The following is a 144179-nucleotide window of genomic DNA, read 5'->3' on the forward strand; positions in this document are numbered from 1 at the left end:
TAGCAAAATTTTGAGGTTTGCAAAGGATTCTGGGTAACAGAATGTGGTCAGAGCTCCACAAGTCACCCCATCTTGGATTCCCCTAGGTCTCTAGTTTTCAAAAATGCACAGGTGTGGTAGGTTTCCCTAGGTCCTGGCTGAGTTAGAGGCCAAAATCTACAGGTAGGCACTTTGCAAAAAACACCTCTGTTTTCTTTAAAAAAATGTGATGTGTCCATGTTGTGTTTTGGGGCATTTCCTGTCGCGGGCGCTAGGCCTACCCACACAAGTGAGGTATCATTTTTATCGGGAGACTTGGGGAAACGCTGGGTAAAAGGAAATTTGTGGCTCCTCTCAGATTCCAGAACGTTCTGTCACCGAAATATGAGGAAAACGTGTTTTTTTAGCCAAATTTTGAGGTTTACAAAGAATTCTGGGTAACAGAACCTGGTCAGAGCTCCACAAGTCACCCCATCTTGGATTCCTCTAGGTCTCTAGTTTTAAAAAATGCACAGGTTTGGTAGGTTTCCCTCGGTGCCGGCTGAGCTAGAGGCCAAAATCTACAGGTAGCCACTTTGCAAAAAACACCTCTGTTTTCTTTAAAAAAATGTGATGTGTCCACGTTTTGTTTTGGGGCATTTCCTGTCACTGGCGCTAGGCCTACCCACAAAAGTGAGGTATCATTTTTATCGGGAGTCTTGGGGGAATGCTGGGTGGAAGGAAATTTGTGGCTCCTCTCAGATTCCAGAACTTTCTGTCACCGAAATGTGAGGAAAACGTGTTTTTTTAGCCAAATTTTGAGGTTTGCAAAGGATTCTTGGTAACAGAACCTGGTCAGAGCCCCACAAGTCACCCTATCTTGGATTCCCCTAGGTCTTTAGTTTTCAAAAATGCACAGGTTTGCTATGTTTCCCTAGGTGCCAGCTGAGCTAGAGGCCAAAATCTACAGGTAGGCACTTTGCAAAAAAACACCTCTGTTTTCTGTCAAAAATTGTGATGTGTCCACGTTGTGTTTTGGGGCATTTCCTATCGCGGGCGCTAGGCCTACACACACAAGTGAGGTATCATTTTTATCGGGAGACTTGGGGGAATGCTGGGTGTAAGTAAATTTGTGGCTCCTCTAAGATTCCAGAACTTTCTGTCCCCGAAATGTGAGGAAAACGTGTTTTTTAAGCCAAATTTTGAGGTTTGCAAAGGATTCTGGGTAACAGAACGTGGTCAGAGCTCCACAAGTCACCCCATCTTGGATTCCCCTAGGTCTCTAGTTTTAAAAAATGCACAGGTGTGGTAGGTTTCCCTAGGTCCCGGCTGAGCTAGAGGCCAAAATCTACAGGTAGGCACTTTTCAAAAAACACCTCTGTTTTCTTTAAAAAAATGTGATGTGTCCATGTTGTGTTTTGGGGCATTTCCTGTCGCGGGCGCTAGGCCTACCCACACAAGTGAGGTATCATTTTTATCGGGAGACTTGGGGAAACGCTGGGTAAAAGGAAATTTGTGGCTCCTCTCAGATTCCAGAACGTTCTGTCACCGAAATATGAGGAAAACGTGTTTTTTTAGCCAAATTTTGAGGTTTACAAAGAATTCTGGGTAACAGAACCTGGTCAGAGCTCCACAAGTCACCCCATCTTGGATTCCTCTAGGTCTCTAGTTTTCAAAAATGCACAGGTTTGGTAGGTTTCCCTCGGTGCCGGCTGAGCTAGAGGCCAAAATCTACAGGTAGCCACTTTGCAAAAAACACCTCTGTTTTCTTTAAAAAAATGTGATGTGTCCACGTTTTGTTTTGGGGCATTTCCTGTCACTGGCGCTAGGCCTACCCACAAAAGTGAGGTATCATTTTTATCGGGAGACTTGGGGGAATGCTGGGTGGAAGGAAATTTGTGGCTCCTCTCAGATTCAAGAACTTTCTGTCACCGAAATGTGAGGAAAACGTGTTTTTTTAGCCAAATTTTGAGGTTTGCAAAGGATTCTTGGTAACAGAACCTGGTCAGAGCCCCACAAGTCACCCTATCTTGGATTCCCCTAGGTCTTTAGTTTTCAAAAATGCACAGGTTTGCTATGTTTCCCTAGGTGCCGGCTGAGCTAGAGGCCAAAATCTACAGGTAGGCACTTTGCAAAAAAACACCTCTGTTTTCTGTCAAAAATTGTGATGTGTCCACGTTGTGTTTTGGGGCATTTCCTATCGCAGGCGCTAGGCCTACACACACAAGTGAGGTATCATTTTTATCGGGAGACTTGGGGGAATGCTGGGTGTAAGTAAATTTGTGGCTCCTCTAAGATTCCAGAACTTTCTGTCACCGAAATGTGAGGAAAACGTGTTTTTTAAGCCAAATTTTGAGGTTTGCAAAGGATTCTGGGTAACAGAACGTGGTCAGAGCTCCACAAGTCACCCCATCTTGGATTCCCCTAGGTCTCTAGTTTTCAAAAATGCACAGGTGTGGTAGGTTTCCCTAGGTCCCGGCTGAGCTAGAGGCCAAAATCTACAGGTAGGCACTTTGCAAAAAACACCTCTGTTTTCTTTAAAAAAATGTGATGTGTCCATGTTGTGTTTTGGGGCATTTCCTGTCGCGGGCGCTAGGCCTACCCACACAAGTGAGGTATCATTTTTATCGGGAGACTTGGGGGAATGCTGGGTGGAAGGAAATTTGTGGCTCCTCTCAGATTCCAGAACTTTCTGTCACCGAAATGTGAGGAAAACGTGTTTTTTTAGCCAAATTTTGAGGTTTGCAAAGGATTCTTGGTAACAGAACCTGGTCAGAGCCCCACAAGTCACCCTATCTTGGATTCCCCTAGGTCTTTAGTTTTCAAAAATGCACAGGTTTGCTATGTTTCCCTAGGTGCCAGCTGAGCTAGAGGCCAAAATCTACAGGTAGGCACTTTGCAAAAAAACACCTCTGTTTTCTGTCAAAAATTGTGATGTGTCCACGTTGTGTTTTGGGGCATTTCCTATCGCGGGCGCTAGGCCTACACACACAAGTGAGGTATCATTTTTATCGGGAGACTTGGGGGAATGCTGGGTGTAAGTAAATTTGTGGCTCCTCTAAGATTCCAGAACTTTCTGTCACCGAAATGTGAGGAAAACGTGTTTTTTAAGCCAAATTTTGAGGTTTGCAAAGGATTCTGGGTAACAGAACGTGGTCAGAGCTCCACAAGTCACCCCATCTTGGATTCCCCTAGGTCTCTAGTTTTCAAAAATGCACAGGTGTGGTAGGTTTCCCTAGGTCCCGGCTGAGCTAGAGGCCAAAATCTACAGGTAAGCACTTTGCAAAAAACACCTCTGTTTTCTTTAAAAAAATGTGATGTGTCCATGTTGTGTTTTGGGGCATTTCCTGTCGCGGGCGCTAGGCCTTCCCACACAAGTGAGGTATCATTTTTATCGGGAGACTTGGGGAAACGCTGGGTAAAAGGAAATGTGTGGCTCCTCTCAGATTCCAGAACGTTCTGTCACCGAAATATGAGGAAAACATGTATTTTTTAGCCAAATTTTGAGGTTTACAAAGAATTCTGGGTAACAGAACCTGGTCAGAGCTCCACAAGTCACCCCATCTTGGATTCCTCTAGGTCTCTAGTTTTCAAAAATGCACAGGTTTGGTAGGTTTCCCTCGGTGCCGGCTGAGCTAGAGGCCAAAATCTACAGGAAGCCACTTTGCAAAAACACCTCTGTTTTCTTTAAAAAAATGTGATGTGTCCACGTTTTGTTTTGGGGCATTTCCTGTCACTGGCGCTAGGCCTACCCACAAAAGTGAGGTATCATTTCTATCGGGAGACTTGGGGGAATGCTGGGTGGAAGGAAATTTGTGGCTCCTCTCAGATTCAAGAACTTTCTGTCACCGAAATGTGAGGAAAACGTGTTTTTTTAGCCAAATTTTGAGGTTTGCAAAGGATTCTTGGTAACAGAACCTGGTCAGAGCCCCACAAGTCACCCTATCTTGGATTCCCCTAGGTCTTTAGTTTTCAAAAATGCACAGGTTTGCTATGTTTCCCTAGGTGCCGGCTGAGCTAGAGGCCAAAATCTACAGGTAGGCACTTTGCAAAAAAACACCTCTGTTTTCTGTCAAAAATTGTGATGTGTCCACGTTGTGTTTTGGGGCATTTCCTATCGCAGGCGCTAGGCCTACACACACAAGTGAGGTATCATTTTTATCGGGAGACTTGGGGGAATGCTGGGTGTAAGTAAATTTGTGGCTCCTCTAAGATTCCAGAACTTTCTGTCACCGAAATGTGAGGAAAACGTGTTTTTTAAGCCAAATTTTGAGGTTTGCAAAGGATTCTGGGTAACAGAACGTGGTCAGAGCTCCACAAGTCACCCCATCTTGGATTCCCCTAGGTCTCTAGTTTTCAAAAATGCACAGGTGTGGTAGGTTTCCCTAGGTCCCGGCTGAGCTAGAGGCCAAAATCTACAGGTAGGCACTTTGCAAAAAACACCTCTGTTTTCTTTAAAAAAATGTGATGTGTCCATGTTGTGTTTTGGGGCATTTCCTGTCGCGGGCGCTAGGCCTACCCACACAAGTGAGGTATCATTTTTATCGGGAGACTTGGGGGAATGCTGGGTGGAAGGAAATTTGTGGCTCCTCTCAGATTCCAGAACTTTCTGTCACCGAAATGTGAGGAAAACGTGTTTTTTTAGCCAAATTTTGAGGTTTGCAAAGGATTCTTGGTAACAGAACCTGGTCAGAGCCCCACAAGTCACCCTATCTTGGATTCCCCTAGGTCTTTAGTTTTCAAAAATGCACAGGTTTGCTATGTTTCCCTAGGTGCCGGCTGAGCTAGAGGCCAAAATCTACAGGTAGGCACTTTGCAAAAAAACACCTCTGTTTTCTGTCAAAAATTGTGATGTGTCCACGTTGTGTTTTGGGGCATTTCCTATCGCGGGCGCTAGGCCTACACACACAAGTGAGGTATCATTTTTATTGGGAGACTTGGGGGAATGCTGGGTGTAAGTAAATTTGTGGCTCCTCTAAGATTCCAGAACTTTCTGTCACCGAAATGTGAGGAAAACGTGTTTTTTAAGCCAAATTTTGAGGTTTGCAAAGGATTCTGGGTAACAGAACGTGGTCAGAGCTCAACAAGTCACCACATCTTGGATTCCCCTAGGTCTCTAGTTTTCAAAAATGCACAGGTGTGGTAGGTTTCCCTAGGTCCCGGCGGAGCTAGAGGCCAAAATCTACAGGTAAGCACTTTGCAAAAAACACCTCTGTTTTCTTTAAAAAAATGTGATGTGTCCATGTTGTGTTTTGGGGCATTTCCTGTCGCGGGCGCTAGGCCTACCCACACAAGTGAGGTATCATTTTTATCGGGAGACTAGGGGAAACGCTGGGTAAAAGGAAATGTGTGGCTCCTCTCAGATTCCAGAACGTTCTGTCACCGAAATATGAGGAAAACGTGTTTTTTTAGCCAAATTTTGAGGTTTACAAAGAATTCTGCGTAACAGAACCTGGTCAGAGCTCCACAAGTCACCCCATCTTGGATTCCTCTAGGTCTCTAGTTTTCAAAAATGCACAGGTTTGGTAGGTTTCCCTCGGTGCCGGCTGAGCTAGAGGCCAAAATCTACAGGTAGCCACTTTGCAAAAAACACCTCTGTTTTCTTTAAAAAAATGTGATGTGTCCACGTTTTGTTTTGGGGCATTTCCTGTCACTGGCGCTAGGCCTACCCACAAAAGTGAGGTATCATTTTTATCGGGAGACTTGGGGGAATGCTGGGTGGAAGGAAATTTGTGGCTCCTCTCAGATTCAAGAACTTTCTGTCACCGAAATGTGAGGAAAACGTGTTTTTTTAGCCAAATTTTGAGGTTTGCAAAGGATTCTTGGTAACAGAACCTGGTCAGAGCCCCACAAGTCACCCTATCTTGGATTCCCCTAGGTCTTTAGTTTTCAAAAATGCACAGGTTTGCTATGTTTCCCTAGGTGCCGGCTGAGCTAGAGGCCAAAATCTACAGGTAGGCACTTTGCAAAAAAACACCTCTGTTTTCTGTCAAAAATTGTGATGTGTCCACGTTGTGTTTTGGGGCATTTCCTATCGCAGGCGCTAGGCCTACACACACAAGTGAGGTATCATTTTTATCGGGAGACTTGGGGGAATGCTGGGTGTAAGTAAATTTGTGGCTCCTCTAAGATTCCAGAACTTTCTGTCACCGAAATGTGAGGAAAACGTGTTTTTTAAGCCAAATTTTGAGGTTTGCAAAGGATTCTGGGTAACAGAACGTGGTCAGAGCTCCACAAGTCACCCCATCTTGGATTCCCCTAGGTCTCTAGTTTTCAAAAATGCACAGGTGTGGTAGGTTTCCCTAGGTCCCGGCTGAGCTAGAGGCCAAAATCTACAGGTAGGCACTTTGCAAAAAACACCTCTGTTTTCTTTAAAAAAATGTGATGTGTCCATGTTGTGTTTTGGGGCATTTCCTGTCACGGGCGCTAGGCCTACCCACACAAGTGAGGTATCATTTTTATCGGGAGACTTGGGGGAATGCTGGGTGGAAGGAAATTTGTGGCTCCTCTCAGATTCCAGAACTTTCTGTCACCGAAATGTGAGGAAAACGTGTTTTTTTAGCCAAATTTTGAGGTTTGCAAAGGATTCTTGGTAACAGAACCTGGTCAGAGCCCCACAAGTCACCCTATCTTGGATTCCCCTAGGTCTTTAGTTTTCAAAAATGCACAGGTTTGCTATGTTTCCCTAGGTGCCGGCTGAGCTAGAGGCCAAAATCTACAGGTAGGCACTTTGCAAAAAAACACCTCTGTTTTCTGTCAAAAATTGTGATGTGTCCACGTTGTGTTTTGGGGCATTTCCTATCGCGGGCGCTAGGCCTACACACACAAGTGAGGTATCATTTTTATCGGGAGACTTGGGGGAATGCTGGGTGTAAGTAAATTTGTGGCTCCTCTAAGATTCCAGAACTTTCTGTCACCGAAATGTGAGGAAAACGTGTTTTTTAAGCCAAATTTTGAGGTTTGCAAAGGATTCTGGGTAACAGAACGTGGTCAGAGCTCCACAAGTCACCCCATCTTGGATTCCCCTAGGTCTCTAGTTTTCAAAAATGCACAGGTGTGGTAGGTTTCCCTAGGTCCCGGCTGAGCTAGAGGCCAAAATCTACAGGTAAGCACTTTGCAAAAAACACCTCTGTTTTCTTTAAAAAAATGTGATGTGTCCATGTTGTGTTTTGGGGCATTTCCTGTCGCGGGCGCTAGGCCTTCCCACACAAGTGAGGTATCATTTTTATCGGGAGACTTGGGGAAACGCTGGGTAAAAGGAAATGTGTGGCTCCTCTCAGATTCCAGAACGTTCTGTCACCGAAATATGAGGAAAACATGTATTTTTTAGCCAAATTTTGAGGTTTACAAAGAATTCTGGGTAACAGAACCTGGTCAGAGCTCCACAAGTCACCCCATCTTGGATTCCTCTAGGTCTCTAGTTTTCAAAAATGCACAGGTTTGGTAGGTTTCCCTCGGTGCCGGCTGAGCTAGAGGCCAAAATCTACAGGAAGCCACTTTGCAAAAAACACCTCTGTTTTCTTTAAAAAAATGTGATGTGTCCACGTTTTGTTTTGGGGCATTTCCTGTCACTGGCGCTAGGCCTACCCACAAAAGTGAGGTATCATTTTTATCAGGGGACTTGGGGGAATGCTGGGTGGAAGGAAATTTGTGGCTCCTCTCAGATTCCAGAACTTTCTGTCACCGAAATGTGAGGAAAACGTGTTTTTTTAGCCAAATTTTGAGGTTTGCAAAGGATTCTTGGTAACAGAACCTGGTCAGAGCTCCACAAGTCACCCTTTCTTGGATTCCCCTAGGTCTTTAGTTTTCAAAAAAGCACAGGTTTGCTATGTTTCCCTAGGTGCCGGCTGAGCTAGAGGCCAAAATCTACAGGTAGGCACTTTGCAAAAAAACACCTCTGTTTTCTGTCAAAAATTGTGATGTGTCCACGTTGTGTTTTGGGGCATTTCCTATCGCAGGCGCTAGGCCTACACACACAAGTGAGGTATCATTTTTATCGGGAGACTTGGGGGAATGCTGGGTGTAAGTAAATTAGTGGCTCCTCTAAGATTCCAGAACTTTCTGTCACCGAAATGTGAGGAAAACGTGTTTTTTAAGCCAAATTTTGAGGTTTGCAAAGGATTCTGGGTAACAGAACGTGGTCAGAGCTCCACAAGTCACCCCATCTTGGATTCCCCTAGGTCTCTAGTTTTCAAAAATGCACAGGTGTGGTAGGTTCCCCTAGGTCCCGGCTGAGCTAGAGGCCAAAATCTACAGGTAGGCACTTTGCAAAAAACACCTCTGTTTTCTTTAAAAAAATGTGATGTGTCCATGTTGTGTTTTGGGGCATTTCCTGTCGCGGGCGCTAGGCCTACCCACACAAGTGAGGTATCATTTTTATCGGGAGACTTGGGGGAACGCTGGGTGGAAGGAAATTTGTGGCTCCTCTCAGATTCCAGAACGTTCTGTCACCGAAATATGAGGAAAACGTGTTTTTTTAGCCAAATTTTGAGGTTTACAAAGGATTCTGGGTAACAGAACCTGGTCAGAGCCCCACAAGTCAACCCATCTTGGATTCCCCTAGGTCTCTAGTTTTAAAAAATGCACAGGTTTTGTAGGTTTTCCTAGTTTCCGGCTGAGCTAGAGGCCAAAATCTACAGGTAGGCACTTTGCAAAAAAACACCTCTGTTTTCTGTCCAAAAATGTGATGTGTCCACGTTGTGTTTTGGGGCATTTCCTGCCGCGGGCGCTAGACCTACACACACAAGTGAGGTATCATTTTTATCGGGAGACTTGGGGCAACATAGAAGAGCAAAACAAGTTTTATTGCCCTTGTCTTTCTCTACATTTTTCCCTTCCAAATATAAGAGAGTGTGTAAAAAAGACGTCTATTTGAGAAATGCCCTGTAATTCACATGCAAGTATGGTCACCCCGGAATTCAGAGATGTGCAAATAACCACTGTTCTTCAACACCTTATCTTGTGCCCATTTTGTAAATACAAAGGTTTTCTTGATAGCTATTTTTCACTCTTTATATTTCAGCAAATGAATTGCTGTATACCCGGTATAGAATGAAAACGAACTGCAGGGTGCAGCTCATTTATTGGCTCTGGGTACCTATGGTTCTTGATGAACCTACAAGCCCTATATATGCCCGTGACCAGAAGAGTTCAGCAGACGTAACGCTATATTGCTCTCAAAAATCTGACATTGCAGGAAAAAGTTACAGAGTAAAACGTAGAGAAAAATTGCTGTTTTTTGCACCTCAATTTAAATATTTTTCTTATTCAGTTGTTATTTTCTGTAGGAAACCCTTGTAGGATCTACACAAATTACCCCTTGCTGAATTCAGAATGTTGTCTACTTTTCAGAAATGTTTAGCATTGGTTTCACACCCATTTCTGTCACTGACTGGAAGGAGGCTGAAAGCACAAAAAATCATAAAAATGGGGTATGTCCCAGTAAAATGTCCAATTTGTTTTGAAAAATTGGGTTTTCTGATTCAAGTCTGCCTGTTCATGAAAGCTGGGAAGCTGGTGATTCTAGCACCGCAAACCCTTTGTTGATGCCATTTTCAGGGAAAAAACTACAAGCCTTCTGCAGCCACTTTTTCCCATTTTGTTTGAAAAAAACGAAATTTTCACTGTATTTTGGCTAATTTCTTGGCCTCCTTCAGGGGAACCCACAAAGTCTGGGTACCTCTAGAATCCCTAGGATGTTGGAAAAAAAGGACGCAAATTTGGCTTGGCTAGCTTATGTGGCCAAAAGGTATGAGGGCCTAAGCGCGAACTGCCCCAAATAGCCAAAAAAAGGCCTGGCACAGGAGGGGGAAAAGGCCTGGCAGCGAAGGGGTTAAGTAAGTTCTGGGAGGGAGGAGGGGCGGTGGGAGGTGGTGGGCAGTGCTAAGCGTGAGGGGGCAAATAATGGGCAGCAGAAGGTGGCGGTAATGAGGGGGAAAGCAAGCAGAAAGCAGTGAAAATGAGGGAAATGCTAAAAAAAGAGGGACAGAGCAAGGAGAGATCAGTGAGAACTAGGGAAAAGCAAAGAGAGGGCACACAAAAAATGGGGAAAAAGAAAGGCGAAAGCAGTGAAAACAAGAGAAAAGCTAGGAGGGGGCACAACAAAAATAAGGAAAAAACAAGTAGAAAGCAGTGAAAATTAGAGAAAAGTGAGGAGCGGGTACATAAAAAACGGGAACAATTCAAGGACAAAGCAATGAGAACAAGGGAAAAGCAAGGGGAAAGCACTCAATAAATGGGGGAAAAAGCAAGGAGAAGACAGATGCAAAAGCAATGCAGCAGCATGGCAGATTTGGGCTTGGCACACTGCAAAGGGGGTATCTATTCTATTTTGAAGATCTTAAATCAATGAGTGGGTTTTGTAAAAAGGATTCATGTGCAATACTATAAATTATGAGCTTTGGCGGTCTATATTGGCAACTATTGATTTTTGTTGCTTTGCAAGACATTCGCTCAGTGGGACAGCTACAAGCCCGCAGATGCAATCAGATACTTGCATTTGGAAAGAGTATTGTAAAACTACAGGACTGTGTAGGACTGTCAGTTTTATGCGGTTCTGCAGAAACATCGCTCTCAAGTTCCTCAGGTTTTTCCTTTGAATTCTAGGACTTGTAGTCCAGGTTTTATAATGGAATAAATAAGACAAGCTCTAACATTCAAAGAAAAAACCTGGATTGGAACAAGAGGGGTAGGAGTGGGACAGAAAATAGGCCTGGCACCAAAGTAAAAGTGGCCCCCATTACCGTATCAGTTAGCTAAAAACTGGCCCCCATTTGTAAATAAGGCAGTTTTGAATTTGTAAAGACAGGCTGAACAGCAGTTTTTCAAGATACAGGAGACATGCATTTGTGCTTGTTGTTGGCAATGTGTGTGGTCCTTTCAGGAAAATCAGCAATAAAGACTGGCCCACTGTTGGACTTGTTTGCTTATGCAGGGTCATCCCCAATCTTTTTGCCTCCTGCCTCCTATAGTTTTTTTTCTGACCTGTTGCTGTTGGTTTTTTAACTCTGAGCACTTTACCACTGCTAACCATTGCTAAAGTGCATATGCTCTCTGTGTAAGTTGTATTGTTGATTGGTTTATCCATGATTGGCATATTTGATTTACTAGTAAGTCCCTAGTAAACTGTACTGGAGGTGCCAGGGCCTATAAATCAAATGCTACTAGTGGACCTACAGCACTGGTTGTGCCACCCACATAAGTAGCTCTGTAATCATGTCTCAGACCTGCCATTGCAGTGTCTGTGTGTGAGATTTTAACTGTAAATTCGACTTGGCAAGTGTACCCACTTGCCAGGCCCAAACCTTCCCCTTTCTTACATGCCAGACACCCCTAAGGTCGGCCCTAGGTAGCCCCAAGGGCAGGGTGCAGTATATGATTAAGGTAGGACATATAGTAATGTGGTTTATATGTTCTGACAGGGAAATATTGCTAAATTTGTTATTCACTGTTGCAAGGCCTGTCCCTCTCATAGGTTAACATGAGGGCTACCTTTAAATCTGAATAAAGTGTAGATTCCCTTTGGGAGTGGATGGACATGTGGAGTTTGGGGTCTCTGAGCTCACAATTTAAAAATACATCTTTTAGTAAAGTTGATTTTAAGATTGTGCGTTTGAAAATGCCACTTTTAGAAAGTGAGCATTTTCTTGCTTATAGCATTTCTGTGACTCTGCCTGTTTGTGGATTCCCTGTCTGGGTCAGTTTGACAGTTGGGCTGGTTGCACCTCACACTAGACAGTGACACAAAGGGAGCTGGGGTGTAGTCTGCATTTCCTGATGAGCCATCTGTGCTAGTAGGGAGGCGAGGAGTGGTCACTTACACCTGGAAGGACTGTGCCTTTCCTCACCCAATGCAGTCTCCGACCCCCTGGTGGGTGTCTGGGGCCTGGCCTGGGCAAGGCAGGATTTCACATTCAAAAGAGACTTTACTTTGAAGTAGGCCTACTTCAAAGAAGAAATTGGGCATAAGAAGGGCACCCAAAACCGCAGACTTTAGATCACTTATGGACATCAAGAGGAACCTCTGCATGGAGAAGACCTGAAGAGCTGAGGAGAAGTGATTGTGCTTTGTGGAGCTATCCTGCAGTTGCTGCTTCTGCCAGAGTAAGAGGGCAAAGACTGGACTTTGTGTGTCTTCAATCTTGTGAAGAAATCTCCAAGGGCTTGATTTAGAGCTTGCCTCCTCTTGTTTGAATTCTCAGGGACAGCAAAGACTTCTCTCTGCCAGCACCTGGAGTCTCTGGAGAGACTCCTGTCTGACAAATGGCTCCCTATCCAGTCCCTGGGCCCTTGAAAGGAAAGCTGGTGGAAATCCAAGGAAATCGACTTCGGAAGACTTCGGACCGACGCCGCTGCCGAATCCGGTGACGCCGCCTGCAACATTCTCTGTGATCTTCGCTGGAACGCGACGACCTTCGCAGGCACAACGCCGCTGCAGACCCGCTGAAGTCCGCGACTCCATGGAAGTCGCCGCACCACGTCGTGACCGAAGCCGCTCGAAGTACGCGGATTTAACGTTTCGCACAGACACCACGATCCCCGACTTCGCGCATCGACTTGTTTTCACTCTTCACCAAAGGTACTGTACTTGGGGGTCTAGGCGACTCCGTGTCTGGCGCCGCTGGTGTAGGCTTGTTGGCAACAACTCTGTCACGATGCTGTGTTAACACCTCATCGAAGCATTTTGTGTTTCTAAGCGCTATTTTTTAGTTTAATCTTTGAAGAGTCATAACTTGACTTGTGTGTGTCGAATTTTTGTCGTTTTGGTCTTGTTTTGTTTAGATAAATATTTCCTATTTTTCTAAACTGGTGTTGTGTCATTCTGTAGTGTTTTCATTAAGTTACTGTGTGTGTTGGTACAAATACTTTACACCTAGCACTCTGAAGTTAAGCCTCCTGCTCTGCCAAGCTACCAAGGGGGTAAGCAGGGGTTAGCTGAGGGTGATTCTCTTTTACCCTGACTAGAGTGAGGGTCCTTGCTTGAACAGGGGGTAACCTGACAGTCAACCAAAGACCCCATTTCTAACACCCACCAACCATAAAAAGGCACACAGGCCTCCCAAAAATGCCCGACACACCTGTTAGCAAAGGGCAGGGCTTTATATATTAGGCATTGACTGATAAATTTGTCTGCATCCAGATTACACTGTAAATATTAAGGGCCTGATTTAAATCTTGGGGGACGACCAGTGGATCCCCCAGGGCAACAGAGTAAATTACTCTGTTATACTAGTGAAAGGACCGCCCGCCAGACTTATAAATGACCATCTGTCTCACGGTCATTTATATACTGCCATGATGGTGGTTCCTGTTGATGCATTTTCCGCTCATCTACGGGGCTCCCTCAACATGAAGCAGCCCTGTGGCACAGAATATTTCATTTTAATTTAAAAAAAGAAAACAGTCTCCGCCATAGCCACACTTAAGGTCCACCCGCAATTCAATTTGATGGGTGGACCACTATATTAGTGGAGAGGGAACTCTGTTGCAATCCAGTGCCCACTTCACCAATATACAAATCTGGCTCTAATTGACATGAGTGACCCTTAGAACAAACCACACTAAATTGGAGGAGGGGAACACTTGGATTATTCTTTATGGATGAACTGGTTTCCATCTCAAACGAAAGGACTTTTTTTAATGAGGCATCCATGTTCTAATTGATGTTCTGCTTACAGATGAGAATCTCCCAGTTCCATTAATGCACCTCAGTGAGTACACTCTTCAAGGGGCATTCTTGGCCTCAGTGGACAGTGTCAGTGCTATGTCGGGCTAATGAAACAGTAGTCAAGCAGGGCAATAGATGACATTTTACACATCTGTTTTAATAAGCGTTTACAGTTGTGTTCTTTTCTGGGGCTGGCCATCTCTTCATTTAACCAAAGAAGGGAATAGAATTACCCCTTTGCTCTATCACCTTTAGCTGCATACATAAGGAGTTCCATATATTTCTGTAAATTCTTTTAGCAATGTGTACCACTCTTCCATAGTAAAAGGGTTTCTGCCTCCACTGTGTGGATCAGTAGGCATGGAGTGAGACATGTCAACATTTGAATAACATGCAAAATCAAATTGGAAAATGATTTAGTTTTCCTATAACCCCTCATGTGAGCACACAGCCTACACAACACATAGAGCGCAAACAATGCACACACAACATACAAAACATACAGAAATGGTCTGTGGGGTAGCATTTTTCACCCATTGACTTATTTAGCTGATTGCCCTTCATGTACTGGCTGGTTTGGTTGCTCCTTTTGTTTTGTATCAGCCCACTGCATGTTGCAGCTGCTTACATTACTAAAATGCAGTTATTTGTGACTTGGCTTTTTAACATTGAAGGATTGTAAAGTAAAATAAATTATAGCATTTACTTAACATCCTGTGCTTAATGGCTGTATTTTCATTCTAAGTGGGCATGGAAGGATTCAGCAGTGGATGATGCTATCCTCCTGCACTTCCTCTGATATCACTGCTTGTTGTGACACCACCATCACAGAGACCTTGATGACTGGCTGCATAGCTTATACAACCATACAAGCATGTGCTGTGATCTTACTTGCCATTTCCATTTCAATTTTATGCAGTTAACAACTTACATATCTGTCAGCTTGTTAGGACAGGAATATCCGATCCGTGGTGTACAGTCATGTCGCCTGCACTGAGTTCCAAACTGTGAGTGCCTGGTATCTTGGCTTTGAGATGTTTAACCCTAATCTAGCATGTTGGCCTGTCCTGCAATGTGAATGAGGTTCTGGACCTATCCTGAACCTGAAGAGGTGTACCTAGCACATTCTCATTTGTGACAGTTGACTGCCATCCCTGTCATGAGTTAACACTTAGAGGCACCATACTGTGTTTTTGTGAATCAGTAGTCATGACCAGCCCTTTATACCTCAGTCTCAGGAGGAAGAGCCCACTGGCTCATTTATGGAAAGATCCACTGCTACAGACTAACCAGAATCCCAGTGCTAACATCTCAGCACATGTATGCCTGTGTATTAGGGTGATCTACACAATACATACATGGAAGGTGTATGAGTAAGCCAGAGCGAAGGTCTGTGGGTGCCATTTTGGATGCCCGTGGTCTGTTCATGTGCACAAGATGAAGGTGAGGTGACTTTCTCAGACATTGGAAGTGTATTTCTGCTATTCCTGAGGCTAGAAGGAGGGGACCTAGAGGTTGAATTGGAAAAAGAAGAGACAGAACTACTTTTAGAAATGTGATTAGGTCATTTTGCTGTACAGGGCTGCTGATTAGTGTTCCTGAATACTTTAGTAAATAATGGCTGTAGGAAATTGGGTTACTGTGTGAGGGGAGTGAAAACCTACTCACGTGGCAACCATAATTCCTGAAACACAAGAAAGACCTGTGCTCAACCTTCTGGTAGTTTGGCACAAAAGGAACCAGGCTTAACTTAGATGAAAAGTATTTATGCAGTACAAAAACAGCAATAAAGTAAAAACACACCACCGTAAAAAATCTCACACCAATTTTAGAAAATAGAGTCACATTTTATAAATAATTTGTCACCAAAACAATAATACAGTCCGTAGAACTGGAGATGTGTAGTTTTAATGATTTTGGTAAAAATAGTATTCAGAAGAACAAAGTGCCAACTGCCAACAGCACAGTCATAAAGTAATATGTTCAGGCTGATCAAGATGGAGCATGGGCCAGATACAGGAACCAGGTATGTTTGCTGAAGAAAGTACTTTAAATCCTGGTTAGGAAGCATTTCAAGATCCCAACTTGAAGCATGTGTTGCTGTGATGCAAGGTCCTGTGTCAAGAATGTGATGGGCTCCAGTGGTTCCCAGGAGCAGCAGGCCTGTGATGAGAGGTCCTGCACTGAGGAAACATCATGCATCAGTGGTAACAAGGATCTGTGCTGGGGATGCATCACACTCTGGCTATTCTACTAAAAGAGCACAGCAGAGGCTGGCAGAGCACCTTCAGGCCTATTTCCAAGAGTCCAGGACTGGGTGGCACCACTTTGGGGGAGGGTTTGGTCCAGGTGCACATTTCAAGATGGTTGGAGCCTTTTTCTGTCGCTGAGGCTTCGATAAGGATCCCAGCCAAGTAGCCCTTGAAGTCTCTCTTTGGTTTAAGGTGCAGGTCAAGTCCTTCTCAATCAGACAGTAGGGCAGCAGAGTAGCAGTCCTGGTTGTGTCAGAGTAGCACAGCAGTCCTTTTAAGTCTCCCAGAGTTGAGTCCGTTAGAGTCCATTATTTAAATCTGGTGCCCACTTTAAAGTGGTAGAAGCCTCTAGGCCCATATTTATACTTGCTTTGTACTGAATTAGCATAATTTCTTTACGCTATGTCAGCGCAAACTTAACTCCATATTCATATTTTGACGCAAGACCTGTCCAGCATCAAAATACAGGAGTTAACGTCATTTTCTGGAATGTGTGAAACCACCTTGCATCAATGAGGTGCAAAGTAGGCTTTTCCATCCCAAAAATGACTCTAAGCCCCTAGCACCATATTTATCCACCCATGCAAAAATGATGCACGGATGGGAGGCGGACCAAAAAAATTACGTTAACTCTGATTTGCATCAAATTTGAACGCCTGGGTCAAACCAGACTATAAAATGAGGCCCACACACCACTACTTAAGGAAAACACACAGAAGCAACATTACCAACCTACAGGACAAGAAGGAAGTGCTACTGCTCCAGCCTCGGAGATGACACAGAGGACAGCAACAACAACAGCAACTACCACCACCACAGCAGCACCCACAACCTCCACAATGGGGCCCACAAAGACAATGCAAAAGGCAGGAGAGGATATTCCGAAACAGGACAACCCTCCTTGGCCTCAGGGAACAAGACATCATTAGGACATACAGACTCAACCGGCAAGCCGTACTAGACCTGCTGCACCATATTGAACTACAGATCACAGCCAGCCTGCAGACCCTATATAATATACCACCTGTGACAAAGCTGCGAGCTGTCCTGCACATGCTGGCAAGAGGCTCATTTCAGATAATGGTTGCCCTGGTTGCTGGTGTGTCACAGCTGTCATTCTTGGTGTTCCTGCCAAAGGTGTTAGATGCAATTATCTCTTTGACACCCTGCCACATCAGCTTCCCCAAAACCCAGCAAATGCATCAGGAGATAAATCAGGGGTTCTACCAATTTGCAAGCTTTCCGCATGTGCTTGGTGCAATTGAATGCACCGATGTCTGACTTGTTCCACCTGCAGCAACAAAGCATTTATACATGAATCGTAAACACACGCATTCCATAAATGTGCAGGCCATAGTGGACCACCGGGGACTATTCACAAACATTTTGGCCAAGTATCCTGGAAGCGTCCATGACACCTACATATTCAGGCACAGCAGGATCAGTGAACACTTCCAGAATGGCCAATATGAAAATGGCCCACTTCCTGGTAAGTCAACAAACGTAGCAATATACACACAACGCACCAACCCTGTAGGACACACAACACATACACCCCTCCAAAAACACATCGCCAGGGTAACACAGATGTGCAGGTAAGAACACATATGCACAGGAACAACACATATGAACCATGCTGCAGTACAGGACAATCAGTGCTCAGCACAAACACATACACCCACATGTATGTAACACACCCACAACTTGACAGGCACACCACGTGAAGGACATGTGCAGATATGTACCCTTTGCTAACAGAAGATGTACATAAACCACTACAAATGCCCACAGGTTGCCTAACATGTACATTTCACATACACAGTACACCAAACAAAGAACAGCACATCAATGTTAATGGCATACACCATGCTCATGTAACGCAAGTCACACATAGGCACAGACCCCTTAAATCATGCCGTGCATGTCTCTGCCAGAACAAACATCAAATGCCACACAACTAGTGCCAATAGAAACTACATCTTATCAACACATACCTGACTTACCTGTAGTGTGCATATACATCTGGCTGATGCACTGGGTCACACACTTAGGAATACAACATTAACGGCCATCACATACCATGTGCCATATTTGTGAGAAGTGGCACCACAGCTACTGTAGTGCCCCCCCATGCACCACTTACTGACCCACAACACCATCATGTCTGTACCGTAAACAATAAATCGCCAGCCATGGGGCAGAGTCACTTAGTGCAGATCATGGCTACCATAGTGGGACCCAGTAGGATTATAGAGGACATCACTGACCTTACATGCACTGTGTAAAGGACGCATTTGCTAAGTAGATGGACTCCATCCCATAGCCTGCACTGTGCATGTGTTGACAGTAGAAAGACTGATATATGTATTGGACGACAGAAGAGACAATGGTAGTAATGTTGATCATCCTGAAACAATGGGGTACACACTTTTGGACACCTGTTGACTGGCACAAACATCAGCTGCCACTCAAGATCACTAAGGGACCTATGTAGGTGTCCCCAGTGCAATTGTCAAGGCCTGCACTGTATGTACAAGTTGGCGGATGACCACTCTTTTGTGACTTGAGTCCACATTGGAAAGCGAGCACCCTCCCACAGAGCACTTAGCTTAGAAGGGGCGTGCAATCTGTGTTGTTGTACGTCTGTTACCACAAGATACATAGCGTGATGACGCTGACTCAGATGTAGGTGTCACCCAAAACCTGAGGCAGTGCCAACATCAAACATTACCCCAGGGGTGCCGTTTGCAGGTTGCAATAAGGAAATAGACTGTGATTTGACCTCATATGAATGTGCCTCCTATGCATGCTACATACTGCTGCACACAAAGAAAGAGCCAATTGGACATCAAAACACTATGGCCCTCATTACAACCCTGGTGGTCAGTGTTAAAGCGGTGGCAAAACCGCCAACATGCCGGCGGAAAAAAAAATGGAATCACGACCGTGGCGGAAACTGCCAACATAGACAGCCACTTTAACACTCCGACCGCCACGGCGGTACAAACAAACACCGCACCAACAGACAGGCGGAAGACAAGGTTCCGCCCACTGTATTACAACAGTCCAATCCGCCACCTTTTCCGGGGTGGATTCACCGCGAACAAAAACACGGCGGAAACAGGACTTGGAAGGGAAGACGCTCACCTCTATACACCCCACGTGGAATCTGGACGCCATGGAACCCGAGCTCCAGATACTGCCAGCCTTTATCTTCCTGCTTCTCTACCAGGAACAACAAAGACGGCGGTGAAGACCACGGTGAGAACTGCACCTACGACACAGGGGGGGGAGGGAAAAAAGAGTGACACACACATGCAACACGCAACACTCCCACCCCCACCCTCACCCACCACAACACACACACAAGTACATGTTGATACATCACATTAACAACCCCCAACTCCCCCTGGAAGAATGCAAGGACAAAAGGAAATGATTTGAACGTTTGTAATCTATTCAATAACAGTAATCAAAAATATATACATTCATATACATATATTTACACTAGAAACAAATATATACATCAAGAATACAAGTCCAAGTATTCCACCATCATAGTCCGTGGACCATTGGGCCCAAAATGCATGGGCGAGGCGCACACTCAATACCCGATCAAAACGGAGAGAACACTGCTGGGGCATCAGATAGAAATACAACAGGCACCTCAGGGGGAAGGGAAAAGGGGGCACCTCAGCTGGATGAGTGCACAACGCCAGATCCACGAGGGGGCTCCATGCCCATTGATGTATTCTGGGGAGTGCAAAGCCACAGTCTCTCAAGTCTCTCCATTGGGTGGTTTTCCCACTGCTTTATCCTGGGGAGTGCAAAGCCACAGTCTCTCAAGTCTCTCCACTGGGTGGTTTGCCCACTGCTTTATCCTGGGGAGTGCAAAGCCACAGTCTCTCAAGTCTTTCCAGTGGGTGGTTTGCCCACTGCTGCATCCTGGGGAGTGTAAAGCCACAGTCTCTCAGGTCTCTCCAGTGGGTGGTTTGCCCACTGCTGCATCCTGGGGAGTGCAAAGCCACAGTCTCTCAAGTCTCTCCAGTGGGTAGTTTGCCCACTGCTGTATCCTGGGGAGTGCAAACCCACAGTCTCACAAGTGGATAACAGGCCCCACTGGTTCTGGAGGGGGCTTTGTGCCCAGAGTGCTTCATCCTGCCAAGGACTGAAGTAGTGGATGCCTTTCTCCACTGGTTCTAGAGGGGGCTTTGTGCCCAGAGTGCTTCATACTGCCAAGGACAGAGGTAGTGGATGCCTTTCTCCACTGGTTCTGGAGGGGGCTTTGTGCCCAGAGTGCTTCATCCTGCCAAGGAGTGAGGTAGTGGATGGGAATCTCCACTGGTTCTGGAGGGGGCTTTGTGCCCAGAGTGCTTCATCCTGCCAAGGACTGAGGTAGTGGATGCCTTTTTCCACTGGTTCTGGAGGGGGCTTTGTGCCCACAGTGCTTCATCCTGCTCGTGGCTGCCTCAGTAGCGTCGGAATCTTTGGCGCCCACTGGCCTGCGGTGCTGGTGGCGCGGTGTCCTGTTCAGCGGTGCTGGCGGTGTCCTGTTCAGCGGTGCTAGTGGTGGCGGTGTCCTGTTCAGTGGTGCTGGTGACGGCAGTGTCCTGTTTAGTGGTGCTGGTGGCGGCGGTCTCCTTGGCAGCGGTGCTTGTGGCAGCGGTGTCCTTGGCAGCGGTGCTTGTGGCGGCGGTGTCCTTGGCAGCGGTGCTTGTGGCGGTCTTCTCCGCCATGCAGGATTTCCCAGACTTGCCTGTTTTACTGTGCCCCTTCCTCACCTTGGATGGTGGCGCAGCTGTCTCCACACTCCCAACTGTACCTCTGGGAGAGGCTTTGGTGGAAGATTTTTTTCCTCTCTCCCGCCGGGCACTGGCCAACTTTTTGTGCTTTTGAGGTAGGGGACTGTCCGTGCTCTGGCTCCTTGGCACACTGGCTGCCCTGCTGCCTGGCGCACTCCAGAAGCCGGTTACTACTGGCACCACGGTTCACGCAGATGTTGTGGCTGAGGCGCTGGGTTGGGACCTGGAGAGGCGGGCCCTAGGAGAATGAAGTCATGGGGGAGGTGAGGGGAAGAGGTCAAGGTTGGATAGGAAAAGTTTTTTGGACACACTGGGATGGGTAGATGGACGGGATTTGGGAGTGGAGGAAGAAGTAGTGGCTGTAGGAGGTGTACGTTTGATGGCTTTGGGTGAAGGTGCATGGGCTGGAGGCTGTCGTGAGAAGGATGGCTGTTGGGTGGGTGTGTGGCTGCGTTTGTGTACCTTGGGAGGTGGGCTCACAGACACACTGGGAGAGGACACAGGGGATGTGTGAATGGTAGTGGGGGTGGTGACTGCAAGTGAGCGGGGCGTGGTGGTGGGTGTGCTGGTGATGGAGGTAGTGGCTGACGATGTAGTGCATGCAGGTGTGAGCGGAGACGAAACTGGGAGTAGGGAGGGAGACGAGGAGGAGAGGAACACAGTGGAGGCAGTGGCTGTTGGTATGTCTGCATGTGTATGATGCTTGCGTGAGTGCCTGTGGGATGTGTGGTGCTTATGTTTGCCTGAGCTTCCCTTGTGTGTTGACGTGTGTGCATGCTGGTCTGATGGTGTGCTTAGGATAGGCTGAGGTACAGGGGTTTGGGTCTGGGTGGAGGAAGTTGGAGGGTAGAGGCTAGAGACAGGAACAATGGCTGCCATCAGTGCTGAGGCCAGAGTCTGAAAAGCTCTCTGATGGGCTGCCTGACCAGAATGAATGCCCTCCAGGTATGCATTGGTCTGTTGCAACTGCCTCTCTACACCCTGGATGGCATTCACAATGGTAGACTGCCCAACAGTGAGGCACCTGAGGAGGTCAATGGCATCCCCACTGAGGGCAGCAGGGCTGACTGGGGCAGGGCCTGAGGTGCCTTGGGCGAAGGAGATGCCCACCCTCCTGGGTGAGCGGCCACGCGGCAAACGCTGAGGGGCTTCTAGGAGGGCAGTGGTGTAAGGGGGGGTGGCGGCTGTACCTGTTGATGCGGGGGGCACAGAGGGGCCTGCCACCACAAGGGAGCTCCCATCAGAGGAGGAGTCCATGTCGCTGGTCTCAGCTCCTGTCCCCGCTGTGGAGCTCCCCTTGACGTCCATCCCACTGGTGACTTCTGACTCATTTGTGTCGCCCTCCAGGGCCATGTGGGATGCAGCTCCCTCCTGCTCCGGTGCCACTGCTCCTCCGCCTGATGATGCTTATGCACACAAGCACAGGGAGACCACAAAAAGGGGGGGGAAGACAGAAGAAAGACATGTTGAGTGCATCCAATACCGCTACTGTTGGCGGACACTACATACACAGAAGCCCCCTGCACTACGCCGTGCACTTGGAGTTCCCTAATCAATCACAGGGACATGGGTTACAAGGCTATGCCCGATTGCTGCACACATGGAAGTCACAGGAGCCTGACTAGGTGTAGTTGGCTCTGTACACAGGTGGGGTTGGTTGCCACAGGGCCTGCCTTAAGAAGGAACCTTTCCTACTAAACTCGCCCTGGCCTAGGGGAACCCACAGCCCACCTTCCCCGCCCAGACACCTACAATGCGCGCTGAATCAGCAGAATGAGAGTGTACTCACCCCCTTGTGGCTGCTGTGATGCCCTCAAGCGCCCATCCAACTCCGGATACGCCACCGCCAGGATCTGGAACATCAGGGGGGTCATGGTGCTACGGGCACCCCTCCCACGCTGGGAGGCCATCCCCAGCTGGGCCTCTGCCATCTTCTTGCTCCAGCGGCGAATGTCCTCCCATCTTTTCCAGCAGTGGGTGCTAAGTCTGTGGTAGACCCCCAGGGTACGGACTTCCTTGGCGATGGCACGCCAAATATCCTTCTTCTGGTGGGCGCTGACCTACAGGAATAGTACAGGGGAAAAGGAGAAGATATAACCGTCCGCACCGTCACAGTCATTGGCCCGCATCCCTTCCCTTGCCATGACGCACATGCACTCACCGTCGTTTCATGCACGCCTCATTCACCCTCCCCTATCTTTCATCCACACCACTCCAAACAGGCATTGCCCATACAGCATGCTCACAGTGTACTCACCTGTTTGTCTGGAGGACCGTAGAGTAGTATTTACTGGGGGAGGACCCCATCCACTAGTTTCTCCAACTCCTCCGTGCTGAAGGCAGGGGCCCTTTCCCCAGACACACAAGCCATTGTCTCTTCCAGACTGAGGTCACAGCAGCACTTGCAGTGTAGGTCCTCTCCTGTCGAAGATCAGGTATCAAGTGAGTGAACAGAGAGAAAGTGGTGGTGACGTCCACGGCGGTGCGTACCGTCACCGCCGGCGTACATCGTCATTGGCTCCTGGGACCCATAGGGTCCAGTGTTAACCAATGCAGTATTGCGCCGCGGTCTTCGACCGCCTACCGCGACGGTGTACAATGCCAGCACAGTTACCTCATATCCCCTTGTCCCACATTACAGGTCAGGCAGCCGCAATTTCAGGGGGCCACATGGCATTATTTTGGACTGCGTCACACATATCTAGGCCTTGCTTAAACACTAATACAGCCATATGTCGATTTTAAAACATTTTCCGATTAAGTTGTGTTTACGTACCTCAGTGTTGGTTGACTCTCTGCTCGCTGTTCTCCTCCATAGAGCACGTCCGCTGGGGCAGGTGAGGAGATGGCGGCATCCTCCGGTGTACAGACCGCTGGTGGACCTGCCGACAATGGAGGAGCGACATGTAATTATCACCTACAGACTTGATCGTACCACAATCCTGGAACTGTGTGCCCAGTTGAAGCCAGACCTGATGTCAGCTATCTGCCATCCCACCGGATTCCCCCCTCTAGTTCAGGTGCTGTCAGTACTCCATTTCTTGGCAAGTGGGTCTTTTCAGACGACAGATGCCATAGCATCAGGGATAGCCCAGCCTATGTTCTCCAACGTGTTGTCCAGAGTGTTGTCTGCCCTGCTGAAACACATGCGCAGCTACATCGTTTTCCCTCAGGTGGAGGATTTGCCTACAGTGAAAGGTGACTTCAATGCCCTGGGACATATCCCCAACATCATAGGTGCCATTGATGGGACACATGTGGCCTTGGTACCCCCCTCAGGAGTGAACAGGTGTAGAGAAACCGGAAGAGTTACCATTCTATGAATGTGCAGATGGTGTGTTTGGCAGACCAGTACATCTCCCATGTGAATGCCAAATTTCCTGGCTCAGTGCATGACACTAACATTCTGCGGAATAGCAGCATCCCTTATGTGATGGGGCAACTCCAGAGGCACCCTGTGTGGCTATTAGGTGAGGACATGGACCCAATACAGTGTGACTAGGTGTCTGGGTCTGGGGATGTCCGTAAGAGTTAGTATGTGTCTAACAGTTGTCCCTCGACATTTGCAGGTGACTCTGGTTACCCCAACCTGTCATGGCTACTGACCCCAGTGAGAAATCACCAGGGCAGAGGAACGCTACAATGAGGCCCATGGCCGGACTAGGAGGATTATAGAGAGGACCTTCGGCCTCCTGAAGGCCAGGATCCGGTGCCTCCATACGAAAGGTGGTTCCCTATTCTACTCACCAAAGAAGGTGTGCCAGATCCTCGTGGCCTGCTGTATGCTTCACAACTTGGCTTTGCGACGACAGGTGCCTTTTCTGTAGGAGGATGGTCCAGATGGAGGTGTTGTGGCAGCTGTGGAGCCTGTGGACAATGAAGACGAGGACGCAGAAGAAGAGGACATAGACAACAGGAACACGGTGATTCAGCAATACTTCCAGTGAGACACAGGTAAGAAGACAACACTGCCTTCTACATCTGATTAAATTCTTCTACCTCTCATCTGTCTGTCATTTTCACCCAGTGTATGGACACTGAGTTGTCACTTTCCCTTTCGATTTCACTGTGTGACCTCTGCTTTGTTTCCGCATGGACTAGAGCTGTGTGACATAGGTATGTTGACATTACATTGGATATAGCATTTTGCCACTGTTATTGCTAATACACATTTCGAAAGCACAGACTGACTCCAGATTGTTTTGTGATTTAAGGGTGTTTATTTAAGTGCAAAATAGTGGAGGGGGTTATAAAATGGTCAGGGGTGATGGTGGAGGAATGTCCATGGCAGAGTCCAGTCTATTAGTCTCACAGGTTCATTGTCCAAAGGGGCATAGGAAGTGGAGCTGGGGCATTTGATGGATGGACAGGGTGACAAAGTGGGACAGAAGGATGACAATCAGGGTGGTCTCATTTCTTGACGGGGGTCTTGGCATTGTTCTCTGTCTTTGTCCTGGATCTCAGGGACCGCTTGCGGGGTGGTTCTCCATCTGCAGGGGGTGGGGTGCTGGTGTCGTGGTCCTGTGGCGGTTCCTCCTGTCCACTAGCACCGGCGGAGGTGTTGGGCAGTGTCGGGGGCCCCTTGTTGTGCCATAGTGTCCCTCCTGGTGTTGACGAGTTCCTTCAGCACCCCTTCAATGGTGCCCAGGGTGGAATTGATAGATTTCAGTTCCTCCCTGAACCCCAAATACTGTTCCTCCTGCAGCCGCTGGGTCTCCTGAAACTTGGCCAGTACCGTTGCCATCGTCTCCTGGGAATGGTGGTAGGCTCCCATGATATTGGAGAGGGACTCGTGGAGAGTGGGTTCCCTGGGCTTGTCCTCCCCCTGTCGCAGAGCAGCCCCCCCAGTTCCCTGTTTCCCTGGGCTACTGACCCCTGACCCGTGTGCCCACTACCACTGCCCCCAGGTTCCTGGTGTTGTTGGGGTGGTGGGTTAGCCTGGGTTCCCTGTTGTGGTGGACACACTGCTGCTTGACGTGTCTTGGGGACAGAGGTATGGGCCCGCTGGGTGGTTGCTGTGCTGGTGTTTCCAGAGGGGGGAGGCTCTGTTGTGGCTTGTGCCAGTGTGAGGGGAACCAACTGTTCCGAGGTCCCAGATGGGCCGGGCTGGTCATCTAGATCCAGTTGGACAGAGCTGCTGTCATCACTGTGGGCCTCTTCTGTGGGTGGAGTTGACATGTCTGGACCCTCCTGTCCAGTGACGTTGCATAGAGGTCCTGCAGGGGTGTAAAAGCATGATTATTGCACCTGTGTGTGCCATGATGTGCAATGGGTGGGTGACCCTGTAGCCCAGTGCTTCCATTCTTGTGTGGGACCTTGTGTGATAATGGTTTAGGGGGGTGTATGGGTATGTGCAGTGGACATGCTTTGGTGATGGGTGTCCATGCTTTGGTGTTACATGCAGGGCTTGGGTTTGGGATGTGTGGTTTGTGATATTGGGACATATGTGAGGAGTTGGAGTGATGGGGTGAGGGCGAGGGTGGGGGTATGTGATAGCATGCAGGTGGGTGGGGGATGAAGTAGTTAAAGGTTTGACTTACCAGAGTCCATTCCTCCAGCTACTTGTGCGAGGCCCTCAGGATGCAGTATAGCCAAGGCCTGCTCCACCCATGTAGTGAGTTCTGGGGGAGGAGATGGAGGTCCGCCGCCAGTCCTCTGAACTGCAATCTGGTGTCTTGAAACCAAGGAACCCACCTTCCCCCGTAGATCGTTCCACCTCTTCCTGATGTCATCCCTAGTTCTTGGGTGCTGTCCCACTGCGTTGACCCTGTCCACGATTCTTCGCCATAGCTCCATCTTCCTAGCTATGGTTGTGTGCTGCACCTGTGATCCGAATAGCTGTGGCTCTACCCGGATGATTTCCTCCACCATGACCCTGAGCTCCTCCTCAGAAAACCTGGGGTGTCTTTGTGGTGCCATGGGGTGATGTGGGTGATGTGTGGGGTGGTGTGTGTTGCGATGTGTGGGGTGATATTTAGAGGTGTTTTTGAGGTGCCTGTGAATGCTATTGTTCTTTCTGGTGGTGCCTCTCTCTGACCTTCTGTCGCAATTGTTGTCGTAAGGGTTTGTGGGTGAATTGGGTGTGTGTTTTATAGTGTATTGGGAGTGTGGGTGTGGTGTGTGTATGTGTATCAGGTGTGTGTATTTGGAATTGTCCAATGTGGTTGTGTTTTGTAAATGTGTGTGTATTTTGAGCACGGCGGTGTGTACCGCCAATGGAATACCGCGGTTGAAAGACTGCCGCACGGATTCGTGGGTCGCGATAGTGTGGGAGTATTCCTGTTGGCGTGACAGTGTCAGTTTTGTTATCGCCAGTTTATCACTGACCTTTGGTGTGGCGTACTTGTGAGGGTGTCTAGATTTTGAGCTGTGGGTCATAATGGCAGTGGCGGTATTCCGCTGCGGTGTGTTGGCGGTCTTCTACACGGCGGGAAGCAGCTTTTACCGCCAATGTTGTAATGACCCCCTATATGTATAGGAAGGTGTCCCTTCCTGCACAGACACATCCACCTCCACAGGGCAGCTATCCAAGCACCCTGGTGCAAGGTTGGCAGTGTTGGCGCATGGCTGCATAGTAGGCGCAGGCGCAGGGGACGACAAAAGGTTGCCTAGTAACATGTCACTCATTGAGCACTCCTGCATAGTGAAAATGATGCAGCACAGCACTACCAATGTTGGAGCTGTGTTGTGCATTGTCACTTACTCATTAAAATGGGCATAAGTGTTGCACTTCATCTGTAATGACACATGTCTGGGATGTCCAGGCTCTGTAGGGCTACCAGGTTGTCACCACATCTAATCCCCATTGTGTTGTGAGGATATGTCATGTACCCTCTAGTGATAGCACACTGATACAAAGGTGCACTACACAACACATGGTACATACATACTGCGCATCAGTTAAGATTCCAAATTATATTTCCAGGTCTTTGAGCCAATAGAAAAGATTGTCATGTTCAGCAACACAATGCTAAGAAAACTTAGCACAAGTGCAGGAACTCACACAATACCACAAACACGTATGAGTCACAACCAACTCCAAATAACAACTGCCATGCTACATAACAAACCTGTTGCAAGCCTTAACAACAATGTACATCTTTTATCTGTTGCAGCGGATCAGTGTTATGGCATACAGCCATGGATGATGACCCCATTTGCAAACTCAAACTCAGCAGCAGAGCATGCATACAATGAGGGACACCGAGTGCAGCGCCACTTTCTCTGCGCCCCTTAGCACCCCCTACCGCCACCATGTGTGCACTGTATTTAAAATACGGTGCACCATGGCGCAGGGTACGGGGCAATAGTGTCATTTCTAATGATGCTATTGATGTACTCTGCAGGAGTAGTGGCAAAATATTGGCGCTACTCCTGCAGAGTACATAGGGCCCCATTCTAAAGAGTGGAAGGCCCTTTTTAATGCCTGCACTTCAGTAGGCGTTAAAAGTGCCGTAAAAAATGGCACAAGGAAATCTCATAGATTTCCTTATGCCATTTTTCCGGTTCCCCTAATGGGGGAACGCCCCCTTTGCGTACATTATGCCTGGCGCAGGCATAATGTAGGGCCAAGGGTTACAGAGTGGCAAAACACATGCACACAGGGTACACATGACTTCACACATTGCACGGACATGACTGTGGAATGCACATCAGTATGGATGAGAACATGTGCAGCTAGGGCTGCAGGTCCACCACACAAAACCAACAAACATTGGTAACTGCAATGGGTTTAATCAAACTTTTGCGATCAACACATATTCTGGGTGGAATGTAGGCAGAGTGTGTCATACACACTATGTACCAAAGATGTACACATGTCAGATAAAATGCAGACTTCAGACTTCCGTTCTAAATACGGAGACAGATATCGGTCATATTTCCTAGGAAGCAATGGTTCACCCATCATCAACAATGCCTGACCTGTGCATGTAGCTTTAAATATTATGCTCTGCATGACAACATCAAACATCACATATGAAAACAATCACAAATCAGAACTATTGCATTGTACTGAATGCCAAACATATGTGGATACACTGTTGTCACACATGCATATATATGCACGACGTGCAACAATTTGCATGCTGTTGACGCAAGAACACACACATTGGTGGAACAGACCAATCTTACCCTTACAACATTGTTGCACGGGCTACCTCATATGGCCATACCCAATATGTCACACTGTAGCACATCCCATTTCATATGTATGTTGATTCAGGGTGCTAAGGACTATGCAAAAAAAACATGCAATGAGGAAATGAGTAAAAAAATATGACGCAAATGTGTCTAAAACGTCTGCAGATGCAACGAAAGTGACACATGGGCCATTAGCGTGATTTCTACCTTTGCACTTCTCTCAATGCTGCCTTATGTGAAATCGACGCGTTACCGTCATGCATCAATGTAAACAACGCATGTGCGTTATGCATAAAATAAAACAACGCAAATGTCAAATGCGTCAAATTAATACACACATAACTTAAAAACGTGAAGCACAAGGACAGGAAGTGATGTAATAGGAAATCCTTCCTACAAGCATGGTACAGTGGGTGTAGTTTCACTTTCTCTTTACAGTCTGTGCCTTTGTGACTGTGTGGTTGTGTTTTGGAGCTGGTGTTTGAGTCTTGGTTGTGTCTTGAAGTTTGTGGTGTCCCTCCTGCCGTGTCCTGTTGTATATTGTGTGCATTTTGTTCCAGTAGTTGTGGTTTTGTGTTGTTTTTGTCTAGATTTGTATTTGTAATGTGGGGTGTCTGTCTGGGGTGGTCACTTATTTGGGATAGCTGGGATAAGCTAGTGGGGTTAAGTTTCCATTTATTTTTTCTTTCTTTATATTTGGGGTCAACTTTGACCATAATTCCACATGTCTGGAAGGGGGAGAATGACCAGGATGTCAGAGGATGAGCTAAGTGGATTTGTGTGGCTGGTATCCCACTACCTGCCATTGATGCTTGAGATGGGTGACCAGGCCATCCTTGGATACTGGACCGAGGCCAGGCTGCTGCAGTGGGGCAAGGTGCTCCACCACCTGAAGAGAATATACAGGACTGGCAGGAATGAACACCAGCTTAAGCATCTCTGGGCAGATCTGGTGGCCAGGGAGCAGGATCTGCTCGATCACCTTGGGATTGAGATCGGCGGCCCACGTTGATGCGTCTCCCATTGGCATACTATTGACTGTTCACTGCTCTTGAATGACAGTAGCAGATGAGTTGGAGTGCTGCATGCAATGCTTGTGGACAGGTTGTATGCAACCAGAATGAAGTGTATCTGCCCCAGTCTAGGCCTGGAGTTCACATGTCCAGAATTGATACCTCTGCAGGTCAGATGTCTGATGAGTCCTGCACAACCATCATGAGGGCACACATTTCAGAGGCCATAGCAACACCTTTGCCCCAGCATAGTGTCATGTATGAAATGCCAAGGCACCACCCGCTCACCATATTTTCACTGGATTGTATCAACAAAGTGGCGCAATGCATGCATAGTGCAACTTTGTCAACATTTCACGCACATGACCCCTGCCACAGCCATTATGTTAACAAAGGGGGTTTACCAGCCTAAGGGGCAATGGAAATGGGGCATTTGATGCCATTAGACAACTTTGCCACATCAGTCTTGGATTAATCAATGCATGACCATTGCAGACTCAAAATTGAGCGGCATATCTGTCACAAAAAAACCCTGGGTGCCTTGCAGGACAAGTTTGAGTACCTGAGTCATAAGTCTTGCAAAGCGCCAGGTTAGTGTCATGTTTTTTTACACAACTTACCCTTATGTCATGTTCCATCTTCTATAACTGTCCCACATATGGATGTTGCAGGGTGTAGCACTACATGAGTCTCTGGCCCAGTGTAGGTATTCAGATGTGTGGCTCTAACTAAGCTGAGTGTCTGTGTCATTGTGTGATCATACTGGTGAGTCTGTGCACTGTTTTCCACTAGGATAACTAGATCACTCCTCTCAACTACTTCACACTGAAATTTGTTGTCCACTCGCAGTGATTATGATATGACACTAAGCATGGTTTACCATTCATGTCTTACAGGTGGACCTGCCCCCTACACAATTGGCAAAGTGGTGCAATTTGAGGACCCATATGTATCAGTAAGTGTGATAATGTGTGTCCTGTGAAGTAATCCAGGGTTTGGTGTGAGTGAGTCATGTGTGTTGAATACAATGCCAGATGTGATAAGCTGTCCAATGATCAGATATCAAAGTAGGCTGAATGGTGACATTATGGCCCATTTAAAGGATCCCCATGCACCACCAGAGGGTCACATCTTATGGGGATCGTGGTGCACAATGCCAGCATCGTTTACACAAGGTGGTGACAAGCCACATGTAGGGCCATATGTGTTTAAGAATAACAGAGGGAAATGCTATGAGAATATTGGCAGTGACACACTCCATCATTCTCACAACACAGGGATGCACTATATTGAACCCAATTTGGTACATCCCTGTATTGTCATGAAGATGGAGGACTGAGCTGGCAATTGTCCCCCAGCATGGCGCTCCATCTTTTGCACTCCTGGTATGTTACACTTATGTGGAATGTAATTGGCTTGCATGTAGGTCAAGGCCAAATGTGTGCGGGCATGGAAATGGGTGTGAAAGGAATAGTAGTGGCATATGTCAGTCTACACCTGGACACATGAATGTAGATGTGATAGATCTATTGACTCCAGCTTCCTAGTTGCCGGCCCTCCTTACATATGGTCCTCTTCTTAACTCAATGTATGAGTGGGCAGGCCTTGGTGGATGACCTGGACAGTTGAGATGATGGATTGAATGGCCACCCCTCCTTAGGCTCAGAGGTAGAGGAGTGCAAAATTTGTAGGTAGATGTGATGCTCACAGTGTAGGTGACAGTCATATATTGATCAGGCTTGCATGTGTACCAATCAGCTCTGACACCTTATGGTTACCAGCAGAATCCCATCCTCTCAATAACATGTCCAAGTGACTGGTGATGTATGGTTGGAAATAGACACAGATGATGAGGACGTTTGCGACTGATCTATGTAAGGCTAGAGCTGCCTTTGCATTATTCTTTTTTACGCAAAAGCAGTGCACACTTCCAAATGTTTGATTCATTTTCTCTGTTTCCATCGCTTTAGTGTCAAAAATATGATGCTGAGGGAGCTTTGTCGTTACATTTATCAGGGCCATTGTCTTTTCTGGAATGTGAGTTGGAGTGCATGTGCAATTCAATTTAGCAGTGTAAGTTACTAATCTGTACAGTCTCCACTCAGTGCTGACACTGATGGTTGCCTGTGTCCATTTAACAGCTGCCAACATGACCAATGATGAGCTACATGCGTTTCAGAAGATGGCAGTGAGGTACTGCCATATCTTGGCAGTGGAGTCCGTGTTCAGGTGAATGTCTGCCCACGACCGTACAGAGAGAGCAACAGGAGAATGGCGGACATTCCCACAAGAGGTCCCACACTGGCTAAGGAGGCAGAGCAGACACCTGGCTCCTCAGCAGCGCAGGGGGGCACAGCTGGAACCACACCCACAACTTTGGCAGCAACTGCAACATCATTGGTGCAACAGCCCACACCACCTGCTGCCATGGACACACAATTGCTGCAGGATCTGCAGAGGGACGTTTGCCTTGAACTGAAATGTTTGGACAACTTGGAGGAGGAGGTGGCCGCTAACACCAAGAGGCTGAAATTCAAAAAGAAAAAACTAAAGAAGGCCAAAATTTGAGTTCTCTGTGAACTGCCACCTCCAAGTTCTGTCCCCTCCCTTCTGATTTAAATTATGTTTTATTGTTGGTCTTAGGGGGTTAGTGTAGGTATGTAGTTTAGATAGGATAAGTGGATTTGTTGGGTGGGTTTTGTACTTATTACATTTTAATTGGTTGGGTCATGTTGGGGTATCTGTGTTTTTCTATAATAAAAATGTATAACAATATTTTTTTTTAAACAAATACAAAAATATATATATGTGTTTAGATTTAGTTAGTATATGTGTAGTATTAGTATATGTTGTCCTGCATGTGTCTTGTAACTTAAGGGGAGTGAGGGGCCGATGTTTAGAGTGTGGTGTTTAATGTGTTAATAAAGTTTAGCATAGGGTAGTTACCTTTAGTTGTTGGTTAAGTATAGTTAGAATAGGTTAGTGTATGGTACGATAGGTTTTTTTATGTTTTCAGTTTAGTTAAATTTATAATAAATATTTTTGCATACTCCTATACATTTTGTGTTATGTGCTTGTGTTTATGGTCTTCCCATGAGTGCACAGTGCAAATTGTGTGTTGGCCTAGGGATTCCGTCCTGACTCCCAATACCTCTCTTGACATGTGCATCATCTGTTGACAACTGTGCTGTCACATTTGCAGTAACAACACATCTACTTGTCCATGCTTCTGCCATCCAGAGTACCCACCACTATGTTTACTTTGTATTGGACAGGTAGGTACTTCAGTTGTCAGTGTTGGGGTCCTGTGTAGGAATGTTGGGAACTATGGCACATCTGATAACAGCCTAAATTTGAACTCAATCCTGCAAAACTGACCAGTAGCATTCACTAATGAGGTTAGGTACTTCTGCATCACACCAATGTGCTCTCCTGTTACTCCCAGCTGACGATATTGCCCTAGGACTGTTTCACAGCCATTCCTGCTGTCAGGAATCCCCAAGGTGCCTCCTGTGTTATCTGTCAGCATCCCCAGGGATTAGGGTTAAATCATATCTCTTTTCTTCATATTTCCAAGTAAAGATAATGTGCTGTGTTACACAATTGTTTTTTACCAATGTTTGTTTGCTAATGTGAGCAGGTGTAGACATGTGCTTTTAATTGGGCGTGGTGACTCATCTCAACTGCTTTCCTGATTGGCTATAAATAGCAGAGTGAAGCATGCCTCCCTGCTTGGCTTTGTTTTACTTCCTGATCTCAGCATCTGACTAGGCAGACCAGCCCCTGCTGTCATCCCCGTTTTCATGACTTTTGAGGCAATGCTTTTCTTCATTCCTGTACCAGCTGACACCAGGCATTCCTCCAGCACACTGGAAAAGACTGCAGCTAAGTGACTAGTATTCTCCAGGGAGTTTGTTCTTGAGCGCCGTGCTTTCCTAGAACAGCTGGTGTATTTCAAACCTCGTATTTTGGCAAAGTGCTTATCTTGAAGAGACAAATGCATTTCTGAACATTCTACATTAATATTGTAGTTACTTCCCAAAATGTGCTTCAGGAAATCTGCTTGAGCTCAGTACTACAAAAGGTGACAGTGAACTTTAAAAGAACCTTTACGTGATGTTTCTTTCTCTAATAGCATAACACTTGGATTTAAATGGTGTCATTCATGCCTGTGTTTCCAGTTTGAGGAATTTGTTTTTTGAAGTGTTTTTCACACACAAAGTGAAACCAAACAAAACTGTGCCACCCGAACTGTCTGAACCCAGAATGGACATTCGTATTTCTTGGATTGTTTTTGTTCCTTTTAGTTTAACCCTATGCATGCAGGAAAGTTATATGTGATAGTGTATAATTAACACCCTTGTTTGTCTGTCTTGTGCATGATAAGTGCAATCACAGTTCTAATTGTAGTGTGCAACAGTGAATTTCTGTGAAGCCAGCCCTAGTGTTGCAGTACTTATTGTTATGGTACTCAGTTTGGGTTTTTGGTAATACAGTGTTACTAATTGTGCCAAAAGTTGTTATTATCCAAGAAAAGTCGTGGAGCATCCCAGTATTCTTCTACCACTCCCGTGCCCACATCAGAAAGAGAGATTCCGTTTCAAGAAAGTTGAGTCCACTAACTCTACTATCACTCTGTCAACAGCGACCTGCCCCCCGAAGATACAGGGTGCCTAGCTGGACCAGCAAGACGTGGCAGTGTTTCGTCTCTTTCTCTTCCACTCTCCCTTTCCTTTTGGGATACCTGCCCGGGTTTCTGTTTCCACCAGGAAGTGCTCAGATGTGTTCCAGGGGGTCGGGGGGCATGCCATTGCCCCTACAGACATCCTGCTTTTCAGGTGAGGGGCCCCATCTCAACACCTGTTGTATGTAGTAAGTGAAGCATACATATGTTCTTCATTTGTGACATACTCAGTGAATTGATTGTAGGATGTTAGACTTGGCATCCTTGGTGTGGTATCCCCTAACATTTTGCCTTTGTTTCCCAGGTTATTGACATATGCTGGACTCTGTTTTTGCTGTTTTTGTTACTCTAGGCACTTTAACACTGCTATCCAGTGCTAAAGTGCAAGTGCTCCTATTTAAAATGTATGTGTAATTGACTTTCCATAATTGGCATATTTGATTTATTAGCTAGTCCCTAGTACAGTGCACTAGAGGTGCCCAGGGCCTGTAAATCAAATGCTACTAGTGGGCCTGCAGCACTGGTTGTGCCACCCACATAAGTAGCCCTGTAAACATGGCTCAGACCTGCCATTGCAGTGTCTGTGTGTGCACTTTTAAACTTCCAATTCTACTTACCAGGCCTAAACTGTCCCTTTGTATACATTTAAGGCACTCCTAAGGTAAGCCATAGGTAGCCCCATGGGCAGGGTGCAGTGTATGTGAAAGGTGGGACATGTATTTATGTTGTTTACATGTCCTAACAGTGAAATACTGCCACATTTATTTTTCACTGTTGCAAGGCCTATCTCTCTCATAGGTTAAAATGGGGGCTGCCTTTAAAATATTATTAAAGCACAGATTCCCTTTGGGAGCAGATAGTCATGTGAAGGTTGGGGTCTCTGAACTCACAATTTAAAAATAGATATTTTAGTGAAGTAGATTTTTAGATTGTGTGTTTGAAAATGCCACTTTTAGAAAGTATGCATTTTCTTGCTTAAGCCATTCTGTGACTCTGCCTATTTGTGGATACCCTGTCTGGGTCAATTTGACAGTTGGGCGGTTTGGACCTCTCTGTAGACAGTGACACAAAGGGAGATGGGATGCATCCTGCATATCCTAATGAGCCATCTGTGATTGGAGGGAGGGGAAGAGTGGTCACTCGCATCTGAAAGGGATGTGCCTTCCCTCACACAATGCAGTCTCCAGCCCCCTGGTGTGTGTGTGGGGCCTGACCTGTGCAAGGCAGGATCTTGAAAACAACAGAGACTTCTCTTTGAAGTAGGCCTACTTCAAAGCAGAAAGAGGTATAAGAAGAGCCTCCAAACCCCCTGAAGATTAGATCACTTTCTCGTAGTTGGACGCTTGCTCTGGGCAAGACTTCTGGTTAAAGGATGACAGAACTTATGTTTGTAGGTGACTATGCCAGTCCTACAGCAAATAACAACTGTCATCTTAACCCTCCTGGCTCACAAGCAGCACCTCACCAGAAACCCAAAACAGTAAAAGGTGATTTGTGGGGGCCTTCACGCATGGACTCAAGTGTGTGACATCTCTGGGAGTGTTGTGGTTAAACGGAGATGACCCCTTTCTCACATTGACAACATGTCTCAATCAAACACAGGCAGTGAAGAAGATGCAGTAAAGTTTCAATAGGTTTTATTTAGCAAAACTGCATTCTGCGATAAGTTGCGTGGGCGGCAAAGATTAGGATAATGAGCAGTGCAAGAAAAAGAATGGTAAAGACAAGAGTCATTAATACAAAGGCCCCCACCATCTTGCAATAACATGAAAAGACATCAAGTATGGGATATGTCCTAATACCCTAATGTTGTGGACCTAATCTCTAACCTAAAGGTGAGCTAGGCTTTTTAAACCTAATCTGCCAATGCCATGTCCATGAGAAGAGCCCCCAACCTTTGTTACCTTGGAATAAGGTCTCTAGCTCAGACTCCATAAGGACCCGAAGACTGGGTCAGCATCAAGGTGACATGTAGCATCGATAGCAACGATGGCATCTGGTCGGAATCCCTCTGACTATCTGTTTAAGTGAGGAATATTTATATAGATCTACTTGGACCCCTGACATAGGTTTGTTCCCAAACAATAGGTAACAATGCATGCTTGGGATGGTAATTAATATAAACAATTTCCTCGAAAGCGTGAAGAAGCTTGATATTGACGCCTTAGCGCTGTGGCACTGATAATGCAAACTAAAACATAGGCCTAACTAAAAACAAGGCAGCCATCTTAAAAGATTTTATTAAATAAATGTGCTAAAACAGTGTAATGTAAGTAGGGTAAAGGTCACTGGGTGATGGGGTATGAGTCAGCAAGCCAAAGGCTCCTGTATCTCATTAAAACAAACTAGGATTCACTGCAACTTCTGGAATCAAGAGGAACCTCTGCTAAGGAGAAGAGAAGAGAAGAGCTGAGGAGAAGTGCTGCCCCTGTCTGTGACTGTGCTTTGTTAGGCTATCCTGCAGTTGCTGCTTCTGCCTGTTAAAAGGCAAAAAAGACTGGGCTTTGTTGTGCATTCCTGCTTGAGAAGACTGTCCAAGGGCTTGAACTGAGCTTGATTCCTATCGGACGGCCATCAAAGACTTCCACTGCCAGCACCTGCACTCTCTGCTGAGACTCTTGCCCTGCCAAATGGTGCCCTATCCAGTTCCAGGGCCCTTGAAAGGTGAAGTTGGCAGACAAGAACTGAAAATCCACGCTCAGGCCACCTTGGGAGGAACTTTTCGACGCAGTTTCCATGACGCGACTGATAAACGATGCGCCGCCGGCTTTGTGGCTGAAATCAACGCTTCACCTGCATCGTGTCTGGGAGATGGAAGCAACGCGGCTGGAGAAATGATGCGCAACACCCGCTATACCTGCTAACGGAGGCTGATATTGATGCAAGCCCCATGCAGCATGGTTTCGTGATACTGTGCGACTGGATTTTCAACGCAACATTGCTGGGTGTGTAAAATCAGCGCAAAGCCTGCCCGGACCTGAGGTGCTTGCCCGGATCAATGCATCGCTCTCTTGCGGGAGTGAAGGAATGACACACGCTAACTGGACTGGTAGAGGAACGATGCATGGCCTACCTTGCGAGTGAGGAATCGACACATCGCTGGCTTACACACTCACCCATGTGGCTTTATTTTGATGCTAACCAGGTACTTTGTGAAATAACAACATTCTCACTGTTTCCCAAGGATTAAGACTCTTATTCTTTTGAAAATTCATGACTTGTGTATGTTGGATTTTTGTCGTTTTGGTCTTGTTTTGTTTAGATAAATATTATCTATTTTTCTAAACCTGTGTTGTGTCATTTTGTGTGTTTTCACTGAGTTAGTGTGTGTTGGTACAAATACTTTACACATTGCTTCTGAAGTTAATTATGCCTGCTCATGCCAAGCTAGCAAGGAGGTGAGCGGGGATTAGCTAAGCGTGATTCTCCTTTACCCTGACTAGAGTGAGAGTTCTTGGGTAACCTGACTGCCAAACAAAAAAAAACATTTCTAACATAGGAGATGAAACCAGCATTTACATTTGTCATGTTGGGACATTGTGTGTAGGTACGTGCCCCCAGAGTCCTTCACTCTTGTCCTGACACTCTATGACTAATGACATGGTTACACACATTACAATTACTAAGTGTAGAAGATGGATCACAATACACAAAGGCATGGTGTTTGTGTAGGTGGTGTTTATTTACAAGTGTTGCATTGCAATATTTACAATGTCCAGGTCAGTGACTCCATTTGTGAAATCCATACAATCATGACACAACAAAATTACAGGGTTGAGGGACATGTCATGGAACATGCTTGGGTGAAGTGTCATTAATTGCGAAGGAACAATAGTTGCCAATTGGTAAGTGAGAGACAATGACAGTCCATAGCAGACAGGTTAACATTGTGTGGGTGAAGAGTGCATATATCCAACTGTGCTAACACTGGCATGATCATAAGCACAGGACAAAAGAGAACACTGCCCATGTGGCATGGGCTGGTGCTAGCGTGAACTCTTGCGCGTGAAGATGATCTGTTCCACATTTTCATCCTCCGATGTGTGTGGTGTCTCCTCTGCCCTTGCTGGTGGTGGTGGTAGGGAGTTAGAGAGGGCCACACACACTTCAGCGGTTAGAAATATGTAATCTCAATTCCCGGTGGCTCCCATTTGTGGAACAACATATGGCATCACTGCAGCAAGAATGAACTGCTGCATTTTTTAGGATAGCAGCAGCATCCCAGTGGTAGGCACCCATGTCTGCCTTGAGGGAGGCCAGTTCCCACTGCATGGAGTCCATATAGTTGTCAAGCATGCTGCTGCCAGTTTGGGAGGGCAGTTGTTGTGGCCTCTCCCTCATGGTAGCAGCTATGTCCCTCAGACACTGCTGGACTCTGTGCAGTGGAGAGTGTGTGCCTCGTTTGGCTGCAGTATATTCATTGACCATAACAAGGCACGAGTGCACACCCTTTAGGCTGGCTGCCACAGTCTTCACCCCCACCTGCTTGGCCAGCTCTGCTAGACTCCTACCACTGTCCTCTCAAAGTTGGTCCCTGGGTTCTCAGAGTCCTCAGCTGTGTTGGTGCTGGCAGGTCGTACTACGGGGGTGTTGGGTGGAGCATCTGTGATGTCTGCTACATTATTTGTTCTCCTTGCGACTGGAGGTGGTTTCTAGAGGGATACCGGGACTTCTTGGAGGGCCTCTTGGCTGATGGTTGTCAGCTGGTCATTCAGGTCATTGGGGTACTCTAGGACAGGCAGATCAGCAGTAAAGCCACCATCCTCTGCAATGAGATGGTGTAAAATAAATCTTATTGTGTTGTGGCAGTTGACATGTCATGTCACTGACTTGCTATTGGAGGCTCATTGTCATCTTACTTCCCAAACATTGTTCCTGTACATCATCGTTGCAGTCTATCAGCTCTTTGCCCCACCTGACTGTCACATGAAGGGAACCTCAGGTGGTGCAATTGGCTGCGTCACATCTAATAGGTGTGATGAAAATCCTTTTGGTGGCTTGACACCTTCTTGTTATTGTCAACCCTCCCTATGCATCCATTTGCATGGTAGGGCCTTGCAATGGGTATTGCAGAGGTTAATCCACAGCAACACACATTGAAATGTGCCCCTGTCCCAGTCTTACATGTTTCACAGACACCCGGGCGGTACTGATACCTGACACCACCCCAGGGATGGCATTGCCAAGACACTATGCTGTTGTTTCCTTTGATAGCTCCTCATGTTGATGTATGTGTATCTGTGCTACATTGCATAGCACTCATGGACCTAGCAGATTTCCATTTCACCATCTGTCTGTGCTGGAAGGTGCTCCTTCCTACACAATGATGATCCCCCTCAATGCAGCCATCCTTGCACTATGATGCAAGAGATGCAGCATAGTGGCAATGCAGCTAAATTGACACAGGCACAGGGGTGGACCCAGGGATGGCCAGCATGGGTATCATTTGTTGCTGTATACATCATTTTCTATATGACAGTACCTTATGATAAATTTGTTTATTGACATAGTCAGTTATCTGGAGTTGAACTTAGGTCAGGGCCTCAAGCTAGTTTGATGGGGATTTTGGAGGTAGTCATACTGGTGCATACACGGACCCTCATTACAATTCTGGCAGTCCTATGACCATCTGACTGCCATTGTCTATATGATCACCCCAACTGAGCAGGTGGTAGTGGCACATGTTGCCCATGGGGAATGCCCCAGGGGCCAATGGCCTTGCACTGGCAGGTTGCTGGCAGCTTACAGACTGGCAATACCACCTGTCTTGTGACACAAGAGCACTATTAGGATCAGCGCTACCCTCCAGGTATGTTCCCACTTTTCCACCAGCCTTTGCATGGCGGTGAAACCCCCATGCAAAGGTTGGGAATGATGTGGTGTGATGTGCCCTTCGGTGCCCCTACACAGCCCATGCACCTGGCATGGGAAGTGCAGGGGGACCCATGTCCTGCCCCTTTGTCCTTTTCACTGCCTGATTTGCAGGGCTAAAAGCAGCATGTCCTGTCACACCAAGTGTACCTCAAGACTGGCACTGGCTCATTTTGATCCATCAAAAATGTTGTGCTAAGTGCCCCACAGAGCTACCATGAGCAGACAGATTTCCACCCGCCATCCCAATGTGTGACTCATACTACCAACCACAAAGGGTACACTGCACTCTTACCAACACCAGACTTGCCCATGCACCATCTTCGCACGTCAATGTGAAATTGTACACCATTATGTTCACAGTCATACACCATATGGACTGCCTCAGGTCCTGGAAGCTTAGGCTCACTGTACAGGAGATCATTTTCCTAATAGGCAAGGTGATCTCCAGCAATATCATCTGCTGCTGGGGCTTCAGCTTGCCTCTCAAGCCCTACTGAGTTGGATACTCTTTCTGCACTTTGAAGTATTCCTCTCTGGTGTGCCCACCCTCAACTGGCCATCCAGCAAGCTCAGAAAGGTCTACCATGACGGCAAAGGCCTCCTGGTAGGCTCAGAGTCAGCTTCCTCAGGTGCCACATCAATAAGTTCAGTGGAAGTGTCAGTGACTGGTTACCCCCACACCCTTGCTCTTCCTCTTCTTGGCAGCTGCCAGGACAATTCTTCTAGAATTCCTTGACTCTCCTCTTGGGAAGCCATTTACCTTGTGGTCATACAGACCCATTCAGGCAAGCCTAACATCGCCAGGTGTGATCTGAGCTCCACTTCCTTCCAGACAATGTGCTCCAAGTTGCAGCCCAAAAGACACTGTACAGGCATAGCAGGTTTCACAGCTACTTTTAAAGAACCTGAGACTCCCTCTCCTGCAAGCCAGACTGGGACAAAGTCACAAGTTAAGGCCAACCACAATGAAGTGTGGGCCAGATACGGGGACCAGGTTAGGACCTCTGATCAATGTACTTTAAATCCTGGTTGCGAGGCATTGCAAGATTCCATGTTGAGGATGTGTCTCACAGCCACGGATGCGAACTGTGATGGGAGGTCCTGCGTCGAGGCTGTGTCATACTGTTTTGTTTCCGAGGAGCAGTGAGGTTCCTATGTGGGGTCGTGTGTTAAAAATGCATTACCCAACGGTGGTTCCGAGGAGCTACGAGGTCCTGTGTTCGGGATGCATAGCACAGCAGCTGTTCCAATGCTGAGTTGCAAGGAGATGTGTTTTGCACTGCATCTGTTCTGCTAAAGGACAGTAGCTGAGCTGGCATAGCAGCTTCAGGCCCACCTCCAGGGGTCCAGAACTGGGATAGTACCACTTGGAAGGCTGGACTCACAGCAGGTAGAGTCCAGGTGCAAGGTTCAAGGTGGTTGGATCCTTTTCTGTCCCTGACTCTGATCAGGAGGCCAGCCAACTAACATTAGGAGTCACTCTGGCGCTCCTGGGTTCAAGCTGCATGTCCAGTCCTACTCACTCAGGCAGCAGGGCACTGGGGCAGCAGGGCAGCAGAATAGGGTGGCACCACTTGTGGGGCAGGTAGGGTCCAGGGTTGAAGATGGCTGGGGCCTTTTCTGTCCCTGGGACTTTAAACAGGAGGCCAGCCGACTAGCCTTTGGTGTCGCTCTTTGGTACAAGGTGCAGGTCCAGTCCTTCTCACTCAGGCAGCATTGCAGCAGAGTAACAGGGCAGCAGAGTAGCATTACTTCTTGCAGCAGAGCAGCACAGCAGTCCTTCTGAGACTTCCACAGGTCCAGAGGTATAATGAAGCATTGGGTGTGCAGGTTCATTATATATTCCTGGTGGCAACCTTAAAGTGAGAGAAGCCTTCAGAGTCCTTCCCCTCAGAGATGTCTTAAATTTCCTAGCTTCCTACCCTGGTCTGATCTTGTCTTGGGACACAAAAGACTAGTGTGAATCCCTTTGTGAGTGTGCTGAGGCAAGGCCTTTGTTATGTACAAGTGTGGTAGGATACAGCCCCTCCCCCTATCAAGACAGAGATGACCTATCTAGCCAACACCTATCCCCCCTTTGTCGCGCTGTCTGGGACTAATACACAAAGTCCATCTACCAGCTACTTAAGAGAATGTCTCAAATAGTGCTGCAGGTCTACTAATAGCATTAAATTTGCAGGCCCTGGCCACATGTAGCAGCACTTTACCAGGGATGTATAGGTAAATTAAATGTGCTGATTGAGTGTAAGTTAATTTCACCATGGTTAGAGGAGGGAAAATAAGCGTTTGAGCACTGGTTAGCAGTGGTAAAATGCAGAGACTGTTAAAGCCATTAAAATTGAATTCAGCAAAAACAGGAGGAGTAAGGCAAAAGGTCTGGAGGAAAACCACCCAAAGACTGACTAGTCTCACAGTAGAGTGAAGAATTAGAGTGCAGTCTCGGTTGTTTAGAGTGTGAATGGTCTTTTGGTTTGGGCTAGCTTTTTGCCTCCCTTATTGATCACTGGCAGTGTGGATAGCCTGCTGCAGAATGCTCAGACTCTTTGGACCTCTGTTTTGGACGTTCCAGTCTGGAAGTGGTCCTGTTGTGAGATGCATCAATCTACAAAAATTCTGATTCTGGAAGACAGCCTAGGAGTACACACAAAAGAATAGCCAATCCAAACTGGCTCTGAAGCTGTAGACAGAAAATACACACCCCCCTGTCTGCTGTAGAAACATAGAAGTGGGAGCTGTTGGCCCACTTTTGTTCTAGATGCAAGTTCTCTCTGACCAAGGCAGGGTTGTTCTCAGAGGACTTCTGTGCAACCAGAGGAGGCATCTGCTTGAAAGCCAGCTCCCCAGAGGTGAGGAGAAATCACCTCATGTCTTATGTGAGGAAAGAGTTGTGTTCCTGTACTGAAACACCTGGAAGTAGCCTTCTTCAGAGAAGTGAGAAGTAAGCCAGCAATGACTGCTAGTGTGGACACAAGCATAAAAAGACTGCAGTTTGGGGCATATTGCTCCAGGAGATTGCTGTTGAATGGGGATAGGATCCTTATGTGCATTTCTCCTTGGAGAAGAAAGTAAACCCAGGGTAATTACCCTGGAATATGTATTGGCTGGTCTTTATTGGAAGTGCAATAATTTTTAAACAAACTATAGGGGCACACTGTGCCCGACATTTGTGTATTCATAAGATATGCTGGAGCATATATCTATCTCTTTTACTGTCCAGTGTGAGATTGCAGGTGACTCCCTCCCTGAACAGACCATGAGGCAATGCCCCATTAGTTACTAGGTAAAGAACCAACATGGAAAATGTGCATGTGTGTGTCATTATAATTTTTGTCTGGTTACCTTTTGAATGCATGTCACTTTTGATGTAGTGGTGTGTCTCATGTGCCTTGTTTGTATTTCTAAATTTCTTTTGCATTTTCAAGAGATTATTGTTAGACAATTGGGTGGTGCATACAATGTAAATTACATGTTTTACATTTGCCCACTGCGTTGCCACTGTCCCTCCTCTTTCAACCTGCTTTTTATTTGTCCACCAGGTAAAATTACCTAGTGCTTGCCACAAGACAGGCAAGTCTTCTCTATTCTCTTTTACAGTTTAACCCTACTGAAGGAAATGGATATATAGTAGGAGCCCTGATGAATGCCTGACACCGAGGTAGGCTGTCCAAAGGAAGAAACATGTTGGAGGCATTAGAGAGGGACGTAAGGGCCATGACACCCATCAACATCCTCTGAGCATACTTTATAGTATTGTTAGATATCCTTGGAGTATCACCTAGTAAAGGACACTTTGTGGTTTACTCTAAGGGATTTTTAATATTAGCCATTGCATCCCAAAGGTTTGCCCGGAAAAAATAATTTCTAAGAACTGCCTCAGGTTACTCCAACTTGAGACTGAGTCTGCCCTGGTAGTATCATCTTACCAGGGTGGGACAAGTTGGTCCATGATGAGGCATGTCACATTATGTGAGTGAGCTCACCTCGTTCAAATCTTGGATTTGACAGTATTTAAAGTAGGGAAGTGGCAGCAGAGAGACAGTGTCTCCAGATAAGCATTCACAACAAATGTTGGAAGGCTTCATATAGGTCACCACATCAATTTGTGCTTGGGAAGCAATGGTTGACCCAGGATCTGAGAGTCTGCCTACCAGAGACTCTTAAAAGTATGACCAGCTTGTTCCCAGATCAAAGCCTGGTACTTTTGCTAGAGTGGAGCATCCATGGAACTTGCCCATATTGTGCCTGAGCAGAATACACTGCAAAATCAATTGTTGCTAAGTATGTGACAAGCACCTGAAGTGTGCCTCACAGCCTGTTCCCAAGCCAGTGGCACTTGCCTGAAGTAAGCCTGAATGGACTCTGGGGAGGTTAGCCTGCAACATTTGCCTACAGTTTGCCCAAAAGCTCTGTGCCACTGAACCTTATTGCTGCTAAGCCATCGGCACGTGTCTGAAGTGTGCCTTAATGGATTCTGAAGTGGTTCGCCCAAGGAACATGTCCAAGGAGTGCTTCAACAGACTATGTCATTGTGATCCAGAATGAGGCACTGACTCAAAGTTCCCCCTACTGGACTGTACCAATCCAATGCTGAATCTGTAAAATGCCATGAAATAGCCCAACCACTGTCAGCCAGACTCAAGAACTGAAGCAGTTTGCTTGCTGCCACGACCCAAGGACCTGTCAGTGGAGCAAACAACACACCAGTCAGCACATGCCAAGGAAGGACTGTTGAAACAGAAAAGTCCTCTGTATGGTAATGGACCCCTGCCTTGGGTGCTCAACTTTACTGATGACTGGATCGCTAAAGCTGATTTTTTTTGTCATAGGCAAACACAGATTATGCTTGTGCACAATGTAATGGGCCTGTCTCACGCATTTACGGTCTTCGTACTCTCAAAGTGGTGGAAGGCTACTGCCTTCACCAGGATTTAAGCAGAAGAAGTGCAGTGGTGGCAGCATACTGTGTAGTGACCAGTAGAAGTGAACAGTTCATTTTCAACCTTTGTAACTGGAGTGAGGCCTTCAGGCTCACTCATTTTAAAGTACTGCCGCTGTGTTCCTAGTTCATCCTTGGCCTACATCGGTGTGGAAAACTGTGCTGCTCATGAGTGGTGTATCTGTGCTGGGTGTATGTGTAGATATCAGCGGTACAATGCATGAATGATGAAGTGAAGTGCAGTTTGTGCATGTTAAAAGTTTGTGCTTGGTGTATGTGTGCCTATGAGTGGCACAGTACAAGGAGGATACAGTGCCGTGCAGTGCGTGTATGCTGTATACATGCATTGAATGTGTTCCTGTGAGTGGCAGAATACATAGAGGGCTTTGGGCTCCATTATGGGAGATCCAGGCCTGCATGGTGAAACATTGACAGGAGGTAGAAGTATCCTCTCAGATAGATTTGTGTTTTGCTACCTTCCTAAAAGCTGGGTGGGACACACACTGGAGAAGTGGAGAGCCAAGATTCCATTGGTCACTCAAAAGGTGCCCTTTGATTCAGTCAGAACTCACATGAAATAGATCTGGACACACCTCAGGAAGGCGATGGGGCTCATAATAGATAATCATAGAGTAGAACTAGGGCCCTGGGCTAACTGTTTGATGCACATATCACTTTCGCTGAAATGTAGGCGTGCATTCTAGTCACTCTCATGGCCTGTGTTGTGGGGCTATCAGCTTTGGAGTCACTCCTGCTGTGACAGACTGCATTCCAGAGGGCAGAGGAGTGAGCACTTCAAAAGAAGCAGACCCCCATCATAAACTTCAAGGACTCAGACTCTAAGTCACCTTTGGTGTCTGGAAAGGACTGTAAGAAGGGGAGTTTGAGACCTCGGAAATCGCCATCTGACAAGCAGCCAGATGGGCTCTGTGAGGAGAGATAACTCTGCAAGACTTCGGCCTGTGAAAAGGACTGGATGCCAAGGACTGCTAGTCTCCCTGCTGGGTGAGGGGACATCACCAAGGGAATACAAAACTGCCTGCTCTGAAGCCTGGTGCACCACTTCAGTCCTGCTTGCAGAGACCAGTGTGCACTGTGAGGAAGAGGAAAGCCTTGACGGGAGAGAGATCCAGTGGAGAATCCTGTCAAGTGGACTCCTGTTGCAAGGGGTGAGGAAACCATTGTAGCACTGATCCGGTCATTGCCCCTGTGCAGGAAAAAGTTGGTGACCCCCATGTGAGGGCTACCATGAAGTGAGTCATGGTGAACGCTGTGCCCAACGGGTTGGGGCCTGTGTGCAGCTAAAGATTGGCAAGTCTACATGCCAGGAGGGCCTGCCCTACCATGAGCTTTGCTGAAAGCTGTGCTGATAAGGCCAGAGCTCATGTGCAGCTAAAGATCATCCACCCCCTATACCAGGAGGGGCTGCTGATGCGAACTTTGCTGGACATTGTGATGATCGGACCAGAAACTGTGTGCAGCTGATCCACAACCCTGTATGTCAGGAGAGGCTGCACTGATGACACCTGCTGTTCTGAGCAGGTTAGTGCCCTGTACAGTAGGGTCACGGTAACCCCATATGCCAGAGGGGGTCACTGGGACTAGCCAGAAGTGTGTACTTACCCAAAGTATTTTCAGAAAAAGGCTGCCATGAGACCCCACCCCAAACACACCTAGCCCCGAATGAGGGATTAGCGCTGAGAACTTATCATCTTCCCCCATTGTGGAAGAGACCAATAGACTTACCTGCAAAGAGTAGCAATAAGGAACCTCTCAGCACTGCAAGGGTGTGACCACGTGTTAGGAGATTGGGGATCAGCAAGCGCAGCCTGCCATGGCCGTGTGCAGTGCACTTACCCAGACCAGTCTCTTCTGCTCTGATGCCTTCAGAGGGGGGTGTGCTTAAGAACTCTAGACCCTCCAAGCCTGCAGGTGCAGGTCAGACTGAATTTGGCCCATTAAACCCCAAGGGAACATTCTGGTTAGATAGCGCATCAGTGGTGGAACACTATTGCCTTTACAACGGTCAGAGTGGATTGTTTAGACTATGACTACTAGGGGGCATACCCTGGATATTGACAAAATAGAATGGGGAAAAACCAATATCACTAGAGTGAGGAGGAATTGGAACAGGAAACTGCCAAGGAAACACCAGAGCCCGATGTCAGAGGGATTGTGTATTCTTTGTGAATGTCATATTTTTCCTTTGTGTTGGTAGCATTAGGAATAAAATACTTCCCTATTTTCATAAAAGTGAACATTTGGCAGAACAATGGTTTATAGCTGTTGCATGCATTTTGAGTTGTGAGCCTATGTTTACTTCCTTGTATCTACACCTCCCACCTGAGGGAACCCTGGACTGTTCATACCTCGCTACCCTGAGATTCAAGCACTGAAAGAGTATTTGGCTGGTTGCTCAGAATTCACAGTAGGTAGGCCTCCAATCCCACAGTTTTGCTCAGTAACCCCTGTTTTCCCCATGTACTCAGAATGGGGTTCTGACAACGACCCTGTGGTGACCCTTGTTTCTCCAACTTGTCACTGACTCATTGTGTTCCTGGAAGATGGCTGATGCGCTGAAGACACCCTGTGATACTGACTGTGACTGAAGCCTGACTTCACCATGTGCCCCTTTTGCATTTGCTCCTAGAGCGAGGGCTGTACTCTGGTGTACTTGTGGCTGGCGTGCCTTTCCTAAGCAGAGGAAGGACCCAGACTAAAAAGTGTTAACCCTAGCCACAGGACTTGCTTTGGTGAGAAAAAAACCTTGAGACTGAGAGTACACTTTGCCTGAGGGGTTGAATTTTGCACCTGTACCTGAGACCCACAGCAGAAGAGGGGAGGTAGAGGGTGAGCAATGAGATACCCTTGCCAAAATACAGTGGCCCTGTACCAGAAACGCAGCTTAACTCCACATTGTAGTGTGTAGTATTGCATTGTAAAGCACATTTGAAGTGGTTTCCTTTTTATAAAAGACAAGCACTGGGATGAAGAATTAATTATTACACTGATTGGTGTTTGTTAAGTGCTGAGCTTATTGTCCCCCCAACACTAATTTTCATGAGAAGCTTGTAACTGCTTGTCACCACTACCACTGACAGTCAAGTGCTGAAGGGGTTGTCATTGGTCCAGTTTGCGAGAGACAAAGTAGGAAGGAAGGCCCGTAGGGCATCAGAGGCAAACAACCCCAGTCCCCACAACAGAGCTCCGTAGTCCATTGTTGCCCTATGGTCTTCCAAATGGCTCTAATATAACCATATTAATATGGTGCCCAAACAGGTGATCAGTGTTTCAGCAGGTTAAGTGACTGAGAATGTACCTGCACCAGTGCTTTATTATCTGCAGCCTGGAGATGCTCAGCTCACAGGACTACCACTTGTGCAGCAGTGTTTTACTGACTGCTGCTGTCACTGCCACATTGCTAATGCATTGCTCTGTCAACATGCTCAGTGAGAAAGATTAAAGCATCAAATGGAGGAGCTACTCTATTCCCACCACATTGAGAGTGAGGGCGCCTGTGTGCAGGAGAGGCAGAGAGCTGCATGTTAGTGATGCATAGTACAGCAACGAAGGTACAACTAAGCCCCGCCAACCCGACAACTGGCTCCAGAAAGCACTTTTTAATTACAATAATATTTTATTTCATGTTTATTGTGCCAAGCTGTGTTAATGCATATATTTACTAAGCCCAAAAAAAACACTGTGCTTGCTTTAATAGTAAAGCTGGTTTTGTAAATGTGTGCTTGGTGTAATAGTAAAGCAAGCACACATTTACAAAACCAATGGATGAGCTACTTGTTATTAAAGGAAAGACTTAATGGCTTTTCCAGTGCTTTTTTGATAGTACTCATATTGAAACTAGGTCCATGGACTTGTTTCATCATGCCCTGGTTATGGAAAGCACTCCAGGTAAGGCTTCCACTTGGGCTTCAGCTGTTCAAGATATGGCTGTCCCAAGGCCGAGGCATGTGAGTAGTTTAAAGCACATTCACCCCATTCTCCACAATCTGCAAGGTGATGTATTGTTCGAAAATCCCATTCGTCACTTCCAGTCTTGAAAAAGTGAAAGGGGCCCCTTGGGCATTAGAATTCTGTCCAAGGTTTTATTTCAACTGCACTTTTATAACTGACCGTTCGCTGTGGCTCAGAGCTTTTACCACAAATACAGAAAGAGTGAAACGGAAACACTCCCAGGCTTCACTGTTTCTCATTTTATAATCTAACCTTATATTTAAATTCACTTTTTATAAGACTATAAATAAACTAGGTAAATAAGTAAAAAAATTACTTTCTTAAGGGTGGCATCTATGATCTTGAACAACAAATTAGAACCAGGCTTTTAGTGCTTCTAAAATTTAAATAGAGCTTCCCATTTCTTAATGCCCTTTCCATAATTCTTTTTGCAGGATTACAAATTCTAAAATTGTACTGGGAGGCTAATTTGACCTAATTCAGCCATTATTTTTATGTCTTCTTGTCATTTCCTCTATTGGCCCTTTGGTTCATGGTCAATGAGGCAATATAAAGAAAGTAATGGTGATAATTCTGAAGAAATCTGATGGAAAGGTTCATTTCGGGTCCGCTTCCCTGCCACAATGTGCCTAATTTCCTTTCAGAATCCCAAGGCATCGCACATCCCACAGGTGCTCAAGTAGCGTCCATCAAAGCCTAATGAGCTGTCTTCGTGTTGGCTTCCGTTCGACTCGGGCTGGCGAGCACACAAAACCCAACCTACCCTTGACTTCTTCATGCGGTTGAGACGGTAGGGATATGCACGTGGCCTCGGCTTTTATGGCAGAGTACAAAGAGAGCGGAACTCCCGCTGAATGTGCATTGTTCCACTGCGGGGAAGGCTGCATACCTTGAAACGCACGGGAACAAGAATGGTAAGATATAAAGGGAAGCCGAGCCTTGATATCCTTGTCAAAGAGCTTGTCTGTAGTTCTTACAGAGCAGAGCGGTACGCAGTAACGATTTTAAATTGAGTTCAGAAGCTTCTTAATTTCAAAGCAGAACCCATTTACCATGTTCTGCTACAAAGGTCTTTTGCATGGCAAAGCTGAGAACTGTTCTGACAGGTCAGTGTGTGAGCCGGTGTTTGGCTGTTTGTGGGCCACCTTCATACTCTGCTGGGCTGGTCTTTACTGTTAGTTTCCCTGATAATAAAACAAACATTGCCTTCCGCAGCGTGTCTTCACTAGTTGAAAACTGACCCAATTCACTAACATGGGCTACTTTTGATGGGAATTCATCTATTTAATTCAGTGTGATAAGTGGTGAATGCATCTTTTTGAATGTATGGTAGTGTTGGGTGAGTAAAGAAAATCAAAAAATGACTAATGATCTACCACAGTGGCTCCCAACCTGTGGTCCAGGGAACCCTGGGGGTCCGCAAAGCCTCCTCAGGGGTCCCTGGCTGCTTAGAAAATTAAATAAGTTTAACAGATTAGTCTCCAGCTTTCAGTACTGACTCAGTGAGCGGTCCCCAGATTCAATAATGATTCAATGGGGGTCCCTGGGATCCAGTAATGATAACGTGGGGGTTCACAGAAATCAAAATGCTGGGAACCACTGATCTACCATACTTCAAATGAGGGTAGTTGTCACACAAGATTCTCAAATCTTTTCTTAAATTTTTTAAGAAATATGCATCTTTCAATAATCACATGTTTTTATGTTTGGTAAAAGGTAGTTTAGCAGTTATGCAGACCTTATTCCACAAATACAGAAAGAGAGAGGCACAGAAGGTCAGCTCCATCACTGGTTGGTCGTTGTAAGTTTCATTCACATTGCAATTAGTCCACACTAAAATAATTGGTTGTAATGGCTGTCAGTCATGAGGCATGTAGTTTTGCCTATTGACAGGCATATCGTATATTCGTATATGTGGCTTTGCCTATTGACAGGCATATGGATATATATATATATATATATATATATATATATATATATATATATATATATATATATATATATATAAATATTTTACCTAGTGGTGGTCACCATTAGGTAGTTAGAGTTAGGACCTAGTTTCTATAGGAAGAACCTTTTTTGTTTTGCCTAAAACTTTGGTGCCGCTTGATGAACCTTCACAAATTTTTTAAAACATATGCTTTGCTTAGTTCAGCTTCAGTCTTCAAAGTTTTGGGGTGATCCATTAAGCGGGGGCAGAGAAAAAGGGGGGCTCCCAAAATATGTTTTCCCAATTAATTTTTCCAAATGACCTTTAGACATGCCTACAGCACAAACCACTGAACGGAATTACACCAAATTTGACACGAAGCTAGATTCTGTTACACAGATCACACTTTTTGTGGTTTAGCGTGAATCAGTAGTTTTGGAGTAATATAAGACCAAAAAATATAGACATATAGGGACACAGATCCTCTGCGGATCCAACTGACCCTGTGCTGATATTTGATTGGTTGCCAACACGTCAATAACAAAGTGTGGGTAGTCATCTTGGGACTGAGTTCCAGAAAAAAAAAGCCCCAAAAAAGAAAAGGGGCCAGGGGAGAGTCACCCTAACCCCTTAGCCCTGGTGGTGGGGTCCCTGAGAAAACCCACCAGGGCTAAAAGGCATTTTTTTAAAAAGAAAACATCAGAAAAATCAGCAGATGGATCAGTGGATTTTTATGAGATTTTTTTTTTTTTTAGAAAAAAGCAGTCTTCCACGCTTTCTCTTTGTTTTGCCCCCAAGTGGGCCAGGTCCTGGGGCTCTTTGTGAAATAAATACAGAGGAAGGCTCCTGGTCCTCTCCATCACCCCACCCCCCGGGGCTTATCTGTCATATGCAGGGGGCCACGTGCCTCCCGCCACCATGGGGACCACCTCCCCCCAGGGCAAATATTAAATATGCTGTTGGCCACGTGCCCCCACTGCCCCAAGGACCACCACCTGCCTGGGGCGATCAGTGCAATGAATGCAGGGGGCCTGCAGCCACCGTGCCCTGGGGTCCGCCACTCCTGGGGCAACAAATGCTTTAAATAAATGGGTGGGCCCAATGGCTCCCTCCACAGCCCCAGGGACCACCACCTCCCCAGGGCTACACTGATCTATGAGCGGGGGGCCACACGGCCCCTCTGCTGCCGTAGAGACCACCGCTCCCTGGGGCAAATATTTAACAAAAGAAGGGGGTGCCTTTGGGACCTACAAGCCACGGGGACCACAACCTGTCCTGGGCTACACACAATTATGAGCGGGGAGGCACATGACCCCCTTTGCCTCGTGGACCACCACCCCCAGGGCAAAAAATGTAAAAAAGAAAGGGGGCGATGTCATTTGAGATGTCATCAGTGATGTCATCAATAAAGTCACTGACCATGTCATGAGCAATGTAATATGTGAGGTCATAAGCAGTGCATTATGAGAGCACAAGTTATGGTTAGCTCAGGTACCTATAACTGCTGAATTTTTTGGTTTTATACAAGTAAATTCAGAACATAGCTATGACGTCCCTGTAACCTTTGTTTTTTTAGTGAATGTGAATATATATATATATATATATATATATATATATATATATATATGTATATATATATATATATATGAATATAGTATAATCATACCTTTAGAATTGTTAATGTTTCTGTAGTTAAAGTTTAGAATTTTTAATGTTTCTGTAGTTAAAGTTTAGTTTGTCTAGAAAGAATAAATACATTTTTCCTAACTATGTCTCAGCTTTAACCTTTTGTTTTTTTCATTGAATTTGTATATGTTTTAAAAATATGTTTGGAACATATCACAAAGTAAAAAACTTTTTTCTTTTGATGCAGTGGCTTGGAGTGACATACAGTAGGAGTGGCACGCAGTAGAGTGCCGCAGAGTAGAGTGGTGTAGAGTGGCATAGAGTAGAGAAATGTAGAGGGAAGTGGGATGGAGTGAAATGGGGTAGAATGAAGGGGGGTACAGTAGAGAGACACAGAGTCGATTGGCATACAGTAGAGTAGCATAGAGTGGAGGGGCATAGTGTGGAATAGCTTAGAGGGATGTCCTGTAGAGTTGAGTGGAGCAGAGTGGACCAGAGTACAGTGGAGTGTCTTACAGTGGAGTAATTTAGCTTGGCTTGCCATACAGTGAAGAGTAATATAATGGAATGGCTTCGAGTGGAGTAATGTAGAGCATAGTTGGGTAGAGTGGAGTGACGTAAAGGATCTGTGCCCCTATATATCTATACTTTTTGGTCATATATTATTCCAAAACTACTGATTCACACTAAACCACAAAAAGCGTGATCTGTGTAACAGAATCGAGCTTTGTGTCAAATTTGGTGTGATTCCGTTTAGTGGTTCGGGCTATATGCATGTCTAAAGGTCCTTTGGAAAAATGAATTGGGAGAACATATTTTGGGAGCCCCCCTTTTTCTCTGCCCCCACTTGACAGATCACCCCAAAACCCTGAAGAAAGAAGCTGACCTAAGCAAAGCATCTGTTTTGAAAAATTTGTGAAGATTCATCAAGCGGCACCAAAGTTCTAGGCAATACAAAAAAGGCTTTGTACAAGTAAATTCAGAACGTAGCTATGACGTCGCTGTAACCTTTGTGTTTTTCAGTGAATGTGAATATATATATGTGTGTGTGAATATAGTATATAACCATACCTTTAGAATTTGTAATGTTTCTGTAGTTTAAGTGTAGTTTGTCTAGAAAGAATAAATACATTTTCCTAACTATATCTCAGCTTTAACCTTTGTTTTTTTCATTGAATTTGTATATGTTTTAAAAATATGTTTAGAACACATCACAAAGTAAAAAACGTTTTTCTTTTGATGCAATGCCTTGGAGTAACATAGAGTAGGAGTGGCATGCAGTTGAGTGCCGCAGAGTAGAGTGGTGTGGAGTGGCAAAGAGTGGAGAAATGTAGAGGGAAGTGGGATGGAGTGAAATGGAATGAAATGGGATAGAATGAAGGGGATACAGTAGAGAGACACAGAGTTGATTGGCATACAGTCGAGTAGCATAGAGTGGAGAGGTATAGAGTGGAATAGCTCAGGGGGAAGTCCTGTAGAGTTGAGTGGTGCAGAGTCGACTAGTGTACAGTGGAGTGTCGTACAGTGGGAGTAGTTTAGCTTGGATTACCATACAGTGAAGAGTAATATAATGGAATGGCTTAGAGTGGAGGAATGTAGAGTATAGTTGGGTAGAGTGGAGTGACGTAGAGTGAAATGGCATAGAGTGAAATTGCATAGAGTGAAGTGGCATATAGTGGAGTGGAGTACAGTCTCATGGTGTAGACTGGAATGGTGTAGAGTTGAGTGGTGTAGAGTCCTGTGGTGTACAGTGTCACAGCGTCAAGTGGAGTTTTGAGTGGAGTGGCATAGAGTGGAGTGGTGTAGAGTGGAGTGGCATTGAGAACAGTGGCATAGAGCGGAGTGCCATAGAGTGCATTGGCGTAAAGTGGAGGGACATAGAGTGGAGTGACATAGAGTGAAGTGGTGTAGAGTGGAGTGGCATAGAGTGGAGTGGGGTAGAGTGGAGTGGCATATAGTAGAATGGTTAGAGTGGAATAGGTTAGTGTGGAGTAGCTTACAGAGGAATGGCGTAGAGTGGAATAGCAAAGAGTTGAGTAGCATAGAGTGGAATACTGAAAGGTGTAGTGGTGCAGAGTAGAGAGGCATAGAGTGATGTTGAGTGGCTTAGAGTGGAGTGCCATAGAGTGAGTGGCATAGAGTGGAGTGACATACAGTAGAGTGGCTTAAAGTGGGGTTGCATACTGTGGAGTAGCATAGAGTGGAATAGTGTCAAATAGAGTGGAGTGGAGTGGCATAGAGTGGAGTGGTGTTGAGTGGAGTGGTGAGGAGTCTAGTGGAAATGAGTGGAGCGGCATATAGTGAAGTGCAGTAGAGGGTACTGGCGTAGAGTGGAGTGGTGTAGAGTCGAAGAGCACAGAGTGGAGTGGCATAGATTGGAGTGGTGTAGAGTGGAATAGCATAAAGTGGAGTGGCAAAGAGTGGAGTGGTATAGAGTGGAGTGGCATAGAGAGGAGGAGAAGAGAGTGGAGTGATGTAGAGTGGAGTAGCATAGAGTGTAATAGCATGAAGTGGCATTGAGTGGAGTGACTTATAGCCGAATGGCATAGGGGATAGAGTAGCATATAGTGGAGTGTCATAGAGTGGAGTAGCATTGAGTGCAGTGGCATACAGTGGAATATAGCATAGAGTAGATTAGCATTGAGTGGGGTGAGATAGAGTGAAGTGCGGTAGAATGGAGTACTGTAAAGTGAAAGGGTGTAGAGTGGAGTGGTGTAGAGTGGAATGGCACAGAGTGGAGTGGCATAGAATGGAGTGGCATAGAGTGGAGTTGCTTAGAGTGGAGTTGCATAGAGTGGAGTGGCATAGAGTAGCTTAGAGTTGAGTGGCATAGAGTGGACTGGCATGGAGTGAAATGGCATAGAGTGCAGCGGCATATATTGGAGTGGCATAGAGTGGAAAAGCAAAGAGTGTAGTGGCGTAGAGTGCAGTGACATAGAGTGGAATAGTTTGGAGTCCAGTGTTATGGAGAGGTGTAGAGTCGAGTGGTGTAGCACAGAAGAGCATAGAGTAGAGTTGCGTATTGTCGAATAGTGCAGAGTAGAATAGCTTTGAATGGAGTGGCACAAAGTGGAGTGTCATAGAGTGCAGTGGAATAAAGTGGAGTGGCATAGAATTGAATGGCATAGACTGGAGTGGTGTAGGGTAGAGTGGTGTAAAGAGTGGAATGTTATAGAATGGAATAGCATAGAGTGGAGTGGTGAGGAGTGGAGTAGTGAAGAGTGAAGTGGCATAGAGTGGGGCAGCACAGAGTGGAGTGGTGAGGAGTGGAATAGCATAGAGGACAGTGGCTTGAAGTGGAGTGGTGTGGAGTGGAGTGGCATAGAGTGGAGTGGTGTAAAGTGGAATAGTGTTGAGTGGAGTGACATAGAGTGGAGAGGCATAGAGTCATATGTATTAGGGTGCCATGGAACAGAGTGGCATAGAGTGGAGTGGCATAGAGCAGATTGGCATAGATTGGAGTGGCATAGATTGGATTGGCATGAAGTGGAGTCACATAGAATATACTAGCATAGAGTGGAGAGGCATACATTGGAGTGGTGTAGAGTAGAGTAGAGTGGAGTAGGGTTGAGTGGTATATAGCTGAGTGGGGTAGAGTGGAGTTGCTTAGCGTGGAATGGTGTAAAGTGGAATAGCAAATGGTTGTAGTGGCAAAGTGTGGAATAGCATAGATTGGAGTGGCATACAGTGAGTGGCATAGAGTGAAGTGGCATAAAGGCATTCAGTAGCTTAGAGTTGAGTGGCACAGAGAGAAAAAGCATAGAATGGAGTGGTGTAGAGTGAAATGGCATAGAGTGCAGTGGCATAGAGTGGACTGGCATAGAGTGGAGTAGCAAAGAGTGAAGTGGTGTAGAGTGCAGTGGCATAAAGTGGAATAGTGTGGAGTCCAGCAGTGTGCAGAGGCGTAGAATCAAGTGATGTAGAGTGGAAGAGCATAGAGTGGAGCTACGTACTGTCAAATAGTGCAAAGTAGAATAGCACTGAGTGGAGTACAGTAGAGTGGCATTGAGTGCAGTGGGATCAATTGGAATCAAAGAGTGGAGTGGTGTATGGTGGAGTGGTGTAGAGTGGAGTGGTGTAGAGTAGAATAGCGTAGAGTGGAGAAGTTTAAAGTGGACTGATGAGGAGTGGAGTAGTGAAGAGTCGAGTGGCACAGAGTGGATCAGCACAGAGTGGAGTAGAGTGGAATAGCGTAAAATAGAGTGGCTTGAAATGGAATGGTGTGGAGTGGAGTGAGTAGAGTGGAGTGGCTTAGAATGGAGTGACATACAGTGGGGTTGCATAGAGTGGAATAGCATTGAATGGATTGACATAGGCTGGAGTGGTGTAAAGTGGAATAGTGTTGAGTGGAGAGACTGAGAGTGGAGAGGCATAGAGGCATAGAGTGGACTGGTGTGGAGTCACATAGAGTCACATAGAGTGAACTTGCATAGAGTGGAGAGGCATAAAGGGCAAGATGTAGCAAAGGTTTTTACACATTCTGTGTCTATGGAAAAAAGTGTTCATACATATGGCCCAAAGTGTATTGGGGTAGAATAGAGTGGAGTAGAGTCAGGTGTTATAGTGTGGAGTGAAGTAGAGTAGAATGACTTAGAGTGGAATGGTGTAAAGTGAAATAGCGTAGCTTAAAGTGGAGTTACATACTGTGGAGAAGCATAGAGTGGAATAGCATCAAATGGAGTGGAGTGGCATAGTGTGGAGTGGTATTGAGTGGAGTGACGAGGAGTCAAGTGACAAAGAGTGGAGTGACATAGAGTGAAGTGCAGTAGAGTAAGTGTGGTAGAGTGTAGCTACATAGAGTGGAGTGGCATAGAGTGGAGTGGCGTGGCGTAGAGCGGAGGGGCATGGAGTGGAGCAGCAGAGAGGGGAGTGCTGTAGAGTGGAGTGGCATAGAGTGAAATAGTATGAGTTAATGATGTAGAGTGAGTGGCTTATTGTGGAATGCATAGAGTCAAGTGGCATAGAGGCATACAGTACCGTGGAGTGGAGTGGCATAGAGCAGAGTAGCATAAAGTATAATGGCATTGAGTGGAGTGGCATGGAGTACAGTGGCATAGAATGGATAGCACAAATGGGGTGGGATGGGGAGAAGAGAGGTAGAGTGGAGTACCGTAGACTGGAGGGGCATAGAGTGGAGTGGCTTAGAGTGGAATGACATAGAGTTGAGTGACATAAAGGCATAGAGTAGTGTAAAATGAATTGGCATGAAGTAGAAGAGTGCAGAGTGTAGTGACGTAGAATGGAATGGCGTAGAGTGCAGTGGCAGAGAGTTGAATGGTGTAGAGTGGAATAACGAAGAGTGGAGTGGCATAAATTGCAGTGGCATAGAGTGGAATAGAGTGGAGTGCAATGGTGTAGAGTGGCATAGAGTTGAGTGGTGTAGCTTGGAATAGCATAGAGTAGAGTGGCGTAGAGTGACTGGCATAGAATGGAATGGCATACAGTAGAGTGGCTTAGAGTGGAGTTGCATACTGTCAAATAGTGCACAGTAGACCAGCATCAAATGGAGTGGAGCCAAGTGGAGTGGGATCGAGTAGAGTGGCATAAATTGAATTGTGAGTGGCATAGAGTGGAGTGATGTAGAGTGGAGTGGCATAGAGCAGAGTAATGTGGAGTGGTGAGGAGTGGAGAAGTGAAGAGTGGAGTGGCATAGAGTGGAGTGGTGTAGAGTGGAATAGCATAGAGCGTAATAGCATAGAGTGGAGTGGTGTAGAGTGACATAGAATGGAGTTGCATAGAGTGGAATAGCATCAAGTGGAGTGGTGTAGAGTAGAATGATGTAAAGTGTAGGGACATAGAGAGGAGTGACATGAATGGAGTAGAGTGGAGTGGCCTAGACTAGGGCAGCATAGAGCAGACTGTCATAGAGTGTGATAGCATAGAATGGAGTGGCATAGAGTGGAATAGCTTAGAGTGGAGTGTCATAGAGTGGAGGGGTATAAAGTGGAATGGCGAAGTGTGGAGTGGTGTATAGTGAAATTAGAGTAGTGTAGAGTGGCATAGAGTGGAGTGACTTAGAGTGGAATAGTGAAGAGTGGAATTGTGTAGAGTGGAGTGGGGTCAAGTGGAGTTGCATAAAGTGGAATAGGGTACAGTGGAGAGGAATAGAATAGACTTATGTAGATTGGAATGGCATTGAAAGGAGTGGTTTAGCATGTACTGGCTTGTCATACAGTAGTGTGTAGTGGGGTGTCATTCAGTGGCATGTGGTACAGTGTCAGAGTAAGGGGCGTAGAGTGAAGTGGCATTGAGTGTCATTCCAACCCTGGCGGTCGGTGTTAAAGCGGCGGCAAAACCGCTAACAGGCTGGCGGTAAAAAAAATGCAATTCCGACCCTGGCGGAAACCGCCAACAGAGATCGCCACTTCAACACACCGCCCGCCATGGCGGGACAAACAAACAGTGCGGCGGTCACCGCCAACAGACAGGCGGGAGACAATGTACCGCCCACCCTATCACAACCCACCAATCCGCCACCTTTTCCGGGGCGGTAGCCCCGCCGATAAAAACACGGCGGAAACAGCCATTTCAAACGGAAACCGCTCACCTCCATACACCCCACGAGGAATCTGGACAGCATGGAACCCGAACTCCACATCCTCCCAGCGATTGTCTTCCTGCTCCTCTACCAGGAGCACGAACGCCGGTGCAGAAGACAACGGTGAGTACTGCACCTACGACACAGGGGAGGGTGGAGGCAAAAAATTACGGGGACACACATATGCGACACACCCACCCTCACCCTCACCCACTGCAACACACACATCAATGCATAGCAACACATCAGTTACCCCCCCAATCCCCCTGGAAGAATGCAAAGACAAAAGGAAATGATTCTAAACATTGGAATATATTGTATGACTGGCTTTAAAATATATCACACATCTAAAACTTTTATATACATAAATTGTCCAGTCCGATATTTGTATCAGGCATTGTTCGTGGACCACTGGGCCCAAATCACATGGGCAAAGCCCACACAGGATACCTGACTCCAACGGAGAGAACACTGCAGGGGCATCAGATACCAAAACTACAGGCACCTCAGGGGGAAGGGAAGGGGGGGCACCTCAGCCAGATGAGTCCACGACGCCAGATCCACGAGGGGCCTCCATGGCCACTGTTCCATCCTGGGGAGTGCAAAGCCACAGTCTCTCAAGTCTCTACAGTGGGTGGGTTGCCCACTGTTCCATCCTGGGGAGTGCAAAGCCACAGTCTCTCAAGTCTCTACAGTGGGTGGCTTGCCCACTGTCCGATCCTGGGGAGTGCAAAGCCACAGTCTCTCAAGTCTCTACAGTGGGTGGGTTGCCCACTGTTCCATCCTGGGGAGTGCAAAGCCACAGTCTCTCAACTCGATAACAGTGGGTGGCTTGCCCACTGTTACATCCTGGGGAGTGCAAAGCCACAGTCTCTCAAGTCTCTACAGTGGGTGGGTTGCCCACTGTTACATCCTGGGGAGTGCAAAGCCACAGTCTCTCAACTCGATAACAGTGGGTGGCTTGCCCACTGTTACATCCTGGGGAGTGCAAAGCCACAGTCTCCTCAGTCTCTACAGTGGGTGGGTTGCCCACTGTTACATCCTGTGGAGTGCAAAGCCACAGTCTCTCAACTCGATTACAGTGGGTGGCTTGCCCACTGTTAACTCCTGGGGAGTGCAAAGCCACAGTCTCTCAAGTCAATATCAGTCTCCACTGGTACTGGAGGGGGACTAGTGCCCAGAGTGCTTTGTGCAGCCCTGCCCGACACAGATGCGGGCCTGCCCCTTCCGCCAATGGGCCAGCGGTGCTTGAGACGGCGGTGCCCAGTTCAGCGGTGCTTGAGATGAAGGGCCCAGTTCAGCGGTGCTTGAGACGGCGGTGCCCAGCGCAGTGGTGCTTGAGATGAGGGGCCCAGCGCAGCGGTGCTTGAGATGAAGGGCCCAGTTCAGCGGTGCTTGAGATGGCGGTGCCCAGCGCAGCGGTGCTTGAGATGAAGGGCCCAGCGCAGCGGTGCTTGAGATGGCGGTGCCCAGTTCAGCGGTGCTTGAGACGGCAGTGCCCAGCGCAGCGGTGCTTGAGACGGCGGTGCCCAGCGCAGCGGTGCTTGAGACGGTGGTGCCCAGTTCAGCGGTGCTTGAGACGGCGGTGCCCAGTTCAGCGGTGCTTGAGATGAAGGGCCCAGCGCAGCGGTGCTTGAGACGCCGGTGCCCAGCGCAGCGGTGCTTGAGATGAAGGGCCCAGTTCAGCGGTGCTTGAGACGACGGTGCCCAGTTCAGCGGTGCTTGAGATGAAGGGCCCAGTTCAGCGGTGCTTGAGACGGCGGTGCCCAGTTCAGCGGTGCTTGAGACGGCGGTGCCCAGCGCAGCGGTGCTTGAGATGAAGGGCCCGCTTTTGTGGTGGCTGAGGTGCTGACTGGAGTCCTATTAGATTGGACGGGGTGGGGGAGTTGTTGGAAAGAGGTCAAGTTTTGATAGGAAAATAAGTTTAGGAAGAGAGGGACGGGTAGGTGTAGTAGGTATGGGTGTGGAGGAAGAGGTTGTGGTTGTAGGAGTTTGAAGTCTGGTGTCTTTGGGTGCAGGTGCTTGGGCTGGAGGCCGTCGTGAGGTGGATGGCTGTTGGGTGGGTGGCTGCCTGCCTTTGTGTAGCTTGGAAGAGGGGGTGACAGACACACTGGAAGAGGACACAGGGGACGTGTGAATGGTAGTGGGGGTGGTGACTGCACGTGTGCGGGGGGTTCTGGTGTGTGTGCTGGTGATGGACGTAGTGGCTGAAGATGTTGTGCATGCAGGTGTGAGTGGAGACATGACAGGGAGGGAGGAGGGAGACGAGGAGGAGGGGGACACAGTGGAGGCAGTGGGTGTTGGTATGTCTGCATGTGGATGTTGCTTGTGTGAATGCCTGTGTGATGTGTGGTGCTTATGTCTGTCTGAGCTTCCCTTGGGTGTTGAGGTGTGTGCAGGCAGGTCTGATGGTGTGTCTGGGATAGGCAGAGGTACAGGGGATTGGGTATGGGTGGAGGAAGTTGGAGGGGGGAGGCTAGAGACAGGGACAATTGCTGCCATCAGTGCTGAGGCCAGAGTGCTGAACGATCGCTGATGGGCAGCCTGACCCGAATGAATGCCCTCCAGGTATGCATTACTCTGGTGCACCTCCCTTTCTACACCCTGGATGGCATTCAAAAGGGTAGACTGCCCAACAATGAGCGTCCTCAGGAAGTCAATGACCTCCTCACTGAGGGCAGCAGGGGTGACAGGGGCAGGGCCTGAGGTGCCTGGGGCGAAGGAGATGCCCACCTTCCTGGGTGAGCGGGCACGGGGCAAACGCTGAGGGGCTGCTGGGAGGGCGGTGCTGGTGCGCTGGGTGGCGGCTGTACCTGTTGTTGCGGGGGGCACGGATGTTGCCGCCACCACAAGGGAGCTCCCTTCAGAGGACGAGTCGCTGTCACTGACATCTGCACGAGTCCCCGCTGTGGAGCTCCCCTCGCCCTCCGTCTCACTGGTGAATTCCGAGTCAGTTGCATTGCCCACCATGGCCATGTGAGATGCAGCTCTCTCGTGCTCCGATGCCACTTCTCTTCCGCCTGATGATGCTAAAGCACAAATGAACAGGAAGACAACAAAAAAGGGGGGTGGGGAAAAATAAAGAAATGTAGAGTGCATGCATTGGCGACACCGTTTGCGGACAGGACAGACACAAAAGCCCCCTGCACTACGCTGCGCACTTGGGGTCGACTATGCAATCCGTGGGACATTGCCTACAAGCCTATGGGCGACCTCTGCTCACATACATGACACAGGACAATGAATAGCTGTACTTGGCACCCTTCAGAGGTGGGGGGCGTGGGCACAGGGCCATGCCTTACGGAGGGGCCTAGCCTACAGATATCGCCCTGGCCTAGGGATACCCACAGCCCTCCTCCCCCACCCAGACACCTCCACTGCGTGCAAAGTCACCAGGATTTGAGTGTACTCACCCCCTTGTGTCTGTTGTGATGTCCTCACGCGCCCATCCAAATCGGGGTAGGCCACCGCCAGGATCTGGGACATCAGGGGGGTCAAAGTACGACTGGCACCCCTCCCACGTTGGGAAGCCATCCCCAGCTGAGCCTCCGCCGTCTTCCTGCTCCAGCGTCGGATGTCCTCCCATCTCTTCCGGCAGTGGGTGCCCCGTCTGTGGTGGACCCCCAGGGTCCGGACGTCCTTGGCGATGGCACGCCAAATATCAATTTTCTGGTGGGCGCTGACCTATGTGACATGTACAGGGAGAGAAGAATAATCATCACCTTCTGCATGCTCGATGTGAGTGGCCCCCCCATCCCCACCCTTGCCATGTGGAAGATGCACCTGTGTCCCGAAGAGCTGTGGCTCTACCCGTAGAATTTCCTCCACCATGACCCTGAGTTCAGCCTCAGAAAACCTGGGGTGTCTTTGCGGTGCCATGGGGTGGTGTTCTGCTTTCCTACTTATCTCGTATCAGAGCTTACAGAACATATCAAGAATGCACTTCTGAGTTCAAAGAAGACTTTTATTGTTGTTAATTCTTCCCCACCCACAAGTTCGTGAGAGACGAATTATTAGATTTCAAGCACAAAAGTAGTCACAGCATTAAAACAAAATATATCTCAGTTCTTCTCAGTTGCAATGTACACAGCAGGTTATATATATATAAGATATTGATAAGATATTGAATGCAAAGCAAAACAAATACTTCACCGTGTGAGAAACTATTTACAGCTTCATCTTTCTGGGGTCTGCAAGTTGATGACTCCGGTCAACTGCGAGAAAGAGATTATCTACCCACACGAGAGACTGGCAACTGGTGCCAAGTTCCAGTTCGAAGTCCAGCAGATTTGAATCTAATTCTCTGTAGCCCGAGTCATCCCTACAAAAGCGTGCCCCCTCCTCTCAACCTGGGAAAACTACGCAAGCCTTCGGAGACTGGCCAGATCTCCTAGACTCCTTCTCTTCCCAAGCCTGAGTAGAAAGGAAAACACCAAATGTACTCTCTCTTATCAGGTCTAGTCTGGTGTGAGAAAAACATCTTGGTTCATCTTGTGCAAAAACATAGCTTGGAAAAATACAGCTTGGATTCTCAAACTGCAATGTCTAACTCCACGTTAAAGGCAAAGGTTAAAGGCAATAGGCAGCTAACCTAAATATCCAATGTAATGTCTAATGTCATGTCAAAGCCAATAGGCAGCTGGGCTGAATACAAAATGTAATGTCTAATATCATGTCAAAGCCAATAGGCAGCTAAGCTGAACACAAAATGTAATGTCTAATATCATGTCAAAGCCAATAGGCAGCTAAGCTGAATACAGAATGTAATGTCTAATATCATGTCAAAGCCAATAGGCAGAATACAGAATGTAATGGCTAATGCCATGTCAAAGCCAATAGGCAGCTAAACTGAATACAGAAAGTAATGGCTAATGCCATGTCAAAGCCAATAGGCGGCTAGGCTGAACAAAACATATAGGGGGTCATTCCGACCCTGGCGGTCCATGACCGCCAGTGCCGGGGACCGCGGAAGCACCGCCAACAGGCTGGCGGTGCTTCCAGGGCCATTCTGACTGCGGCGGTAAAGCCACGGTCAGAAAAGGGCAACCGGCGGTTTCCCGCCGGTTTACCCCTGGCCCAAGGAATCCGCCATGGGGGCGCTGCTTGCTTGGGATTCCGACCCCCTTCCGCCAGGAACAGGATGGCGGAAACGGGTGTCGTGGGGCCCCTGGGGGCCCCTGCACTGCCCATGCCATTGTGTTGGGTGTGTGGGAGTGTTGTTTGTATGTGTATCAGGTGTGTGTATTTCGAATTATCCAATGTGGCTGTGTTTTGTATGTGTGTGTGTATTTTGAGCGCGGCAGTGTGTACCGCCAATGAAATACCGCAGTTGAAAGACCGCTGCGTGGATTCGTGTGTCGTGATAGTGTGGGCGTATTTCTGTTGGCGTGACGGTGGAGGTTTGGTCCAGTTTCTCGCTGGCCTTTGGTATGGCGGACATTTGTGGATGTCAGTATTTTGGCGGTTTGCCTGTTGTGGGTCAGAATGACCGTGGCGGTTTACCGCGGCCGCGGCGGAGTTATGGCGGTCTTCTGCACGGCGGTAAGCGCCTTTTACAGCCGACGTTGGAATGACCACCATAGTGTGGAATGAACTGTCATAGATTTGAGTGGCATGCTGTACAGTGGATAGATGTGTCATAGAGTGGAGGGGTGATGCAGATGAGTGAAGAGGCATGTTGGGTCATTGAGTGTAGTTTAAACAGATGTAGCTTGAAAATGGTTGAATGCATTTAGCCGAAATGTCAAAGGAATATAGATTATGGCCCTCATTATGACATTGGTGGTAAGTACCACTTACTGCCATGCTGACTGCCGCCAACATACCGTTGCTGCGGCGGATCACCGTTACGCATATTATGACACACACATAGCAATCCGTCACTACATAGCCACACACACAAGTCTGCCAGCCCAAAGGTCGGTGATAACCTGGCAGTAGCAAAACCCACACCGTTACGCCAACAGAACTACACCCACAACATTATGACCCACGAATCACTGCAGCGGACATTCACCTGCGGTAAACTGTTGGTGGTACATACCGCTGCGCTCAACATACACACACACTAACAAAACAACACTACATTGGACAATTCAAACTACACACACCTGACACCCATTCACACACCACACCCACACACCCACACCACTATAAAACACACACCCACATTACCCACAGCCTTTTACGAATACAAGCAAGTGCCACAAGAGAGGTAGCAAAACCACAGACAAGACCACAGCCACACACCACCATCACCTATACACCATCCACGCAACTTACATCACACACCCCAACACATCACCCTACACACACTCACCCACACCACTCACACTACACCCATGGCACCACAACGACACCCCAGGTTCTCAGAGGAGGAGCTAAGGGTCATGATGGAGGAAATCATCCAGGTAGAGCAACAGCTATTTGGATCACAGGTGCAGCAGACATCCATTGCTAGGAAGATAGAACTATGGCAGAGAATCGTGGACAGGGTCAACGCTGTGGGATAGTACTCAAGAACAAGGGATGACATCAGGAAGAGGCTGAACGACCTACGGGGGAAGGTGTGTTCCGTGGCAGCAAGACACCAACTAGCTGGCAGAGGACTGGCGGTGGACCCCCTCTCCTCCCCCACAACTAACAACATGGGAGGAGCAAGTCTTAGCAATTATGCATCCTGAGGGCCTGGCAGGAGTAGGAGGAGGACTGGACTGTGGTAAGTCAAATCTCCATTACTATCACCCCCTATCTACATGCCAACACATACCCCTACCCTTACCCTCAATCCCATCACTCCACCACATCCCACACACCCCACCATCACAACCCACACATCCCAATACCAAGCCCTGCATGCAACACCAATGCATGGACATCCATCACAGACCTGCACGGACACCTATCACTAAAGCATGCGCACTAGAGGGAAAGAGCTAGCCCACCAAATAATAACTCACACAAGGCAAAGCTGGCAGGGCAAAAACAATCTTAGAGGGCAAAACACCCATGCACAAGATGTAGCACGCAGCAACAATAACACTGCAATTACATCCCCACAGGTCCCCCAAACAACGTCACTGGAGAGGAGGTGCCAGCAACATCCAGCCCCCCTGCAGACGAGGCCCACAGTGATGACAGCAGCTCTAGACACCTGGATCTGGATGACCAACCTGGCCCATCAGGGATCTCCGGACAGACGGTTACCCAGGTATAGTCCCATACCACCACAGAGCCTCCCCCCTCAGGAAACACCAGCACAGTACCCACCCAGAGGACATGTCAATCAGCAGTGTGTCCACCACTAAAGGGACCCCAGGCCACCCCACAAACACAGGATGATCAGGGACCTGGGGTCAGTGGGCACACGGTTCAGGGGATAGAGGCACAGGACAACAGGGAAGCTGGGAGGACTGCTGTGCGACAGGGAGAGGACAAGCCCAGGGAACCGACTCTCCAGGAGGCACTCACCAAGATCCTGGGAGCATACCACCATTCCCAGGAGACGGTGGGCCAGATACTGGACAAAACTCAGGGGAACCAGCGGCTGCAGGAGGGACAGTACCTGGGGTCAGGGAGGACTTGAAGGATATAAACACCAACTTGTTCACCATTGCAGGACTGCTGGCACACATGGCCAACACTATGGGGGCCCCTACCACTAGCCAAACCAATGACTAGCCCTCCACCTCCGCTGCCGCTAGTGGACAGGAGGCCCCACCACTGGATCAACAGGCCACCAGCACCCCTCCCTCTGCAGAAGGAGAAGGGTCCCTACGATCCAGGCAGAAGCCAGATACTATTGCCAGGTCTCCTGCTTAATTGCCAGAAAAAAATCTGAATTCCTTGCAAAGTCTCCATTCCCCATGCTTTTTTAACACAATCCCACCTAGCCTCTGCTAGAGTCTTCACTGCCTTTCTCATCCTCCTATCGAATTTCAATTGCTGTTGCTGTCTGGCTACTAGCTCCCAAATCGCTAATGCCTCAAAATGTGCTGATCTCGGAAGAGGCTTCGATTCATATAGCACCATCCATAAATGCTTCAAAACCCTCAAATTGAACGTCCCATTTGTACGAAATGCTAAGTTCCTATCCTTTTTTGTCAATTTGCACCATTGCTTTAACCAAAGACACCTCTCTCTTCCATTACAATATAGGCTGGTGTATTTTCTGGCGGTGTAGCCTCGCCTGCACTCGCTGCAATGTACGTATCTCCCCTTAGGGCACTTTTCAACGCTTTGAAAAACTTCATCTTTTCTACCTCTTGTTATTCAAGATCAAATCAGGAAGTGACTTTTAATTCCAGGATTCCTTTCAACTATGAGCTCAGCCAATTGCCTCTCACTGACGGCTGTCAATCTGTGTGCGACCCTTCTCACTAACTGACTTATCCCACTGTGGCTCCAATGATGTCACCCTCACACGTACTGTGGCTGATGAAGTCTTGCGGCTTGTCCTCCTAAACTCCAATTCACACAAAACTAATGCAGATATTGCAAGCACTAATCAAAATCCAAAAAACCAAAACAAATCTGCTGGTTTACTACAGGAAAGATAACACAATCGCAATAGAAACCTTGTGTATTTTTCACTGATGGCTCTTCCCGCACTTACAGCTACTCCTTCTTTCTCAGTCTCCCAGATTCGCAAGCAAAATTCGACCCGCAAATTTTACTCTCAACTGATCAATGGGTCTGTCTTGGTGCACATAGGACTCATCAAATCTCAGTCTAAATGTTCTTTCACTCACTTTAATTCACACACTGACTTGTTGACCACGCCCGATCAACCTATTAAACCAGACAAATTACAACATATAACCAAGTGTCTAATACACTTTTCAATATACTCCGGGGTCATTAACCACACAGGGTATGTATATCAACAAACACGTGGACAATTTTTGAGCACAAAGCGCCACACACATGTGAAGGTCGACGACTTCCCTACTCTCACACTGCGGAGTACACACTCTCCTACTACAACTTCATTTGGAGTATGCAACTCTCTAAAATCCTCACAAACCTCACAATTCACCTGCAATTTGCGTAGGCTGTGCAAGTGCAACCTATTTCACTCACACTTTCACTGGAATGTGGGGAACATCCTCAAACACCCATTAGCAGGATCCAGGATCTGGGAAAGTCATTTCTGGGCTTAAGGGAACATCATTTTCTCTCCAATTATCATATTGAAAAACAAAATCCAAATCTCAATAATAATGAACTCTCCAAGGACCAATCATCAAGCTACTACCATCTCTGGGAACACCTCTTACTGTGTACTGCACGTCTATGGTGAGCTCCCAAGGAAACGACTCTTACCATCTATGTTATCACTCTATGCCAGACATCTACAGCAAGCTTTTAAGGAGACTAACCATCCTCTGCTATCATCACTGTTAGCATGTCTGACCTTCATAAGTAAACTTATAAGGGGATGCGAATAGGTCGATGAACCTTTTGACTCTCAATTAAGATGTTCTTACCATAGATCCCATACATAATCAATAATCAGTACACAAAAATCAATAATCATTAGCAATCAATAAATCAATAATCAATGGAGTCAGTAATTGTCACACACCCTGACGTTTCAGTCATGAATAACCACACCTTTAGTAAAGTTTAGGATGTTTATTTCCCTATTTTAACAATGCTTATGTCATGTAGATTAATCTCAAAATCAGATGAAACACATACAGAAATAACACTGGTTGTCCAAAGGGGATGAAGAAACATAATCTAATCAAAGGCTTGAACTACAACACATTCTAAAGTTATGGTGCAAACCAATAGCAAACTCAGCTGCGTCAAAGTCATAACATGCATGGAGTTCAGCAGAAAAATTCGTCAAGCATTAGTCCCTGTTATCGTAAGTCATTTGTGAGAATCCTTAATTAACCTCAGATTAGCATCAGCATGCTGGGCTTCTTGCAAAACAATTCAGTAACACAAATTTGGAAAAACATCTAACTATGGTTCTATCAGAACAATGCAGTTGGTACTTAGAAGGAAAAAAACAAATATACATAATAATCACAGTCTAGATATACCTATCCTCAGGGTTGATCAGCAAAGCAGAATCAGTCTTCATCCTCAGGACATCAGTCGATCAGCAAGGCAATAGGATTGAGCATCAAAATTTAAAAGGGCAAAGTTTAAGCATTAAAGTTAAGCACCTCTCTAGTAAAGACGCATAAGAAATATCGACCTTTCGGCCAGCAAGCAAATAGCAACAAATTTGTGTAAAGGCAAGCACAGAATAAGCCAGAATGTTCGTCTTCTCACTGTGCAGTGTTGTTATATTAAAGTTACCTAAACTATCCCCTAATTCCCTATTGGTCAGTTAATCATATGTTCACACTCTGTCCAATAAAACTAACATCCCATATCTGTGAATTATAATATTTCTCTGTATCGTCACCGCTGTCAAACATCATCATTGTCCACTGTAACCCATAGGGCCCAATGACAACCAATGAGGAGTTGCACAGCGGTACTCAACCACCTCTCGCAACGGCGCACAACGTCTGCGGCATTACAGTATTTCCACATGTCCATCCACACAGGACAGGCGGACGCCATTTCAAGGGGGGAGGGCTAGGCCACCTAACTCTGTCACAGTAGACATAGGCACCATTTGGGCCCATCCAACAACATACTGTTACAGTCACAACATACAATGCAGTGTAGAGTTTGGAAATGTGGTATACTAACCAGCTGCTCCCTGTTTTGCCCCCTAGATTACAACCGCTGCACATGAATAGGAGATGGAGACATCCCCCTGTGTACAAACCCCTGGTGGACTTGACAGCAATGGAGGACAGGCACATCATCCTCACCTATAGACTTGAGAGGGCCACAGTCACAGAGCTGAGTGCCCAATTGGAGCCTGACCTGATATCTGCTATCCGTCAGCCGACTGAAATCCCCCCTCTTGTGCAAGTTCTATCTGTGCTCCATTTCTTGGCAACTGGCTCCTTCCAAGTGACAGTGGGCTTGGCAGCAAGAATGTCTCAGGCAATGTTCTCACTAGTGCTGACCAGAGTGTTGTCTGCCCTGATTAAACACATGCCCAGGTCCATTGTTTTGCCCCATGTGGAGGATTTGGCCACAGTGAAAGCTGACTTCTATGCAATGGGACATATCACCAACATTTTTGGGGCTATTGATGGTACACATATTGCATTTGTCCCCAACCGGAGAAATGAACAGGTCTTCGAAAGAGCTTTCACTCGATAAATGTGCAGATAGTCTGCCTGGCGGACCAGTACATCTCTCATGTCAATGCAAAGTATCCTGGCTCTGTGCATGATGACTATATCCTGAGGAATAACAGCATCCCATATGTGATGGCTCAACTCCAAAGGAACCCGGTGTGGCTAATAGGTGAGCCCTGGTTCCCACCCAATGGATGTTGGTGTATGGGTATGGTGTGGGCCCTAAGGGTTAGTGTGTGGCTAACAGTTGTCCCTCGATATTTGTAGGTGACTGTGGTTACCCCAACCTCTCATGGCTACTGAACCCTGTGAGGAATCCCAGGACAAGGGCAGAGGAACGTTACAATGAGGCACGTGGGCGAACAAGGAGAATAATAGAGAGCACATTCTGCCTCCTGAAGGCCAAGTTTTGTTGCCTCTTTCTAATAGGTGGATCCCTGTACTACTCACCCAAGAAGGTGTGCCAGGTAATCGGGGCATGCTGCATGTTGCATAACCTTGCCTTGAGACGCCAGGTGCCTTTTCTGCAGGAGGATGAGGCTGGAGATGGGCGTGTGGCAGTAGTGGACCCTGTGGACAGTAAAGATGAGGAAGCAGAGGATGCGGATGAGGATGAGGACAACAGAACAGGTATTAAACAAACAGTATTTCCAGTGACACACAGGTAAGAAAATGTAATTACACTTTACATTGATAGTTTTGTGTTGGACATTGTACATGGCAGGCAGATTCTCCCAATTTATGGCCACTTACTGTACCCTTTGGCATCTCTATTTTCAGATAGCTGTGCCCCACTCTGGCACCTGGTGTGTAGACTGCAGCCTGCTACAGGTCATTCCTACGTATACATTATTGTACAGTTGTATTGCAGTGTTTAAACCTTGTTAAACGTATACATAGTTAAATAATTTGACATATTCCATACTTGTTTATTTAAGTGCTAAGAAGTAGAGGGGGATGTGCAATGCGCTGATGGTGGAGGAAAGTCCAGGATAGAGTTCAGTCTATTTGTATCACAGGTACATTGTCGAAGGGGGCATAGGAAGGGGAGCAATGGCAGTTCAAGGTGGACAAGGTGACAGAGTGGGACACAAGGGTGACAATCAGGAGAGTCTTATTTCCTGGCGAAGGTCTTTGCAATGTTCTCTGTCTTCTACTTGGATCGCAGGGACCGTTTGCAGGGTGGTTCTCCCTCTGCAGGGGGAGGGGTGCTGGTGGCCTGTTGTTCTTCTGGCGGGGCCTCCTGTCCACTAGCGGCAGCGGGCCCGGTAGTGTGCCACTGCCTCCCTCATGGTGTTGGCCATGTCTGCCAGCACCCATGCAATTGTGACCAGGGTGGTGTGGATCTCCTTCAGGTCCTCCCTGATCGCCAGGTACTGTCCCTCCTGCAGCCGCTGGGTATGCTGCAACTTGTCCAGTATCTGACCCATCATCTCCTGGGAATGGTGGTATGCTCCCATGATGTTTGTGAGTGCCTTGTGAGTGCCTCATGGAGAGTCGGTTCCCTGGGCCTGTCCTCCCCCTATCGCACAGCAGTCCTCCCAGCTTCCCTGTTGTCATGTGTCTCTGTCCCCTGAACCGTGTGCCCACTGCCACTGACCCCAGGTCCCTGATTGTCCTGTGTTTGTGGGGTTGCCTGGGGTCCCTATAGTGGGGGGGACACTGCTAATTGATGTGTCCTGGGGACAGAGGTATGGGACCGCTGGGTGGGTACTGTGGTGGTGTTTCCTGAGGGGGAGGCTCTGTGGTGGTATGGGGCCGTGCCTGGGTAACCGACTATCCGGAGATCCCTGATGGGCCAGGTTGGAAATCCAGATCCAGGCACCCAGAGGTGCTGTCATCACTGTGGGCCTCTTCTGTGGGGGGACTAGCTGTTGCTGGCACCTCCTCTCCGGTGACGTTGGGTAGGGGACCTGTGGGGATGTAAATGCAGTGTTATTGTTTCTGCCTGTGACATCTTGTGCATGGGTGTGTTGCCCTGTATGGTTGTGATTGCCCTGTCAACTTTGCCTTGTGTGAGTAGTCATTTTGTGGGCTGGGTGATTCTCTCTAATGTGCATGCTTTAGTGATGGGTGTCCATCCAGTGCTGCGAGTGGTGTCCATGCATTGGTGGTGCATGCAGGGCTTTGTATTGGTATGGGTGGTTTGTGATGGCGGGGTGTATGTGAGGTGGTGGAGTGATGGGGTGAAGGTAGGGGTGGGGGTATGTGATGGCATGCATGTAGGGGGGGTGATAGTAATAGAGATTTGACTCACCAGAGTCCAGTCCTCCTGCTACTCCTGCCAGGCTCTCAGGATGCAGTATTGCCAAGACTTGCTGCTCCCATGTTGTTAGTTGTGGGGGAGGAGGTGGGGGTCCATTGCCCGTCCTCTGTACAGCTATCTGGTGACTTGCTACCACGGCACGTTCCTTCCCCCGTAGGTTGTTCCACCTGTTCCTGATGTCATCCCTTTTTCTGGGGTGCTTTCCCACGGCGTTGACCCTGTCCACTATTCTCCGCATAGCTCCATCTTCCTAGCAATGGATGTCTGCTGCACCTGTGATCTGAATAGCTGTGGTTCTACACGGATGATTTCCTCCACCATGACCCTTAGCTCCTCCTCTGAGAACCTTGGGTGTCTTTGTGGTGCCATGGGTGTAGTGTGTGTGGTGTATGTGCGGGAGTGTGAGGTGATGTGTTGGGGTGTGTGCTGTAAGGTACGTGGATGGTGTATGGGTGATGGTGTTCTGTGGCTCTGGTTGTGTGGGTGCTCTTGGTGTGTCCCTCTCTCAGTTGTGAATTTGTTTGAGTTGTAAAAGGCTGTGGGTAATGTGGGTGGGTGTTTTATAGTGGTGTGGGTGTTTGGGTGTGGTGTGTGTATGTGTGTCAGGTGTGTGTAGTTTGAATTTTACAATGTAGTGTTGTTTTGTTAGTGTGTGTGTATTTTGAGCGCAGCGGTATGTACCACCAACGGTTTACCGCAGGTGAATGTCCGCCGCAGTGATTCGTGGGTCATAATGCTGTGGGCATAGTTCTGTTGGCGTAACGGTGTGGGTTTGGATACTGCCAGTTTATCACTGACCTTTGGGCTGGCGGACTTGTGTGTGTGTCTGTATAGTGACGGATTGCTATGTGTGGGTCATAATATGGGTAGCAGGAAACCTCTCGGTGGCGGTATGTTGGCGGGAGTCGCATTGGGGGTAAGCAGGACTTACCGCCAATGTCATAATGAGGGCCTAAGGGCCAGATGTAGAAAGGGTTTTGCGCCTCGCAAACAGCGAAAAACGCCGTTTGCGAGGCGCAAAAGCCTCTCGGGTATGCAGAAATGCATTTTGCGAGTCGGATCCGACTCGCAAAATGCATTTCCGACTCGCATATAGGAAGGGGTGTTCCCTTCCTATTTGCGACTCACAATGCTATGCAATTCCATTTGCAACCGCGAAAGCGGTCGCAAATGGAATCGCAGTTACCATCCACTTGAAGTGGATGGTAACCCAGTCGCAAACGGGACATTGTGACTGGAATAGAAAATGTTTTTTCAGAGCAGGCAGTGGTCCAATGGACCACTACCTGCCCTGAAAAAATCCGAAACTAAGGGGCATATTTATACTCCGTTTGCGCCGAATGTGCGTCAAAAATTTTGACGCACTTTCAGCGCAAACGTTGCCCCATATTTAAACCCTGACGCCCGATCAGGCGCACCAGGAAAATGGCGCTATGTGCGCCAGTTTTTGGAAGCGGCACCCCGCCCTGCGTTAATGACATGCAGGGTAGGCGTTCCCATCCAAAAACAGACGCACATAGCGGTGCGTGGTATTTATGCTTCAGGGCAAAAATCACTCCCGCGCGGCAGGCGGCGCAAAAAAATGGCGCAAAGCACAAATATCGTGACATTTTAACGCCTGGGTCAGGGCAGGCGTTAAAATGGGGCAAACACACCTGTACTTAATCAGAACACACAGAACAAACAACAGAGCAGCAGAGCAGCAGAGCAGCAACAGGGAGACATGGAGGTGATTTTTCTTCAACGTGCACGTAGACGCAGAGCCCTGCAGCAACAACAGCAGCCACAACAACAACAGCAGGGACCCCAAAGACAGCGCAGAAGGCAGGAGAGGATATTCCGCCCAAGAACAACCCTGCATGGCCTCAGGGAACGAGACATCATACAGAGGTACCGGTTGAACTGGTAGGCCATTCAGCAGCTGCTGACGAATATTGAACAGCAATTGGCCCCCACTTTAGTGACTCCACGCACTATCCCAACAGAAACAAAGCTGCTTGCCGTACTTCACATGCTGGCAAGTGGCTCCTTTCAGACAACTGGTGCCCTGGTTGGTGGAATCTCACAACCATCTTTCTCCGCATTCCTGCCTAAAGTACTGGATGCCATCATTGGACTGACACCCCGCCACATCTGCTTCCCTAACACAGTGCAGAAGCAGCAGGAAACTAAACAGGGGTTCTACGCCATCAATGGCTTTCCGCACGTCCTTGGTGCAATCGACTGCACACACGTACGCCTTGTGCCACCTGCTGCGAGTGAACACCTCTACCGCAACAGGAAGCACACACATTCCATCAACGTGCAGGCCATAGTCGATCACCAAGGACTGATCAGCAACATTGTGGCTAAATATCCTGGGAGTGTACATGACGCATTCATCTTCCGTCACTGCACCATCAACCAACACTTCCAGGATGGACGGTATGGCAATGGACTACTTGTTGGTAAGGACAAAAATCTACTTATATACTCACTGCACAGAAACCCTCTAGGATAAACAACCCATACACCACAATAGCAACACCTAGACAGGAACACACTGAGGTACTCACATCACTAGCCATGTTTCACAAGTCACCATTGAACCTCTCACACATTGGAATTTACTCCACAGCTTAGTGTGAAGACATTCATGACTGTGGTTGCCTAAATGTCACCTTGCAAATTGGAAGTCTCACAATAACCTGTACACTAATACAATGCATAACTTTTAAGGGATGGGATGGCCTGGGTATGTTCAATTGAACGTTTCTAATACCCTTTCATGTTTCAACTCTGCATGGAACTATCATCACACCCCCAGTGAGGACACACGGACACCTGTGTCACAAGTCACAATGCAAGGGAGGGCACACTGTACTTGAGAAACCGATACATCCTGCTGACAGTTAGCCAACAAACACTTGCTCAGCCAAGGAAAAAAAACAATGCCAAAGTTTCCACCAACAACCATAGGTTGTCACATTAGTACACAAAATAGTCACAGACAACACAACACAACTACTTCCATCAAAGATACGTACAACAGTGCCTCCTACATCTAATTGATACCATTCTGTGTTTCTCTTTCAGCTGATCAGGGGTATGGCATCCAGCCTTGGCTAATGACACCATATGGGAACCCAAATACTGCTGCTGAGCGGGCATACAATGACGCCCACAAGAGGACACGCAGCATTGTGGAGCGGACCTTTGGGATCCTAAAGTCAAGGTTCCGCTGCCTTGACATCACTGGCGGAAGCCTACTATACTCCCCAGAGATGGTCTGCAAGATCATATGCACTTGTGCCATATTACACAATATTTGTGTAAAAAGGAACATTCCCCTCCTTGAACCGGACCCAGACATGCCTGAGGATGATGATGAGGAGGATGCTGGCCTGCAACAGGAGGGGGAACAACCTAACACCGCAGCAGGAGTGCGTAGGCGCCAACAGCTTGTGAACAATTTTTTTACTTAAGTTATTATAATCACTTGTATTCCACACTTGTAAATAAACACAGATAACAAACACCACATCATGCTTTGGCCTATTCATTTCTGACCACCTTTAGTTTGAAATAGCTGAAGATGAATGTCGTCTCATTGATCAAGAATGCCATTAAAATTCATCACACCAAAAATAAACATCACAACTGTATGCACAGAGGGTAGGATGTGACATGATACATTATCATACACAGAGCCCAACAAGAGTACAAATGTGACAATTACACATGCCTGATCCAAACAACTGAAACAGTCTCTCATCCAGCCCAAAATTGGAGATCATTTGGATGTCACATTACACGTGTTCAGAGACTGGGTGGGACCATCCATGTGTACGTGACCATGTCATCAATGGCTACTCTCAAGTGTGTGATATGAGCAATACACAATAGCTACAACATCAGCTGCCACTAACTCAGGAGGAGACCTTGAAGTTACAGTGACAACATACACCCAGACAGGTGATAGTGGATCCACATTCCAACACACATGTACACATATGTCATACAATCAATCTAATATTTGAAAGTAGACCATCACAGTTGTGTCCCAGTCTGAACCTAGCAGGAAGATTGTAACATGACACTAAACCAGTTTATGCAGAAAGGGACACAGACAACCAAAATATTCTTCTCATTATCACATCGGGAACGCTGAGAGTCTTGCAAACATAGTCATAGTAAAATGGTATGCAAGTTTGCTCCAATTCATCATTACTGCAAACATCAAATGGGCTAATGAGATGAATGAATGGTCAACAGTCATTCATACCATATGGCCTTACATTAGCCCGCTGCTGCAGGTTTGCCATGATATAATAAATATACTCCATGGATACAGTAGCTATTCTGGATGGTCAAATCCTAGGGTGCTGGTGGCCTAAGTCCACCTCTACCGCCCCCAAAACATACAAGAATCATGTACTTGTGAACCACGCACATGCATAAGGCACATCTGTGGCCTCCATGTCACAAGTCCAACACAAATCTGAAACACAAAATCATAATGGGACATGCTCAGCCCCATAAAAACTGAAAGTGACTCTCCCAGTCCCTGTTTGGACTCCAGATAAAAGCATCACCATCATAAATGTGGACACATTTTGGAGACGGAATACATAATGGTATCCCATCCATCATTTCAAAATAGCCATCAGCAATTACACCAAATATGTCGTCAAATATGGTCAATACATTAGTTAACGTATCCCAAACATTACAGTGTGAATGCCTTCTATACATAAAACAACGGACATGTGTCATATACAAACACATATGTGTATCACATCACACCGTTTGACCATGACAAATCCCCTTTCCAAAGCTAAAAACATGAAGACATAAGGAAACCTTTGCTCCATATTCGACGCATACAGCATGGCCGTCATAATTTGTTCACGTACATGTGTGCACAAATACAAATGTATCCAAAAGTGTCTTAATATTTTGCCTTCAAAGTATAATTTACATCCACAATATTTTTGACTCTGCATCATGTGCACTACTGTACATGTAAAAAAAATGACGCCCATGCTGTATGCGTGGTAAAATTGACGCTACATGGACAATATGTTGGTCATCTCATGTACATTATAAAATATTAATATTCATATCATATTTTTTCACTCCGCATCATGTGCACTACTGTACGTGTAAAAAAAATTACGCCCATGCTGTATGCGTGGTAAAATTGACGCTACATGGACAATATGTTGGTCATCTCATGTACATTATAAAATATTAATATTCATATCATATTTTTTCACTCCGCATCATGTGCACTACTGTACGTGTAAAACAAAATGACGCCCATGCTGTATGCGTGGTAAAATTGACGCTACATGGACAATATGTTGGTCATCTCATGTACATTATAAAATATTAATATTCATATCATATTTTTTCACTCCGCATCATGTGCACTACTGTACGTGTAAAAAAAATGACACCCATACTGTATGCGTGGTAAAATTGACGCTACATGGACAATACTGTATGTTGGTCATCTCATGTACATTATAAAATATTAATATTCATATCATATTTTTTCACTCCGCATCATGTGCACTGTAATGCGTCAAAAAAAAATGACGCACAACTGTGTATGCGTGAAAATATGACGCAAAACGGGAAAATAAAAATGGCGGCCATTTTCTGCAGGAAGTGATTTAATAGGATATCCTGTTTACAAAATCTGTACTGGGAGTTAACTTTCACTTTCACTTTGCAGTCTCAGATTTATCTAGACTGTGTGGTTGTGTGAAAGGTGTTGTCCTGTGTTTTACTGCTGTTGTGTCCTGTGTGCCTTGTATTTTGTCTTAGTGTCAATCTATTATTGTTGTATAACATTGTCTCAGTCTGTTTAGTGTTATTTTGTCTATACCTGTGATAGTTTGTATTGTCAGTGGGAGTCTGTTGTGGGTAGCATAGTTTGGGGGGTTAGTTGGGCTATTTTTCTCCTTCTTCTTTTTCTTTCACACCTCTACCTTTCCCCATTTCCCACTTTTACTTTCATATTTATTTTGTCCAGCATTAGTCCTCTCAATATGTCAGGTAGGCCTCGCCTGTCCAGGATGGGTGAAGACGAATTGGGGGGGTTCCTATGGCTAGTAAGCCATTTCCTGCCACTAATGCTGGAAGCTGGGGGCCGTGTGATACAGGGGTATCACACGGAGGCGAGGAAAATCCGGTGGGAGAAGGTGCGCCATCACCTGGTCCGGGTCTACGGGAGTATGAGAAATGTACACCAACTCAAGCACCGCTGGGCAGATCTGGTCACCAGGGAACAGGACCTGCTGGACCACCTGGGACTCCGGATTGGTGGCCATGTTATTGAGTAAAAATCTATTAAATGGGAATGATCGAAATCTGTGTGTGAACATGTGATGATTGTTAGCCAATCTGCAAAATAAGTAGCTGACTGTGTGTAATGCTAGGGAAACCTAGGCCCATGGTTATACACATAAATCCCCATATTTTGCAACACATGTACACGCAATAACAGCATTAAAATCCAACATATATTTGTATTTTGCTAAGTCGCCCCCTCTCTGCGTCACAAAATGTTGCAAATGCTGCGCTACCAAGGGATCCATATGTGTCATAATGTGTATTTGTTGCAGAATGTGTATGAAGACCTATGCTACCAGTCCGATGGCTCATTTTTGCAACACATACCAGATGCCTGTAGCTGCATGTAATGTAGTGTTGCATTTGTGTCAGAAAAGCAACACGTGAACTGCTGTATTTGTACTCCACTGGTCATAATGGCCAGTGAGTACGTCATGTAGAAACAACATACCTACATATGCAGACGCCATAGCTAGACAGAAAATTGGAAACACATGATGATGCTATACATGTGTGTTGCCTTCACGTCACATGAAGTTAGTCATGTTGTTCACACATATGTCACATGTGTGTCTGGTTGCTGTGTGTTGAACCTGTCCACATAGCCTGTTTGATTGTGAGTGGTCATGCAGTCCTCATGGAACCAGTTTTGGAATGTCTCTCTGGGATGCACATGCTGAGATGTATGGTTAACATTATTGTTGGGGAATACTAATGGAGGATTAACTTGGACGACACATGACTGTCCTGGCCACTGCATGAGTGTAGTAGGGTGTGACACTGGAGCAGGAGACTCATCCAATGATAATGTTGAATACAAAGTTATCCATGCAGGATGAGCATGTGTCAAAGTCGATCATTACCATGTCATATTCACACAGTGTCATTGTAACAGAAATCATTTGTCAGTTCACCCAGTCTGAGTATAATCTTTGTTTCATGCTTTACAGGTGGACCAGCCCCGTACACCGTGGGAGAGGTGGCCCATTTTGACGACCCCGATACCTACAGTGAGTGTCGCCTGAGTGCTATTTACATTGTTTGGTAATGACGCATGATGGATTACTGTGTGTTAAAGAGAATTCATGATTTGATGTGCTGGCCGTTCATTGGCTTTGTTCTTTTAGTGTGATATCAAATTTGAAGTATGTTTCTGCAAAGCAATACGTAGTCATCTCTCAGATTGAGGGGCTGTAGCCCATTCAATTAGGCCGGCAATTGGGAATGGTATGACTCATTTTTAATACACTGGTCAATGTTAGACTTGGTCAGGGACTTGCCATCAACTGAGTCTGCATATCAGACTGACAATCTCCCAGATAGCTTAGGCACATGGCTTTGATGACAAATGCTTCTTCCTAGTTGAGGATGGACTGTGTACACTGTAGGTTGGATCTTCCGGGGGCATGTACTTCCACAAGGTGAACTCGAAGTCTGTGTGACTTGAGTGCAATGCCCTAGGTGTTCAGTTGAATCATGTGAATGGGTGTACTACCTCCTCTGTGTGTGTTGTTAAACATGCCTCACTAATAGTATGTTATGTTGGGCTAAGTCATACCAGTTTGACATGTGTGGACCTGGGATGTGACAAGGTTGGGCTGACTACAACGTGTTGCTAGCCCTTCATAGGTGTTGTGTGTGAAGGCACATACTTGTTGAACTTTCTGTACACTCCTGGGTGTGCATTGAACATGGGATTGTTGGTTGTTCTTCCCACACCACCCACAAAGACTGGGATCTTACTGTGAAACAGGCTACCTAGGACTGTAGCAACCAGTATGTTACACGTCCTTAACACCTTTTGTGACTTGAGTTAGTACCTTGGGCCAGAGTGAGAAAAATGTCTACACGTTGCAAATGGCATAAATATATGTGTGGGATTTGCAAACGTTTGTTTCCTATTCCAAAATGTATTTGGTGGTCATGTACATATTAGCAAAATGCTTTTCAAAATTGAAATATTAAAGGGTTTTACCAGACCTACTTGCAAATCACAGTGGTAGGCAATCCCATTTGCAACCGAGTACGTGGTTGCAAAGTGAGTAGCTGTTATCATCCACTTGAAGTGGATGGTAACCAACTTGCTGACTGGAAGGGGTCCTCATTGTAAAGCTTCACCTTTGTGAGTGGACTAAAATAATCCTGTGCAAAACAGCCAGTGGTCTAAGGGGCCAATAATTACCGTGAAAATTTCCAAGTTGAATTGTTGTGATTTAAAACTAATTGCAGCTCATTTTCCTTTCCGGTAAACGGCCATACACTTGGGGAAAAATAACTAGCTTATTTTAAAAGCAGTCACGTCTATGGAGTTCTGCTGGTCCCAGCAGGCCTCCATCCCCGTGAGTGCCCATGTTGCTAAGGTGGGGCAACTTGGAACCCACATCATTGATGTTCATGAGGTGGGTTTTATGGGACCCCATAGCGACTCGCAGACGGTGTCAGAGACACCGTTCTGCTTTGCAAATTGCTAGTTGATTTTTCTAAATTCCTACATCTGACCCCTAGTGTGGACATATGATTCTGGGCCAGGGGTTCAATCTTAGCACACAACTAATTCCAAATGCCATTGAGTGAGGAGTGTGAGTGTTATCACATAGAATGACATATGTACTGAAGTCAGTATGCGGAAGAGCTGGTGCCATAATGTCAAATGCCTTAGGTATGATTTGGATGAGTAGTTTCGGGTGATGTCATCCATCATGTAGAGACATGGATATGCTATGTGTGATATGACCTTAGGTATGCATGATTCACATGTACTTCCTCTGAGCCTTTCCGTGAACTATGTTGTAACAATTGCTGCAAACAATACATTTCTAGTAATGGACAAATGACCCATTGTGGTATTCAACCCACTGTAAATTCAATGCTCAATATTTCCCTTTTCTCTTCACAGCTGCAAACCTGAGTGCCGCAGAGCTCAACAATTTTGAGCGCCGTGCAGTGAGGTACAGGCACATCGTGCAGGTGCAGTGTGGGTATCGGAGGATGGCCCGCAGATATAATTCGGATCGGGCCTCCGGGGCGTGGTATGCCACACCACAGGCTCCCCCAACGGTGCCACCTACAACCACCGCCACTACAACCACCAGGTCTGCCCAAGGGGACCCAGCAACGGACCAGGCATCTTCATCAAGACCTGGACCCAGCCGTGTGTTGGGAGCAGGGCTGTCCCGTGGCCACTCCACTCCAGCACCAACATCCACCTCCACCGGCACGCAGACCAGCACTGACCCTCCTATTGACCCTGCAGCCTTCCAGGCATTGTCTAGAAAATTGGACAGGTTAATTGGCAAGGTGGACAACCTGACGGAGGACATGGCTGAGGTGGAGAAGAAGGTGCGCTCCATCCGGCGCACACTTCAGAGGGCAAATCTTTAGTCATTTTGCCCTCCTGAACTTTTACCCCTCCCCTCTCACCTCTTTCCTTTTTCATACTGTTAGTTGGGTTGGGGGGGTTAGTTATAGGATAAGTATAGGAAATTAGCTTAGTTAGTGTTAGGTAAGAGGGTGGGGGGTCCTTATTCTTTCTATCTAATATTTTTGTGTTTGGCAATGTTGGGATTCCTGTTTAATAAAAAAAATATACAAAAAAATATATGTTTGTTTAGGATAGTATAGTATGTGTGTAGGTTAGTAAGTGTTGTCCTGCATGTGTCTTGTCTCTTAATGGTGGGTGGGGGGTTGATGTTTAGATCGTTTCGTTACATGTGTAGAGTAAGTTTAGCTTAGGTTAGTTAGGGACAGTTGTGGGTTAGTAGTAGTCAGGTTAGATTAGTGTAGGTTTACCTTTCCCTTAGTTGCCTCTTTTATTACTACTTTTAAATAAAAAATTTGTTAACCCTTTACCTGATGCGTTAGGTGCTACCTTTTCATGGCCTTGACATCAGTGTAGCAGAAAGTTTAAGTATGACATTTGTGTTCCATGCTCGCTATCCCCAGGCTTATGAGGTTTAACATGCCAGCTACCCGTGTGCTGACTTGGTAAGTATCCACCATGTTGGAGAGCCACCATTGGTAGTGTGCATTGATCATCAAGGTTTGGGGTTGGTATGTATCCTACTTCACAAAGAGTGCTTCCAGACTTGTTATTGTAGGTAAATAGATAGGTCGGCCAGCATTGTGAAGTTCAGGGAGAGCTTTATAGATGATGATTTGTTCACACTCTTGTCTTGTTGCTGTCATTGCTGACCTACATCATGTGTGTACTGATTCAGCATTAATTTCCTTCATGGAAGTATACGCCGTAAGGGTGATTGATGCTGTGTAATTTGTTTATCATTCCTTTCATTCTACAGCATAATTTCAAATTTTAGTATTGCATGGTGCCTACATTTCTCAGCCACCATTAGTTGTGTAGAATAGCTATAGATGGTGCATCATTCTGTCCAACACAGCATGATTGTGTGTGCTTAGTCCCTTCATCAGTTATTTTCCTCAGTATAGTAAAGCTATGATGCAATCCTGGCCACTGCACAGATGTTTCAGTATACATGAAATCAGGACAGTAGTATAGAGAATCGACATGGTTGCCACACAGCCACTTTGGAGTTATCTACTGCACAGTTGAATTTTGAAATGACACAGAGACACAATAGGTGTGCAAGTGATATTTATTTATAGGTGGTGTAGTGCAAAATGTCCATTCACCATGTTTGCTGACTCCTTTCTGGTGCATTATTACATGGTGATCCTACAGAAGGGGTGTGGATGATGCTCCTGACGTGCTGGGGTGATGTCACAGACAGTGCAGAGGAACATGAAATGCCAATTGGTAGGAGAGAAACATTCACTGGCAAGGTGGACAAGTGATACAGTGGATTGCCGAACAGTCATTGAGGTTAGTTGTAGTGAGACTGGCATGTGTCAAAATGTAGGACCTTGGTCAGAGTAGGGCATGGTGCAGGGACTAGGGCTTCCGGGTACTCTTGCATGTGAATGTTATCTATTCCATGTCTTCTTCTGATGTGTGTGTTGCCTGGTGTGTCCTTGTTGTTGTTGGTTGTGAAGGGGCAACACACACCTCAGTGTTAGAAGACATGGAGGCAGACATCCCGGGGGCTGATCCCTGTTGAGTAAGGAAGGGCAGTACTGCAGCAAGGAGGGCCTGCTGGTTTTTCAGAATGGCAGCTACATCCCGATGGTAGGCAGCCAGGTCGGCCCTGAGGGGTTCTATGTTGCATTCGTGCACACGTTGAGTGGCTTGCAGTTGGAGTTGTTGTGTCAACTGGATGACAGCTGTGCCAATTTCCTTCAGTGTTTTTGAAATGTCCTCCAAGAGCAATGTTCTGGCTTGCATTGCAGCTGCCTGATCAGCAGTTGACAACATGCACGAACGCACCGCCTCAAGGCTGGCTGCCATATTTTGCATCCCCACCCGCACCTCCTTTGCCAGCTCCCGCTGGACCCCAACAACAGTTCTTTCGAAGCTGGTGCCAGTGTCGTCAGAGTCCTCAGCTGTGTTGGAGCTGGCAGGTCTTACAATTGGGGTGGCGGGTGGTTCTACTGTGGAGGCTGCTACTTCTGTGCTCCTCCTTGTGACTGAAGGTGGGGTTTGGAGGCTTTCAAGGACCATGTCAAGGGTCTCTTGTGGGAGGTTGATGGTCTCGTCATCCATGTCATCAGGGAACTCATGGACAGGCAGATCAGCAGGAGATCCGTGTTCCTCTGCAATGAAACAGGGTACAATTAGTGTGTCTGTGTTGTGACAATTTTGCAGTAAGATACAAGCCTTTGGATGCCTTAACATTGTACTCTGTGTTTGTCTAGGTATCTGCTGTCCGTCATAGGGCATTGTTGTAGGCCTATGGCTCACCTGTGTGTCACATGTTTGATATGGAGCTATCAGACATGTCTGCCTGATCGCCTCTAGCTGTTGCTTTGTAATTATTTAGGAATCGGCGTTTTTTTCTCCTACTCCTCACTCGGTGTTTCACTATTGTTATGGAGGGACATTTTGTAGGGTGGGCTCTCATTATCCAACATGTGAGTCTTAGCTTTCTAGGCAGCAGGATAGCTAATGGTGTGGGGGACTAAGTTTGACGCACTTGTAAATAACTCTGTCACCCAGATATTCAATTTAGCTAAGACTAACTAGCAGTGCCTCTGGTCTCCCACATCAAAGGAATGTTTACACATCCGAGCGCATGACATCTTTGGAACTTCTCAGGGAAGTGGTGGTCACTCAGGTCCTACACATTTCTATCTTTTCCGGTATGTTCCCATACACAAATGACAAAGACAGTATTAGTTTGATATGAAGTTTCATTGTACAACTGACTTGTAGGAATTTATGTGTGAGCCCCAATTACACAAACAATACACACTGTTAGAATTGAAATAGTCCGCAGGAGAGTAATACATTAGTACACAGCTTTCATGGTGCCTAACAGTTTCTACTCTCCCTCTGCATGTTCTATGTATAGCACAGCATGTTAAGTTTGGAGGTTGCCTGTCAGAATCACAGGGGAGACATCATCCCTCATATCAGAGGAATGGGCTGGGATCTGGTTGTGCATCAGCAGCAAGGCAGGCAGCATCTAGTTGTGATTTTCTGTTTGGAAACTCCCCCATGCGTGTCTTGGGACAAGGAAGTGAATGTAAAAGACATATGTCATGGTGATGACAAAGTTCCCCTACGCAGGAATGCCAAACCTTAACCCCTACCACATCTATCAGCAACTTACCAGACGGTATCCTTGACTGGGGCACAGAGTGAATATGTTCTGGCAAACTCCAGTGCAGAAGTAGGCAAAACAGTGTGATTTGACTAATTAAAAACACCCTAGGACTGACTATTTGCTACATTAACTGATAGGAAGGGCAATGAGAATCATTTAGTGCAAATTGCTCTGAGGCACTTAAATGTGAGCAAATGAGTATAAGTACAATCAGGGTAAGATGCACAAAGGCCTAAAGCCTGAAGCTAATGCGCAAAGTATACGTTACACTTACAACACTACACTTTGACTGACTGTGGGTGTTGTGACTGCCCTGGCAGCACACTTGCCTCTCAGGCCCTGCCCCATACACTTTTTATTCACATTGCATGATATGTACATGTCACGTGGCATTACCTATGCATGTCAATGTTAGGATGTGGTATGGATGTAAACATTCTTGATGTTTTGAGATGATGTTGGGTGATGTGTATTTAATTGGATTGGCCTGTTTATCATATGAATGTCCTATTTGTTTATCCGACTTTGCAGGTGTGTTTGAGTGACCAGTTGCCTGTGTCCCCTCCTCAATGTTGTTGTCTGAGCAGTATGACATTAGTGATGTAGCCTTGTTAGCCAGGCACGTGAGGGACCCTGACGTATGCAGCATGTGTGTATCGTTAGTGCTGTGTGGCTCCTATTGCTGTTTACTTAGGCTTATGTATGTGTCAGTTATGGACATTCGGCATTTGAGTGTACTGGTACCTTTGTCTTATTTCTAGGAGTAATTGCAGATGTCATCCTCACCCCCTAATTTAGGTATGTATGTTCCAGGGTGGGGTTCCTGCCATTTGGTACTATAGCTGCACAGAGATGAGAGGTGTTATTGTCAAATGTGGTTGCAGTTAAGTTACAGTTGTTGTATTTGCTACTGCATTACAGGTAGGGACCTAGTTGATGGGGAATAGATTTTGCAATACAAGTGCCTGGATGTGGATTTGAGGTAGTGTCCTTCCCACCTGTCACTGCTTTCCCTTGGCTCTCTTGTTGTACTTACAGGATGTCCCCGTGGGACTGTTGTTGTTGCTGTATTTTGTCGTGCCCCAGCTTCGGTCAGTACTGGGCATGCCCCCCTGCCGTGCCCCTTTCCCCATGCCACTTCATATATGTGCTGACTTACATGCATTGTGTAGTAGGTATCACCCCCCTGCTTACAGTCCCCATTATTGTATTATGATTCCCCATGCGACTTACCCTGCATGTGCGTAGTGTCGTGGTAGTCTGCGCTGTCCAGTCCTTGAATCCCTGTGACGATCTCCTCCGGGATGACGGCTGCGACCATCTCCTCCATGTGGTCCAGGGCCTCCTGTTGTGCTGGACTCCCCCCTCCAGTCTGCATTGCTGCCTTCCTGTTCCTGGCCATTTTCTCTTTGGTCCTACGTTTGCAGTCATGCCAGCGTTTCTTACACTCGGTGACTGTCCGGCGTTCTTCAGCCACACTGTTAATCTTGTCCACAATTTGTTTCAAGATGGCCGCACTCCTACTGAGTGGCAATTTGGAGGTGATGAAAAGTTGGTGCTGGTGTTCCGTCACCTCTTTCACCAGGATTTCCTGCTCCTCTGCACTGAAGCGACACTTTCTTTTTTTTTTAAAAAGGTCCTGATTCCTGTATGCTTCCTCCTGGCTGGTTCCTTGTCTGCTCTCATCCTCCTGGGGTCTGTTGGGGCATCTAGGATCCATTTTGGGTCTCCTCTCCTGAAAGGGCAGTTTTCGCGCAAAAATGTGACGCAATTGCGTGAAAAAAAACGGCGTTTTCACGATTGCGCTGTCGTAAATCGACCCACAGTGATGTGCGTCGCATTTACGTTGGTTTCCTTTACGACAGACCGACGCTGTCTGCGTCACGAAATAATGACTCCCACCTGTTGGTTTCGCCGCCGTACGTCAAAGTATAAATTTGACGCCCGCATGGCGCATCCAAATGGCGTTAGACGGCGCAATTTTTTTTGACGCAAAACTGCGTTAGCGCAGTTTTGCGTCAAAAAGTATAAATATGGCCCTAAAGGTTTCGTTTTTTTTTGCAAAGTGCAGCTCGTTTTCCTTTAAGGAAAACGGGCTGCACTTTGAAAAAAAAAACTGCTTTATTAAAAAGCAGTCACAGACATGGTGGTCTGCTGTCTCCAGCAGGCCACCATACCCGTGAGTGCCCAGACTCGCTATGGGGTCACAAATTGCGACCCACCTCATTAATATTAATGAGGTGGGTCTTTGCGACCCCATAGAGAGTCGCAGAAGGTGTCTGAGACACCTTTCTGCATTCCAAATTGCGACTTGCAATTTGCGAGTCGCAGGGACTCGCAAATTGCAAGTCGCAATTTGGAGTTTTGGTACATCTGGCCCTAAGTCTCTTATCTCTTTACTGTTATCTGGTATATACAAACAACAATGCTAGAATTAATGATTTTACAGACTCCACCATCCTTCGCTAAAAGAATGTCTAAAGCATGACAATTTTGAAGAGTCATAGCTCTATCAGCAGCTAATTCAGTATCTATCAGGAGTATGGCTCCTGAACATTTTTTCGGCAAGTTATCCACAATAGTAGACAACTTTCAAATCTTTATTGAATTCTGAATGACTCCCACTGAAGGAATCACTGCTATAAATATATCTCCCTCAATGCCAGAAGAGTACTCCCTCCTCTGTCTCTTATGATGTAATTCAGTCACTTTCGTAAATTTATTCAAGTCCTCAATTTGGTAAATCTTTGGGAAAACTATCCCCAAATAACATGTCCCATACCATCCTCTTGGAAGATGGTAACAAGCATTAAGTCAATAGATGTAGTAAATCCCTGGAATTGCACGGTCCTGCACATTCAACATAAATGTCCATTTACTCTGAAACAAAAATACATGCCTACATTCACTTGTTCCCAAAATAAAGTGTCAATGTGCGGTTTAGGCCTATATATGCAAAGTTTCCCTATGTGTTGTGCATCTCAAGATAATTTCCCTTGCGTTTTAAATGCACTATAAGCATGGTCATTCTTGTAAGTCCTTTCCTCTAAGCCTTTTTCTAATTTCTCTTTTAATGCCTTTCTCCTCTCATCTGTGTGATCTAAGAAGCTTTTCTCTAAAGGTGTAAGCAAGCATGTCAAATTATTTCTATGCGCATAAGTTGCACCAAACGTCAATGTAGGTTTAAAGAACCCTCTATTTCTAGGTCATTATCTTTAGCTACTCTACTCCAGTACCTAATTATAGGTACAAACGAAAACATTACCTCATAGTTAGAGTAGAAATAGTGAATGTACTCCTGGTCATAAAAGCAAGTTAGTAACAGACTACAACTTATCCCGTAGGTTAAAGGCAAGCTGTGATAGGTGACTCCTTCCTCGATTGATGAAGGAATCTGCGTACACACAAAACAATTCTTTGCATCCATTGTCTCAACATATTCACTCAATAAGCGATAGAAAGCATTAGAAGAAAGTTCTCCTTGTGCATTAGTTTCCTCCTGCAAATATTTCTCATCTAACCTAAACTTCTCCAATGCCCTTAGTGCAGTAGTTGTCTCAAAAGCAGAAGTATGGTTGGATTTTCTCTTGTCAAGAACAGACATTTCCACAATCAACACCACAAACAATATCCCACACATAATCGCCAAACCAATGCCCATATATTTACAGCGCCTAGCTTCTCTACCGTGCTGACTAAATTTACTCATGATCTGTAAAGAATCAGAAAGCAAAAGACATTTTTAGAAAAACTGGCAGCAAAAATCAAAAATAGACAACTCTTCTTTCAGCAGTTCAGTTCCCATACTAGCATCCCTTGTAAAAATCGGTTAGCAGCTTTGTCAAAATCAAGTTTCAGAAGTCATATCAGATTATCAGTGTCACTTTCGGTTACTTCAACAGTTTCTTTTCTCAAAAATGTATCTTGGATTGTTCCAACAGTTCAGTTCATTAATCCCCTTCACATGCAAAAATACTGACCTGGAACTTCTCTATCAAAACAGAAAGACAAAAACTGTTGCTGCCATTCGTTAGTAGTTGCATACGTCCATTCAGGATTTGCGTATCTTCGACTTCCTATTCTCTTTCTTTTAAATTTTTTATCACCATTCAGTTCTCCTTCACTTACATCTTCTTTCCTTGTGGTATCTATTTCTTCCTCGATTGTTGGTTCAACAACCACCTCTTTCCCTTTCTCCACTTGTGATTCCGGACCCTTATCTCCCTTCAGTGGACCTTTTGTCAGTATTCTCTTCAGAGTCGAACTTGAACTTTCTCCTTGTTCTGTGGTGTTTTCTCTTGATGGGTCTGCAACTGGTTCAGGAGGAGTCAGATCACATTGACTTTGATCCACCTCAACTCCTTCCCCTTCTGGGTATGGCAATTGCTCCGTTTGTCTCTCAAGAGCATCTGTTTCTGGAAAAGCCCTCCTCTGACTAGACTCTCCTGTTGCTTCAGTTGAAATAGGCTCTCCGTCAACCTCCTGGAGGTCTCCTCCCTCGTCTCTCACAGGAGAGACTGAACCGTCCTCAATGAGCTCACATCCGGTCTCAGTTCCCCTTTGTTCTCCTTCTGGCCCTGAGACTTGTTTCCCTGTTGTTGGTACTCTCAACAACGCTTCTTCATGATCCAGTGGACATGCCACTTTCTTTGTGTGACTTATGTGAATCCAGTTCAGAATTCCAGCACACTTCACAGCTGTGGTAGTTGTCAAAACTACCTGATAGGGTCCCTTCCAACGAGGCTCCAAACACATCTTTCTCATGTGCTTTCAAATGTCAACCCAGTCCCCAGCTCTCAGGTTGTGCCCTGGGTCATGTATCAGTGGCAGTGTGGTGGCTTCCACCTCCTGAGAAAAAGAGCAAACCACATCAGCCAGACCTTTGCAGTAATCCAACACCATATCATCTGTAATGTTGACAAGTGCATTTTCTGGCACCGCTGATAACCTCATTGCTCTGCCCATGTGGCGACAATCCTGTCTTCCTGTCATGTGTGTTTCTCATTGACATCAACACTAAAGGCAATGCATCAGGCCATTTAAATAATTTTGACGCAAACATCTTTGCAACTCTTGACTTCAATGTACCATTCATCTGTTCCACTACTCCTGATGCTGCAGGGCAGTAACTACAATGCAACTTCTATTCAATGTTCAATGCTGCACACAGTAATTTAATTACTTCATTGTTGGAGTGACTTCCCCTATCTGATTCTAAAGCGATTGGAAACCCGAAACGCGTTATCAGTTCCCCAAGCAGTAGTTTTGCTACTGTGAGATCATCATTCCTTCGTGTAGGGTACGCTTCAATCCAGTGACTAAAGATGCAGACAATCATAAAATCCATCCTCATTCTGCTGAATGGACCTCCTGCTCTTCCAATATGGCTCAAATTAACCACTGTCCCTTTCCCTGCGTTTAGTTGTTGGCAAATGACAACGATGGTAAACTGCTTCGCCAACTTGTCTAAACTTTGGGTTGAACCAATCATGTTTGAACAAATGAATCATTGCGTCCATCCCAATATATGCTTGACCATGAAAGTACCTCGCCATCTGAGACAACAAGCTATTTGGCAAAACCAACTGACCCTCCTCAGAAACCCACAATTCATCCTGTCTTTGTACACATTTCATTTTGCTCCATGACCGTTTGTTCTCCCTGTCAATGTTATTCTGCAATGCTTTTAATTCTTCAAAAGTGTCAATTATTTTCAATGCATAGCTTGTACATGTTTCGTCATCTTCAGGTAATAGTTCCCACTTGTCTTTGAACGATATACAGTTCAATGTGCAAACCCTTGCGACTTGATCCGCATATCCATTTCCCAATGACACATAGGGCCTGATTCTGAGTGAGGCGGGCGGCGGTAGCCGCCCGCCTCGCGGGAACCGCCATATGGCCGCTCCGCGGTCGAAAGACCGCGGAGGCCATTCAGGCTTTCCCGCTGGGCTGGCGGGCGACCGCCAGAAGGCCGCCCGCCAGCCCAGCGGGAAACCCCTCCCCACGAGGAAGCCGGCTCCGAATGGAGCAGGCGGAGTGGGTATGTGCGACGGGTGCAGTTTGCACCCGTCGCGTATTTCAGTGTCTGCATTGCAGACACTGAAATACACAGTAGGGCCCTCTTACGGGGGCCCCTGCAGTGCCCATGCCATTGGCATGGGCACTGCAGGGGCCCCCAGGGGCCCCGCGGCACCCCCTACCGCCATCCTGTTCCTGGCGGGCGAACCGCCAGGAACAGGATGGCGGTAGGGGGTGTCAGAATCCCCCATGGCGGCGCAGCAAGCTGCGCCGCCATGGGGGATTCCAAGGGCAGCGGAAAACCGGCGGGAGACCGCCGGTTTTCCTTGTCTGACCGCGGCCAAACCGCCGCAGTCAGAATGCCCGGCGGGGCACCGCGAGCCTGTTGGCGGTGCTCCCGCATCCCCGGCCCCGGCGGTCCTTGACCGCCGGGGTCGGAATGACCCACATAGTCCTGCGACTTCAGATGTGCACTGCATTTCACCACGGCAATCTTTTCAGGCATTTGAATAGCATTCTCTCACCATTTCTTACTGGTGAACCAGAAGAAGTCAGGAAACCTCTCTGTGACCACAATTGACCAAAACATGGACTATTCCAAATCCGTACTGGCTATCCGTATAGATTGTAACTTTCAACTGAGCAGAAACATGGCATGCTCTAGTAAGGGCTACCAGTTCCGCTACTTGGGCAGAATACACTCCACAAAGCCAAGAGGCTTCCAAGGTACCTGTAATTGTGCACAAAGCATATCCCACTCTCAGTGTCCCTGTATTATCTCTCAGACAAGAACCATCAACAAAAGTAATTTGGTCATTTTCTTCCAATCGTGTATCTCTAATGTCAGGTCTCATTTGTGTACAAATCAGTTACTTCAAGGCAATCATGCTCAACATCTTCTTTTTCAATTTCAGTAATTTCACTCGGAAGTAAGGTTGCTGGGTTAAGCACTGTACATCCAGCAGCAGCGTCCGCCAGCAGAACACCGCCAGGTCATAGTATTTCTCACAATAAGGCTGGATGCAGTCTACTGGCATGGTGCTGCTGCTGGCAGCAGCGCCACCTTACCACCATCTGCTAGCATGGCCACATCCGGATTTCCGCCATCCTTCTGGTGGAAATCCGGCTGTGGTCATAATATGGTGGACGGCTGGGAGCCGCAGCAACGGTCTTTTGGTAGCCATTGCCGCGGCAGTAGCCGGTTTTTACCACCATTGACATAATGAGGGCCTTTGTGACCATTCTTTCCCAAATAGTTCAACAGGGCAATTTTATCATACTTGCACTCGTCCCTTGTCTTGGACGCAATCAGTAAGTCCTCAATGTACTGCACCAAGGTTGATTGGAAGGGCAAGTCCAACGACTCCAAATTCTTTTTTAAGATCTGATTGAACATGGGAGGTGACTCTGAATGCCCTTGAGGAATTCTGCACCAACAATAGACTCGATCCAGGAATTTGAAACAAAAGAGAAATTGACTATCCTCATGAAGAGGCACAGAAAAGAATGCTTGTGACAAAACGATAACAGTGAACCACTCGGCTTCACATTAAATCTGGAACATTATCACAGCTGGATTTGGCACCACGGGACAACATTTGACCACAACCTCTTTTATTTTTCTCAAATCCTGAACAATTTGAACCTTCTCACAGGGCTTCTTCAAACCCATTATTGGTGAGTTACATGGACTGCTCAACACTTCTTTCAGAACTCCTTGCTTTACAAAATCTGCAATTATCTGAGCCACTTTCATAAGGACATCTTGTGACATGTGGTACCACGGAAGTTGAGGAAAAACTGCATTTGGCTTCACAGTAACTATGACTGGCTCCACCCCCTTTATCGAACCTACTTCCTTTCCTGTCAAATCCCACACTTTCTCCTTTACCGTTCCATGCAAATCAGGATAGAGCTCTTTCACGGTGAACATTGGAAAAAACTCAATCAAAGGGTACTCCTCATTTGTAGTTTCACACTCTACTGTATGTCGGGGGCTTTTTCTTCATCATCACTATTCATCTGAATCTCATTTCCATCATTTGAGCAAGTAATTAAACACTTTGTTTTACACAACAAGGCCCTCATTATAACCCTAGCGGTAAATGCCGCTTACCGCTGTGCAGAAGAGCGCCGACCTACTGCTTGGGCATCGGAATTCTACTACAGCTATTACGATCCACAGCACTGAAGCCACCATAATCCAGACACCCACACAAGTCTGCCACACCAAAAGTCAGTGATAAACTGGTGATAACAAAACCTCCACTGTCATGCCAACAGGAATACGCCCACACTGTCACGACCCACGAATCCACGCGGTGGTCTTTCAACCGCGGTATTCCATTGGGGGAACACATCGCCGTGCTCAAAATACAGACACATTTACAAAACACAACCACATTGGACAATTCAAAATACACACACTGACACACATCCACACACCACACCCACACACCCAATCAAATATAAAGCACACACCCACATCTCCCACAAACCCTTACTACCAGATTTCTGAAACCACGCCAGAGAGAGACACCACCATAAACAACACCAGCATCCACAGATACACAACACCATCACTTACACAACATACACGCACCTCAAACAACACACACCAACACATCCCCTTACACATCACAACACACACCACCTCACACATCACCCACACCACATCATGGCACCTCAACAACACCCCAGACTCTCCGAGGAGGAGCTCGGGGTCATGGTTGAGGAAATCGTCCGGGTAGAGCCACAGCTATTTGGATCACAGGTGCAGCACACCTCCATTGCAAGGACGATGCAGCTATGGTGCAGAATTGTCGACAGGGTCAATGCAGTGGGACAGCATCCAAGAACTAGGGATGACATCAGGAAGAGGTGAAACGATCTGCGGGGGAAGGTGCGTTCCGTGGCCTCCAGACACCAGATTGCTGTACAGAGGACTGGCGGTGGACCCCCACCTCCTCCCCCACAACTAACAACATGGGAGGAGCAGGTCTTGGCAATACTGCATCCTGATGGCCTCGCAGGAGTAGCAGGAGGCCTGGACTCTGGTAAGTCAAATCTTTTCTACATCATCCCCCCCCTACCTGCATGCCATCACATACTCCCACCCTCACCCCCATCACTCCAACACCTCACATGTGCCCCACTATCACAACCCACCCATCCCAATTCCAAGCCCTGCATGCAACACCAAAGCATGGACACCCATCACCAAAGCATGTCCACTACATATACCCACACAGACCCCAAACCAAATATAACACAAGGACCAAGACAAGAATGCAATCACTGGAGTACAGGGTCACTCACCCATTGCACACGATGGCACACACAGATGCAATAATCATGCCTTTACACCCCTGCAGGACCCCAACCCAACGTCACCGGACAGGAGGTACCAGACATATCCAGTCCCCCCACAGAAGAGACCCACAGTGATGACAGCAGCTCTGCACAACTGGATCAAGATGGCCAGCCCGGCCCATCAGGGACCTCGGGACAGTTGGTTCCCCTGACACTGGCACATGCCACCACAAAGCCTCCCCCCTCAGGAAACACCAGCACAGCACCCACCCAACGGGCCCATCCCTCTGTCCCCAGGACACGTCAATCAGCTGTGTGTCCACCACTACAGGGAACCCAGGCAAAACCACCAACCCAAGAAAATCAGGGATCTGGGGGCAGTGGGCACACGGTTCAGGGGACAGAGGCTCAGGAAAACAGGGAAGCTGGGAGGACTGCTGTGTGACAGGGGGAGGACAGGCCCAGGGAACCCACTCTCCACGAGGCCCTCTCCAACATCATGGGAGCTTACCATCATTCCCAGGAGACGATGGCAAAGGTACTGGGCAAGTTTCAGAAGACACAGCGGCTGCAGGAGGAACACTATCTGGGGATCAGTGAGGACCAGAAGTCCATAAACTACACCCTGGTCACCATTGCAGGGGTGCTGCAAGACCTTGTCAACCCCAGGAGGGACACTGTGGCACAACAAAGGGCCCCTGAAACTAGCCTGGACGATGAACAGCCCTCCACCTCCGCCGGCGCTAGTGGACAGGAGGCACTGCCACAGGAACGCAACACCAGCACCCCACCCCCTGCAGATAGAGAACCACCCCGCAAACGGTCCCTGAGATCCAGGAACAAGACAGAGAACATTGCCAAGACCTCCGTCAGGAAATGAGACCCCCCTGAATGTCACCCTTCTGTCCCACTTTGTCACCCTGTCCATCCTACAACTGCCATTGCTCCACTTCCTATGCCCCTTTGGACAATGCACCTGTGAAACCAATAGACTGGACTCTGCCATGGACATTCCTCCACCATCCCCTCTGCCATTTTACAACCCCCTCCACTTATTTGCACAGAAATAAACACACTTCAATTACAAAACAATTTGGAGTCAGTCTGTGCTTTCACAAACGTGTAATTGCAATAACCATGGAATATAGCAATGTCAATTTACTTGTGCACATACCGATGTAACACAGCTGTAGGCTAGGAGGAAATATAGCAGAGGGCACAAAGTGGGACCCACATCTGTGAAATGGAAAGGCAAAGTGACAAGTCAGGGTCCATACACTGAGTGAAAATGACAGACGTATGCTAGCGCCAATAATAGTATGAGATATGGGAGGCAGTGACATCTTCTTACCTGTGCCTCACTGGAAGTATTGCATGATTATGTTGTTCCTGTTGTCGATATCCTCTTCTTCTGCCTCCTCTTCTTTACTGTCCACAGGCTCCACAGCTGCCACAAGACCACCAGCTGACCCATCCTCCTGCAGAAAAGACACCTGGCGACGCAAAGCCAGGTTGTGCAGCATACAGCAGGCCCGACTGATCCGGCACACCTTCTTTGGTGAGTAGTAGAGAGAACCACCTGTCATATGGAGGCACCGGAATCTGGCCTTCAGGAGGCCGAAGGTGCGTTCAATCACCCTCCTAGTTCGCCCATGTGCCTCATTGTAGCATTCCTCTGCCCTTGTCCTGGGATTTCTCAATGGGGTCAGTAGCCATGACAGGTTGGGGTAACCAGAGTCACCTGCAAATATGGAGGGACAACTGTTAGACACACACTAACCCATAGGGACAACCCTATACCCAGACACCTATTCACACTATATAGGGTCCTTGTCCTCACCTATTAGCCAGACACAGTGCCTCTGTAGTTGCCCCATCACATAAGGGATGCTGCTACTCCTCAAAATGTAAGCGTCATGCACTGAGCCAGGAAATTTGGCATTCACATGGGAGATGTACTGGTCTGCCAAACACACCCTCTGCACATTCATAGAATGGTAGCTCTTCCGGTTTCTGTACACATGTTCACTCCTGCGGCGGGTACCAAGGCCACATGTGTCCCATCAATGGCACCAATGATGTTGGGGATTTGTCCCAGGGCATAGAAGTCACCTTTCACTGTGGGCAAATCCTCCACCTGAGGGAACACGATGTAGCTGCACATGTGTTTCAGCAGGGCAGACAACACTCTTGACAACACGTTAGAGAACATTGGCTGGGACATCCCTGATGCAATGGCCACGGTTGTTTGAAAGGAACCACTTGTCAGGAAATGGAGTACTGACAGGACCTGCATTAGAGGGGGGATTCCTGTGGGATGGCGGATAGCTGAAATCAGGTCTGGCTCCAACTGGGCACACAGTTCATGGATTGTTGCACGATCAAGTCAGTAGGTGACTACTATGTGTCTCTTTTCCATTGTTGACAGGTCCACCAGTGGTCTGTACACCGGAGCATGCTGCCATCTCATCACCTGCCCCAGCAGATGTGCCCTATGGAGGAGAACAGCGAGCAGAGAGTCAGCCAACACTGAGGTATAACAAAAGGTAATTTGCACACATTTATTAATCCGCAATGTGCCTGTAACTGTGTGTATTGAAGACCTACATTGGTGTGACGCAGTTAATATTAATGCCATGTGGCCCCCTGAAATGGCGGCTGCCTGACCTGTAAAGTGGGACAATGGGATATGGGGTAACTGCGCTGGCGTTGTACACCGTCGCGGTGGGCGGTCGAAGACCGCAGCGCAATCCAGCATTGGTTAACATGGGACCCTATGGGTCCGAGGAGCCAATGACGATGTACGCCGGCGGTGATGGAATGCACCGCCATTTTCTGTCTGTTCACTCACTTGATACCTGACCTTCAACAGGAGAGGACCTACACTGCAAGTGCTGCTGTGACCTGTGTCTAGAAGCGACGATGGCTCATGTTTCTGGGGAAAGGGCCCCTGCCTTCACTTCGGAGGAGTTGGAGAAACTAGTGAATGGGGTCCTCCCCCAGTACACACAACTGTACGGTCCTCCAGACAAACAGGTGAGTACACTCTGAGCATTCTGCATGGGCAATGCCTGTTTGGAGTGGTGTGGATAGCAGATAAATGGGGGGGGGCTGAGGCCTGCATGTGCGGACGATGAGTGTATGCGCGTCAGGGCAAGGGTGGGAACATGGGTCAATGAGTATGACGGTCCGGATGGGTAATGATTTTCCTTTCCCCCTGTACTATTCCTCTAGGTCAGCGCCCACCAGAAGAAGGCTATTTGGCCTGCCGTCGCCAAGGACGTCCAGACCCTGTGGGTCCACCACAGATGGAGCACCCACTGCCGTAAAAGATGGGAGGATCTGCGCCGCTGGAGCAAGAAGACGGCGGAGGCCCAGCTTGGGATGGCCCCCTGATGTTCCAGATCCTGGCGGTGGGGTATCCGGAGTCGTATGGGTGCTTGAGGGCATCACAGCAGCCACAAGGGGGTGAGTACACTCTCATTCAGCGGACTCTGCGCGCATTACGGGGTGTCTGGGTGGGGGAGGTGGGCAGTGGGTTCCCCTAGGCCAGGGCGATCTTGGTAGGCAAGGTCCCTTGTGAGGCAGGCTCTGTGGCACCCCAACCCCACTAGTGGTTAGTGCCATCCACACCTAGTCAAGCTCCTGTGACTTCCAGGTGTGCAGCAATTGGGCTTAGGCCTTGTACCCCATGGGCATGTTATTAATCTAGGAACTATAAGTGCATGGCGTAGTGCAGAGGGCTGCTGTGTCTGTTGTGTCCGCCAACGGTAGTGGTGTTGCATGCACTGAACATGTCTTTCTCCTGTCTTCCCCCTCCCCTTTTGTGGTCTCCCTGTTCTTGTGTGCAATAGCATCATCAGGCGGAGAAGCATTGGCACCGGAGCAGAAGGGAGCTGCATCCCACTTGTCCCTGGAGGGCGAAACAACAGAGTCTGAAGCCACCAGTGGGACAGAGGGCGAGGGGAGCTCCATGGCAGGGACAGGAGCAGAGACCAGCGACTTCTCCTCTGATGGGAGCTCCCTTGTGGTGGCGGTCACCTCTGTGCCCACCGCATCAACAGGTACAGCTGCCACGCCCCCTACCAGCACTGCCCTCCCAGAAGCTCCTCAGCGTGTGTCCCATGCCTGCTCACCCAGGAGGGTGGGCATCTCCTTCGCCCCAGGCACCTCAGGCTCTGCCCCAGTCAGCCCTGCTGCCCTCAGTGAGGAGGCTATTGACCTCTTGAGATCCCTCACTGTTGGGCAGTCTACCATTCTGAATGCCATCCAGGGTGCTGAGAGGCATTTGCAACAAACAAATGGATACCTGGAGGGCATTCATTCTGGCCAGGCAGCACAACAAAGAGCATTTCAGGCTCTGGCCTCAGCACTATTGGCAGCCATTGTCCCTGTGTCCAGCCTCCCCCCTCCAACTTCCTCCACCCAGACCCAATCCCCTGTACCTTAGCCTATCTCAAGCACACCATCAGACCAGAATGTACACACATCATCACACAAGAGTGGCTCAGGTAAACATAAGCATCACACATCTCACAGGCACTTACACAAGCATCATACCCATGCACACATACCAACATCCACTGCCTCCACTGTGTCCCCCTCCTCCACGTCTCCCTCCCAGTCTCATCTCCACTCACACCTGCATGCACTACATCCTCATCCAGTACCTCCATAACCAGCACGCCCATCACCACACACCGCTCATGTGCACTCACCAACCCCACTACCATTCACACATCCCCAGTGTCCTCTCCCAGTGTGTCTGTGAGCCCTCCTCCCAAAGTACACAAACGCAGACACACACCCACCCAACAGCCATCTACCTCACAACAGCCTCCAGCCCATGCACCTTCACCCAAATTCAGCAGACGTTCACCTCCTACAACCACTACCTATACCTCCTCTCCCAAACCCCCTACACCTACCCATCCCAGTGTGTCTAAAAAACTTTTCCTGGCTAACATTGACCTCTTCCCTACACCTCCCCCCATCCTTCCCCTAGGGTCAGGCTTTCCAGGTCCCAGCCCAGCACCTCAGCCACCACATCCCCAGGCACAGTGGAGCCGGAAACTGCGGGGTCATGGAGTGCGCCAACCATCAGGGCTGCCAGTGTGCCACGGAGCGAGGGCAAGGACATTCCGCCACCTGCCAAGGTGAAAAAGGTGCCCACATCCCGGAGGGAGAAGCCGAAAACACCTGCCACTAAGGAGTCAGGGAAAACGAAAGGGGATAGTGGCAAGACAGCTGAGCAACCATCAAAGGTGGGGAAGGGCCAAAAACTGAAGGGCATGTCAGGAGAGGGCATGGTGGTACCGACTGAGGGACCAGTGTCACACCTTCTGTCCATGTTGATGCCAACCAGTACGGCAGAGAACACCGCCACCTGCACTGCCACATGCACGGCCACAGAACCCGCCACCAGCACCGCCGCCACAGACCCCGCAGCGAGCACCGCTGCCACAGACCCCACTGCCAGCACGGCTGCCACAGACCCCTCAGTCAGCACCGCTTCCACAGACCCCACCGCCAGCACTGCCGCCACAGACCCCGCCGCCAGCACCGCCGCCACAGACCCCGCAGCCAGCACCGCCACCACAGACCCCACCCCAAGCACCGCCATGACTGACCCGCCGCAAGCACCGCCAGCGGCCCCGCGACGTCCTCGAACAGTGGGACCACCGCTGACATGGCTACCATCCCCAGTGGTCAGTCGTCCGAGGCTGGTGGTGAGTTCCAGGACCCTGGGCAGCTTCCATGAAGCATCACTGTCATCACAGTTGTCACCTGCATATGGAATGCGAAGCCGAAGCAGTGTGGGGTATGTCTATGCCTCCATTGCGTATCATGCTACCTGTACCTCAGCAATCTCATGGCACACACACCCAGGCGAGTGAATTGTTCCAGCCACACTGCACGTGGAGCACTCTGGGCACCAAGCCCCCTCCAGAACTAGTGGAGACTGTTATCCACTAGAGACACTGTGGCTTTGCACTCCCCAGGATGCAGCAGTGGGCAACCCACCCACTGGAAAGACGTGAGAGACTGTGGCTTTGCACTCCCCATGATAAAGCAGTGGGCAACCCACCCACTGGAAAGACTTGAGAGACTGTGGCTTTGCACTCCCTGTGATAAAGCAGTGGGCAATCCACCCACTGAAAACACTTGAGAGACTGTGGCTTTGCACTCCCCAGGATAAAGCAGTAGGCAACCCACCCACTGGAAAGACTTGAGAGACTGTGGCTTTGCACTCCCCAGGATAAAGCAGTGGGCAACCCACCCACTGGAAAGACTTGAGAGACTGTGGCTTTGCACTCCCCACCCACTGGAGAGACTTGAGAGACTGTGGCTTTGCACTCCCCAGGATAAGGCTGTGGGCAAACCACCAACAGGAAAGACTTGAGAAACTGTGGCTTTGCACTCCCCAGGACCAAACTGTGGGCATGGAGCCCCCTCGTGGAGCAGTGGCGTCGTGCGTTCATCAGGCTGAGGTGCCCCCCTCCCTCTCACCCTGAGGTGCCTGTATATTTTCTATGTGATGCCCCTCCAGTCTTGCCTCTGTTTGGAGTCAGGTATCTAGTGTGGGCCTCGCCCATGCATTTTGGGCCCAGTGGTCCACAGACAACGATTGGTGCACTATCCGGACTTGTGTATTTGGTGTACATAATTGTATATACTGGATTTTGCATTTTGATAATAATATTTCACATGATTACATTCATTCAAATCATTACCTTTTGTCCTTGCATTCTTCCAGGGAGTTAGAGGGGTGTATATGTAATTTTGCAGCATGTGTTTGTGTGTATGGTGTTGTGGGAGAGGGTGGTGGTGGGGGTGTTGCTTGTTGCGTGTGTGTGTCTCTTTTCCCTTCCCCCACCCCTGTGTTGTAGGTGCAGTACTCACTGTAGTCGTCGCCGCCGTCATTGGAGCTCCTGATAGAGGAGCAGGAAGACCATCGCCGGCAGTATCTGCAATTCCGTCTCCATGGGTCCTGGTTCCTCGTGGGGTGTGGAGAGGTGTTTTGCCTTCTGTGTACTGTTTCCGCTGTGTTTTTATTCGCGTTGGTTCCGCCCCGGGAAAGGTGGCGGATAGGCGTGTTGTGATAGGGTGGGCGGTACATTGTCTCCCGCTAGTCTGTTGGCGGTGTCCGCCGCGCTGTTTGTTTGTACCGCTGTGGCGGTCGAAGTGTTAAAGTGTCTGTCTATGTTGACAGTTTCTGCCACTGTCGTAATCCCATTTTTTTTCCGCCGGCCGGTTGGCGGTATTACCGCCACATTAACACCGACCGCCAGGGTTGTAATGAGGGCTCAAGCCTCTTCCCAGTGGGGATACCAGACTTAAATCGCAAATTTATGCAATGCCTGGAAATTGGCCATCTCCACTTGAACTGGATCTGTAATCGGGTTTGTCAAATACTGGTTTGCTAACCCCACAACCTGGACTGTTCTACCTGAAAGGGGCAAGTTTGGAACTTCTGCACTTCTCACTGTAGAGCGTGTAGCTCCTGTGTCAACCAAGAATGAAACTTTGTGACCCATATCCTTTCCCTTCACATGGGGTCCTCTTTGATCTACTTCTAAGGAAGTTGAAAGCACACATGGCTCCTCATCTGAACTATTATTTCTCTATTCATCATTTATTCTATTCTCACTGTGTAATGGGAATTGGTGCACTGTTTTACTATTTCTGTTATGCCTCTAACCTGTGGCCTGTTGAGAAAGCATCATCTGTTGCTGCTCCATCGGGGCTTGAGGTATTTGAATTTGCTTTCTAGGTACCATGGAGACCTGCTGTTGCATTGGCTGCAACTGTGACATTTGTGCATGGGGTATTTGTACCTGCTGCATGGGCTGAAAAGTTTACAATTGATTCACATTATTCTGAAAATTTGGATTAGGACCACTCACTCTTGGTCCTCTCATATTTTGGAATCATTTGATGTCATTACTCTGCTGAACAACCCCTCACTGCACCATCATTAGACACTCTCGTTTCCAATGTCCAACTGCTCCGCAAATGTGACATGGCAATAGCTTCTTAATTCCCTGCACATCATTCTGAACCACTACAATACTTAAATCTGGACCACACTTCATATTGCCTCCACGACCTCTACCTCTCATCTGAGGTTGGAACATCGTATTTCCCTGCTGCTGTTGTGGTAATTACTTTGAAAAATTCCCTTGCACTGCAGTTTGTGTGGCTTTGACCTTCATCACCATCGCTTTCTCTTTCAACTTTTTCTGCTTCAACTCGATCTCATCACTACAGTATTTTGCATACTGCAACACCTCATCAATCGGCTTTGCTTGCCAGCAAATCAAATGACTCTTAATCATCTGGCTAATCCCAGGTCTCAATCCTTACACAAATCTGAACACAAAATGAAGCATGTCTTTCACCTCAATTTTCTCTGTACCACTGTAATGCTTGAATGCCTGCAACAATCTCTCATAATACGCATGTATCGACTCCTTCGCTTCCTGAGCTGTCCTGTCAATCCTCTGCCAAACAATATTCTTGGGCGAAATTCTCAATTTCAGAAACTCAATCACCGTATAGTAATATTTCATTCCCTCAGGGGACGGTGCACCTCTATTTGGTTCACTTGCTGGCCAATCTAGACTCCTCTTACACTCGATCCACAAGTCAGCTGGAACTACTATCTCTAGTAGTGTGTTCAAGTCCTCCCACCAATAATTTGCAAGTTTCACAAATCTGGCTTTCTGCTGATACCACTCTACTGGCTTTTCTGTCAATTTTGGATAATCATTTGTAAATGATAAGATGCCACTTCTGCTCCAAGGTATGTGAACAAAATGTCCCCCTGGAATCACTCTCATTGGTAAAATCTTTATCCTGCTGCACATTTTCAGTCAGTTCCAAAGAATCCCTTTTTCTCTTGTCTCTTTGCTTTACCAATCTGCCTTCTCATTTGTCTCATGTTCTCCAGGTCTGAGCACTTTGAAGTAATTCCTTAAGGTGCACCTTCATTCCAGCAGATCTCATGTGTTCAAAATCTTTAGCTTCAAAATCTAATCTGTAACTCCTTTTCAAATATTTAGTTTTCTCTATTTCTATGCCATATTTCTCTGCCAAGTCGGCTAATCTGTGATGCATCTTGCTCACTTCTTTTGTAATCTTTGGGCACAGATAACTCAACACTGCCTATGTCTAGGATTTCAACCTCTTCACCCGCATCATTCCCTCAATGAGTTCACCTGCTTCAATGCTTAGCTTAGCACAGTTCAAATACTCGTCTCCTTCAGGGGCACTCTGTGGGGTATTCAGCTTGTCTAACCATTCAGTTAATTGCTGAGCTGTCAATCCTTATAACGAAATGTTACTTGCTTGGATCGGAAGCACCTGCTGTGCAACTGTATTCAGAGTCTGCGGTGTCAATAATTTCAAGTTCTGACTGACGTTTGGCCCTGTCACTGTGTCTGGAAGTATAAAAGCAATGATCTTGATCCGTTAAAAGCCTGAACCACAGGAGAGACTACCTGAACATGTTTGTTATGTCCTCCCCTCATTAGTTTCTGGGACATTGTTCCCCGTTCACCTAAAGTCAGTTTCTTCTGGGGAAATAATGGTACCAACAGTAATAGGTAGCAATATAGCATCTGGGGCTGCTGCGCCACCTACACTCTGTGGGAGAGCAACTCGCATATTTTGATTCCTCATCTGAGTCATATCTGACTGTGCCCCTGTCATTGGAGTAAATCTTGGCATTACCTGCAGCTGTACTTGAGGCAACAAAATCGGAGTCGGCTCTGTCTGAACCGGTATGGGTCTTGGGAAGACCTGCTCCGTGGGCACCCCTAAGTTCGAAGTCATTTCCATAATGGGCACATCAGGATAAATTCTCTGCACCTGTGGCGGTTGCATCTGACTCTGCACTACAGCAGTGGTATGAACATTAGGACCACTTTGCACCGCATTCTGTGTCAAGTTAGCGTTAACCTGCACCAGACTCACTGTCCCATTAACCTGTGTCGGAGCTGTGGAACTGATAACGCGTCCTTCTATGTTAATTTATACATTTTAGGACTCGTTTTAGGCCGATGAATCTTTGGACCCAGTGGTGAGACACCGTAAGTCGAGGTAACTGATCAATATATCAAGTAATATATCAATAATATTGTCAACATATATCACCACAATATATCTCAATTTAGACATTAGTTAAGATCGTTAACGCAACCATGACCTTTCAGTCATAAATAACCACACCTTATTGAAGTTTTGTGAATTTTATTCCCTATTGATTACAATCTAATAGCAGATGTATTAATCTCAAAACCGAGAAGCAAAAGAGCATAGTCACAATGCGGCAACTATGATAAGGTTTCAACAATGCAAAGATCACAAACATAAGATAGTAATATGAAGGTAAACAAATCAAAATGCATAGAACCTCATATATGTCTTAGTTCAGCATAGCACCACGTCAGTCACATCAGTTACGTCAGTCAAGGGGAATGCCTCATCTAGCCACTAATTAACATCAGCATGTTGGGCTTCATGCAAAACAATTTAGAACATCAATTTGGAAAACATCTAACTAAGGTCTCTAATCAAAAATACAGCAGTTGGTACCTAGAAAGGAAAAGCGAATAGAGAAATTACAAGAGCAGCTGTCATAATTACCCTCCTCGGAATGAGTCAGCATACAGGATCAGTCTTCGTTTTCAGGACATCAGTTGAATCGCCCTCAGTCTATCTAGTCTAAGGGCAGGGGACACTTCCCTCATAAGGAAGAAAGTGCAATGGGGTGACTAAGGGTGAGGATGGTTTTATTAAGTCTCAAGTCACCAAACAAAGTGACAGAGTTTCTGGATGCAATCAATATCATTCCCTACCTAGTTCCCTCAAGTCTCCTTTGTCATGGGTTTTTATCCCTTTTTCATAATACATTCCCCCAAAATTCTATTGGATAGTCACTACACCCCACTATCTGTAACCTATCAAATTATACATTAAGTAATGCATTTGTCATCTCGAGATAAATTATAATATTTTGATTGGTCTTCATAATTGATGTTTTTCGTAGGTGGCACGTCCGGGGTTACTTCATTCTCTGGCACATTCTTCGGGTCAAAAGTTCTCTTTTCCGTGGTTCAATGTCCTTGAAAGTGTCCATATTTTGTTGCAAAGCGTAGAATTTAAAATAAAGCAGCTAGCATGCGGATGAGAAAAACTAGCAATGTTACATAAAACGGAGAAAAGAACAATTGCTGGGTCATGGCCTTTTGCGAGTCAGCACACTGAAGAAACAGAAAAATATGCTTTAATATGAGAGTTACACAGCTAGTTTTCGACTCACGCTAACTTAAGACTTATGGATTCTAATAAATGCAATCTTTGTACGTGTTAACATATTCAATTAATCCAAATACAAGTAATCATTTCTTCTTATTAATATTTAGTATGTGCGTACAATAATTCTTCACGTTTAAAATACATTTTAATGAAAAATATTATTAATGCAGCATTGTTAAATATAAGCATTTCACATCTAAAAATAGGTAATATTTAAACTACACTCTCTCAGTCCCTCTTCTGATGACGCATGTCATCATAAATCTTTCTTTAGTCTAGTTTTTCACCTTGCGCATGATGCGCATTTCAACATCATGCCCTTTATGAGAACTTTCCCATATTTCATTGAACATTTTCTCTCTTTCAATTTCTTCATTTCGTCGTGGCTCTTTTAGTCCAATTTCTTTTTACTTTGTCATTGATTTTACATGCCCCCCCATAATCCTAATAGACAAACCAAAACAATTAATAGACCCATCATAATTTTTGCAAGTACCCCATTCCAAATGTTGGTAAACCAGCTTCCCACTCGGGCAATTCCTTTCCCAAATTTCTCCCAAACACCAGGTTCTTTCAGATCCTTCAAGTCTGTACTATCTCTAGTAAGGTTAGTAAGCATGCTTCTAATTTTCTAACTGTTGTCTGGTATGAATGAGCAACAATGACGCTCATTAAGCATTTTGCAGACACCTCCACTCTTTGCTAAAAGAATGTCTAAAGCAAGCCGATTTTGAAGAGTCGTAGCTCTTTCTGCAGCAAGTTCAGTATCCATCAGGAGTATGGCTCCTGTAAAATTTGTCAACATGTTATCCACTATAGTAGACAACTTTTGAATTTTCATAGAATTCAAGATAACCCCTACTGATGGTATTATAGCTCCAAATATATCACCAATGACAGCCGCCACTGATTCTCATTTTTGTCTAGAATGTTGCAATTCAGACGTTTTAGGTATTTGTTTTAAGTCATCAATCTGGTATATCTTTGGGAATACTATTCCCAAATAACATGTCCCATACCATCCCTTAGGGAGACGGTAATATGCATTTAGTCCACAGATATAATAGATTCCAGGGATCGCTGGATCTTGTCCATTTAACATAAAGGTCCATTTACTCTGAAACAAAAACACATGTCTGCATTCACTCGTACCCACAAATATATTATCTTGATCAGATTTTGGCCTATATATACAGAGCCTTCCTACGTGTAATGCGTCTATAACTAATTTGCCTTGCGTTTTGATTGCAGTGTAAGCATATTCATTTGCATAAGTACGTTTTTCTAGTCCTTTTTCTAACCTTTCTTTTAACGCCTTGCGTCTATCATCTGTGTGATCTTAAAAGCTCTTTTCTACCGGCGACAGCAAGCAAGTCAAATTGTTGCGATGTGCATAAGCAGTTCCAAATGTCAGTGTTGGCTCAAAGAATCCTCTAACTATTTTTATATCATGCTCTTTTGCTAATCTGTTTAGGAATTCAATCACAGGCACAAAAGAAAACACAACATCCAAGTTTGAATAAAAGTATTGCACATGCTCTTGATTATAGAATCTTGTTAATAGCAAGCTGCAACTAATTCCATAAGTGAGAGGGATGCTATGATAAGTAACTCCATCCTGCACAGATGAAGGAATTTTAGTACAAACATAAAAAAAAATTCGCATCCATGGTTTCCACATATTCGTTTAGTAAGCGATAGAAGACATTAGTAGAAAGTTCCCCTTTTGCATTAGTTCCCTCATGCATAAGTCTTGCATCCTGCTCAAATTTCTCCCAGGGTGTTAGTTTAGTGGTAGTCTCAGGTTTTGAAGTTGCGTTAATTGTTTCTTTCTCTCTCCATGGCATTCCCACAATCACTCCCACAATCATTACTGCACATACAACACCTATTATAAGACCTAACCAACCACACACCCTACTCCCTTTGCTACTATTCCTATTGTAAGCCATGTTTGTATAGAATCAGTATAGCAGATCAACAATCAACTTGATGATAAACTCTTTGCGTATATTACCGCGTCTTCACTCACTCCAGGACCCCTTTTTGTCGAATCCGGTTAGCAGCTTGTCGGAATCAGGTTTCTTTAAAAGTCAAGTTCGGTTTTAGTGTCACTTCCAGTAGTTTCTAAAGTATCTTTCTCCCTTTTTTTAGCTTTCACGAATTCAATTTTTGCCGAGTTTCCCTTTGAATATCTTCAGGTACCGTAGTATTGGCCTGGTACTTCTCAATCAAAACAAAATGCTAAGAATTCTTGTTGCCATTCAGAGGTTGTAGCATATGCCCATTCAGGACCTGTATATCTTCTGTTCGCTATTCTTTTTTTTTTTAACCTTCGTTCACCTGGTTGTTCTCCTTCACTCAGATCATCTGCTTGTGAAGTATCACTTTCTTCTATTATTGTGTCATTCAATACCTTTCTTATTTTAGGATGTGACTTGTCTGGCCAATTATCGCCTCTATGTGTCTTGGTTCGATGTTTTCCTTCAGGACGTTGGACAGCACCCTCCTCTTGTGATATGGTGTTTCCTCTTGACGGACCTGCAACTGGTTCGGGAGACTCTGACACGTTTTGATTTGTATCTACAGTTTCTCCTTCTCTTTCGTCTTCTGGTTCTATGTTGGGTTCGGACTCTAACCCGTACTCGTCTACTTCTGGGAGAACTTCTCCTTGGCTTAGTTCTCCTGCTGCCTCGACTGAGATAGGCACTCTGTCACCTCTCGCAAACTCATTGACAGTTTGAGGGACGAGGCTGTTCTCAGTGGGCTCTCCGATAGTCTCAGTTACTTCTGGACTGTTTTCTGACCCTGAGACCTCTCTTCCTGAAGTTGCCGTACCGGAAACTTCAAGTTCCTCTTCAACCGGACACGTTACCTTTTTCGTATGACTGGCATGTATCCAATTGTGATCTCCGGCACATTTCACAGCAGTGGTAGTCGTCAATATTACTTGATACGGCCCCTTCCAACGTGGTTAAAGACACGATTTTCTCACATGTTTCTTGACAACCAACCAATCTCCAGCTTGCAGAGAGTGACCTGATCGCCAATCGGTGGCAATGTGTTAGCTTCCACCTGGTGAGAAAAAGAGCGAATTACGTCAGCCAAACCTTTGCAGTAATCCAACACCACATCATCTGTAATATTCACTAGTGCATTTGTAGGTACTGCTGGTATTCTCATAGCTCTGCCCATTAGAATTTTGTGCGGAGATAATCCTGTCTTCTTGTCTGGGGTATTTCTCATAGTCATCAGCACTAGAGGTAAGGCGTCTGGCCACTTCATGTTTGTAGCTGCACACATTTTTGCCATTCTTGATTTTAAAGTACCATTCATCTGTTCAACTAATCCTGATGCTTCAGGGCGATAGCTACAATGCTGCTTTTGTTCAATGTTGAGTGCGGCACACAGAAGTTTAATCACCTCATTGTCGAAGTGTCTCCCCCTATCTGATTCTATAGAAACCGGAAACCTGAATCTTGGTATAAGCTCCCTAAGTAGTAGTTTTGCAACTGTAAGACTGTCATTCCTGCGTGTGGGATATGCCTCAATCCAATGACTGAAAACACACACAATCACCAACACGTACTTCAATCCTCCACAAACAGGCATTTCGATAAAATCCATTTGCATTTTGTTGAATGGACCTCCAGCTCTCCCAGTGTGGCTCAAAGTTATCACAGTTCCTTTTCCAGCATTCATCTGTTGACAGATGACCCACCTGTGGCAAGTGATTTCTGCGGCATGTCTGAATTTTGGATTGAACCAATCAATCTTAAAGGACCTGATCATGGCATCTCTTCCCAGATGTGCCTGGCCATGATAGAGCCGGGCAAACTGTGATAAAAGACTATTTGGCAGAACCAATTTTCCCTCTTCTGAAACCCATAGATCATCTGCTCTTTGTACACATTGCATTCTCTGCCAGGAACGTTTTTCTTCTTTGCTAGCACGACTTTGTAATGTTTTCAGTTCGTCTAAGGTATCAACCACTCGTAATGCTAGACTTAAACTTGTGTTGTTTTCAGTTTTGGTAACAATTCCCACTGCTCTTTAAATGATATACAGTTCAATGCACACAATCTTGCGACTTGATCTGCATAGCTGTTTCCCATAGACACAAAATCTTGTGATCTGATGTGAGCACTGCACTTCACCACGGCAACTTCGAGAGGTAACTGAATCGCATGTAACAAATCTCTTATTTCTTCACCGTTTTTCACAGGAGAACCAGAGGAGGTCATGAAACCCCTCTGTGACCAGAGTTGGCCAAAATCATGCACAATTCCAAATCCATATCTGCTGTCAGTATAGATAGTGACTTTCAAATTTACAGCTGCGTGGCATGCCTTAGTAAGAGCTATTAATTCTGCCACTTGTGCAGAAAACACTTTCTCGAGCCAGGAGGCTTCGACAATGCCAGTTATGGTACATACTGCGTAACCGGATCTCAATGTTCCTGCTGAATCTCTTAGACAGGACCCATCAACAAACATAATGCAATCATTTTCTTTTAACTGGGTATCCTGTATGTCTGGGCGAGGTTTGGTACAGAGTTCAGTCACCTCAAGACAATCATGTTCAAATTCTTCCCCATCTTTGATTTCCATATTTTCATTGGGAAGTAAGGTTGCCGGGTTCAGCACAGTGCATCTCTTTAGTGTGACATTTGGTGACCCCAATATAATCGTCTCATATCTAGTGAGACGTGCATTTGTCATGTGTTGTGTCTTAGTTCGTGTCAACAGAATTTCAACTGAATGTGGAACCATTACTGTCAGAGGGTATCCCATGACTATGCCTTCACATTGTGAAAGGCTTTGACCAACTGCTGCAACTACCCGCAAACAACCCGGTAAGGCTACTGCGACAGGGTCCAAGGTAGCTGAAAAATATGCTACAGGGCGATTTGCATCTCCGTGGACCTGTGTTAAAACAGACAAAGAACAAGCATCACGTTCATGACAAAACAACAGAAAAGGTTTCTCATAGTCAGGTATTCCCAATGCTGGTGCCCTGCACATGCATTCTTTTAATTCTACAAATGATTCAAGCTCCTCTTTTGTCAAAGTTATTGTGTATGGCTCATCCTTGACTTCTTTTCCTGTCAATTTTATTAAAGGCTTTGAGATGATTGAGAAGTTGGGTATCCACTGATGACAGTAGCCCACCATTCCCAAAAACATCCTGACATCTCTTTTTGTTGTTGGGGGATTCATCTGCAAAACAGCTGTTATTCTTTCCTTTGATATTATTCGAGATCCTTTCTCAATCAAATGTCCCAGGTATTTCACTTCTTTTTGACAGTATTGTAACTTTCTGGGTGACACCTTGTGTCCATTCTTTCCCAAATGATTCAATAATGCAATGGTATCATATTTACAATTGTCTCTGGTTTTGGATGCAATTAGCAAATCATCAATGTACTGCACAAGAGTCGAATTAAAAGGCAGCACAAGAAGTTCCAAGTCCTTCTTCAATATTTGATTGAAGATGGATGGTGACTCTGAGAACCCTTGAGGAATTCTGCACCAACTGTACACCTTGTCCAAAAATTTGAACCTGAACAAAAATTGGCTGTCCTCATGAAGAGGTATCGAAAAGAATGCTTGTGATAGGTCTACCACAGTAAAACATTCAGCATCACAAGGAACCTGGAACATTATTACCACTGGGTTAGGTACCACAGGGCAGCATTTTATCACAATTTCATTTATTTTCCTCAAATCCTGCACAATTCGAACTTTTCCACAGGGCTTCTTTAAACCCATTATGGGAGAGTTACATGGACTGCTCAAGACTTCTTTCAGGACTCCCTGTCTGAGAAAATCTGAAATTATTTGTGACACCTCAATGAGGACATCTTGGGTCATGTGGTATTGTGAGACTTGTGGGAACACTGCTCTCGGCTTTATCTGAACCTTGACTGGTTCTACTCCTTTTATCAATCCTACTTCTTTCCCAGTCAAATCCCATACTTTCTCTGTCACGGTCCCTTGTAGTTCGACAGGTAGGTCGATCAAAGTATGCATTGGGAATAAAGTAATCAAAGGGTAGTCTTCATTTGTCTCTCCTCCTTCCTCTATGAATTGACTCTCATCTCCCTCATCGTCACTATTTGTCTGTACTTCTATTCCATCGTTGGAACAGGTAATTGAACATTTTGTCTTGCATAGTAAGTCCCTTCCCAGTAGGGATACTGGGCTTGAATCCCATACAACAAATCTATGCAGCCCTTGAAAGTTGCCAATTTCAACCTGCACTGGATCAGTAATCGGATTAGTCAGGTACTGATTTGCCACACCAACCACTCGTATAGTACGCCCTGAGAGAGGTAATCTCGGGACTTCTGCACTTCGAACTGTAGAGCGTGTAGCTCCTGTGTCGACCAAAAATGAAACCTTCTAGCCCATTACTTTTCTCTCTACGTATGGGCCTCTCTGATCCACCTCTAGAGATGCTGCAAGTCTGCACTCTTCACTGTCTGAGCTGTCATCTGACCAATCCTCATTCATGCCATTTTTACCTTGTAATGGGAATTGTTGCACAGTAATATTTTGATTGGTTACCTGGCCTGTGACCTGCTGAGGAAGCATCACCTGTTGCTGTCCCATCGGAGCCATTGGCAATTGCATTTGCTGTCTAGGCACCATAGGAATCTGCTGCTGTACTGGTTGCATTTGTACTGACTGAAAACGCGGCATTTGCATCTGCTGCATGGGCTGTACCCCTTGCATTTGTACCAAATTATTCTGAAAATTCGGGTTTTGATGTCTCACTTTTGGACCTCGTGAATTTTGTAATGTACCAACATTAATGCTATGCTGAACTGCACCATCCTGCACCATATTCGGGCACTCCCGTTTCCAGTGCCCCACACCCCCGCACGCGTGACATGGTGACATCCTTTTTACTCCTTGAACATCATTTTGAACAACAACATTATTCATGTCCAAACCACGGTTCACAAACCCTCGACCTCGGCCTCTTGGTTGAGCCTGAAACACACCATTCATTTGCGGTTGTTGCTGTATCATTTGCTGAACTCCATTTCCCTGTATTCCAGCTTGGGCAGCCCTTATCTGCATCACCATCACCTTTTCCTTCAACTTTTTCTGCTTCAACTCAATCTCATCACTACAGTATTTTGCATACTGCAACACCTCATCAATCGGTTAAGCTTGCCAACAAATCAAATGATTCTTAATCATTTGGCTAACCTCTGGTCTCAACCCTTCAACGAATCTAAACACAAGGTGATTCATGGCCTTCGGTTCGATAGTCTCAGTACCACTGTAATGTTTGAACGCTTTCAATAATCTCTCGTAATAAGAATGTATTGACTCCTTAACCTCTTGAGAGGTCCGTCGATTTTCTGCCAATCGGTCACCTTCGGCGACACCTTTTGTTTCAAGAACTTAATTACTTTATGATAATACTTCACCCCCCCTTTGAAGTTGCTCCAGTCACCTTATCTCTTGCCGGCTCCTTCGTTGGCCAATCTATCCCTCTCTTGCACTCGAGCCACAAATAAGGCAGAACAATTATCTCAAAAAAAGTATTCAAGTCTTCCCAGAGACACTTTGCAAGTTTCACGAACCTGTCCGTTTGTTGATACCACTCAATCGGCTTCTCTCTTAATCTAGGATAATCGTTCGTAAAAGATAAAATATCTCCTCTAGACCACGGCACATGTACTAAAACACCACCAGCTGTCTCTCTCATAGGTAAGATTTTTACCGATCCCAGGTCAGGTGACGTCCTAACTTCATTGGACCCTGGACTATCTCCCTTTCCCTTATCTCTTTTCTTTGCCCATCGGCCTTCCCATTTCTCCAATGCACCCCAAATTTGTGCACTTTGCAACAGTTCTCTCAGATGTGCCTTCATGCCTGCAGATCTCATGTGTTCAAAATCCTTGGAGTCAAAATCTAATCTGTAACTTCTTTTCAAATGCTTAGTGTTTCCGACATCAATATTATATTTATCTGCCAAATTCGCTAATCTCTGATGTACTTTGCCTACCTCTTTGGCAATCTTGGGGCATAAGTACCTCAATTCTGCCTCAGTGTATGATTCCAACCTATTTACTCCCATTGTTCCTTCCACTAACTCTGCAGCTTCTGCCCCTAGTCGTATAAAATTCAAGTATTCATCTTTTTCTTTCTCAGGTTCAATGGTAGTCATTGCAGTCTTTTGTGAGGTCCAAGTTTTCTCTAACCACTCATTTAACTGCTGTACTGTAAAACCCTGCAGTGAAATATTCCCTGCATGTGTCATTGGGGTGTGTGAGGTATTTGTACTCATAGTTTGGGGAGCTAAAACTCCCAACCCTGCTTGACGCATCGCTTCGAGAGGTGCCCCTACTGGACTAAGGTCCATTAAGGGTCTCGGTGGCTCATTTACTTGTTCTCCAGGGGCCATTATCTGGGGTGTTCTCATAGGCCCTCCTCTTATCGCTTCCTGAGTCATCACTCCCTGATCACACATCCCTGATTTACCTTGTGCATACAATGGTACGGGGGGACCAACAGTAATGGGTAACGATATAGCGGCAGGTGCCTGACCTGGACCCAGACTTCTTGGGGCCTCAAGACCATAGGTCTGCTCCAGTGTACCCGGTACAGGTACTAACGGTGGTCCCGCTACAGGGTTATACCCTGGTATCAACTGTGGTGGTTGAGACATTAGCTTCGGAGTCGATTCAATCTGTATCAATTTTGGCTTCGTGTATATCGGGTCTGGCGGCACTATCAAGTTTGTAGTAGTCTCAAGCACTGGAACATCAGGGTAGATTCTCTTTATCTGCGGTGGAGGCTGCATCTGTATCGGCAAGTCTGGTGCAGTGGGTACACTGACACAATTCTGTCTCAAAGCTGTATCGCTAGTCTGTACTGTATCAGTAACTCCCTTTTCCTGTGTCTGGTTCCCAGGATCCAAGCTAGTACTTGGAGTATTGTCACTCACCGCATATGGTGGCGGACGATCATGTAACAATCTATCCATAAATTCCTCATCATCTGAATCATCTTCCTCTTCCCAGGACCTTTTATTTTCCTTAGTTTTGCCTGAATCTTTGTCGGTTTTACAGGAGGCTTTCTTTCCCTGTGTCTCTTCTCCCTGGGTTATTGCTGGGAATAACTTCAACCCATCTACGATTCCCCTCCTCCACATTTTGCTCTCGTTGTCCCACCTAGCCTCGGCATATGATTTTTCTGCCCTTCTCAGCCTTCTCTGAAACCTTTCTTGTCTATGTTTAAGGGCCATCAAGTCCCAAATCGCCAAAGCCTCGTATTGTGCCAGTCTCGGAGGTGGCTTCTGTGTACTTAACATCCACCTCAGATTTTCTAGTACCTTTGGATTAAACGTCCCATGCTCTGGAAACGCTAAACACCCTTCTTTTTCTGTTAATTTGCGCCACTGTTTCATCCATAAACAAGGTGCGACACCTTTCTCTTCCATAACCGTGTAAGCCGGAGTACCCTCAGGTGGTGTGGGTTCTCCATCGGTTGCAACAATATACACATCTCCCTTTAGAGCGCTCTTAAATGCTTTGACAAAATTCATTTTTGTGATCTCTTATTTCGTATTTAATCAGAAATGGCTTAGTTCCCAGGACACTCTTCACCTGCCCTTTCTCAACCTATTGCCTCTCACGGACGGCAGCCAATCCGTGCGCGACCCATCTCGACATCTGACCTATCTCAGCGCTGCACCACTGACGTCACACTCACACACAGAGCAGCTGACAAAGTCTTGCGGCTTGTCCGCTCTTCACTGACCCCTACAACTCACACAAACTAATGCAAATTATTGCGAGCACCTTAAAATGACAACACAAATCTGTCGGTTTACTACAGGAAGGGTAACACATTTGCTTCAGAACTTTACAGAGATTTCACTTGAAGCCTCGGCCGCTACTCTCTCCTTCTCAGTTCCCGCATACGCAAGCAGAATTCGACCCGCAAATTCTACTCTCGGCTTGTCAATGACTCCTTCTAGTGCACTTTAGAATTTGTCAAATCTCCATCGAAGGTTTCATACATGCATTATAACTCAAACTCGACTTGTCAACCAAGCCCGATTGACCTACTAAACCGCACAGATTACAACATGAACCACATTTATCATCATACTCCGGAGTCTTAGACCTCGACAGGTCCGTACACGACAACCAACCACGTGGATAATTTTGAGCTATAAGCGCCACATTCACATGAAGTACGCCGACTTCCCTACTCTCATACTGTGGAGTATGCCCACTCCTGCTTAACAACACTTAATTTGGCCTAAATACACACAATTTTTTTACAACCACCTGCAAGATGCGTAAGCTTTAGGCAAGCGCAAAGACCCTAACCATTCATACTATGGCGCCGAGAACATTCCCAACTCATTTAGGCAGGCTCCGAGATACCGGGAAAGCGATGGCAAGCTTAGCAACCCATCATTTCTCCAAATTGCATTATTACAGAAAAACAAATTAAACAATGAAACTCCGTCCTAGGGTCCCCAAGGGCCAAACCGTCGCTCTGCTACCAGAACTGATAACGCGTCCTTCTATGTTAATTTATACATTTTAGGACTCTTTTTAGGCCGATGAATCTTTGGACCCAGTGGTGAGACACCGTAAGACGAGGTAACTGATCAATATATCAAGTAATATATCAATAATATTGTCAACATATATCACCACAATATATCTCAATTTAGACATTAGTTAAGATCGTTAACGCAACCATGACCTTTCAGTCATAAATAACCACACCTTATTGAAGTTTTGTGAATTTTATTCCCTATTGATTACAATCTAATAGCAGATGTATTAATCTCAAAACCAAGAAGCAAAAGAGTATAGTCACAATGCGGCAACTATAATATGGTTTCAACAATGCAAAGATCACAAACATAAGATAGTAATATGAAGGTAAACAAATCAAAATGCATAGAACCTCATATGTGTCTTAGTTCAGCATAGCACAATGTCAGTCACGTCAGTTACGTCAGTCAAGGTGAATGCCTCATCTAGCCACTAATTAGCATCAGCATGTTGGGCTTCATGCAAAACAATTTAGAACATCAATTTGGAAAACATCTAACTAAGGTCTCTAATCAAAAATACAGCAGTTGGTACCTAGAAAGGAAAAGCGAATAGACAAATTACAAGAGCAGCTGTCATAATTACCCTCCTCGGAATGAGTCAGCATACAGGATCAGTCTTCGTCTTCAGGACATCAGTTGAATCACCCTCAGTCTATCTAGTCTAAGGGCAGGGGACACTTCCCTCATAAGGAAGAAAGTGCAATGGGTGACTAAGGGTGAGGATGGTTTTATTAAGTCTCAAGTCACCAAACAAAGTGACAGAGTTTCTGGATGAAATCAATATCAACTCTTGTGTCATGGGTTTTTATCCCTTTTTCATAATACATTCCCCCAAAATTCTATTGGATAGTCACTACACCCCACTATCTGTAACCTATCAAATTATACATTAAGTAATGCATTTGTCATCTCGAGATAAATTATAATATTTTGATTGGTCTTCATAATTGACGTTTTTCGTAGGTGGCACATCCGGGGTTACTTAATTCTCTGGCACATTCTTCGGGTCAAAAGTTCTCTTTTCCGTGGTTCAATGTCCTTGAAAGTGTCCATATTTTGTTGCAAAGCGTATAACTTTATAATAAAGCAGCTAGCATGCGGATGAGAAAAACTAGCAATGTTACATAAAACGGAGAAAAGAACAATTGCTGGGTCATGGCCTTTTGCGAGTCAGCACACTGAAGAAACAGAAAAATATGCTTTAATATGAGAGTTACACAGCTAGTTTTCGACTCACGCTAACTTAAGACTTATGGATTCTAATAAATGCAATCTTCGTACGTGTTAACATATTCAATTAATCCAAATACAAGTAATAATTTCTTCTTATTAATATTTCGTATATGTGTACAATAATTCTTCACGTTTAAAATACATTTTAATGAAAAATATTATTAATGAAGCATTGTTAAATATAAGCATTTCACATCTAAAAATAGGTAATATTTAATCTACACTCTCTCAGGATCAACACTGGTTCTTGGACCACTCTCACGTACCGTATATGGTGGTGGTTGATTTCTCAACAACTGTGTAATAAACTCATCATCATCCGATTTCTCCTCTACGGTTGAAGGCTTTTTAGCCTCCTAACCCTCGAACGGACTTTTACTAGTTTTCCTAGTAGCTTTCTTTCCTTCCTTCTCATTCTCCTGCGTAATTGCTGGAAAAAACGGAATTCCTTGCAAAGTTTTTATTCCCCATGATTTATTAACACAATCCCACCTAGCCTCTGCTAGAGTCTTCTCTGCCTTTCTCATCCTCCTCTCGAATTTCAATAGCTCCCAAATCACTAATGCCTCAAAATGTGCTGATCTTGGAAGGGGCTTCGATTCATATAGCACCATCCATAAATGCTCCAAAACCCTCAAATTGAACGTCCCATTTGTACGAAACGCTAAGTTCCTATCCTTTTTTGTCAATTTGCACCATTGCTTTAACCAAAGACATGGTGCAACACCTCTCTCTTCCATTACAATATAGGTAGCCTCGCCTACACTCGCTGTAATGTACGTATCCCCTCTTAGGGCAATTTTCAACGCTTTGAAAAACGTAATCTTTTCTACCTTTTGTTATTCAAAATCAAATCATGAACTGACTTTCAATTCCAGGATTCCTTTCACCTATGATCTCAACCAATTGCCTCTCATTGACAGCTGCCAATCTGTGTGCGACCCTTCTCACTAACTGACTTATCCTACTGTGGCTCCAAAGACGTCACCCTCACACATACTGTGGCTGACAAAGTCTTGCAGCTTGTCCTTCTAAACTCCAATTCACACAAAACTAATGCTGATATTGCGAGCACTAATCAAAATCCAAAAACAAATCTGCTGGTTTACTACAGGAAAGATAACACAATCGCAACGGAAACCTTGCAGATTTTTCACTGATGGCTTTTCCCGCACTTACAGCTACTCCTTCTTTCTCAGTCTCCCAGATTCGCAAGTTAAATTCGACCCGCAAATTTTACTCTCAACTGATCAATGGGTCTGTCCTGGTGCACATAAGACTCGTCAAATCTCAGTCGATATTTTCTTTCACTCACTTTAATTCACACACTGACTTTTTGACCACACCCGATCAACCTACTAAACCAGACAAATTCCAACATATAACCAAGTGTCTAATACACTTTCAATATACTCCGGAGTCTTAGACCACACAAGGTACGTACATCAACAACCACGTGGACAATCTTTTAGCACAAAGCGCCACACACATGTGAAGGTCGACGACTTCCCTACTCTCACACTGCGAAGTACGCTCACTCCTACTACAACTTAATTTGGAGTACGCAACTCTCTAAAATCCTCACAAACCTCACAATTCACCTGCGATTTGTGTAGGCTGTGCAAGCGCAACCTATTTCACTCACAATATCACTGGAATGCCAGGAACATCTTCAAACACCCATTAGCAGGATCCAGGATCTGGGAAAGTCATTTCTGGGCTTAAGGGAACATCATTTTCTCTCCAATTATCATTATTGAAAAACAAAATCCAAATCTCAATAATATTGAACTCTCCAAGGAACAATCATCGAGCTACTACCATCTCTGGGAACACCTCTTACTGTGTACTGCACTTCTATGGTAAGCTCTCAAGGAAACAACTCTTACCATCTATGTTATCACTCTATACCAGACATCTACAGCAAGCTTTTAAGGAGAGTAACCATCCTCTGCTACCACCACTGTTAGCACGTCTGACCTTCATAAGTAAACTTACAAGGGGACGTGAATAGGTCGATGAACCTTTTGACTCGCAATTAAGATGTTCTTACCATAGATCCAATACATAATCAATAATCAATACACAATAATCAATAATCATTAGCAATCAATAAATCAATAATCAATGGAGTCAGTAATTGTCACGCACCCTGACCTTTCAGTCATGAATAACTACACGTTTAGTAAAAGTTTAGAATGTTTATTTCCCTATTTTAACAATGCTAATGTCATGTAGATTAATCTCAAAATCAGATGAAACACATACAGAAATAACACTGGTTGTCCAAAGCGGCTGAAGAAACATAATCTAATCAAAGGCTTGAACTACAACACATTCTAAAGTTATGTTGCAAACCAATAGCAAACTCAACTGCGTCAAAGTTATAACAAAAATGGAGTTCAGCAGAAAAATTTGTCAAGCATTAGTCCCTGTTATCGTAAGGCATTTGTGAGAATCCTTAATTAACCTCCGATTAGCATCAGCATGTTGGGCTTCTGGCAAAACAATTTAGTAACACAAATTGGGAAAACCATCTAACTATGGTTCCATCAGAACAATGCAGTTGGTACCTAGAAAACAAAAAACAAATATGCATAATAATCACAGTCTGGATTTACCTATCCTCAGGGTTGATCAGCAAAGCAGAATCAGTCTTCATCCTCAGGACATCAGTCGATCAGCAAGGCATTAGGATTCAGCATCAGAATTTAAAAGGACAAAGTTTAAGCATTAAAGTTAAGCACCTCTCTAGTAAGGACGCATAAGAAATATCAACCTATCGGTCAGCAAGCAAATGGCAATGAATCTGTATAAAGGCAATCACAGAATAAGCCAGAATGTTCGTCTTATCACTGTGCAGTGTTGTGATATTAAAGTTACCTAAACTATCCCCTAATTCCCTATTGGTCAGTTAATCGTATGTTCACACTCTGTCCAATAAAACTAATATCCCAAATCTATGAATTCTAATATTTCTCTGTTCTCATATTGTTGATAGGTTCGTCTTATGATGTCCTCATCATCCGGCTTGTCAGGTAACAATGTTGTTGCAGCTTCTACTCTAGTCAGTATCTTCATTGTTCTTGTCCTGGGAAAGTCAGTCTTGCACACATTATGCATAAAATGTTGCATTAGCAAGAACATCATCTTTCAGCAGTTCGTTCACACGAGAAGCTTCTGTTATGAGCACATTTAAACAATACAATAGGCATTCACAGTTGAATTCACTTGGTCAGCATTTTCATTATACGTTAAGAAATACAGTTTTACATTGAGTCCTGGCAAGTAGGCCAAGACACTCGCTAAGTTAAGGCCTACAATTAATAAAGCTAAAGTTTCATTCATAACCCTTAATATGACATATTACTTCATTAGTCCAACATGTATTCAACATTTCATATGTATTAATCACTGATTAGCACACTTCGTTAATATTAGTGGCCATTCTTCGTGATGACATTTTCAAATGCGTGCATTATTTTTTTACATTATTTTATTTTCTACATAAACTTTATTATTCAAAATACATAAATACTCATTAAAATGTTTTATTAAGACACCTGCACTAGCACGGGCACTAGGCCTACCCACACAAGTGAGTTACCATTTTTATCAGGAGACTTGGGGGAACAAAAAATTGAAGAACAACTATTATTGTCCATTGCCTTTCTCTACATTTTTCCTTCCAAATGTAAGACAGTGTGTAAGAAAGAAGTCTATTTGAGAAATGCCCTGTAATTCACATGCCAGTAGGGTGGCTCCCGAATTCAGAGATGTGCAAATAACCACTGCTTCTCAACACCTTGTCTTGTACCCATTTTGAAAATAGAAAGGTTTCCTTGATACCTATTTTTCACTATATATATTTTACCAAATGAATTGCTGTATACCTTGTGAACAATGAAACCCATTGCAAGGTGAAGCTCATTTATTGGCTGTTGGTACCTAGGGTTCTTGATGGACCTACAATCCCTATATATCCCCGCAACCAGAAGAGTCCAGCAGATGTAACGGTATAATGTTTTCAAAATCTGCCATTGCTGGAAAAAGTTACAGAATAAAACGCAGACAAAAATAACTGTTTTTTTCAACTCAATTTCAATATTTTTGTTTCAGCTGTTACTTTCTGTAGGAAAACCTTGAAGAATCTACACAAATTACCCCTTGCTGAATGCAGAATTCTGTCTATTTTTCTGAAATCTTTTGCTGTCTGGGATCCATCATTGTTTTTACACCCATTTCTGTCACTAATTGGAAGGAGGATGAAAGCACAAAAAACAGTAAAAATGGGGTATATGTCCCAGTAAAATGCCAAATTGGTGTTAAAAAACTTGGGTTTCTGCTTCAAATCTGCCTTTTCCTGAAGTGTCAGTCTATGGGTAAGTGCGATCCAGGGTGTGTCAGTGTATATGACAGTGGGTGCCTGGACGTTTGAGTGAATGCATTAGTATCTCACTGGCTTTATTAGTCTATGCATCAGTGTCTCCCTGGGTCTATCTGTGTTTGCGTTAGTGTAAATCTGGGTGTGTTAGTGTATCTATTATTCTCTCTTTCGATATATAATTGTATACAGCAGTGTTCATATCAGTGTGTCAGTGTATGGAATCATTTGGGTCTGGGTGTGTTAGTGCATGCATGATTTGGCATTTGGGTATCCCACCCTTCCCTCCTCCTATGGCAGCCGTGGTGCGGCTGCGCTGCTGGGGCGCCAAAGGAAAGCCTGTCTGCGCCCGTCTGCACCTAGACTGCGCCCAGCGCCAGAACCCCTGGCCCCAGCAACAGCCACCCGGCCAGCATCCGCTACGATGCCAACACCCTCCGCGCACTTAACACCAGCCGAGACACCACCTGCTTCCAGGCCTCTCCTAAGAGCACCCAGGGATCCTTCTCCTGCCACAACTGTAGCTTCACCTGCAACAGAGCCCACATACCTCCTAGGATCGAGACCAACCACCTCCGTTGCATACTCCTCAACACCCGCTCAGCACACAAGCAAGCCATCGAAGTCTGGGACCTGCTCGACTCCACCTCCCCGGACGTGGCCTTTCTAACCGAAACTTGGTGGAACGACTCCTCAGCACCCGCCATCGCCATAGCCATCCCGAACGGATACAAAGTCGCTCACCGAGACTGCACCAACAAAACCGGAAGAGGCATAGCCATCGTCCACAAAGCCACCCTCGAAGTCAAAACCACCCTGGATGACTCGTTCAGTGCATCCGAACTCCTTCACTTCCAAGTCCGCACGGACCCCAACACCACGCTCAGAGGAACACTCATTTATAGACCCCCAGGACACCTTTCAGCAACGCCATCGCCGACCTGGCCAGCAACCACGCACTCGCCTCCACGGACTACATCCTCCTTGGGGACCTGAACTTCCACCTCGAAAACAACAATGACACCAACTCCACCACCCTCACCGAAAACCTCGCCAATCTCGGCTTCACACAGCTCGTCAACACACCCACCCACACAGCCGGTCACACCCTTGACCCCATCTTCTCCACAAGCAACCAGGTCACCTTCAACCATACCACCGAACTCTACTGGACCGACCACCACTGCGTCTACTTCACCTTCAAGAAGCAGACAGAACACCACCTCACCAAACAACCACCCCGCCAACGATGGGATAAAGTCACCGAACTCCAACTGTCCAACGCCCCAGCCCAGAAACCGCCCGTCGACCTCACCGACCCTGACATCGCCACACACAACCTCAATCTATGGATCAACGACTGCGCCGACCGCCTTGCTCCACTCAGAAAACCCTCCAACAACCACATCAACAAAAAAGCCACCTGGTTCACCGGCGACCTCCTAGCCTCCAAACGCCATTGCCGAAAAGTCAAGCAAATATGGCTACTCGAATGCACGCCAGACAACCACACGGCACTCAAGGATGCCACAGGCAAACACCACCAACTCATCAGGCTAGCAAAAAGATCCTCCTTCAAGACCCACCTAGAAAACAACGCCCATGACTGCAAAGAACTTTTCAGCATTGTAAAAGAACTCTCCAACCCAAACGCCACTGTCAACGACATCACCCCCTCCCTAGAACTATGCGACGCGCTAGCAACTGCCTTCCATCGAAAAATCACGGACATCCACGACAGCTTCAACTCCCCTAACACTCCGGACACCCCCACCCCACCCACCGCGAACTCCACCCGCTCCAGCCGACTGACCTCCTGGACCATCATCAGTGACGATGGAACCCGCAAGACCATGAACTCCATCCACTCCAGATCACCATCAGACCCCTGCCAACACAACATCTTTAACAAAGCAGACACAGCCATTCCACCACACCTACAGAAAGCCATCAACATCTCCTTCGAAACTGCAAGATTCCCAGAAAGTTGGAAACATGCCGAGGTCAACGCCCTTCACAAAAAACCTAAGGCGGACCCCAAGGACCTGAAAAACTTCCGGCCCATCTCTCTGCTCCCTTTGCCGGCAAAGGTCATCGAGAAAATCGTCAACACTCAGCTCACCCAGTACCTCAAAGACAACAACATCCTAGACCCCTCCCAGTCCGGCTTCAGACGCAACCACAGCACCGAAACCGCCTTCCTCGCCGCCACAGACGACATCAGAAGCCACCACGACAATGGAGAAACATCAGCTCTCATCCTCCTAGACCTATCAGCCTCCTTCAACACCGTCTGTCACCAAACCCTAAAATCCCGCCTCCACGCAGCAGGAATCCAGGACCAGCCCCTCGAATGGACCGCATCCTTCCTCGCCGGCAGAACCCAAAGAGTCTGCCTCCCCCCATACCAATCCAAAGCCTTCAACATCATCTGCGGCGTACCCCAGGGCTCATCCCTCAGCCCAACGCTGTTCAACATCTCCATGGCCCCCCTCGTACAAGTGGCCCGTCAGCACAACCTCAACATCATCTCCTACGCCCACGACACCCAACTGATCCTCTCCCTCACCAAGGACCCGCACACCGCCAAAACCAACCTCCATGAGGGACTAAAAGCCATCGCCGACTGGAAGAGAGCCAGCCGGCTAAAACTGAATTCTGACAAAACAGAGGTCCTCATCCTTGGGTGCACCCCCTCCGCCTGGGACAACACATGGTGGCCGACCACACTGGGTCCCCCACCGACACCCACCGACAGCGCACGAAACCTCGGCTTCACCCTCAACTCCCCACTCTCCATGACAAAGCAGGTCAGCGCCATCTCCTCCTCCTGCTACAACACCCTCCGCATGCTCCGCAGAGTCTACAAATGGATCCCAACAGAAACAAGAAAAACAGTAACCCAGGCCCTCATCAGCAGCAGACTCAACAACGGCAACGCCCTCTACACCAGTATCTCAGCCAAACTCCCACAACGCCTCCAACGCATCCAAAACGCCTCCGCCCGACTCATCCTCAACATCCCTCGCCGCTGCCACATCACCCCCCCACCTAAGAGTCCTTCATTGGCTCCCTGTCAACAAGAGGATCACCTTCAAGCTCCTCACCCACGCACACAAGGCACTCCACAACACCGAACCAACATACCTGAACAACAGACTCAGCTTCTGCGCCCCCACCCAGCAACTCCGCTCCGCCAATCTCGCCCTCGCCTCCATCCCACGCATCCGGCGCAAATCCTCTGGCGCCAGATCATTCTCGTACCTCGTCACCAAGACCTGGAACACACTCCCGTCAGATCTACGACAGACCCAGGACCTTTTTTCCTTCAGAAAACTCCTCAAGACCTGGCTCTTTGAACAGTAGCAGCACCCTCCTCTCCCCCCCAACCCCAGCACCTTGAAACCCTCACGGGTATGTAGCGCGCTTTACAAATTGATTGATTGATTGATTATGTTAGTGTATGCAGTTTTATCTGTATAGATGTATCAGCGTATGCATAACTCTGTGCCTAGGTGTCTTACTGTATGCATCACTTTTTGATTAGGTGCATAAATGTATGCATCAGTGTGTGCTTGGGTGTGTAAATCTATGTATTAGTGTGTATCTGGATGTATCAGTGTATAAATCAGTGTCCATGTGGGCATGTCAGTGTATGCAATAGTATAGGCCTGAGTGTGTCAGTGTACCAATGGGAGTGTACCTGGGTGTGTTGGTATATGAAAACCTGTGTGTCTCTATATGCATGAGAGCCCACTTGGGTGTGTCGATTTATAGATCATTGTGTGCCTTTGTGTATTAGTGTATGTATAAGAGTGTTCTAGGGCGTGTTAACGGGTGCTGGATAGTCTTCTTCGGCGTGTCAGTGTAAATTAATGTGTCTAGCTGGATGTCTTGGTGTATGCACCAGTATATATGTGGTTGTGTCAGTGTACGAATGGCTGTATACCTAGGTGTGTTACTATATGCATACATGTAAGTCTGGCTGTGACACTATGTGCATGACAGTGTACCTGGCTGTGTCAGTCTATGGAACATTGTGTGCCTCTATGTATCACTCTATGCATAAGAGTGTCCTTGGGTGTCTTAGTGTACACATGAAGTGAACCTGAGTGTCTCCGTGAATGCATCAGTGTGTGCCTGAATCTTTGATAGTCTATACTTGTGTGTGCTTCAATACAGCAGTCTACGTGTTAGTGTTTATCAAAGTTTCTAAGGTTAAGCATCAGTGTCTTGTGACTGCGTTGGTGTATACATATATATAAACAGCTGTATTTACATTAATGTATTGCTGTATTAGTAGCATTACCTATGTGTACCTGCATGTAGATATTGATAGCAAGACATATACTTAGTTACCTGCATTAGTGTAGTAAAATGAAAAAAAAACTTACATGTATGAAAATCTGCAAAACATAACTATAAGTTGAAGTTTGATTTATTAAGTTATCCATTCAAAGTTTTCAATCTGTAATAAAAATATAGCAAATGTTGACACATAACAAATATTTACTACTATATAGAAATTTAGAAATATTATATAAACACATTAAATTTCCTTATCCACTGCTCCCTGCTTCCATACTTTTGCACTATACAATAAGTGCATATAGATACTCATCCTTGAACAGTGGAAGGGGAGGTCAAATAAACTTTAAAAAAACATAGGTACATAGCAAGTTATTTCAAATTAACATGACTATGTATAGTACTCACTGGGAATATTAACCAAACTCCTTTGGCTATAGTTGTCAAATTATATAAAGAATATTACAGATTTTAATGCAATTAATGTGTATGAATCACACTAGTAGTTTAACAAGTGTCTGAAGACATCACCTGTGGTAGGCCGCATGATGTCAGAAACTCTACTCATCCATGAAAGAAGACTATATTATGTCATCAGTTTTTTTGTCTTCGTTAGATGTAAATTGTAGTTCACTGATTGTAATCTCCATTTTCACTTTAGTAGTATGTGTCCAATTTCCATCCAATATGAATAATATTTGTACATGGAAATCAACCCTGTTAGGCTGTATGATGCCTTATATTGTACTCTTAAAAATCCATACATGTACTATTCCATTTCCCCAGTAGTCATCCTCCTTACAGCTTTCATTCAAGAAACAGAATGTAAGGATTTGGTAATTTATACGTTAATATCTGCTTAAATGTAAGCTTATTATCATTACACTCTGTCCATCAAGTTGGATTCTTTATGTAAATGGTATAATGGCCAGATGTAACACTTACTCCCTCATTGAAAATAATGGCTGTGCAGATATATGTTTTACTACAAATTGAGATTTGTCCTGCTTTGAAATTTGGGATCTGAGTGTCCCATTTAGTTTCATCTGCTTTACATCTTTGTAGCATTAAGCTGATATACTTCACAGTAGTTTTTCTTATGGTCAAAGTTGAAAGGAGGTCTGAGTTGCATTTCATGCATGTATTATTTTGAGAAGCATCTTTAAACAACTTTTCAAAACTGACAGTTTCAGAATCTGGTTGAGTTACATAGATAAATCATTCTGAATCTATTTCTGTTATTGAATAAAAGGAACAATTTTCATAGTAATTGTTGCCATGAATAACGTAGTCGAAACAGGTCATCAATAGGTACCATCTCTTCTTCTAAAATACCTAGCAGAATGATCAAAAATTCTTGTGCATCTTCTTGAGTATTTTTTCTAAAGTGTACAGATCCAGTGCACATATCTGCAATATCTCTAATACAAGATGCAGAGTATGTTTTTGTTCTATCACTGCACAACTGTTCTAATATAGTCAGCAGTGCAGAGCATGATTATTTTTCCATTCTGTCTTTAAGTTCATGGACCAGACTAGGTAAGGAGAACAGTGCATTATCAACTACATTAGCATAGTAGTTGACGCCAGATACTGGTAACCTATAATTTCACCATCACTTTTACTGTTGTTTTTCTCCAATACTTATTTATTTCGTTTTTTCATCTTTCTCTCTGGAATATCACTCAGATCTTTTGAATTTTTTTGTTTTGGTAAGATAGTAGGCTTTTTGTAACTGGATACTGCTCTAGATGAGGAACATACAGGGTTCTCAAATGGTTGGACTGCAATGCACAACTGGAATCAGCATTTACTTTAGTGTCATCAAATTCCATGAGATACAAACCAGAGAAAGTTCTTATGTGTGATAATGCTACATGAGACATACCTTCCTTAAATAAAGTGCTACCAATATTAACAAAAGCTGTATCTACACTTAAACCTTGAGATGTATGTATTGTTACAGAATATGCTAGATATATTGGAAACTGCTTTCTACGTACATATAAGTCTTTCACAAGTAAGAAATGTGCAACAGATCTTGCTATCTGTTTTACATCTTCAAAATCATCAAATTTAATTGCTAAATACTGAACTTCATTTCTGTTTGGATACAGAATAAAACCTATTATTTTTCCCATAGCTTCATTAACTAATCCTTCTTTAACATTTAATTTATGCTGTAAAATTACTGTACAGTTTTTGCAAACACAAAGACACTTTTCTAATCCCGCAGTTTTGGAAACATATTTTTTTCCAAAGAATCCAGTTTTGATTGTAGTTTATCATTCAATAATTATGTTGCTCCTTGATGTTCCATTTTATCAATTGATATCAATTCTAATTTTTGCTGATCCTGTAGTTGTAGTAAATGTTCATTAAAATTTGTGCATTCTTGATTCATAGGCATTAAGCACAGAATTGACTTTTCCTATTGAATAAATTCAAATATTAGCTCTGTTGCACATTTTTTCGAAGGGAATATATTCTTTATGTCTTGTTTCTAGACCAGGTTTCCCTTCTTTTGACAGTATTCCAACTCTAATATCCTTCAAAATACTTCCATATTTTTTATCAGATGCTTGACACACGGTTGTAATAAACTCCTTGTACTGAAAATGTAACCAAATGTTTATATTTCCAATTCTTCTTAAAGAACTATGGTTGTCATTATGACATTGTCGATGACTGTTAAAGTGGCGATAATACCGCCAACAGGCTGGCGGTTATTACCGCCAAATTATGAGCAGGGCGGTGATAACTCCCATAGACAGCCAATGTACCACACCAACCGCCAGGGCGTTAACACCACTGACCACTGACCAGCCAGGTGGAAGACAAAGTACCGCCCACCATATTAAGACATAGCAAACAATCCCGATTTCCGGGACGGTACCAACACCATCAAAACTCTGACGGAAACAGAACACAGAAGACTAAACACTCACCATCAGATACACAGAGAAGATTAACGCCGTCATGGAACCGGAACTTCAATCCTTCCCAATGCTCTTCTATGCCATGCTCCACCTGGAACAACAACACCAACAAAGACGACGACTGTGAGTACAGCCGTCTACAACACAAGGGAGGAAGGAAGGAAAAGGAGAGTGACACACACGCACAACACACACCATTCACACACACCATACACACAACCAGCTGCAGAAATAATGTCACAGGCCCCACATCATAATAATGCAAGGACTACATTTTTCCAGAACTGATAGTGTAATGCAAACAGCCAACATATTGTCCATATGACAAGAAATGCATGAGTGACTGTTCCGAAAGTGCCAATGGCCAGTCCAAAGTACAAAAGGCCCACATGGCCACAGGGCACAGTCCAAGGCCCAACCCGTTTCCTGATGTAATCTGCACTACACTGTGCAGGCGCATCATGTTGGGAATGGCCAGGCACCTCAGGGGGAAGAGGGATGGGGGAACCTCAGCTGAAGTGGGGAACTTGCCCAATGGTTCTGAAGGAGGCTCCATGCCCATTTCAATTTGCTGGGGAGTGCAAGGTCACAGTTCCTGAGTTGGGGAACTTGCTCACTGGTTCTGGAGGGGGCTCCTTGTACAATAGTTCCTGGAGGGTGGCCTACTTGCCCTCTCCTGGAGGTGAGGGCTGCTGTGTCCCAACTGGAGGTGAGGACCCCTGTGCCCCAACTGGAGGTGGGGGCTGTTGTGTCCCAACTTGAGGTGAGGTCTGCTGTGTCCCAACTGAAGGTGAGGGTTGTTGTGTCCCAACTTGAGGTGAGAGCTCCTGTGTCCCAGCTGGAGGTGAGGGCTGCTGTGTCCAAGCTGGAGGTGAGGGCTGCTGTGTGCCAACTGGAGGTGAGGGCTCCTTGCCCACTGTTATTGGAGGGGAAACCCTGCCAGCCTCTGCTGGAGATGAGGGCTCCTTGCCCACTGCTGCTGGAGGCGACCTCTTGCCTCTCTTACTTGGTGGAGTGGGAACCTTCCCTTTCCTGGGTGGTGTAGCAGGATCCTTCCCTCTCTTGAGTGGTAGAGTGGGATCCTTCCCCTTAATGGGTGGTGGAGTGGGATCCTTTCCTTTCTTGCATCCACAAATAGGAGGTGCCTCACTGTCCCTGAGGTTCTGGGATAGTTCATTGTGACCCTGCTCTTACGGGTAGGATGGGGGAGGGAGAGGGAAGAGGTCAAGTTATGCAAGGAAAAGCTTTTTAGGGACAGTGTGGTGGGATGATGGAGTAGGGATGGCAGTGGAGTTTGAGGGAGTGGTGGTTGGAAGTGTATGTCTGCTGGACTTGGGTGCAGGTGCATGGGCAGTGTGCTGATGTGAGGTGGATGGCTGTTGGGTGTCTCAGTGTGTGTGTCTGTGTCTCTTAGGAGGGGGCAGACAGGGTGGGAGAGGACAAAGGGGACCTGTGGTTGGATATTGTGGAGGTGTCTGCAAGTGAGGTGTGTGTGCTGCTTGGTGTGGTGATGGTGGTGGTGCCTGTTGATGCAGTGCATGCAGGTGTGAGTGTGGATGTGAGAGTGAGGGAGGAGGAGGAGGAGGGGGAGACAGAAGAGGACGTGGATGTTGTTGTGTGTGCAACTGTCTTTTCTTTGTGTGAGTGCTTGTGACCTGAAGTGTGCTGCCTGTGTTTGGCTGTGCCACTCTTGTGTGATGTTTTGTGTGCATGCTTGTCTGTATGTGTGCATGGGATGGGTTGGGGTCGAGGAGACTGGGACTGGGATGTGGTAGTTGGAGGGGGGATGGTAGGAACAGGGACAATGACTGCCATCAGAGAGGAGGCCAGAGCCTGGAACGGTCTCTGTTGGGCCGCCATTACACCATGAATGCCCTTCAGAAATGCATTGCATTACTGCATCTGGGATGCCAGCCCCTGGATGGCATTCACAATGGTTGACTGCCCTACAGAAATGGATCCCAAGAGGTCAATAGCCTCCTCACTCAGGGCAGCAGGGCTGACTGGGGCAGGGCCTGAGGTGCCTGGGTCAAAGGAGATGCCCACCCTCCTGGGTGAGCGGGCACGGTCAACTCGGTGAGGGGCTACTGGTATGCAGTGCTGGTATACAGGTGACGGCTGTAGCTGGGGTGGTCCCAGAGGGGTCCGCCAATACCAGGGAGCTTCAATCGGAGGAGGTATCTGAGTCAGTGTTGTCACCTCCTGTCTCCGCCGTGGTGCTCCCCTTGCCCCCCGTCCCACTGGTCCCCTTGGCATCGGTGGACTCTGCCTCCTGGATCCTGTGGAATGCAGCTCCCTCTGTTGCCGGTGCCCCAGCTCCTCCACCAGATAATGCTAATGCACACATGGAGAGGATGACAGAAGAAGAAAGGGGGAGAGAGAGAAACAGAGCACTGGGTCAATTGCAGCACCAACACCACAGATGGCATACACATTACCGTCGCACACAGGGATCAGGATTGAGCCCCATGCATCGCACTGGCATTATATTGGTTAGGTACCACAGCAAGATGTGAGCTAGCCCCGCCAACTGCACCCCTCCTGGGAGTCACTAAGCCCTGTCTGACATGGAATGCAACCTAGCTAGGTTACCAGATTTAGCAATACAACCATTACCTTTGAGCTGGATCACACTGCTTTCTCTGAGCTGGCATTAAGGGCCACCCACTAACTGAAACCCACCACCAGGTTCCGATGCCACCTACCAATCATAGTTGTAATGCACACTGTATTCACCCCCTTGTGGCTGCTGTGATGCCCTCAAGTGCTCATCCAGCTCTGAGTAGGCCACCACCAGTATGTGTGCCATCAGAGGGGTCAGTTTCTGAGGGACACCCGCCCTCGTTGGGAGGCCATCCCCAGCGGGGCCTCTGCGTTCTTCCAGGCCCAGCGTCTCAGGTCCTCCCACCTTTTCCTACAGTGGGTGCTCCCCCTGCTGTAGACCCCCAAGGTCTGCACATCCTTGGCGATGGCACGCCACAATCCCTTCTTCTGATGGGCGCTGACCTTCAAAGGAAACACAGACAGGAGGACCCCATTACACATACAATCCAGCCTGTCACACATATGACCCACAAATCCCTTTCCATCCCCATTGGCACACAAATCACCCAGCGCCCACTATGTAAACTACCACCAGACATACGACCCCACCAAATAACACAGTGCTTGCACACACATCTCCATGCAACCTAGTCACATGCCTTGTGCCCAAGGTGTACTCACCTGTTGGTCTGGAGGCCCATACAGGTGCCCATACTGGGGTAGGACTCATCCACCAAGCTCTCCAACACCTCCGAAGTGCAGACAGGGGCCCTTTCCCCGGTCACACGGGCCATAGCAGGATCCAGACACAGGTCACAGTAGCACACGCAGTGTAGGTGTTGTCCTGTGGAAAGTCAGGGATTAAGTGAGGTTATAGGCAGAAAATGGCAGTCAGGTACGCAGCAGTGTACACCGTCACTGCCGCCGGTGATCCCCTTTGGCCACTGTACTCCATAGAGCCCCGTGTTATCCAATGAGGAATAGTACTGTGGTGCAAGAGCGCCTTCCGCCATGACGTGCAATTCCAGCGGAGTTACCTCACTTCCACCTGCCCCTACGTACAGAACAGTCGGCCACCATTTTATAGTGGTGGACAATATTCAGATAATTGAGAGCTGTGTCATTTCTATAATTTGCACATACATTGCCATTACCAATGTCCCATCGCGTTACTGCTCTATGTACACTGAGGTGGTGGTTCCATTGTTCAAATTGTGATAGCCTACTGACTCTTGTGTCCCTTAGATACATACCACTGTGGAGGAATGGGAGGAGGAGAAAAGACACTGTGTACAGACCCCTTGTGGACTTGGCTTCACTGGAAGACAGGCACATAATACTCACCTATAGACTGGACAGGACCACAATCACAGAGCTTTGTGCTCAACTGGAGCCTGATCTGAGATCAACTATCCGTCTTCCCATTGGAATCCCCCCTCTAGTGCAGGTTCTATCAGTGCTCCATTTCCTAGCTACTTGTTCTTTCCAAGTGACAGTGGGAATGTCACAGATAATGTTGTCAATCGTGCTGTCAAGAGTTTTGTCTGCCCTGGTGAAACACATGTGCAGCTCCATTGCTTTCTCCCAGGTGGAAGATTTGGCCACTGTGAAGGCAGGATTCCCTGCAATGGGACATATACCCAACATTATTGGGGCTATTGACGGTACATATGTTGCATTTGTCCTCCCCCACTAGAATGAACAAGTGTTCAGGAATCAGAAGAGTTTCCACTCACTCGATGTGCAAATAGTGGGGGTCATTCCGACCCTGGCAGTCGGTGTTAAAGCGGCGGCCAGCCCGCCAACAGGCAGGCGGTAAAAAAAATGGACTTCTGACCCTGGCGGGAACCGCCAACACTACCCGCCACTTTAACACTCCGACCGCCATGGCGGGGCAAACAAACAGCGCGGCGGTCACCGCCAACAGACAGGCGGCAGACAATGTACCGCCCACCCTATCACGACCCACCAATCCGCCACCTTTTCCGGGGCGGGAGCCCCGCCGATAAAAACACAGTGGAAACAGACCAAGAACAGGAAAACGCTCACCTCTATACACTCCACGAGGAATCTAGACAGCATGGAACCCGAATTAAACATCCTACCAGCGATTGTCTACCTGCTCCTCCACCAGGAGCACGAACGCCGCCGCAGGAGACAACGGTGAGTATGGCACCTACGACACAGGGGAGGGGGGAGGAGAAAAGATTACGGGCACACACATACGCGACACACCCCCCCCCAAATCCCCACACACCAATGCAGAGCAACAAGTCAGATTTACACCCCCCAAACCTCCCGGAATAATTCAAAGACAAAATAAAATGATCATTAAAATAGAAGTATATTAAAGCATATTTGAACTTAAGTGAAATATGAGATTTTTAAAACATATAAATCACAACATGAACAATGTATACATAGTCCAAAAGTCCGGCACATATTGGCTACATGCCATTGTTCGTGGGCCAATGTGCATAAACACATGGGCAAAGCCCACACACGAGACCCGATTCCATTGGAGAGAACACTGCTGGGGCATCAGTTAATAAAACCACAGGCACCTCAGGGGGAAGGGAAGGGGGGGCACCTCAGCCACATGAGTCCACAACGCCAGATCCACGAGGGGCCTCCATGCCCACTGTACCATCCTGGGGAGTGCAAAGCCACAGTCTCACAAGTCTTTTCAGTGGGTGGATTGCCCACTGTACCATCCTGGGAGTGCAAAGCCACAGTCTCACAAGTCTCTACAGTGGGTGGATTGCCCACTGTACCATCCTGGGGAGTGCAAAGCCACAGTCCATCTGGTGGATTACAGACTCCACTGGTTATGGATGAGGCATGGTGCCCAGAGTGCTTCGTGAAGCCCTGCCCGACACAGATCCGGCCCTGCCAATGGGCCAGCGGTGCTTGAGATGAAGGGCCCAGTGGAGCGGTGCTTGAGATGAAGGGCCCAGCGGAGCGGTGCTTGAGATAAAGGGCCCAGCGGAGCGGTGCTTGACAGGAAGGGCCCAGCGGAGCGGTGCAGAGACGGCGGGGCCCAGCGGAGCGGTGCTTGACAGGAAGGGCCCAGCGGAGCGGTGCTTGACAGGAAGGGCCCAGCGGAGCGGTGCAGAGACGGCGGGGCCCAGCGGAGCGGTGCTGGACAGGAAGGGCCCAGCGGAGCGGTGCAGAGACGGCGGGGCCCAGCATAGCGGTGCCTGACAGGAAGGGCCCAGCGGAGCGGTGCAGAGACGGCGGGGCCCAGCGGAGCGGTGCTTGACAGGAAGGGCCCAGCGGAGCGGTGCTTGACAGGAAGGGCCCAGCGGAGCGGTGCTTGACAGGAAGGGCCCAGCGGAGCGGTGCAGAGAAGACGGGCCCAGTGGAGCGGTGCTTGACAGGATGGGCCCAGCGGAGCGGTGCAGAGACGGCGGGGCCCAGCGGAGCAGTGCTTGACAGGAAGGGCCCAGCGGAGCGGTGCAGAGACGGCGGTGCCCAGCGGAGCGGTGCTTGACAGGAAAGGCCCAGCGGAGCGGTGCTTGACAGGAAGGGCCCAGCGGAGCGGTGCAGAGACGGCGGGGCCCAGCGGAGCGGTGCTTGACAGGAAGGACCCAGCGGAGCGGTGCCTGACAGGAAGGGCCCAGCGGAGCGGTGCAGAGACGGCGGGGCCCAGCGGAGCGGTGCTTGACAGGAAGGGCCCAGCGGAGCGGTGCTTGACAGGAAGGGTCCAGCGGAGCGGTGCAGAGACGGCGGGGCCCAGCGGAGCGGTGCTTGACAGGAAGGGCCCAGCGGAGCGATGCAGAGACGGCAGGGCCCAGCGGAGCGGTGCTTGACAGGAAGGGCCCAGCGGAGCGGTGCAGAGACGGCGGGGCCCAGCGGAGCGGTGCTTGACAGGAAGGGCCCAGTGGAGCGGTGCCTGACAGGAAGGGCCCAGCGGAGTGGTGCAGAGACGGCGGGGCCCAGCGGAGCGGTGCTTGACAGGAAGGGTCCAGCGGAGCGGTGCAGAGACGGCGGGGCCCTGTTCAGCGGTGCTTCTCACGGCGGGGCCCTGTTCAGTGGTGCTTCTCACGGCGGGGCCCTGTTCAGCGGTGCTTCTCACGGCGGGGCCCTGTTCAGCGGTGCTTCTCACGGCGGGGCCCTGTTCAGCGGTGCTTGTCTTGTGTTCCTCGGGAACCAGATCTGGGCAATCATTCCCGCTCAGTCGCCATTCGACCTATCGCTTGCGGGGCCCTCCTGTGCTGGAGTCCTGGGCCCCTGGGTGTCCTCCGTCACACCCCAAATGGGGCTGGTGGGGCCCTCCTGGGCAGCTCGCCTGCTGCCGGACTTCTTCGCCTTGCTGCCCTTGCCCTCCTTGGAAGAATCTCTGGGGCCCTTGCCTCCCTTGGAAGAATCTCTGGGGCCCTTGCCCTCCTTGGAAGAATCTCTGGGGCCCTTGCCTCCCTTGGTGGATGGGCCAGGTGACGGTGCAAGGCTGGTGTCCTTGGGGGCAGCCGTCTCAGGCCTGTGGCGCCGGCCCGTCCCTTTTTTGCTTCTTTTCCCAGGGGGTGGGCTGGCTGTCCCTTTGCTGCTGGCCGATGTTCCTGCCCTAGGAGCTGGTGGACTCCAATAGCCCTGAGCGATGGTCCTAGTAGGTGCAGGGCTTGTGGTGGCTGATGTGCTGGTTGGAGTCTTACGAGATGGAGGGGGTGGGTCAGTTGTTGGAAAGAGGTCAAGGTTGGAAAGGAAAATCAATTTAGAAAGACAGGGACGGGTAGTTGTAGTGGGTATGGGAGTGGAGGAAGAGGATGTTGTTGTAGGAGAGTCAAGTGTGCTGTCTTTGGGTGCAGGTGCTTGTGACGGAGGCTGTCGTGAGGTGGATGGCTGTTGGGTGTGTGGCTGCCTGCGTTTGTGTGGTTTGGAAGAGGGGGTAAGGGAGAGGACACAGGGGACGTGTAAATGGTAGTGAGGGTGGTGACTGCACGTGTGCGGACTGTTCTGGTGGGTGTGGTGGTGATGGACGTACTGGCTGATGGTGGTGTGCATGCAGGTGTGAGTAGAGACGTCACAGGGAGGGAGGAGGGAGACGAGGAGGAGGGGGACACAGTGGAGGCAGTGGGTGTTGCTGTGTCTGCATGTGGATGTTGCTTGGGTGAATGCTTGTGTGATCTGTGGTGCTTATGTCTGGATGAGCTGACCTTGGGTGTTGATGTGTGTGCAGGCTGGTCTGTAGGTGTGTCTGGGATAGGCAGAGGAACAGGGGAGTGGGACTGGGTTGAGGAAGTTGGAGGGGGGAGGCTAGACACAGGGACAATTGCTGCCGTCAGTGCTGAGGCCAGAGCGTTGAACGATCGCTGATGGGCAGCCTGACCCGAATGAATGCCCTCCAGGTATGCATTGCTCCGATGCACCTCCCTTTCTACCCCCTGGATGGCATTCAAAAGGGTAGACTGCCCAACAATGAGCGTCTGGAGGAGGTCAATGATCTCCGCACTGAGGGCAGCAGGGGTAACTGGGGCAGGACCTGAGGTGCCAGGGGCGAAGGAGATGGCCGGCTTCCTGGCCGAGCGGGCACGGGGCGAAAGCTGAGGGGCTGCTGGGAGGGCGGAGCTGGTGCGCTGGGTGGCGGCTGTACCTGTTGTTGCGGTGGGCACAGATGTTGCCGCCACCACAAGGGTGCTCCCTTCCGAGGACGTGTCGGTGTCGCTGACGTCTCCACGGGTCCCCGTTGTGGAGCCCCCCTTGCCCTCCGTCTCACTGGTTAACTCGGAGTCGGTTGCAGGGCCCTCCGGGGCCATGTGAGATGCAGCTCCCTCGTGCGCCGATGCCACTTCTCCTCCGCCTGATGATGCTAATGCACACATGAACAGGAAAACCAAAAAAAAGGGTGGGGGAGAAGAAAGGAAGACATGTTGAGTGCATGCATTGGCGGCACCGTTGGCGGAGAGGACAGACACAGAAGCCCCCTGCACTACGCCGCGCACTCGGGGTACACTACTCAATGATAGTGATTTGGCCTACAAGTCTATGGACGAAAAATGCACACATAGGTGAGCCCGGGCCATGGATAGCTGTACTTAGCACCCTACAGAGGTGGGGGCGGGGGCACAGGGCCATGTCTAACGGAGGGGCCTAGCCTACAGAAACCGCCCTGGCCTAGAGATAGCCACAGCCCTCCTCCCAAACCCAGACGCCTCCACTGTGCGCTAATATAGCGGAATGTGCTGATACTCACCCCCTTGTGTCTGCTGTGATGTCCTCACGCGCCCATCCAAATCGGGGTAGGCCACCGCCAGGATCCGGGACATCAGGGGGGTCAATTGACGACTGGCACCCCTCCTACGTTGGGAGGCCATCCCCAGCAGAGCAGTGTGTGGGATGGAGTGGAGTGATGGGAGTGGTGGTTAGGGGTGAGATGGCATGGAGGTATGGGGGTGATTAGTAGTAAATGTGGACTCACCAGTGGCCAGTCCACCGCGAACTCCAGTGAGTCCCTCAGGATGCAGTATTGCCAAGACTTGCACCTCCCGTGCAATGAGCTGTGGGGGAAGAGATGTGGGTCCACTGCAAGTCCTCTTGATGGTGATCGGGTGCCTTGCTGCCACGGAATGTACCTTCTCCCGTAGGTCATTACACCTCTTCCTGATGTCATCCCTTGTTCTTGGATCCTGTCCCACGGCGTTCACCCTGTCCACGATTCTCCGCCATAGATCCGTCTTCCTGGCAATGAATATTTTCTGTACCTGTGCTCCAAGCAGCTGTGGCTCTACCCTGACTATTTCTTCGACCATGACCCACAACTCCTCATCAGTGAATCGGGGGTGCCTTAGTGGGGACATGGGTTTTGTGTGGTGTGTGTTGTGCAGAGATTGTTAAGTGATGTGGTGGGATGTGGAATGTGGGGTGCATGGCAGATGGATGTGTGTTTGTGGTGTGTGTGTGTAGTTGTCTCAGTGGTCTTAGTGTTGGTCTTGTGGTGCTTATTGGTATCCATAAAGGGTTGTGTGTAATGTGGGTGCATGTTTTATAGTTCTGCTGGTATGTGGGTGTGGTGTGTGTATGAGTGTCAGGTGTGTGATTTTCGTTTAGGCCAATGTGTTGTTTTGTATTTGGGTGGACAATCTAATTGCGCCGGTGTGTACCGCCAATGGTTTACAGCCATTGAATGTCAGCCGTGGTGATTCGTGGGTCCTAATGTGGTGGGCATTGTTTTGTAGGCGTAACGGTATGGGTGTTCGTACCAACACTTTAACACTGACCTTTGGGCTGGCGGATTTGTGTATGTGGCAGTTTTCCGTTGGTTTGGTGTGTGTGTGTCATAATATGGCGAACAGATATTCACCACTGTGGTGGTATTTTAGTGGCTATCACCGCAGCGGTAAGTGGCATTTACCACCAAAGTCATAATGAGGGCCTATGTGTTTCTTTATGTGATAGAGTCTTAAACATAGGTTGTCCTTTCACAGGAGTAAGTTGTAGCAAATCGCCAAAAACAATCACATGCTTTCCTCAGAAGAGCACATCATAATTTGTCTGTTGCATTCTCTAATGCACAAATGCAAGCATCAAGTTTGAGACCATACTCACCTCATCAATATTTAAAAGCTTTAGGCCCTCCTTACAACTTTGGCGGGCAGCAACCGCCGCCCGCCAAGTTGTTACCGTCATGCGGCCGCCAATGCGGCCGCACTCCCGTGGTGGCCATTATGACATCCCCTCTGGGCCGGTGGGCGGAAACCGAGTTCTGCCTGCCGGGCCAGCAGGGATGTCGGCCACAACATGGGAGCGGCTCCAAATGGAGCCGGCAGTGTTGCAGCCGTGCGACGGGTGCAGTTGCACCTGTCGCGCTTTTCACTGTTTGCTGTGCAGACAGTGAAAAGCTTTATGGGCCTGTGCCAGGGGGCCCCTGTGACTCCCCTTTCTGACAGCCTTTCCATAAAATGAAAAGGCTGGCGGGAAGGGGACTCGCAATCCCCTGGGCAGCACTGCAAGCAGAGCTGCCTTGGAGGATTAAATCCGCTGGGACCAACGTGGTGGAAAACCGCTGGTCCCAGCGGTGCGACCGTGGCGCTTCAGCTGCGCTCGTAATATGCAAGTTTGCACTGCCAGCCTGTTGGCGGTGCAACCTCCAAAACAGCCCTGGCGGTCTTTGTAAAGAGGGCCTTAGTTTTGTTAAAACTCTGTAAACTTCATGAGAAGTTTTACCAGGTAACATTTGGTGTTCAAGTTTAGTGTTGTGTTCAAGTAGACGATGCAAGATAATTCCTTTGATATTATGTGCACCTAATCCAGTAGGAGCTTTACTATACACAACAAAATAGAGTCTGTATTGTTCTATAGATATGTTGTTAGAACTTGTATTAGAAAGTTTTTAGAAAGATTTTTCCAGTGCCCACTTGTCCACTGACACAAAAGAATTGGTTTAAAACTTACTCAAGAGGATCTTGACTAAGAGGTGCAGAACTTTGGCTACTTTGTGAACTTTCCTTTGCAATCTCAGTAGCAATTGATTCTTCTTGTTCAATTTCTTCATTTCACAGTTTCATATAGCTTGGAATATTGGACACTCAATAGTGCCTTTCACAGCATTGAAAGAGTCTTCATAACAATCAAATTCTCCAAATAACTCTGTTTCAGATCACCAGTGTTTGAATAGCTGGAAAACTGCCAAGTAGAAAATTTCTCTTTCTTCAGCAGTTTGACAAGTAAGTTTTCTATGATTAAGTTACCCTTTGCATGCCACACTAATCAACTATCACAACCAGTTACACTATATTTGCCTTCATCAGTGTTTTCTGAAATATAACTTCTGTACTACAGTGTTGCAGAATTTCATAAAGACACATATTTTTTAGCTGTACACTTCTTTTTGGATAGTACGTGTCTAACATATGTGTTTTTACAATATCTGTACTCTCTGAATCAAATTATGCTAAGTACTGAATTTCTGGATAAGATTTCAAAAGTCTGTTTTCCGTGTTGGCAAGGTCGAGGCTAAACCAAACAATTCCTCTAGACTTTGGGAACAAGCTAGCTGAACTCAACCTATCATAACACTCATATGAGCTTATTTCTCTGTGTGACAGCATTTTCAAGCTGAAACTGCAGAAACATCCTTCCATGTTTTCTTCATCTCTGGTTTCTCTGACTTAGTGATGTACGAAGTGACATAGCGAGCAACAGCAATAGAATTGTCAGCAACAAACTGTGGGGCATATTTATACTCTGTTTGCGGCGAATGTGCGTAAAATGTTTTGACGCACATTCAGAGCAAACCCTGCCCTATACTTAAACTTTGACGCCTGAGCCCATGGATGTCAAAATTCCTCCGTGTGCGTAATTTTTTGGATGCAGGAAACTTCCTTGCGTTAATGACATGCAAGGTAGGCGTTCCCGCTCAAAAAAAGGACTTCAAGGCCTGTGCGCCTTATTTATACTCCAGCGTCATTTTGATGCACAGGAGGGGCGGGCCTTAAAAAACGGCACAGAGCCTGATGTGCGCCGTTTTTTAATGCCTGGGTCAGGGCAGGCGTTAAGGGACCTGTGGGCTCACTTCCATGGTCTCTGACCATGGAAGGAGTCCAGAGGTGCCCTTCCCTGCCCCCAGGGACATCCCCTGCCACCCTCGCCCACCCCTGGAGGACGCCCATTGACGGGGGGACCATCCCAGGTAAGTAGAGGTAAGTAGAGGTAAGTATTTTTTTTATTTTTTTAAAGTGGCATAGGGGGGCCTAATTTGGGCCCCCCTATATGCCACTGTGCCCAATGACCATGCCCAGGGGACAGAAGCCCCCTGGGCATGGCCTCTGGGCAAGGGGGCATGACCCCTGTCTTTGCTAAGACAGGATTCATTTCAATGGGGGTTATGCATCAAAAAATGGTGCAAGTCTGGTTTGAGGCATGATTTTTGCCTCAAACCTGACTTGCACCATTTTTTGACGCACAACCCTCATTTTACCCTACGCCGGCGCTGCCTGGTTTGAGTCATGTTTTTTACTCTGACCAGTCCGCAGCGCCGGCTAACGTCATTCCTTAAATAAGGCGCCCGCATGGCGCGTAGGAATGCCGTTAGCCAGCGGTAATATCTTTGACGCAAACCAGCGCTGGCGCTGGTTTGCGCCAAAAAGTATAAATATGGGCCTGTGTGTCTATATTTGTATTCCTTAATTTCAGGAAGCCTGGATTGTAATCAATAATATATTTCAAGTCTCTGCTCTTTTCAGATTATAGGTATTTTTGGGTGATTTTATTTGTCAGTGTATGCCTTACTGTAGACAAAAAGCTGATTACTCTTCCCTTAGAGAGGATAGGCCTTGGAAACCCAAAACAATGTCAAATATAAAACTTTCCTTTGCATCTATATCTTCGGGGACAATATTTGCTACACATATGTGTTTTTGAACATAAAAAGTGCTGTCTTATATGTTTGTTGTTAGTGCACATGTAGCATACTGTTCTATAAAAGACAGAACACAGTCATCAAATTTTGGGCCACCCTTTATCCATAACAGCATGTATGTAAGAGGAGCTCCTCTTGTTTGGTATTCTTTTCTCCCAAAATAAATCTGTAACTTCCCCAAGATGAGGACTTGTTTTATTACTTATGAAAGCCAGCATAGCTTGAAACTTGTGATTGAAATATTTACAAATGTTTGCAAAATCCCAAGCAAGGAGCAAAGTTCTCATGCTGTCTTCAAATGGATATCCTTTATGTTGGACTTTGCTTCTCTAGAAATGTTAATAAATCATCCCATGCATACTCTGCACAACTAAGTGTTACAAACTAAGTAGGAGGACCTAGATTATGTAGCATATATTTAACTTCTCTGTGACAACGATACCAGCATTCCTTAGTGCCACATTGACAAGCCATCAAATTGATCAAATTGCCCTTAGATTTTCATCTTTTCTTTGTATCTTATCCATAAAATCTCTTGCAGAAAGAGTTTGGAGATTAACTCCAGTTTTAAGAATATGGTTAACAGCATATGAGAATCCAGACAAATCACCTTCCAATTAACTGATGGAATATATAAGGAATACATTGTTTAAACCTAGGGCCGTATTTATACTCTGGTTGCGCCGAATTTGCGTCGTTTTTTTCGACGCAAATTCGACGCTAAACTAACGCCAACTAACGCCATATTTATACTATGGCGTTAGACGCTTCGGGCGCCAAAGTGCCCGGAGTGAGCGTCATTTTTTAGCGTGAACCCCTTCCTTGCGTTAATGAGATGCAAGGGAGGCGTTCCCGTCTTAAAAAATGACTCCCAGGCCTTTACGTGGTATTTATACTCCCGGGCAAAAATGACGCCCGGGAGTGGGCGTGGCCAAAAACGGCGCATTTGCGCCGCTTTTTAACGCCTGGGTCAGGGATGGCGTTAAGGGACAAGTGGGCTCAAAATGAGCCCACAGTGCCCTCCCCTGCCCCCAGGGACCCCCCCTGCCACCCCTGCCCACCCCAGGAGGACACCCAAGGATGGAGGGACCCATCCCAGTGAAGTACAGGTAAGTTCAGGTAAGTATAATTTTTGTTATTTTTCAATTTTTTTTTGTGGCATAGGGGGGCCTGATTTGTGCCCCCCTACATGCCACTATGCCCAATGACCATGCCCAGGGGACATAAGTCCCCTGGGCATGGCCATTGGGCAAGGGG

Source organism: Pleurodeles waltl, chromosome 3_1, assembly GCF_031143425.1.
Source record: "Pleurodeles waltl isolate 20211129_DDA chromosome 3_1, aPleWal1.hap1.20221129, whole genome shotgun sequence".
In the NCBI taxonomy this organism is placed as follows: Eukaryota; Metazoa; Chordata; class Amphibia; order Caudata; family Salamandridae; genus Pleurodeles; species Pleurodeles waltl.